The sequence below is a fragment of the Polypterus senegalus genome, unplaced genomic scaffold, assembly GCF_016835505.1.
Source record: "Polypterus senegalus isolate Bchr_013 unplaced genomic scaffold, ASM1683550v1 scaffold_119, whole genome shotgun sequence".
In the NCBI taxonomy this organism is placed as follows: Eukaryota; Metazoa; Chordata; class Cladistia; order Polypteriformes; family Polypteridae; genus Polypterus; species Polypterus senegalus.
In genome coordinates, this window is record NW_024383076.1 from 37,735 (window position 1) to 175,565 (window position 137,831).

The 137,831-nt window shown below is 39.3% G+C and overlaps 1 protein-coding gene across 1 annotated transcript; it reads right to left on the reverse strand.

The window, feature by feature from the left end:
• Positions 1–30,478: 30,478 nt before the first annotated feature.
• LOC120521307 (CD276 antigen homolog) lies at positions 30,479–101,970 on the reverse strand. The gene is made up of 6 exons (XM_039743020.1): positions 101,954–101,970; positions 101,444–101,552; positions 72,399–72,442; positions 54,632–54,943; positions 40,132–40,280; positions 30,479–33,715 (listed from the first exon to the last, which is right to left on the reverse strand). Exons 2-5 carry the CDS (start codon positions 101,452–101,454, stop codon positions 40,135–40,137), a joined length of 513 nt encoding a protein of 170 aa, XP_039598954.1. The 5' UTR covers positions 101,455–101,552; positions 101,954–101,970; the 3' UTR covers positions 30,479–33,715; positions 40,132–40,134.
• Positions 101,971–137,831: the final 35,861 nt, after the last annotated feature.

The window sequence follows — 137,831 nt, forward strand, 5'->3', positions numbered from 1 at the left end:
TTAATACTGTGGTGCTGACAGTCCAAAAGGTTGACTTTTGGAGGGATATTTGTTTTAACATTTTGTCCATTTTGACTGCTACTACTGCTGCTGTAAGTTCTTACCTTCGTATAGTGACAGGTTTCAGTGGTGCCACTCTTGACTTCTCCATTAAAAACGACTTTTATGTTCTTTGTTAGTTAAAAGGAGGTAAGAAGCAGTGCCATACCCATCTTCAGAAGTGTCTCCAAAATGATGCATTTGTGCAGATATTATGTGACCACACCCAGTTGGTTTAATGCACCTGTCTACATTGTAATCTAACAGTTACTGCAAATCATCCATCCATTTTTTCCAATGCTAGACATACTTAATTTCAACTTCTTCATCCCACCCATATTTCTTTTTACAAAGTTCCTGTAAAATACATTTAGCAGGCAATATAACTGCTGCTAAAAATCCACGTGGTTCATATACTGAGCTGACTACTGACAGAATACCACATCTTGTAGCAGGCTTATCTTGCAACTTTAACTGAAACTTGAAATTATCAGTTTGTGTGCACCATTGAACACCTAAGGCTCTCTCACCAAGTCTTTTTGATCTATTGCTCTGTCTTCTTCAGGAATGGACAACAAGACTGCTCTGCTGTTACTTATCCATTTTGTAAGATAAAATCATACCTTTAAGCACAAGGCTTGGAGATCTTTAGCTAATTTCATGACATGTTCCTCTGTAGCAACTAACTTTAAAGCCATCAACATAGAAATTATGCAGCACAGTGTTAACTGCTTCCTCTGGAGCCGTGCCTCTGGCATCCTCTGCTGTTCTTCGATAAAGCATAAGAAGCACAACTCAGTGATGAAGTAACACCAAAGAGATGTACTGTCATTTTGCATTCCTCCTGTCCATTGTTTAGATTACTTTCAGGCCACCACAGAAAACGAAGAAGATCTGTTTCTTCATCTGGAACTTTCACTTGATAAAACATTGATTTAATGTCTGCCATGAGAGCAATTGGCTGCTCTCTGAATCTTGTAAGAACTCCAATTAGTTAAATCAGGTCATTTCAGTAACTGTTCATTTAGAGAAAAGCCTTGGTAAGTGGTTGTACAGTCAAAAACCACTCTGATCTTATTTTCTTTGGATGATACACTCCATGGTGAGCTATGTACCATACTCTCTCTTTTTTGAGTGACAACTCTTCTGTGGGTACCATAATAGCGTGTCCCTTATCTAAATGTCTTTCATGAAAATTTTGTAATCCTCATGGAATCTTTGTCTCTTATTAAGTTTTCTCTTGAAGTCAACAGAACACTGCTCTGCAATGCAACGATTGCTTGGCATGTTAAGTGGTTCATCTTTGAAAGGTAGACTAATGGAATAGTGTCCATCCACTAGCTTGGCAGACTCTGAGGCTATGTGCATGAACTTAATGTCCTTCTGTGACATTTCCTCCTTCTCTTCACAGCTGCCCTCTGGAAAGTCTATATTGTATTGCCGGAGTAACATTTGTTCCATTTCCATTATTGATACACGATTGGCTGTGTAACTTTGCAGTCTTTCATTGTCTGTCTCCTTTATTAGGCCATTAACAATCCATCCAAGAGCTGACTTCACAGTGTAAGGACCCTTACCTCTACTGTGTATGACTTGCCAGGGTTCCATGGCTTTAGGGACATTTTTACCTATTAACAAATCAACTTTTGCCTTTATCTGTGGTAGGTGCACTTCATTGAGATAAGATCATCTGGTGATATCCTCTTGTGTTAGGGACGTTCTCCCTTTTCACTGGTATACAGTTCAGTGTGTACACCTCCAGCAGTCCGATAAAACTGAACATTTTACTAGTTTCTGTTTGTTTGCTTTGTTCCATTCTACAGTGCTGATGTGGACGAGCTTTTCTTCCAGGAAGTTTTAATTGCTTCTGCAAGCTTTCTGTGCAGAATGTAGCTGTACTGCCAGAGTCTAACAGAACATACTGTACGTTTCTACAGATCTTTCACTCATTTTAGACTTAACTTTAACTGGGACCATAGTTAAGACACACTCTTTACCAGCCCCAGTAGAAGTGAACGTTTCTAATGGTTCCACAGGAACGTACGAAGAAGAAATTTTCTTCTTTTCCGACACTGTGTGCTATTTTTTTACTGAGTGTGACTGTCCCCACCCATTTCTTTATTCCTGTGCAAAATGACCGGGTGTGACTGAGAACATATTTGACATACTTTTTTCCACACAATCTTTACTAAGATATCCTATCTTAAGGCACTTACAGCATAAGCCTTCAGATTTCAAAAAGGTAATCCCATTTTCATACTTCAGTCTCTGGAATATACTGCATTCAAAAAGAGCATAACTTTTATTACTAAATAGACAAGGCTTACCGATTGCACAAACAGCCATCTCTGCCTTTTCAACTGAGGTATCCGGAATCCTCTTTTCAGCAGCAGCAATAGCAAATTTTGTGGCAAAACTGCTTTTTCTCAGCCCACATTTCAGGGGAAACTTACCTTTATCAGTCTTTTCCTTTTCTATCTTAAAAGTATGACTTTGATAGATGCTGTTTTACACAGGATGCAAGGCTTATAGCCTTTTGTTCCAGAAAGTCAGCTAGGTCAGCAAGACATGCACCTCTGTTTTCTTTACTTTTGATCTCCCAAGCTGTACATTGCCAATGTCTTTACAGTTCTTGGGGAAGCTTTGAGGTTATAATACGAAGATTTGCGCCGTTGTCAAACTCATTTCTGTTGTTCATGCTGGACGTAATACTTATACAGCTACAAACAAAGACTACATAGTCCCTCAGACCTGCTCCATCATCCGGCCTGCTATCTGTAACTGGTTTCCATAAAATGTCTCAAGCTTCTTCCTGGCCTTTCTACAGCCTTCCACTGGCAGCAGGTATGTACAGCTTTTAACAATTTCTTGGGGTGAACTTTTGGTAAATTATGCTAAAAATTATAATTTGTCTTGGGGGTTCTCCACCATGGGTGGCGCAGTGGTATTGTTGCTGCCTCACAGTTAGGAGACCTGGGTTCATTTTTCGGGTCCTCCCTCCGTGGAGTTTGCATGTTCTCTCCATGTCTGCGTGGGTTTCCTCCCACAGTCCAAAGACATGCAGGTTAGGTGCATTGGCGATCCTAAATTGCTCCTAGTGGGTGTGCTTGGTGTGTGGGTGTTTGTGTGTGTGCACCCTGCGGTGGGTTGGCGCCCTGCCCGGGGTTTGTTTCCTGCCTTGCGCATAGTGTTTGCTGGGATTGGCTCCAGCAGACCCCCGTGACCCTGTAGTTAGGATATAGCAGGTTGGATAATGGATGGATGGATGGATGGTTCTCCACCAGCTCATCAACAGCACGATCAAATGCTCTGACAAAGTTCACATAGTCCAGTGGGTCACTGTCAAATATTGGAACCTTTCTATAAGGAACATAAGGTACTTGTGCCTTATTTTTGCTGTTCATAATGTTCCTAGTGAGGTTCATATTTACTTTCATTATTATACAAAGAACTATGAATACCTGTACCATATGGCTCTGCATTCTTCTCATCTGGTTTTTCCAGAACACTATAAGGTTTTTTCCCAGAACTCTATTTGGTTTACTTGTTATGTGACTGCATCCTTTAAGAGCTCTCTGTCTCACATTGGATTCTTCGATTGCTGAATCTAGGACTAGCTGATCTCTTTTAGCTCTTCGCTGAGGTTTTTACTGTGCCTCCTCCAAGTTCAGAGCCTGCTGCCTTTTTAAGGTTGACGTGCGGAAAAGCAGGACTACATGCTTTCGAGTCCTGAGGACACTAACTGAGGTAGCTGCTGTTTGTCTTTTGTTTTGTTTGACTTTTAGTTGTTACAGAAAATTGAGACACTGTCAGCTGGATTGACATTGTCGGTAAATCTGTACCCCTTGAACGGCTCCAACATTTGTTTTGCCGAATTGGAGGTGGTGTGGAAATACTTTTATTTTAACGTGTTTCCCTAATCCATCGCATCATCTCTCCAAGAAACGCATTCTTCAGTTTAGCTTTAACGCAGCTTCTTTCATTCATCTTCATTGCTTTGCAAAGATAATAATTCATCATTTAGCTTTATACATTGTCATCAAAGCATAAAAGTCTTTTTCAATAACTGTGCTTATCTTCTCACAGTTAGATTCCTCCCTTTTTAAGTCTTTTACGTACTTCATCAAGCTGGATAACTGTCCATCCTTTTCATCTATTTCCAACTGAGGATCAACACATTGTTCTACCAGGTCTACCATTAACATATGTCCAAAAATGAACCCAAGTTGCGCTGGTACTGTGAGCTCTGTGTTGTCATCATGGAGATTTTCTTTCTTTCTCTTTCTTTTATATAGTGCTTTTCAGGGTACTCAAAGGGCTTTACACAGTGAGTGGGGAGCCATTTCAACCACCACTAATGTGCAGCATCTTCCTGGATGATGTGACAGCAGCCATTTTTGCATCCAAAGCCACTCAATCTTGCTGTATGCTTTGAGTCATTGTCATGCTCAAAGGTGAGCTGTTGCCTTAGTCTGAGGTGGCATGATCTCTAGAACAGGTTTACTTCAAGGATCTCTATGTACTACATTTGGCTACATTCATTCTTCCCTCAATTCTGACCAGTCTCCCTGTTCTTGTTGCTGAGAAGCAACTCCATAGCATGATGCTGCCACCACCATGCTTCATCTTCGGGATGGTATTGGACAGGTGATGAGCAGTGCCTGATTTTTACTTGAGTTCTGCCCAAAGGTTTTAACATTTTTTTCTTATTAGACCAGAGTATTTTCCTAATACTTTCAGGGTCATTTAAACTGTCATATGCCTTTCATTCAAGTGTGTCTTTCCTCAAGCCACTCTAACAAAAATGCCTGATTGATGGAGTGATGCTGTGCTGCTGAGATGTTACTCAGTTTGGCTGTATAGTCAGCTCTAGAAAGAATCCTATTGGCTCCAGACTTCTTCCTTTTCACATTTCTTCAGGCCACTGTACTTCTATGAACACTCAAAACTTTAGAATTGGTCTTATAAGCTTAATATACTCTTTTCCTCACCACAATTTGATCACGGAGGTCTACAGATAGTTCATTGGACCTCTTGACTTCATGGCTTGATTTTTATCCTGACATGCAGTGTAAATTGTTGGAACTTCTGTACACAGGTCCATGTGTGCCTACACATGTCCAATCAATTCAGTTTGAACAGGTACATTTCAATCACATTCTGGACACATCTCAAGGAGAATTAAAGCAATCAGGAGGCCCCTGAGCACAATTTGAAGTGCTGCAGCAAAGCTCCCCTCAAAGAAGGTTGTACTGCCTTCTTAAGTTACCATAACATTATGAGCTGTTGAGTATATGTAACAAGAGACAACAGTATGTAGTGTGATGTAGCAGCTAAGATCAGAAACATAAATCACATGGCTGTTGGTTCAATTCCTGCTTGAAACTGCACATGCTCCACTCATAAATAAAACAAAGGTAAAACACTGCAGCCCATCCTTGTTTGGCAACAGTGATAGGAAAATAAACAGCAATATGACCATTATTAACACAGAAGGATACACACACACTGGACCACCCCTCCCACCCCTCAGCAGACTGAGACAGTTTTTAAAGTTAAGTGCTTTGTAAATCACATGGCTGTTGGTTCAATTCCTGCTTGCAGTTTTCTGTATCACTGTGAGTGAGTGACTTAAACTGCACATGCTCCACTCATACGAAAACAAAGGTGAAATATTGCAGTCAGTCCTGGTTTGGCAATATCCAGCAATAAAATAAAATTAACACTGAAGGATGCACACCTATTGGACAGCCAAAAGCAGTCTGAACCAGTTTTTAAAGTTAAGTACTTTGATGTTAAAGCCCTAGCAATTCTTGGAAATAATTTGAATGAATTTACCTTAGCTGGATGTGGAATTACACAAATTACTTCATTTGAATGTTTATTCCCCTTCCAGTAAAAAAAAGACCTATAGCAAACATCCGTTCATTAATTATTTTTATTGTAAAGTTAATTAAATAAATGGGGGTACACTTAAAAAAAATCTGTGATTCTATGATGAGTTGCAGAAGAAGTGGACCTTGCAGGAACTTGCCACACTAATAGCATTTGCTTGTGTAAAGTGGATTCCTAATTTTCTCCATCCATCCATTCATTTTAAGAGGCTAATCTAGGTCCAGGTCACAAAGGCAACCCAAGATGCCCAGATGTTCCTTTTTTCCCTGCCACTTCCTCCAACTCCACCAGTGGGATTCCGAGGTGTTCCCAGGCCAGCCAAGAGATATAATGTCTCCAGTATGTCCTAGGGCTGCCCTGAGGTTTTCTGCCAGTTGGACATGCCAAAAATAGATTCCAGCCCCTCTCCAGGAGTTTAGTTCAGAGCAAGTGCTATGCATTGAAGGGAGCCTGACTATATCTAGATGGTACCTTTCTACTTCCCCTTCACAAGACAGGTCACAATCCATAAGCCTAGTTCAGTTTTATTGGTCAGGGTTTCCACTACTGCCCAAGCCACAAAACACCAGACTCATGGCTTCTCCAGTGGGTGGTTGGCCCACTGGAGGACAGACACTATGCTGCTTCTTCTGGTTCTGCCCAGTTAGGTCCCATGAGTAAAGGTCTGACCACTAGGTGCTTATCCATGAGCTCTGCTCCCAGGGCTTGCTCCATGGCCAGACCCCAGATTTCCTGTTCTGGTCATGTGAACCACACTTTGTTTGGTCCCACATCTAGGACCAATTTGCCTTGAGTGACCCTAGCAGGGACAATTGACCTGGACAACAGAGATTTTAAGATAATTGGGACACAGAGACCCTTCCAGCATGATGAGGCGGCAATTAATGTAGAGGAAGCTGGAAAGAGCATCTCTTGGGAACTGAATCATTTTACTGAGTAACTTTAACCAAATCGAACATCTATGGAAAGACCAGAAAATAACTGTCCACTGATATTGTCCATCCAGCTTTACAGATCTGCAGAGAAGAATGGCAGAAAATCCTTTTGGGTGAAAACTGTTGTGTCTGACCCAAAAGAACTCCTGACAAAGTTCTGAGTATTGTCAGTGGACAACTATTTTCAGGTCTATCCAGAGATATTCTTCTGGGGTCAAGTCTGGGCTCTGGAGGGGCCACTCAAAGACATCCTCAGAGTTTTCCTTAAGTCACTCCTGTGTTGTCTTTGCTTTCTACTTAGGGTAATTTTCCTGATGGATGGTGAACCTGTCTGAGGTCCAGAGTGCTCTGGAACAGGTCTTCACTAAGGATATCTTGGTATTTTGTGCCATTCAGCTTTACTTCAACCCTGACTAGTCTTCCAGTCCCTGTTGCTGAAAAACAACCACACGGCATAATGCTGCTACTACCATGCTTCACCGTTTAAATGACATGATGCTAATTTTGACTTTTGCCAGATGAGAGCACTTTGTCTCTCATAGTCTGAGAGTTGTTGAGGTTCCTTTTTTGTAAACTCCAAAGGGCTTATGTGTGTTCTTTACTAAGAAGAGGCTTCTGTCTAGCCACTCTGCTAAAAAGCTCAGATTAATGAAGTGAAGCAGTGATGTTTGTGCTTCTGGAAATTTCTCATATCTCAATGCAAGCTCTTTGGAGCTCAGCCAGAGTGACCATTGGGTTCTTGATCACCTCTCTTACCAATGCCCTTCTGACACAACTGTTCTGTTTGGCCAAGTGGTTAGCTCTACAGAGAGTCATACTTGTTCCAAACTTCTTCCATTTAGGAACTAAGGAAGCCACTGTGTTCTTGGAAAACTTCAATACTACCTGAACTTTTTTGTAGCCTTCCCCAGATATGTGCCTTGGCACAATTCAGTTTCTATGCCGTGCAGAGACTTCTTTCAAAATCATAGCTTAGTTTTTGCTCTGAAACACATTGTTAACTGTGGGACTGTCTATAGATAGGTGTGCAGCTTTACAAATTAGTCCAGTTAATTGAATTGACCATAGGTGGATCCCAAACAAGGTGTAGAAACATCTTAATAATGATTACTAGAATGGAACACACCTGAACCAAATTGCATGTGTCAAAGTAAAATGTCTGCATGGTTTTGTCAATGTAATATTTCAGTTTATTGATAATAAATTTCAAAAAATTCCAAAAATGTTTTCATTTTGTCATTCTGGTGTATTAAGTGGTGCTTGATGTGGGGAAATTTTAATTTAAATGATTTTAGAGGAAGAAGAAGAAGAAGACTTTATCACAAGGCTGCAACATAACAAAATGTGAGAAGTGAAGGGATCTAAAGAATTTATAAATCTGTTGTATTTCTAAAAGCAAAAATTATAAATACAGTATGTTTAGAGTTTCTTCTTCTTTCAGCTGCTTCCATTAGGGGTTGCCACAGCGGATTATCCTGTTCCATATTTTCCTGTCCTCGTCATCTTGTTCTGTTACACCCATCACCTGCATCTCCTCTCTCACCACATCCATAAACCTTATCTTAGGCTTTCCTCTTGTCCTCTTTCCTGGCAGCTCTATCATTTACATCCTTCTCTCATTATACCCATCGCCTCTCTGACTTTGTCTCCCAACCGTCCAACTTAAGATGACCCTCTAATGTCCTCATTTCTAATCCTGTCCATCCTCGTCACACCCAATGCAAATCTTAGAATCTTTAACTCTGCCACCTCCAGCTCTGTCTCCTGCTTTCTGGTTAGTGCCACCGTCTCCAATCCATATAACAGAGTTGGTCTCACTACCATTCTGTAGACCTTCCCTTTCACTCTTAAATGATATCCGTCTGTCATGAATCACTCCTGACACTCTTCTCCACCCATTCCACCCTGCCTTCACTCTCTTTTTCACCTTAATTCAACAATCCCCCTTACTCTGTTCTGCTGATCCCAAGTATTTAAACTCATCCACCTTCATCAACTCTACTCCCTCATCCTCACCATTCCACTAACCTCCCTCTCATTCACGCACATGTATTCTGCTTTGTTCCTACTGACCTTCATTCCTCTCCTCTCCTCTCATATCTCCACCTCTCCAGGGTCTCCTCAACCTGCTCTCTACTCTCCCTACAGATCACAATATCATCAGCAAACATCATAGTCCACAGGGACTCCTGTCTAATCTCGACTGTCAACCTATCCATCACCATTGCAAATTAGAAATGTCTCAGAGCCGATCCCTCATGTAATCCCACCTCCAACTTGAATGCATCTGTCACTCCTACCGCAGTCCTCACAACTTACGGATTTGAGTCACATTGTTCTCTTTCCAGCTGTCAGATACATTTCCCACTGAAATAACTGTTGCAAAATGCTTAATATTTAAAAAAAATGTGTTTTATTTTTAAAATATTTGCTGATGAAATTCCATAATGTTTGTGAGTTTATTAGTCTTCATCATGTCAAGAGTCTGAAGCATATACTGTAAGTCTCTTCAAATTTAAAATCTGTAAACCATATAGATATGCTTAGAATTTACAGATATTAAATTTGAAGAGATTTTCTAAAAATCTTTATTAAGCATTTTGCAACAGTCATTTTCAATGGGAGATGTATCTGAGAGCCGGAAAAGAGGACTATGTGACTCCAACAGATTTTAGTAGTAAGGAAACAATTAGCCTTACTTCTATATGGTGCAAAATTATGGAAAGTATAATTAGAAATACATTATTACTTGCATGAAAATAATATATTACATTACATCCAGAATGAAATTAGGAGAGGAAGATCCTTTCAGTTTTTTTGAAAATGCAAAAGCAAAGCATATGTCATAATTGCCAAGGTCAACCAAAATAGTAAATCATGTATCACTAAACAGATTGAAACACTACTACTGGATATACAACATGCTCATTAGAAAAATAAGGTAGAAAAACGGTGAGTTTTACAGCATGTGTATCAGCAGTTTAATTACACAAAATAAAAAGATGTACAGGGAAGAAAATCAAGTACTTTAATGATGACCATCCAATGCAGGTTTGGAAAAACCTGAAAACAATCACAGGACTGGATTATAAAAATAGCGTGACCTTTCCAGTAGATGAGGCCCACAAGCTTTTAGTGAATGAACATAATGACTTTTTCACAAGATTCGAAAACAACCATTTCAGTACCTATAATACACAAATAAAGGAGATGTTTTGTAATAAAAAATGCTTAGGACCTCACCTTGATAACAATCTTAACTGGAATACAATAAGTAAAAAAAAAAAAAAACTCAAAATGCAGTTAGCGCTTATTTCTTCTCCATTAACACAAGACTATTTATACGTGGATGAGGATATCATGTAGTCCCTTTTCCCGCTACATGATCCAACTCTACCGTTGGGATAATGAGGTGTTCCCAGGTCAGCCAAGAGATATAATCCCTTCAGCATGTCCTACCTCTGCCCTAAGGTAATTATACATCCAGCTAAGGTAAATTAATTCAAATTCTTTCCAAGAATTTCTAGGGCTTTAACATCAAAGTACTTAACTTTAAAAACTGATTCAGGTTGCTTTTGGCTGTCCAATAGGTGTGCATCCTTCAGTGTTAATTTTATTTTATTGCTGGATATTGCCAAACCAGGACTGACTGCAATATTTCACCTTTGTTTTCGTATGAGTGGAGCATGTGCAGTTTAAGTCACTCACTCACAGTGATACAGAAAACTGCAAGCAGGAATTGAACCAACAGCCATGTGATATACGTTCTTTTATCACAGTCTGACCAGTCTGTCATTACTTTCTGATTCACTGCCTGGTTTTAGTGGTCAAAAAAACCAAATTTTTAAAAAGCTCTAGCAGATAACAAAGCATGCAGCTGGGCTGACATACGTAGATGATTTGGTAAGAGTGTGTCAGAAGGAAATGGGGAAGGAACATCTCAACTGATGACAGACACTCACGACATGCGGGACTTAAGTTCAGCAAATGAGGGAGGAAAGGCGCTTTGAAAAGCCACAAAAATTGTCCCTCAAGGGTCTGTCCTGGGTGCGTTACTTTTTCTGAGTTAAATTAATGACATTGATTCCAGTGGGGATAGTGAAATTGCGATATTTACAAATGATACTAAAATTGGAGGCGCAGCAGACAATGGGGAGGCAGCAACATAAATCAAATGACTTAGACAGAACTCAGTGGACACTTTAAAATAATGTTTAATCTATAGTAATAAAAGGCAAAGCCCTCACTGACTGACTGACTCACTCATCACTAATTCTCCAACTTCTCGTGTAGGTAGAAGGCTGAAATTTGACAGGCTCATTCCTTTCAGCTTATTTACAAAAGTTAAGCCTCCTCAGCTGTTCGTGCCCACTGCTCCCTTCTTCTTTACTCCACCGCTTCAAGAATGTTAATTGTTCGCCTTGCTTCACGTCTGCCTGCTGGTGACTCCTGCCTTTTCGTTTACTCCACCGCTTTACTACAAAAGTTACAACCACCAAAAATTTGTAATGGCATCAGGCTTTAGATCGAATCTCTGCACAAGAACCTCATGGTGGCAACTGTCTTCACTGAAACAGGCTCAGAGAAGACTGTATTTATTCCTCACATCCCTTAGTACCCTCTGACCTCCCATTCCAATTCAAAAGCCTCCAGTAAGGCTTTTCCAGTAAGGGTCTGCGTCGCTATGACAATAAATGAGTCACAGGGCCAGACTCTAAAAAATGTCGGCATTGACTTGACACGATTGCTTCTCACATGGCCAACTGTACGTTGCTTGCTCAAGAGTAAGCTCAGCAGACATTTTACAGCCTGAGGGCAGAACTGCAAGCGTTGTTTACAATGAGATCCTTACATCCTAAAAATGTGTGTATTGTATTGTAATGTTGTGTATTTCTCATACACAACATTTACAATCATACTCATCATTCTCAATACTAAAATAAGCCTACGACAATTACATTGACAATGACGTTACATTATTTTTAAAATGTTACCTTTTTTTCATTACTTCTTTAACACACTACTTCTCCATTGCGAAGCACGGGTATTTTGCTATATACTAATAAAAGGCAAAGCCCTCACTGACTGACTGACTGACTGACTCACTGACTGACTGACTGACTCATCACTAATTCTCCAAATTCCCGTGTGGGTAGAAGGCTGAAATTTGGCAGGCTCATTCCTTACAGCTTCCTTACAAAAGATGGGCAGGTTTCATTTTGAAATTCTACACGTAATGGTCATAACTGGAAGCTATTTTTCTCCATATAATGTAATGGAGTTGAGCAGGATGGCCGTGGGGGGGCGGAGTTTCGTGTGACATCATCACGCCTCCTACGTAAGTACGTAGAGAACAAGGAAAACCTCCAAACAGCGCTGAACAAAAAACGCCATTTCACAATTGAGACGGCAGATAAAGATTATGAAGCAAGTGATGCATACAAGCGTATTCATAAGTACAGCGACTACGGAAACAAAGCACGGCGTGAACCGTAAGTTTATATTAAGTTTATAGACACACTCCCGCTGCCATTTGTCATGCCTACGGCAAATGACGGTATTCGCCAGATACAAGTTTACTGAGAAGACACGAGGTATAAACGAGACTTTGGATCACTTTGTAACGGAGTTAAAATTGCTGTAGCAAGAAACGTTTAAGTGCCGGGTCTTAGCTACCATTAAATAAACACATCCTCCAAATACGAACCTGATTGCAAGAAATAATGATGATCAAATCCTTGATGACAGCAACACTCGCAAAACAATTACTGTATATTGACAATCATGTTACGTTATTTTTAAAATGTTCCTTTTTCTTTTTCATAACTTCTTTAACACACTACTTCTCTGCTGCGAAACGTGGGTATATATGTACGTATATATATACCCCGATCTACATACTCTCAAATAGACAAGCCATACGCAAGCAATAATGGTAGAGGCTTCGCCTCTAGAGCCTACATCCGAGGTTTGATTCCCGAGAGGGGATGCACTGAGTATGTACGCGCTTCCCGATTCATTTTAGCCTCGCATCCCCTTGGTTTGAGACGATGAAAAATATGCGGTTAACGCAGAAGACAGATCACCAATTGAATCTTTATAAATAATGGATACTTTATTCGCATTCAATGATTGTTTTGGTAAAGCCATACTCAGTGTATTCATTAGATGAACGGTAAAAAAGTAAGAGCGAGGGGAGGGTGACTTATTGAGGCACGCAGGGAAAACCACAATAGCACGCGGGCTCGATGTACTGTAGTGCGCATCAACTCGATCTGAATTGCGCGATCACATTCGAAAAAATATTTCTTTTCAAGTCCTATTTAGTCCATATGTGTCAAAATCAAGGCCCACGGGCCACATCCGGCTCGCCGTGTAATTATATCCGGCCCGCGAGATCATTTTATATATTATTGTTATTAATGGCCCGGGGATATGAAGCGCTGGTAACACAATAAATTACAGATCCCATAATGCAGCGCTTCAGCTGCCTTGCCGAACATTTACCGCGTTAATCAAGTCTAGCTTATGATGCTGCAAGTTATTGCGAAGCTAGCCCACACGATGTCGAGAAAAGGTGATTCTGAACATAGAGCCTTTAAAAACCGATGGGAGGCTGAGTATATGTTTACTGAACCCGTGTGTCTCATTTGTGGAGCTAATGGCTGTAATTACAGAATTTAATCTAAGACGGCACTATGACACAAAACATCAGGGTAACCTGAAAGACCTGAATGCAATGCACAAGATACAGAAAGCAGAAGAGTTAAAGAAGAATCTGACACTTCAGCAGACGTTTTTTTACGCGTGCAAAATCACAAAGTGATTTCAAGTGAAGCTACTTTTATGGGAGACACAAATGCACCAGTGCAACTTGCCCCACTTTCCCTGTTGCCAAGTAATGTTGAACTAAGTCGGCACTACGGTGTTCCCAAATACGCACTTTGCTGATAAACTGAGCGCACTGCGCACTGAGTTCGCACGGCGCTTTGGTGACTTTGAAGAACAAAAAAAGAATTTTGAGTTGTTTCAACCCATTTGCCGCCGATGTGGAAACTGCACCTGTGCAGATTCAGATGGAGGTGATTGAGCTGCAGTGTAATGGCACACTGAAGGCAAAGTACGATACTGCACGACCCTCACAGTTTATTCACTCCATTCCCGCAGAAATGCTCCAGCTCCGTCTACATGCGGCTCGAACCTTGTGCATGTTTGGTAGCACATATCTGTGTGAGAAGCTCTTCTCAGTAATAAAGACTAACAAAACAGCACACAGGAGTCGCCTCACTGATGAGCACCTGCAGTCCATCCTGAGAATCTCCACAACACAGAAGTTCACAGCAAACAGAAACGAACTTGTGGCCAAAAAAAGATGCCAGGCGTCCAGCTCTGATAAAATGACATAAGAGCAAAGACAACTGAATGATTTGATTTGTTATTGATGAAAAGAACACATTTTATTTATATTTCCAGGTTTTGTTATGCACCATGTTCATATTTGAATTTGTATCATTTTGACAGGATATATTTTTATGGAGGGCAAAATCTTTTGGGATATTTAAAATTTAAGTTTATTTTTATATAAAATTACATAAGAGTAAAGAAATTTGAATGTTTGTTCTTGTAACGTTTACTTTATTTCTAACTTGTATAATTTAGACAGGATATATTTTTATGGAGAGCAAAATATTATAACTTATTTAAGGTTTGAGTTGATTTATTCCAAAATAATATTCCTGTCTGTTTTTATTCATATTTATGTTCAAAAAAGTTGTTTTAAAGTTTTAAAAGTTTAGTTTTAGTGTGTTCAATAAATGTTTATCCTGTTCGGCCTGCGACCTAAAGTGTGTTTTGGATTTTGGCCCCCTGTGCAATTGAGTTTGACACCCCTGATTTAGTTGACACAAATATCTTTGGTTGGAATGTAAGGCGGATTTACTCTTTACATTTGTATGGTGAAGAAAAATTTATGCAATGATGCCTACATTTAACTTACATTCCTACCAAAGATATTTCTGTCGACTAAATAAAAATTCCTTCTATTTAAAATTTAAATAGAACTTGAACAGATACGATAGTTCATAATATCCACGCAGACTTGCACTTAAGAGCGGGAGTCATCTGTTTTTTTTATCTCAGAACCGGTTTGACCCTCTCCGCGTCCCCATTTCGCCTTCAGCACCTGGTGATGTATTAGTGGTAGATGATTCCATCGTTAGAAACCTTAATGTCGCATGCCCTAATGCAAAATCGTTTGTTTCTTGTTTTCCCGGTGCTCGTGTCCGAGATGTAATGAAACGTGCGCCAGCAGTCTACGAGAAACACAAGGAGAGGGCAGTTGGATCAATCGTCTTGCATGCCGGCGTAAACGATATAAGGCACCGACAATCAGAAATCCTGAAGGCTGACTTCGCAGCTTTGATTAAAGACACGAAGGAGAGGACCCCATCGGCAAAGATCTTCGTTTGGTCCACTACCTCTCGTCAGACGATCCAACGAGTACTACAGTCGTCTGCTAGGGTTGAACAACTGGCTACAGGGTTTCTGCAAGAAGAAGGATGTCGGCTTCATCAACAATTGGAATCTCTTTTGGAAAGGCGCGTCTCTTCAAGCGTGATGGCCTGCATCCGAACAGTTTCGCGCCGGGTCCTCTCCGAAAACATATCAAAGGTAATTCGTTTTCTTGACTATCTATCTCTGCTCTTAACCCCTTCCGAAATAATACTGCTGTGCCAGGACATGATGAATGTTTAATAGAGTCTTCCGTTAAAGTTCACACCATTAATACTGTAATAAGCAATCTCAATGCACGTAGAAAACCTAGGAAATACGGCATAAACTCCAATAATCTAATTAAAATCACTATTTTAGAGGAACAATGTATTAAAACTATAAAACAGATCACAGATTAAACAAAAATATACACAGAGCGCGAATAATAATAATTTAGTTCCTATTCCAAATAACAATAACGCACATAGTACTCATCTCTGCACCTCCGAAACATTAAATATGGCACTATTAAATGTTAGAGCTTTAACTAACAAAACGTTTTTATCAACGATCTTATTAGTGATAAAAAATAGATCTTATTGCACTAAATGAAACATGGCTGAATTCAGATGCGCGTCAGTTTTAATCGAATCTGCGCTCCGGATTACAGTTTTACTCATTCAAACCGCCAGGGAAAAGGGGCGGATTGGCTAACATTTACTCGAGCGATTAAAATGTAAAGATGTCAGTTTTGGTAAGTTCAAGTCCTTTGAGTATCTCGCCGTTGTTATTCATGGAGATTCTCAAGTTCTAATACTATCCGTGTATAGACCTCCTAAATATAACGCGCTTTTTGAGGAATTCTCTGACTTAATGTCAATTTTAATTACTAACTATGACACACTCCTAATAGTTGGCGACTTTAATTTTCATATAGATAATCAGTGTGATCTAAAAGTAAAAGAATTTATGAACCTCCTGGATTCTTTTGATTTAAGACAACTCATAAATCAGCCTACACATAAAGCAGGTCATACATTAGACTTAGTGATTACTAAAGGACTGAAAGTTGATATAAAACAGATCATTGATATTCGTCTATCAGACCATTTTCTTCTACTTTTAATATAGAAATAATGATAAAAACACTCATGAGAAGCATATTGTTAAAAACGCTTCTTTGATTCGCAGCAGCTTTAAAACTTACAAACATTTTAAGCAATCAGTCCGTTTATAGTGCCAGCTATAATAGCGAGGACAATGTAAATAGTAAGGTGGAAAGATTTAATTCTAAAGTGAGAGCTGCTGTTGACATAGTTGCACCTGAAAAGACAGTGAAAAAATCTTCTAGCATTGTTATACCATGGAAGACCCAAAGAGTGTCTGATTTAAAGAGAACATGCCGTAGAGCTGAGCGTCAATGGAGGAAGACTAAACTTACTATCCACCATGAAATATTAAAAGTCAAAATAACAGAATACAATAACACTGTCCATCTTGAGAGACGCTGCTATTTCTACTTCAAGATTATAAATAACAATGCTAGTAATCCTAGAGTCTTATTTTCAACAATTGATCGCCTACTAAACCCAGGTAGCTCAAAGGAATGCCTCCTAAGTGCTTCCAGTGAAACCTGTGAGGCTGTCGCTGTATTTTCAATCAAAAATTAATGATATTAGAAATAACATAGTATATCTCCCCAACACTAAGGATCCCCTAAACCCCAACATCCTGTTATAAACAAATTAAACTCTTTCACTAGGATAGATTTACCTGATTTAAAAAAATAATATCTCAATTAAAACCTCCACCTCGCCCTTGACCCGATACCAACAAGGTTTTTCAAAGAAGTATCAGGCGTGCTAATTGATAATGTTCTTGACATAGTAAATTCGTCACTAGATACTGGGGTCTTCCCAGACTGTCTTAAGACTGCTGTAGTTAAACCCCTACTTAAGAAACATAATCTTGACCCTCAGCTCTTGAAAATTTTAGACCCATCTCTAACCTGCCTTCTTAAGTAAAGTTCTAGAGAAGGCAGTCATTATGCAGTTAAATGACCACCTAAATAAACATGCTATTCTTGATAAATTTCAGTCAGGTTTTAGAACAAATCACAGCACAGAAACTGCACTCGTTAAAGTAGTAAATGACTTTGGTAAATGCAGACAGAGGCCATTTATCTGTTCTCATCCTCTTAGATCTGAGTGCTGCATTTGACACCATTGATCACAACATTCTTAGAAATCGCCTTAGTCAATGGGTGGGCCTCTCTGGCAGTGTCTTAAATTGGTTTGAATCCTACCTGACAGGGAGAAAATATTTTGTTAGTTGTGGGAATTACAACTCAAGACACATGATATCCAATATGGTGTTCCACAAGGCTCTATCCTGGGTCCGCTGTTATTCTCAATCTACATGCTTCCGTTAGGTCAGATTATCTCAGGGCACAACGTGAGCTACCACAGCTATGCTGATGACACACAGCTGTACTTATCAATAGCACCTGATGACCCTGATTCTATTGATTCACTAACACAATGTCTGACTAGTATCTCAGAATGGATGAATAGTAATTTTCTCAAGTTAAATAAAGAGAAAACTGAAATTTTAGTGATCAGCAATAATGGATACAATGAGGCTATTAGAAATAAACTGGATACATTAGGATTAAAAGTCAAGACGGAGGTAAAAAGCTTAGGGGTGATTGTTGACTGTAATCTGAATTTTAAATCACATATTAATCAGATCATTAGGACAGCATTTTTCACTTAAGAAACATAAGTAAAGTTAGACCTCTTATATCACTGAAAGATGCTGAGAAATTAGTTCACGCTTTGTTTTCAGTCGACTAGATTACTGTAACGCACTCCTCTCAGGACTACCCAAAAAGATATAAATCGTTTGCAACTAGTGCAGAATGCAGCTGCTAGAATCCTAACTAGGAAAAGAAAATCAGAACACATACTCCAGTTTTGATGTCACTACACTGGTTACCTGTGTCATTCAGAATTGACTTTAAAATTCTGCTTATGGTTTATAAAGCCTTAAATAATCTCGCCCATCTTATATATCGGAATGTCTGACACCTTATATTCCAAATCGTAACCTCAGATCCTCAAATGAGTGTCTCCTTAGAATTCCAAGAACAAAACTTAAAAGAAGTGGTGAGGCGGCCTTCTGCTGTTATGCACCTAAAATCTGGAATAGCCTGCCAATAGGAATTCGCCAGGCTGATACAGTAGAGCACTTTAAAACACTGCTGAAAACACATTACTTTAACATGGCCTTTTATAACTTCATTTTAATCGTAATTTAACTTAATCCTGATACTCTGTATGTTCAATTCATCATAATAACTATTCATGGTGGCTCTAAAATCGTACTGACCCCTACTCTCTTTTCTGTTTCTTTTTCCGTTTCTTTGTGGTGGTGGCCTGCGCCACCTCCACCTACTCAAAGCTTCATGATGCTCCAACAATGATGGACGGATTAAAAGGAAGAAGTCTACGTGACCATCATCATCATCAAGCCCTTCCGTGAGAACCCTAAATCCAAAGAGGACTGTTTCATTTATGTTAGGTAGAATGCCCAGAGGGACTGGGCGGTCTCATGGTCTGGAATCCCTACAGATTTTATTTTTCTCCAGCCGTCTGGAGTTTTTGTTTTTCTGTCCCCTGGCCATTGAACCTTACTCTTATTCGATGTTAATGTTGATTTATTTTTTTTATAATTGTGTCTTTCATTTTTCTATTCTTTAATATGTAAAGCACTTTGAGCTACTGTTTGTATGAAAATGTGCTATATAAATAAATGTTGTTGTTGTTGTTTTAACAAACAGCGTTTTGCACTGATACGAAATAGCCTGCCCATTTAATTATTTAGGAATGGATACATAAATTTAGATTTTGTACAAATAATGTTTTTCATTTTTCTTCCTTGATGGATTCTGCCAACCCCAGCAACAGTTGCTCACACCCCAAAGACTGTATATATATATATATATATATATATATATATATATATATATATATATATATATACTGTATATATGTATATATATATATATATATATATATATATATATATATATATATATGTGTGTGTGTATGTATATATGTATATACACACTCACCTAAAGGATTATTAGGAACACCTGTTCAATTTCTCATTAATGCAATTATCTAATCAACCAATCACATGGCAGTTGCTTCAATGCATTTAGGGTGTGGTCCTGGTCAAGACAATCTCCTGAACTCCAAACTGAATGTCAGAATGGGAAAGAAAGGTGATTTAAGCAATTTTGAGCGCGGCATGGTTGTTGGTGCCAGACGGGCCGGTCTGAGTATTTGACAATCTGCTCAGTTACTGGGATTTTCACACACAACCATTTCTAGGGTTTACAAATAATGGTGTGAAAAGGGAAAAACATCCAGTATGCGGCAGTCCTGTGGGCAAAAATGCCTTGTTGATGCTAGAGGTCAGAGGAGAATGGGCCGACTGATTCAAGCTGATAGAAGAGCAACTTTGACTGAAATTACCACTCATTACAACCGAGGTATGCAGCAAAGCATTTGTGAAGCCACAACACGCACAACCTTGAGGCGGATGGGCTACAACAGCAGAAGACCCCACCGGGTACCACTCATCTCCACTACAAATAGAAAAAAGAGGCTACAATTTGCAGGAGCTCACCAAAATTGGACAGTTGAAGACTGGGAAAAAGGTTGCCTGGTCTGATGAGTTTCGATTTCTGTTGAGACATTCAAATGGTAGAGTCAGAATTTGGCGAAACAGAATGAGAACATGGATCCATCATGCCTTGTTACCACTGTGCAGGCTGGTGGTGGTGGTGTAATGGTGTGGGGGATGTTTTCTTGGCACACTTTAGGCCCCTTAGTGCCAATTGGGCATCGTTTTAAATGCCACGGGCTACCTGAGCATTGTTTCTGACCATGTCCATCCCTTCATGACCACCATGTACCCATCCTCTGATGGCTAATTCCAGCAGGATAATGCACCATGTCACAAAGCTCGAATCATTTCAAATTGGTTTCTTGAACATGACAATGAGTTCACTGTACTAAAATGGCCCCCACAGTCACCAGATCTCAACCCAATAGAGCATCTTTGGGATGTGTTGGAACGGAGCTTCGTGCCCTGGATGTGCATCCCACAAATCTCCATCAACTGCAAGATGCTATCCTATCAATATGGGCCAACATTTCTAAAAAAATGCTTTCAGCACCTTGTTGAATCAATGCCATGAGAATTAAGGCAGTTCTGAAGGCAAAAGGGGGTCAAACACCGTATTAGTATGGTGTTCCTAATAATCCTTTAGGTGAGTGTATATATGTATTTGTGTGTATGTATGTGTATATATGTATATATATGTATGTATATATGTGTGTTGTGTCTGTATATATATATATATATATATATATATATATATATATATGACAGCAACACTCATCACTCACAACAGTGACACAACAATAACATTGACAATCATGTTATGTTATTTTCAAAATGTTTCCTTTTCTTTTTCATTACTTCTTTAACACACTAATTCTCCACTGCGAAGCGCGGGTATTTTGCTAGTCTATACTAATAAAAGGCAAAGCCCTCACCGACTGACTGACTGACTGACTGACTCACTCACTGACTCATCACTCACTCAGTCACCCATCACTAATTCTCCAACTTCCCGTGTAGGTAGAAGGCTGAAATTTGACAGGCTTATTCCTTACAGTTTACTTACAAAAGTTAAGCAGGTTTCATTTCGAAATTCTACACGTAACATTCATAACGGTCGATAACGGTCGACAATGTCCGCCATGTTGAACTTTCTTATTTATGGCCCCATCTTCACTAAATTTGGTAGGCGGCTTCCCTGCGCTAACTGAAACCGATGTACGTACTTATTTCGATGGTATGACGCCAATGTTGGCCGCCATATTGAACTTTACAACGTCACTAATTTTCCAACTTCCCGTGTAGGTAGAAGGCTGACCCCATCTTCACGAAATTTGGTAGGTGGTTTCCTGGGCGCGCTAACCAAAATCGATGTACATACTTATTTTGGTGGTATGACGCCAATGTCGGCCGCCATATTGAACTTTCCAACGCCACTAATTCTCCAACTTCCCGTAGGTAGAAGGCTGAAATTTGGCAGGCTCATTCCTTACAGCTTACTTACAAAAGATAAGCAGGTTTCATTTCGAAATTCTACGCATTACGGTCAACAACGTCCGCCATATTTAACTTTCTTATTCATGGCCCCATCTCCACGAAATTTGGTAGGCGACTTCCCTGCGCTAACCGAAACCAATGTACATACTTATTTCGGTGGTATGACATCACTGTCAGCCGCCATACTGAACTTTCCAACGCCACTAATTCTCCAACTTCCCGTAGGTAGAAGGCTGAAATTTGGTACTTATTTCGGTGGTATGATGCCACTGTTGGCCACCATATTAAACTTTTAACAGAAACTGATGTACGTACTTATTTCGTTGGTATGACACCACTGTCGGCCGCCATATTGAACTTTCCAATGTCACTAACTCTCCAACTTCCCGTGTAGGTAGAAGGCTGAAATTTGGCAGGCTCATTCCTTACAGCTTACTTACAAAAGTTAAGCAGGTTTCATTTCAAAATTCTACGTGTAATGGTCATAACGGTCAACAACGTCCGCCATGTTGAACTTTATTTATGGCCCGATCTTCTCGAAATTTTATTGGCGGCTTCCCTGCACTAACCGAAACCAATGTATGCATTCTATTTCGTGGTATGATGCCACTGTCGGCCGCCATATTGAACTTTTCAACAGTCTTTGTTACTTATGGGCCCATCTTCAAGAAATTTGGTACACAGGTTCTCAAAGCTAACTGAATCCTACTTACGTACATATATACGTCCATAGCCTGCAGCTCAGTCACCGTGTGAGGTGGCGTTAGGTCCCCCATCCCAACGCTTCCCACGTTGTTGGCTGCCTGCCTATATAAGACCGTCCGACGCTCCAATCTCTACATTCCCTTCCTTGCTTCGCCACGGGATTCACGTCTCCCTACTGATAACAACAGCCTTTTTGTTTAATCCACGGCTTCTCCGCTGTTTTATTGTTTGTTTATTACAACTATAGTTATTGTATAGGTATTTTACACTTACTTTACATTGCTCAGGTACCCATTTCCTTTATCATTCCAACCCCCATTACCATGTCTATCGAGGTGATCACTATCGATCAAAGAACTGTCACTTACTGAGTTGTTTCAATGCCTGGAGATGGCACCTACCTTTTCCATTCTCTGCCCTTCACCTATGGTTCTGCATGTGAGTTGATGGCTGCCGCTGAATTGTTCGGTTGTCGCTTTCAAGTGTACCAAAATGACCAAATATTTTACACCTTTCGACAACAGCCAATGCCTCTTAAACATCTTAGATTGACAGGTGACGATTTGAGTAGTGGACACTTTGATGTTTATGAATGTTTAAACTCTCAAGCTTACTTATTTCGGTGGTATTACGTCACTGTCAGCCACCATATTGAACTTTTCAACGGTCTTTGTTACTAATGGGTCCATCTTCAAGATATTTGGTACGTGGGTTCCCAACGCTAACTGAATCCTACTTAAGTAAATATATACGTCAATAGCCTGCAGCTCGGTCACCATGTGAGGCGGTGTTGGGTCCCCCATCCCAACGCCTCCCACGTTGTTGGCTGCCTGCCTATATAAGGCAGTCCATTACCCAGTCTCTACATTCCCTTCCTTGCTTCGCCACGGGATTCTCCTCTCCCTGCTGATAACTACATCCTTTTTATTTAATACACGGCTTCTCTGCTGTTTTATTGTTCATTTATTACGATTATAGTTATTGTGTAGATATTTTAGACTTACTTTACATTGTTCAGGTACCAATTTCCTTTATCATTCCAACCGAACCCCTAATAACATGTCTATCGAGGTGATCACTATCGATCAAAGAACTGTCACTTACCGAGTGGTTTCCTTGCCCGGAGATGGCACCTGCCTTTTCCATTCTCTGTGTTACATATTGCACGGCCATATCAGGCTCACTCTTGATATCCGGAGGAACATTGTGTCTTATGCATTGAATGACTGGAACAGGTTCAAGGTGTGGACTGATGACGGTACAGTAGATAATTATACTACACAGGAGCACTAGAAGTGTGAAATGCTTAAGCCCTTCACCTATGCATCTGCATGTGAGTTGATGGCTGCCGCTGAATTGTTCGGTTGTCACTTTCAAGTGTACCGAATTGGCCAAATATTTTACACCTTTCGACAACCGCCAATGCCTCTAAAACATCTTAGATTGACAGGTGACGATTTGAGTAGTGGACACTTTGATGTTTATGAATGTTTAAACTCTCAAAAGCTGGATGTGAAGTTATCGATGAAACCGGTTGTATGCTAACAACGCTTGACAGATGCCGAATGTCACTTCAAAACAAGTCCTACAAATACTGTCGTAATTAAAACAAACCATGAAACCCAAATTATGACAGCAGCAATCCAAGCTGTGAGATTTGAGACAAGATTACTGTTCACATGGCCAACTGTACGTTGCATGCTCAAGAGTAAGCTCAGTGCACATCTAGTCATATTACAATCGGAGGGCCGAACTCACAATGTGGTATACGAAGAGATCCTCAACAAATAATTATTGGTATAATTTCTTCAGTTTAAAAAGGTTTAATTTTTCTTCTTAATAAAAATTTTAAGGCAGTACTTCGCATCGCTAAGCTGGTATTTTGCTATTGTATATATATATATATATATATATATATATATATGCATATATTGTGGACGGGGGCCCAGACACAGACAGACGGATATCGTTGTTCACCCAACACACGTTTATTTACAATGATTATATTTACAAATAAGTTCAGTGCACGTCCCAGTGCCTCCAGCACCAATCCCCCAAAGTCCAGGCCTCACAGTCCAAATGCCTTTCTGGCCGCCTCCAGTCCTCTCTCCAGCTCCGTCCTTCTTTCACCCGACCTCCACCGCTGAATGAAGGCAGGCGGCACCTTATATAGGAACCCGGATGGGCTCCACCTGCTTCCCGGCATTCCTCCGCAGACACACCCCAGTGTGGCGGAAATGCCGGCTGCACACCCCGGAAGCCCTCCAGGTGTCCCCTGTCTTCTTCCCCCCAGCACTTCCTGGTGTGGCGGAAGTGCTGGGCTCCAGGTTGCTTCAGGCACCGGGGCACCGCCTGGCGGTGGCCACAGGTCCCTACAGGGTTGGGCTTCCAAGCCCTCTACCAATGGCCCCCAACACAACCAGGGCGGTCGCCTCACGGTCTGGAGGAGGTACAAGCTCTCCTCCGGTCCTCCTAGGCGTCCCGGCTGGGCTCCACCCTCAGCCGCATGCGACAATATATATGTAGATATTTATGTGTATATATGTACATATGTGTGTGTATATATATATATATACGTATATATGTTCATGTGTGTGTATCATGTGTTCATGTATATATATATACTGTATATGTATGTGTGTATATATGTATGTGTATGTATGTATGTGTATATGTATATGTGTGTGTGTGTATGTATGTGTATATATATGTAGATATGTGTATATATATTGTGAACGCTGGCCCCGGCACAGACAGACGGACAGCATATTTTTTCCCACACACCGTTATTTACATACACTATATACAAGGTCTTGCTCACGTGCACCCCCAGTGCCTTCTCGCACGAATTCCCCAAAAGTCCAGGCCCACAGTCCTCTGTGCCTTCCTGGCCGCCTCCTGTCCTCGCCTCCAGCTCAGTCTGCTTCCTCCCGACTTCCACCAATGACTGGAGGAGGCGCCCTTAAATAAGGCTCCCGGATGAGCCCCAGGTGTTCCTCCTTAGCCACGCCCCAGCGGCGGAAGTATCGGCTGTCTTCCTGGCAGCTCTCCGGTGCCACACAAAGTCTCCCCGCACTTCCTGTGGCGGAAGTGCCGGCTCCCGGATAATAGGCATCGACGCCGCCTGGCGGTGGCCACGGTCCCTACAGGGCTGGGCTTCAAAGCCCTGTACCCAGGCCCCTGCCTAACCAGGACGGACGCCCCACTCTGTCTGGAGGAGGCACTCGCCTCCTCCGGTCCTCCAGGCGCCCCGCCGGGCTCCAGCCCCACCGCAACCGCGATCGGATAAACCGGCATCGGGCGCCGCCTGGCGGTGACCACGGCCCCTACAGGGAAGGGCTTCCATGCCCTCAACCCGTGGCCCCCAACAGAACCAGGACGGACGCCCCCTCGCGGCGTGTATATATTGTCACACTTGGGTCACAGAGAGAGAGATAAAAGCAAACAATCAATTCCAAAACTGATAGGCGCTGCACAAGGCTTTTAAGTAAGCGGAGTATCGTGCGAGGCTTGTATTACACGTTATAGCGCAAGTGAGAAGGTAAGGAGCAATGTGAGGGTAGTCTGTGTTTCAGGGATTGGGGTTTTCCCAGGGGCGTCTGTATCTTCTTGGGGTGCAATCAGCCCTCCAACTCACAATATGTTTATATATGTAGATGTATATATATATGTATATATGTATGTATATATATATATGTGTGTGTATATGTATATATGTAGATATGTATGTATATGTATATATATGTTTATATGTGTGTGTGTGTATATATATATATATATATATATATATATATATATATATCACAGCGACACTCATAACAGTTACAAAACAATTACATTGACAATCATGTTACGTTATTTTCAAAATGTTACCTTTTTTTCATAACTTCTTTAACACATTACTTCTCCGCTGCAAAGCGTGGGTATTTTGCTAGTAAATAATAAAGTGCAAAGTGCTACATGTAAGCAAAATTTGCATTAATTATAAATACAAGTTTGGAGACAAGTCCTATAGGAAATTATATCAGGAAAGGGTTTGAAGGCTTACATTGATATAACATTCCTATTGCCTAGACAATTTGCAGAAGATCTTAAAAAGGCAAATAAAATGTGAGGTTATATCATAAAAGATGTTACGTATAAATCAAAGAATGTTATGCTCAGACTATATAATGCACCAGTGAGAATGCAGACGGAATCCTGCATGTAGTTCTGCTCACCACACTACAAGAAACACAGAGCAGCACTTGAAGACAGGCAGAAAACAACTAAGTGCATCACAGTTACTCAAGGGCATACCTCAGGAAATTAAACTTGAAAGCTCTGTGCAGACCTAATCAAGATCTTAAAACCCTTTCGGCCCTGGATTTTGTGTTTTTATGGGAAACATTATTTTGTGAGATATTCTACCTTTTCTAGAAAGCTCAAAAATGAAAAAAAGAAAAAGAAAAAAAATCATCATTATTATACAATAGCTGCCAAATACAATCTTCTTGAGGAAATAAAATTGAAAGTGGAGCTACTTACTATGTGGTGCGTACATGTGGTGCACAGAAACATCCATTTTCACTTCTGTGTTTTGCAGACTGTATGCTGCCAGGCGGCACCCAAAGCAACTGCCACCTCTCCCCAGTCTGTGTTTATAGTAGCATGCCTGGTTCCAACAGCTGCAAATGTACCTGTTCTTTACAGAAACGGCTGCATATATATGTACTAGTAATAGGATGTCAGGGCCGAAAGGGTTTTAAAAATATCTCAAAGGAATCAGTAATATGGATTCAGCAGATTTCCTTCATTAAAAACAAACCCCTTATCTGAAAGCAATTAAAGGGAAGTCCATTCAAGACTGAAACCAGAAAGCATCTTTTCATGCAAACAGTTACAGGAACCTGGAACAGTCAATGAATCAAAGCAGAAGACCTGACAATCTCTTCTTACAAATATCTGGATGAGATGATGGAAAAAAAACTTAGATATCAGATAACCAAATGACCCTGGCTGACTGAATGGTGAGTGAACATGTGTTGTCTTCACCAGAGTATGCTGATGCCGTTGATTTTCAAAATTGGGAACACTGTAAGAACAAATGCACCACGTTAGGAAACAATTCATGTTAATAAAGTTGTGTGACTTTTCCTATAGGATACAAACTTCACAATAGATGTTCTTTTTCATACAGTGTGTGCAACAAGTCTTCACACACAAAAAAAAAACAAAAACAATACAAGGCCATAGCCAAAAAAGGTGGAATTTGCTACTTGTAGTAATAGTAGCTGTAGACGTAACTTTATCTCATATATGAAATAAAATTAACAGTTAACTGGCCTAGTCATATATGTCCACCATTCCACTTGCAAAGACCCAAAACACTGTGATCAATAATGAAGAACTCAAACACCACCTCTGGAGGTCACAACCTTTTTAAAATTGCATTTAATTATGCAAAATTGAACATAGACACTATTGACAAGCACTGAACACTGAGCATAATTAAACCATCCCTGATGATATGCTACATGAATATTAGTGATGAGTAAAACCTTGTTTGCATGAAATGAATGCTAAAAAAAAAATTTTATGTGATTTTTTAGGGAAAACCAAGAACTATTGGTCACTAAAGGTGCTGTTCACCTTTTTGTGTTTTCCTGCATTTCTTTGCAGTCACATCACACAAGTGAAGTCAATTTTATTTTATGATTCACATTCACATTAATTCATTTCAATTCAGTTTATGTAGGGAAAGCTTGTGTTGCTGCTTTAAGAGGCATTGGTGAGACCAGCAGGGGGCGCTTACCTTGTGATCTATATGTGGACCCCAATACCTAGTGCAGTGACGGGGATACTGTGCTGTAAAAATGGCGCTGTCCTTTGGATGAAACGTAAAACAGAGGTGCTGTCTCTCTGTGGTCATAAAAGATCCCTCTGCATCCTTCATAAAGAGCAGGGTGTATTTTGATGCCCTGGCTAAATTGCCCACCTCCACATTGTCATTCCAGCCACTCCGATCAACCCCAGTCTCTAACAGGATATCTTTCTCATCACTTCATCACCTATCAGCTAATGCGTGGTAAACATAATAGTGCAAAAATGGCTGCCATCATATCAATCAGGTAGATGCTACGCATTGGTGGTGGTTGAAGTGGCTCCTCACTCACTAAAGCACTTTGAGTAGCATAAAATTATCATTATTATTATTATTATTATTATTATTATTGTATAGAACTCTTTACTGAGTGCAGGCTCAGCACACTGTGAAAAGTTTTAAGGTAAAATGCAAGTATAACTTTTACAAATTAATAGATATGGAATGAGTACATATAAAGACACATTACTGTGGAGAAGGACAATGTGTTTTTTAAATATGTGAAATATTTTCTATATAAACATGCTCCAAAATGCACCACCATGCATATTACTGCATTTTCTCTGAAATCAACTGCCCTTTCTTTAGGTTGTTATCACCAAGATTGTCGCCATAATTGGCAAAATAGGCATTGTACTACCAGAACCGCAACACGTGTCATGCCTCTGCAAAAAATCCACAATTGACAGAAAATGGCTCCAGTGACAGGCTGAGGCATGTGGATGGAGTACCACACAGGGATTAAACATCTTTCTACCCCTGTCAATGGCACAAATTTCACTAATCATAAAATATATTTTGATTTGCAAAAGAAAACTTTGAGTTTTGCAACAAATTCAATTTAACGAGAATCACTGGCTCATCACTGAGGAAAATCGATTTGATTATTATGTTTGAGAACTGTTCCTGTATGTGATTAGTGTCGTGAACTAAAAGTCCCAAATAACATAGTCCCAAAACACTTCCAAAAATGCCACAGGTATCACTGTCAAACCCCAGCTATTAAGAAATTCATTCTTCACAATAGATGTTCTTCCAAAAGAGTGAAGCTCCATTGGAGCACAAAGGCAAAAAGGAGTTTCCTATAATGCAAAAGGCAATCCAAAGCAAAAAACTCCCAGTACAATATTCAAAGAATGGACAAAAACTGAGCAATAAGATCAAAAATACAAAGAATCACAAAAGAACAGAACTATACAAAGAAACATTCACCAAACTTCCTAGTGCATTCAAAATTAATCGCCAGATACTGTGGGAGACCCTTCCGGATTTAGAGCCTAGAGGGCAGGTACTTGCAGTGATTGATGGGTGGCCTTGCCTCTTGAGGGACTGCCCACAACATACTGTACATGGAACATCACCAAGGTATTATAACATAAACACAACCAATAGTAAATAAATTTAAATAAAATTAGTACATACAAAAGAATCCAACATATGCCAGCACTGCCCACTTCTTCTTATTTCTCGCTATTTCATGGAAAGTTTCAATCTTTGCCAAATTTACTAGAGATGCACCTGCTAGTATAAATGTGAACTTCGTCTCGCCGAGGCCATATTTCAGTGTGGTTGTATGACTTAAGTACTCGATAGTGTTTGTAGCAACTCGAATATATGCTGTAAGAACCAAACATTTTTAAGCTCACCACCATGAATATATTTTTAATTGGGAGCAAATGAGCATCGGACAATTGTGAAGCATCAACAAGCGCGGAGAAGAGCGTCGTTCCAAAGGTTAAATCAAGAAAATATTCGGAAGAGTATTTAAATCTAACTCTATATTTATTTTTCTAGTATCAGAATGTACAGTAGTTTAAGTTAATTTGTTTTGGTTTCAATAGATGTATTTTTCATATTTTCAATTCTTGTTTTGTTTTATTCACATCTTCGCGCCCCCTTTTTTGTTACTTCATGCCCATCTGGCGGCCACACAAGTTGAGAACTGCCGATATAGGTGGTCCTTTCATAAACATTAGACCAGGAAATGACTTCTTTGTGAAATTAATAGACTGGGTTGTCTCGGAAGTGCCAAGTTAAAGTTAAGAGCTATTCCCCACACAATAAGTCAACCACTAACATGTCTCTGTTCCTTCTCATCATCATCATTAAGCTAACTAGTGCTGCATGATTTGCAAAATTAAATTAAACATTTCCCATGTACAGGAATAAAGCAACTGAAGGTTAATAAATCCTTATGCAGTACAAACAGTTTAAACAAATACCATTTCAAACCTGACAATAGGGTCAAAATGTGATGTTCATGTCAATATATTGATTTCTTTAACAAAATGAAAGTCTGCTTTCTCGGTCAATTCCAGCAAATGGAATAGATAAGATCCTGTCTTTTCGCTTATAATTAATGTATGTATAGACCATTTCTCATTAATAAATAGAGCACAAATAACACTACCTCATAAGAAATACTATATCATGGTTTTATAGTTATACTGTATTCGATTTTGCCTTTCTGAGACTTTCATGTTCAAAGTATGATTCTGACATTGGTCTCTAGCATATAGCATTGGGCTAGCTACTCCTGGTTTTGCTTCACCTGACAAACAGATGGGTTTAATAAAACAAAACTGAATCAGTTGAAGCATTGTCACATACGTGCACATGGGAGGCAGCTAGAGGGCTTAAATAACAGTAATACCACAACAGACCAGGGGATGGCGACCTGCACTAACTCTCTCTCCAGAGACTATCCTTCGGAAATCCCATTAGGTACCTACGCCATTGATGGTGTTACTTCCGGTACCAGTGCTCAACGACATCTCTTCTAGTTCTGGACTCAAATAAGTTCTGTTTTGGACATTGTACCATGCACAACTCGTGGAAAAAATACCCATTTTGCAGCCAGGGATATTATACGGGTGGCTGCCCCAAACATTTGAGGTTTCCTATGTGTTATTGTGACAGCATATTAATGCAGTCTATGACGACAAATATGAAAAATAAATCATAATATAATGATATAAAAAAAGAAGAGACAGAGATGGTCAAATTCGACAAAATGAATTGCTTGAAAAGTTAAAGGCAAGATTAGGGAGAGAAACTGTTGCAATGTGTACAAGGAGAAGAAATGTAACCAATAAAGAAGAGCACAACAGATGTGAAAGTGAAAATAAATTACAATGTGGAAAAAATTTGCAGAAGTGAGGCAGAAGCCACAAGAAAAGAAAGAGGAGCAGGTTCATTTAGGTACTGCAAAAATATATCACTCATTTACAGCTATGTAAATAGACCTGAGCAAAGGCAGCATCCTAATAACACCTATAAAGCATCAGCAGAGTAATTTTTTATTTCTATGCAGTGTGGCATATTAAGAGCCTTTGATATCTTCATAAAAATTTTTGTGAATATGAAGGATTCACAGGCTTCATGCTGAAGTATGCAACTTCAAGAAAAGTCACCAATAACCCACCTCTGACCATTAGAAAGTAAAGGTATTTTAGTAGGCCACAGTGCAGAGATGAATTGACCACTCGACTGATGCTTTGTAACCTTCAATAAGATAAAAACAAAGTATTATTATATAGTAGCGTGAGTAATAAAGACACTTTTTTGCAGTACCGAAAGTGAATCAGTTTATATGTGCACATACACAACTGAGTAACCCGGTTAAGGGAGAAACCTGGATTCTCAAAAAAGCCCATTTACATGTGCAAGTACGTTTCTGGAGTTACCTAGCTCCAATGTCATAAACATGCACTAAAATAAAGGTTATACATCATCAATGGCCATCATAAATCTGAAAGCAAGCATGGAGCCTATGTCACCTCAAACAGTCTGGGGAATGTTGCTCTCAAAAGTAACTTAGTTACATTCTTCATTACTTACAAAAAAAGTAGGAATGGATGTTATATAGGTACTGATTATAAAATTTAAAGTGTTACAAAATGTACAAAATTTGACTGGCCAGCATTTGTTATTAAATCCTAAACTTATATATGTGCCTTCATGAGACTGATGAAGCACACCCAACAAATACGATCATTTTCTGTGTTTTATAAATATGTTTATTCCGTTATGTGCCATGAAGTAAATAACATCCATCTCCTTATTACATCCTCAACCTGAGCTACCGATGATTCACAGCATAAACACTGACCACTGTGTCACTCAAGCACACTGTTTCAATGTATCTATAACAAATAACTAAATTAAAACTAAACTGACACATTGTTAATTTATTTCTTTTACCAGATTTCAAGCAGCACACTATCCTCTGTCTGGCTGTCTGACCGAGCCCTACAAAAGAGCAGCATACTGGTACGTGTGCTTCTTGCCTTACACCCAGTGCTTCTGGGATAAGAATAATGTAGATATGTTTATTTCAATAAAATAAGGATTGTGTTAGGTTGATCATTACTTTGAAAGGTAATCAGACATAACACACTTTACTTTTAACGTGTTACCCTACTACTTTCAAGATTGTGCTGCTGAGCTTAGCACTCGATGTTCACTTCATCAACATTAGTGATTTCTGAAATATTGAGACAGATTATTTCAACCAGGAGAAAGCATAATATGATTGCCTGAACAAATTTCCAAAGGAAATTTATTTTGTGAATGCTTCCACCACTTTCTAGCTGTGGTTGCTGAAAGCATATGCAAAGCTAACACATGAGCAGGCTACGAAATCCTTAACTGTAAACCGGTTAAGGGTTTACATGGCCACATAAATGGATTACATAATGCGGAAATCTATGTGTGTCAACCTGGGTTTCTCAGAGACCAATTACTTGGTTTCTCTAACTGGAAAAAGGGTTTACATGGCATATTAGAAACCCGTGTTTTTGTGAATAACCAGTTAATTAAAGCACATGTTAATAACAAAATGAGCTAGAGAAACTCAAAATGATAATTGTAAATGGCAATTGTCATCAATTGTGAATACAAAATCTAATTTAACAAATATCAGAGACTCTTGAAAAATCTCGCATTACTGTGATGCCATGGATCTCTGTTGTTAATAATGCAGTTCAATAAACTGTGTAGATGAGATGCCCACTGACACTTCTGCATACTAGACCAATAATCCATGACTAATCCAGGAAGGGGACAAATAGTGGCTTTATATTATTCTAGAATAGTATTCAGGCGACTAAGAAAAAAATGAAACATAGCTAGGAATGAACAGGGGTCAACGTGCACGATCTACGATCACCATCTTTTTCAAAAGTGCCTAACACAAAATATCCGCTTTAAAAAGGGCACACAAGAAAAGCCGAGAACTTTGCAGATGCTGAAATTTTTGTATGAAAGACAAAACAGTGACCAGTACTATATACACTTGATCTGTATATTTATCTTAATTAGTGACAATTTTCAGGATTTTGGTCTTGTGGCTGTTTTTTGTTTTGCTTTTTTTGTTGTTGTTAAGGAGCAACAATGTAATTAACAGTTAAACCAAATTTCCAATTTTTGTTTAATACTAGAAATTTTTTTTATGTCCATAAAATAACTAGACTTGACTTTTTTGTCAGGTAAAAATGGTATATGTTTCACACAGAATGTTTTAAGAATCAGGGTAAAAATCCAAAACAGAATTAAGTGTTACTGATGATTTTGCTATTTTTCATCTTCTGTTCTGTGGAGAAAGAAGAAAACAACTTTAATTAATAGTTTTGTAGATCATGCATAAAGAAACTATTGTAAATTCGATGTACCTGTGATACAGTGAATAAATTGTAAAAAAAAAAGGACCAGGAGAAAAGACATGATCAACAAAAATCCAAATATTTAGTCAAAAAAGTCACAGCAAAAGCGAAGTTCAAAGCCATGATGTTTCAAAACCAAACTGAAACAAAAATATATATATTTCCTTGCAATTGCTCACAGCATCCTAATCTCTGATAATTTAACAAATCACATACTGGACACATAGAAAGATATCACTTTGATGACGTCACCTACGGCACAATTACTTGAAATTTTGGGAGTGGGTGTTGCAGCAACAAGCAGTGCTATTAATGAAAGTGGTTGCACACTAAGAAAACAAAATTACATTGCGGTAAAATGCAAAAAAAAAAAAAAAAAAACAAAATAAATGCTTGCATAAGATTCCTCAAAAAAATGTAAACAATTAACAACACCCATTATAACACTCCAGTTGTGAATATTAACATAAATTTAAATGGAGGCGGGCAGCATTTTCTGGAAGTGGTTTATTTAACAATATCTTAGTAGACATAAGTGTTTTGGATGTTGTGAATATACGACCTTAAGACTTGGCAAGTGGGTTATGTTGCACGTTTAACTTGAGATTTTTTCATGGATGTTTCTGATATTGCTTGCTGTTCTCTAACATTGGTCACCACAGACCCCTATTCTATCAGACACTTTGTCTCCATTCTACATGTGATTTAAACATTTTTTGGCCACCATTACGTGACGAAAGATATATAAAAAATACAATTTTATGGTGATAAAGGCTAAATGGTATTCAGAACAAACACACTGCTTAGAATTTAGAATATAGCAGTACTGTAAGATTTACAGTCATGAGGAATTTACAAATATTACTGTAATATTTTTCAATAGTCTTAAGGACTTAACTCTCTTTTGATCACACTCAAAAGGCAATTGCTAACAGCACAGTCATGGCCATTAAAAACTCCAAGGGCCACCATCAGCTGAGGAAAACTGCCTTCCTGTAAGCCAGAGAGAAACTCTGCACACAAGATGGATTGAAAGCTGGTCTCCTTGATACTGCCAATGACTGGCATATGGGCAGAATGCTAAAGTTCCCAGCCTCGATAACATCATCACAGCTGCAGCCAGACATTCTTATTGTTTCAGAATCTACTAAGCAACAGATTGTATTAGAGTTGACAGTACCACGAGAAAGAGAATAAGGACAAGGCTAACAAGAGAAAGCGCACCAAATATCAGGAGCTGGTAGGTGTGTGCTGAAGGAGAGGCTGGTGAATGTGGCATGGACCTATGGAGGATGGCTGCCAGGTTTTTGGCAGGGCATTTACTCTGCAAAGTATTTACAATTCTGGGCAAAACTGGGAAGGCAAAGAGAAGAACCATTGGACTCGTAACTGAAGCCGCAGAGATATTTTGGATCAAGAGGGCAGATAGGTGTGTGAATGCTGCTGGGACCCAAGCTGGGGTCTGATCAACCTCGGTACGGTTGCCTAGGAGAGGGCTTTTTGATGTTGACTCAAAGACCCAATGACCCCAGGTTACATCACTGATGATGTGCCCCAGTGCATCCAAGAGATGTATTTTTCATCATTTTGATTTCTTATTAATTCACATTCAAAGGAGTTCGCTCCCTTAACAGTATCCTAATAATGACAATTAAAAACAAAAAGAATAGACATGGGGCTGTTTTTGAATAAATTCTTTTTAAGAGTCACTTTATTAATACAAAAGAGTTAATTTAACACTTAGAATTTTTACTGTATAGCATAAGCAAAAGATCAGCAAGTTTGGTCGACCAAGTCTCACATACTCAACAACTAGAAGCAGTGTAATATAACATCAGCTTTACTAGACCACAAAATGCCTTTGATGCTTATCCTGCATTAACCAAGAAGACACTGGTGGTCTCCTGGTACTGGGCGTGTCTTTGCCTCACCTCTACTGCATTCTTGAGAAATAATCATTCAGCCCAATAGAACTCTTCTGACCGACTCTCTGTTTGAGGGATGTAAGAGACTGTAGTAGAGTCAACAAATTCAGAGAGCTTAAGGATGACCTTTTCTATTTTGTATGACAGTTCACATTCCATTCCTAAAACTGACTATTATACAGTATATTCTACTAGTGGTATTTAGGTGTGTTCACATATAATGCAAAGAACACCTTAACCATCATTTCCATGTCTGTCTGTCTTAAAGAAACAACTTGGCTCTCAGTAGACCAATTTTGGCATATTTATTCTTATTTGAAATTTGCCAAGACTGTTCAGTTTTCATGGAGATCTATCATACACAATGTGCTGTACAACGTTTTGAAATTTCAAAACCTCCCATTGAAGAGAATAGGACATTTGTGAGCATATCTGTTCTTAAAGCACATCAATCATTCTGTGTGAGGTAAATTAAGGGTTAGATTATTGTTTTAAATTTCCCTTAAGACAAGTCACTTAAACTTGTGTGTTTTACCTATTTTCCTCTCTTACTTATTCAACAGCCACACCTGATGAGAAAACAGAACCCTAATACTATATAAATAAAATGTATTATTTTTTATTAATACAAGTTAGTGAAATGCCGGGAGGGGTGTACATTTTCAAGCTGCCTGTATTACAGCTCACATCTCCTACTACTTGATTGAAGTTAACAAAAGTAAATAAAATAAAATAAAAGCCTAAAATCAGTCATTTATCTAGAAAATAACGTAAGGGAAAAAATGTAATTGTTAGTCTGTGAGTATAGTGTGAACAAATATGTACTTAGGGTTTAAGGTATACTAAACAACACCTCAGGGTAGCATTGCTGTCTGCAGATTATAATGATTTAATATTTCTCCAACACTATAACCCAGACAGACACCTCATCATTTTAAGAAGCAGCCAGCAATTTTATCTTGAGTCTTCAAAGCAGACTTTCTTTCAAAAATATTTATAGATGTAGTTGAAAAATCCTTAGTCACAGAACATCCACAACTGACAATTATGACTATTATATTATGCTATTTTTAAGTTACTTTAATTGGACTGTCTATAAAGCTACTGAGTCATCACAAACCCATCTGGGCTACATTTATAACCACACAATACTGTAAATTGCTGTTAAAAATATGCATGTAATGTAGTCCTCTACCACACACAATTGCATTTTATTATTCTTGTTATTTGTTAATATCTGTAAGAGCCAATCTTAGAAATTTAAAGTTTTGAGTTAAACTCATATTGATGTTTGCTTAATTTGAATAGAATATTAATTTCTTTCATAGTCATAACTTATGGTATAGTCTTTTCCCCCTATAAGTTAGCAAGAGATAGAACCTTCTTACTATAACTGAGAAACAGTGTGATAATAAGTTAGTTACGGTAAGAACAGGTCCCAGTAAAGAGGAACTTGAAAGACCCATTTTTTAAGTTAGAAGTGGGATAAGCATACAGTTTTCTGACCGTTTTAAAATGGTTCAGAAATGTTAAGTAAATAGTAACGATTTGAGAGGTAACAAGATTAAGCTTAGAATTGAACTTTTCTTAACATTAATTTTGCCTTTTTTGCTATTTTAATTTTCTTTTTTTGTGTAAACTGTTTTACTTTAAAACTTAACTAAACTTTTAAAAAACGAAGATATTTTGTCTGTGGGATCATTTCAAAGGCCAGGCTTTTCTTGAATCCCATTTTTTGAGTCGAAGCTGCAGAACTTTGGTAATTTTGGGAAAAAACGCAGCTACAATATCACTCATTTTTACAAAAATATTTTAAAAAGATATATGACAACTAACTCTTTGATGAAATGACTAAGAACAGTTTAACTGTTCCAACTTTCAAATAAATTAACTAAGGATATGTCCACACTATTACAATTTCATTTAAAAACAGCATTTTTTAAATAAAAACTATCTTTGTTCACACTAGCATTTTCACATTGTTTAGTATCTCTACCTAAATTAAAATGGCCAAAAATCAAGCATTCATAGCAAGGAATAGGAAAAAAATGGCTCCTGGCACACTAGGAATTCATTTGTAGATTGTGTTTACATGGACAATAGAAATTGTGAATTGGAAAAATAAAAACTATATTGTTTTGTTTGGATCGACACCGAGGTGGAATTGTTATTAAGAGTAAAGTATATGTATATATTTAAGAAAATGTTGGATCCAAAAAGGGAAAGGTAACCAAGTACAAACCAATCACAGTATGATTAGTCTGCATTTTCAAAACTCTTTGTTTTCATCAATCCACACTGCAGTGCTGAGCTGGCATTTTTCAGACAGACAGACAGACAGACAGACAGGTTGGGTGGATGGATGGCTGGATAGATGGATGGATGGACAACAGATAGACAGACAAGGTGTCACCTGCTGCACTCGGGTCTCAGTTCAGGGGGTTTTTTATGTGGTGGATATGGCAACCCACCTCAACACACAAGGACTTCTGCCTCAGCTAACAGAGAGCTGCTGCTGTCAATAACAGGCTTGTAAGTGGCAGTGAGATGAGGGCAGACCTGCTCAGGTTGTGCCACAGGTTTAAATGTAAAGTCATATTTGGACAGAGCAGGTCCAGCTTGTAGTACCCAGTAATGGAACATGCTGAATGCTATGTGTTTCCTTGTTTGAAGTCACCAGCATTCAGAATGATTAGATATCAGTAACAGAGTGAATCATTTCTGTCATGAGCAAACCAGGATAATGTAACTTCTTGGCCTGGGAAGTCACCTGGATGAATTCAGTCTGTGTTTCAATTTCTGGATCACACATTAGTTTGAATTGTACTGTGTTCCCTATCCAGTTGCCCTGCTGCTTTATCCACTCAGTCTAATGAAACCGATTCAGCATTAAAATAGAATCTGAAATAAGAGGTTTAAGCCAGTTCACCACAAAACCCAAAATGTCACAGTACCTGTACTCAACATTACATAACTTACTATAAAATGTAACAGTCCATATAACAAATATAAGCAACCAAACATTATTATATGGTGTCATGCCAAGTCTGAATCCTTTTTGCCTTAGTTATAAGATCTTCACATCTTCCATCATTGGACAAGCTTATAACTTTTATCCTTGATCTGAATGTTTGCATTTTTGCCCTTTCTATTCACGGACTAGCAGCTATTACAATAAGGTGGAACAGGACTCCTTAGGCAGCAGTGATCACAGTGCTACCAGCTGAGTATGGGAATATTTAAAACCGTCAGACAGATGTGGTAGTGAAACAACGTTAAGTCCCAACCAAGGGTTGGTAGGGTGGTCTAATGCCTTTTCACTTCCTCCTTCTCCAGAAGTAGTGATTGATGGTTGTGTATCTATTGATGACACTTCCAGTTCATGACCAGCTGAACCCGCTTCTTCCTGTCCACCCAAGTGAAAACTGGCTCTGTTGCCATCTTGGAGCCATATGAAGATTGTCTCATGTCAATTAATTAGTTACTTTTCCTTGTACTTTATTTTTTGGACTGCCAATCATACAGGATTCACAATGGTGCCCCACCGCTTTATTTGAGTTTGTTCTCATTCTTTCAATATATTCAACTTCATACTCCTCAGAGTTTCTTACATTCTCAGAAGGCATAGCCGTCAGATCCTTTACACTCACCCTGTGACATCCCTCAAGTTCACAGCTTGTCTAAGTGGCAGCTGAGACAAATCAACAATCAGGTCTACGTTGACAGCAATATCTCTTCAATTTAATTAAATAATTCATTCACAAATATATAGTAACAAGCCAGAAACCAAATCTAAACATTAATCATTAGTAACACTGAAAACAATAATTGTTCAAAAAAGGACAGAGAGAAAATGAGCAAGTGGTTTTTCTAAAAGCTGCCACATAGTGTGGTGCGATGGAAGTTCAAATTAGATGTGAAGAGCATTTTCAAAAGTCTCCATTGTCAGGGGTTAAAAAAACTGGGTTAGTGTGAACAAAAGGCAAAAATGGAGACTAATATCCGTGTTTTTAAATGAAAATGTAGTAGTGTGGACTTAGCCGAAGTCTTCAATGCAACTGAATATTATGCCATACTTACATTTTCCAACTATTCTTTACAGCTACCACACTGTAGGTTTATTTCTTCTGTTGGTGGCATTTGTTTCAAAATTTGGAAAAATCAATAAACCTTTCAATATACCCTTTCACAGTAAACACTATCATTAAGTATTTTTACAAATAAATGAATAAGGATATAGCATAAAATTGATCAATGAATCTGATTAGTAGAATACCTAAGAAGACTTTGCAGAATTACACAAGTAAATGAAATCACTCATAAATCAAAGAAATTGATCACTAATTTTAACAAGCACTAAACTCCCCAGAATATTTTTCAATGTTTTTCTTATTTTTCTGGAAAGCAGAACTTCAACTTACTTTTTACAGTTGTCCCAGATACTGGATCAGAAATAATGCAAAAACTAAGAATGTAAGATATTTGCCGGGATTCATGGTAACACTATTGTTTCCAGGTTCTTCCCCTGAAGCTTTGTCTTTTTTGTTGGGCACAACAGGAGTTTCAGGGTCTGTAGAAGAAAGCAAAACAAAATTAATATACACTATAATATATATATATATATATATATATATGTGTTTGAGAACATTGAAACAGTATAACAATTATTTCATTTTAACAAGCAACGTTACGAAGTACACATGGAATTTTGCAGGTAGGCCCATAGGTACTTGAAACGTCCTTTTATCCTGTTGTATACATCTCATGATGCCCTCTCGCACCTTAAAAATCTTTTGCACAAGACAACATGCTACCCATTTAGCTGACCGGTGCATTAACCCCCTGACATTCAAGCCATGACTTGAAGCTTCTTCACTAAAAGTGTGCTTGTCTAGCTGACATTTTCCAGTACGTACAGCATACTTTTTAAATAATTGTTTTGAGTGGATGGTGGTACACAGATTTTGTTTCCTTTCTATCCCATAACTCAATCACTACTGTATGTCTATGGAGTTTGAGTTTGTACATATTCTCATGGCTTTGCACCAGATTTGCCTTTTTTGACCAAATTTTAATGCTCTGTAGTAAATAATGATTGAAAATTGCAGTGGGTCCAGGTGGTCTACTACATGAGTACTCATATAGTCCAGGACGAGCGACTCAAAGATCTTAATGATGTGAGATGTCAGCGCCACTGGTCTGTAGTCATAAGGTAAAGAGGTGTCTGTCTTCTTTGGAACAGGAACAAAGCAGGATGTTTCCGACAGCAGTGGCACTTTATGAAGCCTTAGGGACAAACTGAACAAGTGACAGGGGACACAAAGTAGGTCAGCACAGACCTTAAGGGCTCAAGGACTGACTCCATCTGCTCTCGCAGCTTTTCCTGTGTAACTAACTTCTAGTTAGTTTTGTTTTCTAAGTAAAGGTATGAAGCTCCTTTTTGTTTCAATCTATTCATTGCCTTCTATTCTTTTTTTTGCCCCAGTGCATTGATATATTTTTGATCCCCAGGTCTTGACCTTGCCCAGCACTGACTACAAATCTGGTTCACATTATTATCTCCTAGACCGTTTGCCACTGATGATAAGTCCAGAGACTCTGTCTCATGACACTGAGGAGTGACAGGCATTGTAGGCAGCAGTGTTTAAGTGGGCAATGTGTGTATGTGTATGAGCATTGTGTATTAAGCTAATGGTGTGAGAGTAGGCCTATCCAACTTGATGAGTTCCTCTCATTCTATGATAATATATAAAGTAATCCCCGTATGGATAAAGTTTGTAAACCTTTACTTGCATTATCAGATCAGTGCTGACACAGAAAATGTGTGATGTACGCAGTCATCCTCCTTTTTCTTCATAGCTGAGAAGAGACTATGCTTGGGCTTTGTCTGTCCGCAAATTTGATTTTACTTTTAGCATTTGCTCCTAAAACTGTTGGTTGCAATTAATTGGCCCTGCAATCACATTTACAATTTGTTTTCCCTTTAATGTTTTTTTATATGATTTTGCAACTGCAAATAAGCAACATTGGGAACATGATAGAATAGGAGAGGGTAATCAGTGGGGCTTTGATTTATTTTACCTTGCATGCAGGAGACGAAGACAGTGGAGCAGGCAGAGGCACTTGTAATGGGACAAAGGTAAGAAAATTATGTTGCCTTCAAAGCTTAATCTACAAAAAAGTAAGTGCAAAACAAATGACAGAATAAGAAAACAGTATAAAAAGATTACTAGGCAAATTAGCTACATCACACTAAAGCTGGCAATCACTTATGCTAGAAAGGAAATAAGGGCACATATTTTAATGGCAAAGACAATTAATTAAGTAATGCAGTCAGCAGCATTTGCGATACAAAGTAAAAATAAAAAGGACAGAGCAAGGCGGCAGCTTTCCATTGAAAGTTACAGTCACAGTCACAGTTACAGTTACAGCGCAAACAAACAGAAATTATTACTCGGTGAAATAACAGAACAGCAAAAAGTGATCGAATATATTGTTTGGATTTAAACTTTATCTGGGAGACTTGTAGATTGTCTAATTCGTGTTGCCAGCGAGAATTAAAAGATTCCAAAAATGTTGGCGCGGTATGAAGTTCCGTGAGACGGATACTTTTAACATGAGATTCTTTCAAGTCACGTCCTACTTACAACTATTTTCAAACAAAACCACGGTCATCTAACCGTCGTGTGAATACTTTTGTCAGACCCATGTCCTGTGCTCTCAGCTCTTATAAATTTTATCAGGACAATAATTTTATATGATCTATATGACACATCAATGACAAAGCGAAGAAAAAAGAGCATGGACAAACATTTGATAAAGTCATTTTATTTATTAGAGAGAAAGAAACGATATTCACTCACATGCAGTTGTACATTGTGACCACGCAATGTAAGTCCAAACACGGAATCAAAATTCAATGTGATCTTGAAGAAAAGTTAATTCCAAATATTGTTTTTACTAAAGTTTTAAAGTAAAAGTGAAAATAATACATATGTTACAATTCCCATGAAAATAATAATCTCTTAAAATTGTAGATCTGGTAAACCAAACCCAGGGGGGTGGGCGAGCGAAGAGAGCAGGGGTTTGAGCCTCCTAGTAATAAAATAAAAACATACATTTGATTTGAGGCTGTAACACCCGGTGTAAATTTTGGCTACTTGTAAAAGTTAACGCTTGTTTTTTTATTATTCAGTTTTATTCTGTCAGTGACATTCACATGGTACAAAGAACTTGCCTCTCCCTCTCTGAGTTGATGACCACAGTTGGTGCTGTGGTTGACGCCTGCTCATAACTAATTGTTGTAGCAGCAATCAAAGATATAATGTCCTGTGACCGCTATTAAGAGTACCATACGGCATTTGCTCTTTGACAACAAAGACACCCGTGCAGAATGTGTGAAAATGACAGATTTGCATGAGTATGTGCTAATCTACTCTTTATTTAGGAAAAGATCCCAGACCTCCTACGGGACAGAGATTTTCCGAGACTGTGGCCATAAAACTGTTTCTGGACAAAGGCAGAACCATAACAACAGACAAATTCTTCACGTTGCCGTCGCTGACTAATAATGTGGCCATAAAACCGTTTCTGGACAAAGGCAGAACCATAACAACAGACAAATTCTTCACGTTGCTGTCGCTGACTAATAAACTGCTGCACTGCAACACAACTCTGTTTAGCACCATGAAGTGGGATGGGAACAGCCACCTGCAGCTAAAGTCACTTCAGTATGCGTGCAATTCTCAACGCTGGTGTTTTTTATATCTGGTAGTGCCATGCTGATGGTGTATGTGCCCAAAAAGAATGTCTATCTGTATTCCCAGTACCATGCAACATAATGGTGGTTGGGCAACAATGGAAAAAAAAAACCATAACGTTCAAATGACAACTCAGGTTCAAACAGCATAGCATTTTCAAATAGTGACCTTTTCATGTATGAATGTGTGTGTGTGAGAGAGAGGCAGAGACAGATTCAATCTCATTCAAGTGGTTACTGGAATATAAAATAAACACTCTCAAAGGCAAAACGAAACAAGTGTGCTTTTATCCACGAATAAAACTGAATAACAAAATATATATTCCTTCAGCGATATCTTTTACAGGTCACAAAACTTTACACAGGCTGTTACAGACTCAAATCAAACGTATGTTTTTATAGATAATAGTAATAACAACAGAAGATCACTATTCAAAATGGAAAATGTGGGATAGACCTGGGATTGAACCCACAACCACTTGATTCAGAAGCAGTTGTTCTTACCTTAACATGAGCCATGCAATTGGTATTTGAACTTCGGTTTTTATATATTGGCAGCAACATGTAAATTGAATATTTTTTTTTCTTCGGTTATATTTTTAAATAAAGGCGCACTTGTTTTGTTATAGCTTTTGTGAAAGTGTTTAGTTGATATTTGGACTTCAGTCTTCACACATTATACATTTCACATCAACATTTTATTAATTTTTACTAAAACATGGAAAAAAAATTCTGTTCTAGTTAGGGCTGGGCGATTTTTTCGATTTTTTCGATTAATTCGAATTTACGTTTTAAGATGATTTATCTTTTTATTAAATCGAGGTATTGCGATTTTTTAATAAAAAATTAGATACATTGTAATTGCACCTATGGCAGAATAATTAAGAGGCTTGTCCGACTCCGAACACATGATGGCGCGCCTAATTAACCTCTCACCTGTGAGTAAAGTGCTCTATGAAGGAACGTAATAGGCTACAGAAATAATATCATAGAGATGGACGGCTCTTCACGTCAGGATGACCTTGTGCCAAAGAAAGGTAGTACGTTTCCTCTGTGGTTTGGAAATGGTTGGTTTGAGAGTTCAGACGTCAAACAAACTTTTGTCAAATGCAAAATATGCAGAAAGTCAGTTTCAACCGGCAGTGGCCGCACCATTAATTTATTCCAACATTTGCGACAAAGGCACCAAGCTGAATGGGAAGAATGCTCAAAGTTAAGAGATGAAAACAAGCCAAGTCCAAGTGCAAAAGGTCCACCTAAAATTGCAAAACGCCAGATGTCATTAGCGGTATCATTTTCCAATTCCGTTCCATACGAAAAAAAGCCCGATGGAACGAAATGACAGATGCTGTGGCGTTTCATATCGCTAAGGACATGGTTCCCATATACACCATTGAAAAGCCAGGGTTCATAAAAATGCTACACACTGCTGATCCAAGATACAAGTTGCGAAGCATAAATATTTCAAAGATGTAGCTATTCCCCGAATGTACACTGAAACACGTGAAAAAGTAGCGGAGCAGCTTGAAAGGGCATCTTTTTTTTCTACGACGACTGACCTGTGGAGTAGTCGTACTCTTCAGCCTTACATGAGCCTTACAGCCCATTATGTTGACTGCGAAGTTTTTGCCTTCAGACATGTTATTTTCCTGACGATCATACTGGGGAAATAATTGGTCATGGGCTTAAAGATGCGCTGGCGTCTTGGAAGCTTGTGGAGGATCGACAGGTGTGCGTGACCACTGACAGTGGAACGAACATGATCAAAGCAATGAAGATGAACGACTGGACCCATCTTTAGTGCTTTGGACATCGTCTTCACAATGCCATTGGTAAGTATGATTAATAATTCAAGCATTAAAATCGCAGTTATTCAGATGTTATTTCATTAATAGCTGAAATGATGATGATGATTATTATTGTTTTGCTTTTGTAATAACAGTGCCAATCACTTAACATGAGTTTGTTGGTTATAGATTCATATTCTGCAGTTATGAAGGAGAAAGCTCTTTACAATATTTCTGTCAAAGTACAATGAACTGCTATTTCAAATCTTTTTTTTTTGTTTGTTTTTTGTTTACTGTTGAAAATTTGCATAACTTTTTGAGTTGACTGATGTAATGTTTACATTGGTTAAAATGGTTATTTACTTACTATATTATTCAGAAGTATTTAATGTTTAATTCAAATTGCACAATATTTACTTTCATATTTCATTCAAATCTTCTGCAAAGATATTTAACTCGTGAATTTGTTTTACATTTATTTACACCTTGTTGACCAATTTATGTATGGCATGGCCATTAAAAATACAATGTTCCTTAACCAGATGGTTTTTCAAGTTACTTATAAAGAGAATGTTACTTAAGTCATGTTGTTGTAATGTTTTAAGTTGACTAGTTACACAATAAAAAAAATTGAAATCGTGAATCGGTCAAACTTTATGAAAAAACCTAGATTTTTTTTTTTGCCATATCGCCCAGCCCTAGTTCTAGTTATGTGTTCAACATTTCTTGCCTCTCATTTTATGTCACCCTACATTTACATAGATCATTGCAAACACAGAGCACACATGAAATGCATGTTTTCAAAATAGCGATATATTATTTACCCTGTACAACTCCAGGTACCTCACACTCAGATAAACAGACTTCAGCTGGGAGAACTTTTTCTCTGACTTGAGTTGCATCGGAGGTGAGGATGGGATAGCAGGCTGCTTGCTACTTTTTCTGATTGACACATTTACAAAACAAAAGATGCCAATGGAGAGGTGCGAAAGAAGTTTTTTCATAGGCCTCAGGGATTCTAGTGTTAATGGAGCAGTTCAGTTTCTCATGTCTGGCTGTTCTTGGTTTCAACTTAATGATGAGGACTGATCAATTAAGAGGCCACCAATTTTATTTACTCAAGATTAGGAATATGAGAATGTGAGAAATGTAAAAGATGATCAGGTGATGGTCATCTCCAGGCCAGGCTGCAATTATGACCTTCGAGTTCTAATGATTTTTTATGAAAAGATTGATGATTATTAGGGAAAGGAGATTACAAGGCAAGGTGATAGTCATGAAAACAGATCCACCACAATGTCACTGTTATGAGATAATGTAAAATGAATAATGAGAAAATATATGAAACAAGGATGTTTTTGTGATTAGAATTAAAGTAAAACCTAGTGGGCGCATTTCATGAATTGAGACAGGCTTTATTTGCTCTGCAAAACAAAAACTCTTTTAAACAAACAAACTCATTTAAAATATGAAAAATTACTGGACTCAAGCATATAACACTCTGAACCAAGATATTTCCTCCCACTGCCACCTTCTTCCAATGACCAGTCTCCCCACACTATCTCATCTACATCAACAACCCCTACCGCTGCAACTGGAATTGCCAGTGACAAGTCCACCTCTTACCATTATTATGGACTGTCCATAACTGTAAGAAGACAACTGAGAAAGCTACACACAGAAAAAGCTGCGGGCCCAGATGGAGTCACTCCTCAAGTTTTTATGGCCTGTGCTGATCAACTTTCTGGTGACCTCTGTCACCTGTTCAGCTTGTCCCAAAGGCTTCAGAAAGTGCCACTGCTGTGGAGAACATGCAAAGAAGGCAGGCACCTTTTCACCTAATGACTAAAGACCAGTGGAAATCATAAACTCAGAGATATGCAGATGGATGAGCCTCTGATGTCCTGATGATGGACTATCTATCAGGCAGACCACCATATTTGAGACTCAAGGACTGTATGAACAACACTGAAGCCGCACATGAACAGGCCTGTCTGCTTTACTCTTCACTCTGTACACCTCAGACTAGAAATAGAACAGCAGGTCAGGTCACTAGCAGGAATTCTCAGATGATTCTGCACCTATGGGGCATATTGATAAGGGGGCTGAGACAGAGGAGAGGAGTCAGAGGGAGAACTTTATTTATTGGTGGAGAAAGAATTGTCCACAGCTTAACATCAGCCAAACCAAGGAACTGGTTATAGACTTTTGCCACAGCAAAGAGCCTCTATGCCTGGTTAACATTCTGGGAGTGGATGTAGAGATGATCCAGTCCTACAGGTACTTGGGAATCTACATCAATTAGCACATTTGCATGCTCTTCAATAAATCAATTATCACTGAAGTCTGATTTCTGAAATGCCCTGTAAGCCCTCATTCTGAATAGAGAAGCCGGATGACTGGTCTCTGAGAAACGAAATTGACGTAGCTAGATTTCTCTGTGAGAAATTCGATTATTTGGCCATGCATATCCATAACTGGTTTATTGTTAAGGATTATGTAGCCTGTACATTGCACTCTATCAGCCTGCACATGTATTTGCTTTGCACACACTTTTAGCAGACATGAGTAGAAGTGTCCACAAAATACATTTCCAGAGGAGAATGTAAGGGTGCTCACATAATTGCTTCAACTGGCTGAAAGAATCTGTCTCAATATTTCAGAAATAGCTACATTGTTTTGATGAGCTGAACACATACAATGATAAATTCAGCAACACCATCTCAAGAGCAGTAAGGCAACACATTAAAATAATGCACATTTTGTACTCTGATTATATTTAAAAGTAATTAGTAAACTAACATAATATTGTACGTACTTTTGAAGTAAAAAATATCTGCAGTATTATTATTATTATTATTATTATTATTATTATTCCAGCAGTACTGGGTATAATTCAAGAAGCACACATACTGGTATGCTGGGGCTCCTTTGAAGGGCTCAATCACACAGTCAAGCAGAAAAGAAGGTGATATGTGCATTCCAGTAACAAAAACAAATAAAACATCGATTTGACTAAACATATAAGAAAATTTCACTTCTGATCAGTAATGTTAAGATAATCTCAAATGATTTAGCAAGACGAATTGAGAAAGTGCTTCCTTATATAATATCATATGACCAAACTGGATTTATTAAAGGCAGACACTTATCTGGAACCAGATAAATGGGAAAGAAGGACGTTGTTCTGGGAGGTTACCAAGAAAGCAATGTTCACTCTGACAGAGCTTCAGAAGTGCCATCTACTAAGTGCCATCATTCCATCTACTAAGATGGAAGAAATTGTTGGAAGGACCACCATCTCAGCAGCATTACATCACTAAAGGAGTTTATGGTAGAGGTTCTAGACGGAAGCTACTCTTGAGTAAAAGGTATTAAAGATCTCCTAGAGATGAGGAAATTATTCTCTGGTCTAATGAGAACAACACTAAACTGTTTGGGCAGAACTTTAAGTAATATGTCTTCTAAAGACCAGGCACTGCTTAACACCTATCTAATACCATCTCTGTGGTGAGGTATGGTGGTGCAGCATCATGCAATGGGGAAAGGGAGACTGGTCAGCATTGAAGGAACAATCAATACAGCCAAATAAGCAGAGGTCCTTGAAGAAAACCTGATTCACAGATTACACTACTTCAGACTGAAGATGCAACTTACTTTAAAGCACAACTATGACCGGAAGCATACAGCAAAGACAACACTGGAATGGCTTCAGGACAAGTCTCTTAGAATCCTTGAGTGGCCCATCCAAAGCCCAGACCTAAACCTCATACAACATGTATGAAGATGATTTCCATCCAAACTAATGGAGCTTGAGATGGTCTTCCAGAAAGAATGGGATAAACTGCCCAAATCAAGCTGTGTACTGCTTTTAGAGACTTACCCAAGAGGACACATAGGTATAATTGATGCCAAATGGCTTTTAAAAATACTGAATGAAGGGCCTGAATACTTGTTTATTTTACAATCCACCATTGTCCACTGGTCATAGTTCAGCAATTACTTAATGGACAGACATTGTTGGTTCTATTTTGTTTTCTGTACATTTTAATAAATCTGTGTCTTTAGGTGTACTAATTCTTTATTTAGCAATTTGTAAAATATATAACTGATTTGTACCTGAGAACTTGTCACAGCACTCTGCTTGCACTCAGTGAAGAGCGCTAGACAAAAACAAACTGAAGTGAATGTAACTTTTTTCAATGAGAAATTTCAGTTTTTGATTTTCAATAAACTTACAAACCTTTCTGAAAACACATTTTTTACTTTGTCATTATGGGTTATTGAGTATAGACTGATGATCAAAAATGGTAAATTTATCCATCCATCCATCCATTTTTAAAATAAAATGTACAACACAATAAAATGTGCAGAAACTGGAGGGGTCTGCATGCTTTCTGAATCCGCACTAGGTCCTAGATAGTGTAGGTCATACATTGATTTCTGTAGACCTATTGATTTAAATTCCTCTCATCTGCTATTAGCTGTGCATAGCTTAATAAATTCATATTTTACCATTTACTGACATTGTAACTATAAGGAGCTTTATGAAAAACTTTATTTTCATATCAGAATTCATTTCATTTGCGGTGCATGTTAGGTTCAGGAATTTCTCTTGGCATGCCTGAAAACTGCTCAACTCAGAATATTATACAGGTGTAAAAAGGAGCACTAACAATACAGACATGGTTACTCTGGACAATATATTGGACACATAGACCTTAGAGTACATACAATTCATAAAGACATTAATATTTTACAGTATAGTACAGCACAGAAACATATAGATGTTATAGGATATGCAACACATGTAAGTAAAGTAAAACCAAGTGAGAAAGTTTAGTCTGAGAAGTACATTTGAACATTATCTGGACGAGAACAGGCAATTCAGCTAAACAAAGCTCACCTTTCTTATCCAATTAATTTTTCCAAAATAACATCTAGTGGAATTTTGAAGGTCCTTAAAGTTCCACTGTCTACCACACTACTCAGTCACTTACTCTATGTGTCTGTGGTTCTCTATGTGAAGAAAAACTTCCTAATGTTTGTGTGGAGTTTCCCCTTCACAATTTTCCAACTGTGTCCCCATGTTCTTGATGAGCTCATTTTAAAGTCACCGTCTCTTTTCATCTTTCCTCCTAACTCATTCCCTGTAGCCCTGGAATCATCCTAGTCGCTCTTCTCGAACCTTTTCTTGTGCTGCTCTGTCCTTTTTGTAGTCTGCAGACCAAAACTGCACACAGGAGTCCAGATGAGGCCTCACCAGTGTGTTATAAAGCTTGAGCAGAACCTCCTGTAACTCCACACATCAAGGCGCTATATAACCTGACATTCTGTTCTTCTTTTAACTGCTCCCGTTAGGGTTTGCCACAGCGGATCATCTTCTTCCATATCTCCTGTCCTCTGCATCTTGTTCTGTTACACCCATCACCTGCATGTCCTCTCTCACTTCATCCATAAACCTCCTCTTAGGTCTTCCTCTTTTCCTCTTCTCTGGCAACTCTATCTTTAGCATCCTTCTTCCAATATACCCAGCATCTCTCCTCTGCACTCCAAACCAATGCAATCTCACCTCTCTGACTTTGTCTCCCAACCGTCCAACTTGAGCTGACCCTCTAATGTCCTCATTTCTTTTCATATAACCTGACATTCTGTTTGCCTTCTTCATGGCTTCTGAACACTGTCTGGCAATTGATAGCTTAGAGTCCACTATGACTCCTAAATCCTTCTCATAAGGTGGATTTCCGATTTTCAGACCGCCCATTGTGTATTCAAACCTCACATTTTTACTTCTTATGTGTAATTCTTTACATTTACTGACATTACATTTCATCTGTCACAAATCTGCCCAATCTGTCTGCTGTCCAAGTCCTTCTGTAATGATTTAATGCAGTGATTCCTAAACCTGATCCTGGAGACCCACTGTGGCTGCAGGTTTTTGTTCCACCCAACTTCTGTTTTTTTCATTGGACTCTTAGCCTAACTAAGTGAGTTATTATTTCCCAGTTTGTGTTTTGGAGTCAATGTTGAAATTACAAACTAAATTTGGTTGATTTTTATTAAAATGTAGTAAACAGTTATATGGGGAATATGAAGTTTTGACTTTAAGTCATTAACAGCATTTTCAAACTAATTTTCATTCTGCTTTTCAAGGTGTTCTGGTTATTTATTTGATTCTTTACTAATTAGCGAGTCTGACACTGAAGTCATTGGAGCTTTCATCACCCCAGGTGTCTGCTATGCTGGTTGTTAATTGTCACTTTTAGGGTTAAATGAAGGGAAAAAACTACACAGGAAAAGGGGAAAATAATAAGAAAACAAAAAAAGGGAGTTAATCATTTAGAGCTTTAGAAAACAATAGAAATATTTCTAAATGTTTTATAAATGTAAAAACTAATCTGTTATTTTATTCTGAATGCAGAATAAGAGAAGAGTAAAAAAAGAGCAGCTAATTAAATGAGATCAGTTGTTATCGATTATTATCACCGATTGTGAATCTGGTTAGGACAAAAACCTGCAGCCATAGTGGGTCCCCAGGGTCAAGTTTGGGAACCACTGATTTGATGGATACTCGATGATCTCTCTGTCCACCTATCTTGGTATCATCTGCAAACCTAACCAGCTTATTACTTATACTTCTCTTCAAATAATTTATATACATATAAATTTAAAAGCTCTAGCACTAAACCCTGCTGGACACAACTCTTAACATCTGCCAATTCTGATGAGGTTCCCTCTGCTTCCTGTGTCTGAACCAAACTACACCAAAACATCACCCTGAACTGCCACTTCTTTCAGTTTGATGCCAAACCTCTCATGTGGCACCTTATCAAATGCTTTCTGAAAATCCAGATAAATAATATCATCTGCTCCACTTGTATTGTATTATTTTGTTGCCTCCTCATAGAATTCCAGCATGTTAGTAAAACACAACCTCCCTCATCTAAACCCACACTGACTGTTCAGAATAACTCCTCCATGTCCTTGTCATGTGTTGATGAATCTTATCCTTAATAATTCCTTCCATTAATTGTCCTGTGATGCACATTAAGCTTACTGGCCTATAGCTACTTCAATCTGCCCAGTCATCCTTTGACAGGACAATATTTGTCATTTTCCAGTCCTTTGGAATCTTCCCAGTGTGCAGTGACTTCCTAAAAATATTCATCAAGTGTTTATATCTGTACTCGCTGTCCTCCTTAAGAACTTGAGAATAAATATTATCTGTCCCTGGCAATTTGTTTAATTTCAACCTATTTAATCTGAGAAGCTCTTCTTCTACAATTTCCAAATCAATCAGTATCTCCTCAGTTGTCCCTATTACTGCCGGGAGGCTATCTACTTCCTCACATGTGAAGACCTCAGAAAAAATCTGAGTTTAAGTGAGGTGCATCTTTGTAACATGGCAAGAAGATACATCAGAACTTAGGTACAAGATTATAATACAGCTTTGTGATAATAACAATTCAATATTTTCTAGCTGCATTAGGAGTTCTAGAGGACAATGCTCATGTTGCAAAGAAAACTGTCCAGGTGTCTGTTGGTTTAGGCCTTGATTACCCTAGACCAATTCACTGCTTTAGAATCATGCAGCACAGCAAGAGGTGAATGCACTGGTGCGGTGTGATTTTTGCACCCGGTGGGGCAGTGCAGTAAATCATACTCATACTTTAATGTCTAGCAAATAATTTTTTTATTATAACTAAAGCCGTAATTGTGAATCCCTTACTGCTCATTGTAGCTGAGCAATGAAATCACCCTGTTATTTTAACATACCTGCTGGATGATGACTGACTGACTGCTATAATGTTTCCAGACTTAGCTACTACTTTGAAGCCATCAACAACTTACTGAACAATATCACCATGCACGAGAAGAAACATCTCCTCCTTCTAAAGGCCTTACAGACTGAACAGTTCTTGTCAACATTAATGCTGAATACACCATCTTCTCGTACACACTGCCTGTGAACAGTGAATTCAAATAAGGTATTCCTATTCATGGGTATTTTGCATGTCATAACTAATGTCTAAGTCTGGCTTGCCAATGAGTGAAAATGGCAGGATCAAACCAAGAGGCAAATTCAGCATAAACAGAGTTTAGTCCACCAGATATAATGATAGCTTAAAATGCCTGCTCCAGAATTGTAAATGTAGGGGTATCCAGCAGCAATACCGCTAACTGTACAAAAAGTTTTCTTACATGGCAATCAATTACTTTCCTGTGTTGTGTTTTACAGCAAGATAAAAAAGAACCTTCATGACATAGCCCATCCTTGGATACTACTTTGATCTCCAGCTTTTCATAACATGTGTACAGTTAGACATTGCATGTTGACTATTTAAATGACTTAAATCATAAAGATAGTAGAAGAAAAAAAGTCACTTTTATAAAAACAATAGCTTGCTTACACATGAACCACACAACTTCTGGTAAGGTGTCAACACAGCTGAGGGTAGAAAGTTATGATTGATGACTGATTGCTCATGACACACACACACACACACACACACACACACACACACAAAGCACTTTTTCTTTTAAGAAACTGTACAGAATAAAAATTCAATTACATGCTACCATCACTGACACACATATTTAATACCATCCTTCTTTCCACCTCATTCTATTTGTGGTACTCATTCCGCTGGTCATTATTCTCTAGTAGCTATGTTGTTGATTCAGTAATATACTGGATTTGCTGTGTTGGAGTAACAGACAAGATCCCAGTTGGAGGAGGTCTGAACCAGAGGTCTTCTTAAAGTCCTTACCTCTTTGTCTTAGCTATGGATGTGTTGTGTCATGGGATAAAAAAAACAATCCTCCTGGTTCAGGCTTTGTGCTGATAACATTGTGTTGTGTAGCACCAGAAAAGAAGAAGTGTATAGGAGGTTTAAAGAATGGAGATAGGCTTTGGAAGACAGGGAGTTAAAGAGAAATAAGAAGACATAGTTTTACTGAGCCAGTTTAGAGTGTAAAATTAAGCTAAAATAAATGTCTTTAATAAGTAAGTGCATGGACAATATTCACACACATTCAGGAGAGACTGGTACCCTATCCAGGTGTTGTTCCTTTCTTGTGCCTGATAACTTCTGGTATAGGCTCCAGCTGTATTGCAACTCTGCCCTGGATAAGCTAGATGGGAAATGGATGGATGGATGAATGGATGGATGGACTCACTTGCAATAAAGTGTTTAAACCTCACCCGGACTGAATTAAAGGTGTTTGTTTGGTGAATTTGCACAAAGTAGGATATCATTAATTGAAGACTTTTTTTCATATGGAAACTCAGATGCTACCAAATGTACTTAGGCAATGTCATACAGGTTTAGTGCCTGGCAGGGTCCATAGCAAATGAAATACTTTATAACTTACCTTTAACAGTAAGTGTGATGTAATGCGAAAGAGATGTGCGAGCCACATAACACTTGTATTCTCCTTTATCAGCTTCCTGAGTTTTTAACAAAAGAATTGAAAAATTCCCAAATTTTACTCCATCCATATATAACTTCGTACGTCCATCGTATTGAGGAATTTTAGTTTCTATACCATTTTTTAAGGAATATACTTCAGTTTCTGGCATTTTTCTCCAAATAACATCTGCTGGTTTTGGTAAATCAGACAATGAGAAAGTACAAGGAAGAAGCACATCCTTTCCAGCCTCCACATCAATGTTTTCTGATAACACTTGAAAAAAAAAACATACATAAAAATACTGTCATTATTATTTTGCTAACTAAAATTAGACTGTATTAAGAATTAATACTTAAATTCATGAAATAATATCTAAGAAATAAACATTGATTTCCAGGCCTCAAATAGAACAGAAAGGCATACATTTCATTAATAGACAGACAGACTGATAGACAGATGGACGGAGAGACAGATAGGTGGATAGACAGATAGATGGATAGATTGATACCGTATATACTCATGTATAAGTCAGGTCTTGAAACCCAAAAAATCGATCATAAAATCAAACCCCGACTAATATGCTTGTTCAAAAATGCAACACTTAATTTTTTTTTATTTAAAACCAGCTTCATATTTTCTTCTGATCGAATGCTCCATCATAGATAAGGGATGCTCTTACGATAAGGGTGTATGAGGGTGTGAGATACACAAAACAGTGCAAATGTCGCTTTGGAATAGTTTGGGTATTACCGTGTGGTCACGTAGGCACAGCAGAGAGAGGTTAGGAGCACACGCTGATACAGCGCATTGCCACACCCACATAGAAAAAAAAGGCAGTGTGCTCTGTGGTTACTCTCTCAGGTGGGCATTAGCATATCATGATCTTTTGGACCAATAGCGTGAGTTTTCCTCATTCGACTTATACGACTGACATTATAAAATGCCATAAATTATACTTAAAATCAAGGCCTGACTTATCTGCAAGTATAGATAGATAGATAGATAGATAGATAGATAGATAGATAGATAGACAGATAGACAGATAGACAGATAGACAGATAGACAGATAGATAGATAGATAGATAGATAGATAGATAGAGTTGCATGAAAAAGCATTCAGTTCCCAACATAAATCTGGACTGTGCCAGTAACATATACTGGATGCAGTGTCTTATAACATGATAAAATGATATTCATGTCTGTGTATACCCTGATATTAACCGCAGAGCTTGATCAATTGTACAGTTGTGCTTCAAAAATAGAATCCTAGATTGTTCAGAGTTAATAACAAATTCTAAGAAACTACCTTTTAACAAGTAGCATGCTTGCAAAAGTATCAGGTTTCTTCACTGCACAAAGAACACATACATGGGAAGAAACTGGTGAATAGATCCACAAAAATGGCAAGACCAGATAGATTTTTACTTTATTGTTGCATGGCACATTAAAGTTTACAAGGGAGAATGACAATCCTTAGTATCTGTATTTAATCTTATAAAATGGATGATACCATTCTTCATAAAACTGGGATGAATGGTTAATGCTAAGCAGTGTAGCATACTGGTTAAGCAACTGGACATCACATCTCAAGATTAATGATTTAGTTTCAACTTTCCTTGTGACCTCAAGCAAATCATTTCGAACAAACACTATTACATATCTGGGTCTTTTGAGACCTGACATATCTCTCTATGAAAAATATCCAGGGAAGTGATGAGACTTTTTAGCCTGGGACGAGACAATATTTTTTCAGAGAGATAATTTCATGTCCCGTGAGACGAGACTTTGTGCCAAGAGATTTAACCACACCCAGGGCCAGAAATAACATACAAAGAGTAGAAGACAAAGTAGAATGTTGTAAAGAATTCAAAAACGTTGGTGCGATACACAAAGCAGAGAAAGATAGAGATAATGAACATACTAAAATTTGAAAGTCTAAAAAAAATGAAAAAAAAAGATCCCATTAGTGCAAACAAACGGAAATTACTACTCGGTGAAATAACATAACAGTGAAACGAGACCGAATATATGGACATAGGTGATATGACAGAAGTATGTAGATATTATTCAGATTTAAACTTTAAGTGAGAGACTTATACATCGTCTAATTCGTGTTGCCAAGAGGGAAATTTAGTGTTTCTCCTAATGAAGAGGTGTATCCGCGAGAAATAAAAGATTTGTTGTTTGGTGAAAATGAAATCCATATACACGAGCAGCAGAGATGCAAAGTGACTGGCACATAGCGCAGGCAGGGGGGTTAGAGTGTGAAGCGAGCAAGGGGCGAAGCCCCCTAGTAAATAAAAAAAATCAAGCCACAAATTTCCATGACACTCCAAAGATTTATGGATGCTTCTTCCATTAACACTGAACACTTTCTGAACATTAGTAATTCTTATAAAAATTAGTAATATTAATTAATATCTTACAAGAACCCAGCCACAGGGGATGCACAAACCAGTGCTGTTCCTTCATGCCGGGACCAAGCCCGGATAAACAGAGAGGGTTATGTCAGGAAGGGCATCCGGTGTAAAATTTTGCCAAATCAGTATGCGGACAACAATACAAATTTCTATACTGGACCGGTTGAGCCCCGGGTTAACTACAACCACCACAAGTACTGTTAGCAAACAGGGTGCTGACGGAAATTGGGCTACTGTTGGCCAAAGAAGGAGAAGAAGAAGGGGGAGAAGTGTCCAGAGGCAGGAGGAAGGTAAAGAGAGTGGAACTGAGGGTAGGAACTTTGAATGCTGGCAGTATGACTGGTAACGGGAACGAGTTAGCAGATATGATGGAGAGAAGGAAGGTTTATATATTGTGCGTGCAAGAGACTAATGGAAGGGGAGTAAGGCCAAGTGAATCAAATTGTTCTATCATGGTGTGGATGAGAGGAGAAATGGGGTAGGAGTTATTCTGAAGGAACAGTATGTCTGTCAAAAGTGTTCTGGAGGTGAAAAGAGTGTCAGACAGAGTGATGATTATGAAGCCGGAAATTGGAGGTGTGATGATGAATGTTGTTAGTGCATATGCACCGCAAGTTGGGTGTGTGATAGATGAGAAAGAAGATTTCTGAAGTGAGATGGATGAAGTGATGGGCAGTGTACCCAAGGGACAGAAAGTGGTGATTGGAGCGGATTTCAATGGACATGTTGGTGAAGGGAACAGGGGAGACGAGGAGGTGATGGGTAGGTATGGTGTCAAGGAGAGGAGTGAAGAAGGTCAGATGATAGTGGATTTTGTCAAAAGGATGGACATGGCTGTGGTGAATACATATTTTAAGAAGAGGGAGGAATATAGGGTGATGTACAAGAGTGGAGGAAGATGCACACAGGTAGATTTTATTCTATGCAGATGAGTCAATTTGAAGGAAATTGAAGACTGCAAAGCAGTGGCAGGGGAAAGTTTAGTTAAGCAACATAGGATGGTGGTCTGTAGGATGACGTTGGATATCAAGAAGAGGAAGAGAGTGAGGGCAGAGCCAAGGATCAACGAAGAATAGAAAAGCTGTTGGTCCAGATGACATACCTATGGAAGCATGGAGGTGTTTAGGAGAGATGGCAGTGGAGTTTTTAACCAGATTGTTTAATGGAATCTTGGAAAGTGAGAGGATATCTGAGGAGTGGAGAAGAAGTGTACTGGTGCTGATATTTAAGAATAAGGGGGATGTTTAGAACTGTAGTAACTACATAGGGATAAAATTGATGAGCCACGGCATGAAGTTATGGGAAAGAGTAATGGAAGCTATGTTAAGAAGTGAGGTGATGATTAGTGAGCAGCAGTGTGGTTTCATGCCAAGAAAGAGCAGCACAGATGCGATGCTTACTCTGAGGGTGTTTATGGAGAAGTATAGAGAAGGCTGATTCTAAATTGTGTGATTGGTGTGTGTGTGTGTGCGCCCTGCAGTGGGCTGGTGCCCTGTCCAGGGTTTGTTTCCTGCCTTGCGCCCTGTGTTGGCATGTTTCTTGGCACATGCTGCAGCTGTCCACAACCCGATGATGGGGATTTGTGGCATCTTCAGTGCTTTTCAGCTGATCTGGCAGTTAAGAAAATAAACCAACGGCCAGTGTTTTGTTCTTTTTTAAAAACTGTAGCACAATTGGTCTATAAGACCAATAGCATCTTCTGTCTGATTATAATCAAAGATTATCACAGGAGTTCTACATACATCAGTCTGCTTCTTGTCAAGCATAATTGACAGTAGAACAACTGCTTTGCTTTTCTTTGGTACATAAGACATCATGGATTTATTTTGGCAAAAAAACAAAATAGACTTGACCCTTGAGTTCCACTAGAACTTCAGGCTTGTTTTTGCTCACTGTTCCTAATAATGTGATTCATTTTAGCAGTAAGTCACCTGCAAGTATGGCACTTATCAGTAGTTTCATTAATGTCAGAGTAGTGTACTGGCTTTATTAATGTCTTCAGCAATGATTCTGCCAGACCATTGGAGCACTGACTGTTTTTATGGTAAACATATGGTAGTCCATTGTAAATACAGCCTGCTGAAGCATTACACATAACAGTGTCTTGTCATATTTGTCAGGCTTACTTGGCAAAGCCACAGCATCCTCTAAATGGAACAATTGTGAAATGTGCATTAACCATGTAGTTTGCCCTGCAGTTCTCAATAAAGACATTCCAGTGACCCGATGCCATTCTTACAAATAGTCATAAAAAAGTAATGGTAAAACTTGGCTGGGAAACTCTTACAAAGTGAAGTATGAAACATATTGTAACAACCCGGCAGCAAGCGCTGGCGGAGTGACGCCTCATGGGTAATTTATGTAAATAGTTTGGGGAAATTATGGGTAATTTATAAAAAGCTTATTGTATGTCGGAATTTACGTATTGTCATTTGTGTTGTAAATAATGGTGTGTTTGTATTTAATTGGTTGGGTGGGTTTGGGTTATCGCCGTCCGGGGGTTATTTATTTTGTAAAAAGTACCAATTTATTGAAATGTGTCTTCGTGCTTGACCTTGGCAATGGCCGAGCAATAATGTTGAGCTTTTGTTTCTGACTATCTTCTGTAATAAAAAGATACAACAGGACAGAGCTGTTTATTTGCTAAGATGTTATCTAAGCAAACTACCGAGACACTCGAGTCGTGCGGTGTATGGGGCACGAGTGTTCTCTTTCTTAAAGAGCTGGGTGCAGTTGCGTGCATGACGCTGGCAAGCCGCTAGCCGACAGCTTCGGAGAGGTGCACGGCAGAGTTCGGCTCGAAATCTTAAAAGACTCCTCCACGGGTCGCTACATTGGTGTCAGAAGTGGGAGACCAGGCTGTTAAGAAGACGCCGTCATGGAACAGAGTCTTGAAGAAATAGAGCGTGCCATCTCGAAAATAGCGTTATGTTGGAGCGCCTGATCAGCAGAACTGCACGGAGAAAAAGGACAAACTGGCCTGAGGGTGCCAGTATTCCCCGGACAGTGTTGCGATCTTCTAGGCACGGCCGGAATGAACCTGTAGCTGCCGCAACGACACCCCAAATCACCAGTCGGCCGGTCCTCCCCACACGGTCACCCGCTAAGCTGCCACGATACAGCGGGTTGACGCCCTTGAGCCATACCTTGCACAAGTGGATCTGGCTGCTCTTCACAATGGTTGGAGCTGCGAGGAAGCTGCAACACACTTGGCCCTTGCCTTGGAGGGTCCCGCACTTCAGGTACTCATCGACCTGCCGCCTGAGGAGTGTCGTGATCTTCAGGCCCTCACCGATGCTCTCACCCGTCGCTTTGGACAGAGAACCTCAGCGGAACACAACAGGGAGGAGCTGACAAACCGACATCGGCGTGAAGGTGAGAGTGTGGGAGCATTTGCAGCTGACATCAGGGTCTATGCGGAAAGGTTACCCTACTTTCGACAGCAGCAAGGGAAGAACTCAGTGTTCATGCTTTCCTGCGGGCCTTACACCAGAGCGTCTCCGCCAGCATGTCTGTCTGCTGTCGCCCAGACATTTGAGTGAGGCACTACGGGAGGCTGAACGGGCTGAAGAGGTACTACAGCTTGGGTCTCCGCACGCCAATCATCACGCCCAAGCCGCTAACGAGCAGTTGAGCGAGTGGTAGAAAGGGACCAACCTGAGGGTGTGGAGGTCAGTCGCCCCAGCCATCATCATCCCTCCGCAATGACTGCCCTAAAGTGGGGCTGTGGGTTTTCAGGTGGACTGTACCTAGACTGCATTATAGACGGACGGCCATGCAGTGCCTTAGTGGACACGGGTCCACTATTTGTCTATTACAGAGAGGAGTGTTGCCGAAACAGCTGGTCCTCTTCCAAAAGACTGGACTCCTTCTAACATCGAACTGCGCGGTTACGGGTGAACGGACAAAATGCCGGAAAGAAACTATTGACTGTAGTAGTAGGGACGAGCCAGACCAGCCACGAATTCTGGCTCATGGACATTAAAGACAAATGCATAATTGGGTTAGACTTGCTGGCCCACTGGGGAGCATGTGTTGATGTGTCCAGGGCCATCCTCCGCGTAGGTAATGAGACTGTGTCGCCCAATCGGGCTGGAATCATCCTGGAAGGGCTGTTAGCTTGGATTTGCCTGGACACCACGGCTCACCGCTCCCGACCGTTGTTCGGAAGATGCAGGGACTGAAGAGGACCCCCAGGAGAGTATTGCAGCTCAGACCAGTGCTCCCCAACGGTTTTCCTCACACGACCACCCATCCACTGAGGCGGTTGCTGCTGTGGAGGAATTGGGCCATCGAAGTGGTGAACAGCTGAGCACGCCACAGCAGGAGCAACTCCAGAAAGTATTGAACGACTTTGTGGACATTTTGCGGCTCGAGAAGAGGACTGCACCAGAACCTCGTTAGTCAAACACCACATTGACACTGGCCACGCCGCCCCATTCGGTTGCGCCCCACAGATTGCCTCTTGCAAAACGCCAAGCTGCGAAGAATTGATTCGCGAGATGGTAACCAACGACATCATTGAGCCTTCTGACAGTCCTGGGCCGCACCCATGGTCATGGTGCGGAAGAAAACGGGGTTGGCGCCTTGTGTGGACTTTCAAATTAAATGCAGTCACTCGAAAAGACTCTTACCCATTGCCTCGCATCGATGATGCATTGGACTATGTGGCTGGATCCCGTTGGTTCAGCACTTTGGACTTGCGCAGTGGATATTGGCAGGTAGAACTGGCAGCAGAGGACCGACCCAAAACTGCATTCACCATCGGACAAGGGCTGTGGCAGTTTAAGGTAATGCCGTTTGGACTTTGTAATGCGCCGGCCACGTTTGAAAGACTAATGGAGCGGGTCCTAAAGACATCCCCGAACCCGTTGTGTGGTCTATTTAGATGACCTGCTGATTCATGCCAGAGACTTTGACCAGGCGGTGCACAATTTAAGGCAGGTCCTGACCGCCATTCAGTAGCGCCGGGTTGCGGTTAAACCCTGAGAAATGCAATCTTCTCGCCCGACAGACTCAGTTTCTAGGGCACGTAATCAGCGAGAGTGGGGTGGCTACAGACCCGCAAGGTGACTGCCGTGAGCAACTGGCCCCACCAGCCAATATCACTGAACTGCGGAGCTTTTGGGTTTAGCCTCCTACTACGAAGATTCAGTAAAAACTTTGCGACCATTGCCAGCCCTTTGCACCGACTAACGAGTAAGGGCCAACAGTTTGGGTGGACGGAGGATTGCACAGCCGCCTTCCAACAGTTAAAGGCTGCCCTCGTCAGCGCCCGTCCTGGCGTACCCTGACCCCAACCAACCTTTTGTGGTGGACACTGACGCTAGCAATGTGGGGATTGGGGCCGTGCTCTCACAGAAGGGGGAGGCTGGAGAAAGAGTGATAGCTTATTACAGCTGCAGCCTCAGTCGACGGAGAGGAATTACTGTGTCACTCGGCGGGAACTGTTGGCAGTGATCCTAGCGGCACGGCACTTTCGGCCCTACCTATTGGGCACTAGGTTCACACTGCGGACTGACCATGCTAGCCTCACCTGGATGTTGAATTTCAGGCAACCAGAGGGCCAGGTGGCAAGGTGGATGGAGATTCTACAAGAATATGACTTTGAGATACAGCACCGACCGGACGGCAGCATGCCAACGCTGATGCCCTCTCCAGGCGTCCATGCCTCAGCAATGAATGTCGATATTGCGCCGACAGGAAGAAAGGGGGCTGGGGCCATCGTCCGCATCCGCAAGGATAGATGACACTGTTGGAGTAGGGGAGCCGTACACTATTGACCAATTGAGGCAGTTACAGGCGAACGATCAAGCACTAGAAAAGGTAAAGGGCTGGTTGGAGACACAAGAACGTCCCGACTGGCAAACCGTGTCGTCACAGGGGCCTGAACTCAAAATACTCCACTCTCAGTTGGGCAACTTGGAGTTGCACGATGGCGTAATCTACAGGCGGTGGCACGCACCCGGGGGAGGAATTGACCGGCTACAACTACTGGTTCCCCAGGCTTTGCGCCGAGGTCCTCCGATGGGTCCACGGAGCGGCTGGATCCGGACATTACGGAACGCTAAGACAGTCGTCGACTACGGCAGCGGTTTTATTGGCCCGGTGTCGGCAAGACGCAGAGCTACACGCCCACTGCTGTGACGTCTGCACTGCACAAAAGGACCTGGTCAGCGTTCTCACGCGCCATTGCAACGATACCTGGTCGGGCACCCATGGAGAGAATTGGCGTGGACATACTGGGTCCTTTTCCTGTAACGGAAGCCGGAAATCGCTACGCTTTGGTAGCAATGGACTACTTTACCAAATGGCCAGAGGCTATGCAGTTCGGATCAGAGTGCCCCACAGCTGCCCAAAACTCGTGGATGAAATGTTCACTCGATTTGGAGTTCGGACGAGCTCCACAGCGATCAGGGCGGAACTTTGAGAGCCGTTTGTTCAGGAGGTGTGTCAGCGACTGGGGTGAAAAGACCGGACCACCCCTTCACCCACAAAGTGATGGATTGGTCGGCGATTTAATCGCACCCTGGCCACTCAACTGGCAATTCTGACCAGTCAACACCAGCGGGACTGGGACCAACATTTGCCTTTGGTCCTATGGGCATATCGGACAGCAGTGCAGGAGTCGAGCCAATGCACGCCAGCGGGGCTGATGTTTGGAAGGGAACTCGCACGCCGGTGGATTTAGTGTTTGGCTCACCCCCTGAGCCTGAGATTATTGGTGGGCCCGAAATGGATTATTTTAGACGGCTAAAAGAGCGGCTGGACACCGTTCATCGACTGGCCAGGGAGGCCCTGGAGGGAGCTGGAGCACGCCAAAACGGGCTTATGACTCGCGGGCTCATGGCCCGACGCTGAAGCCAGGGGACAAAGTGTGGGTATTTTGCCCGCAACGGAAGCGGGATTGTCCCCAAAACTAGCCCACCATTGGCAAGGACCGGGAGAAATATTGGACAAAATATCGGAGGTAGTTTTCCGAGTCGAATGCCTGGACGAGGCAGACGGGTGGTGCTGCACAAGGACCGTTTAGCACCATACCACCCACTGGCCCCAGAGCAACAACAACTCGAAAATATAAGCGGTTCTCCAACCTCCACCCCCGGCACCGAGTCAGACAGTGACAGGACTGAGCCCGACACCAGTGATGGCACCTCCGGCAGGACAAAGCGTGTCCGTCGACGGCCAGGACATTTACGTGATTTTATCTGTGATGAGTAGGGTTGTGGGGACACTAACCCTCTTAGGAGGGGGCTGTGTAACAACCCGGCAGCAAGCGCTGGAGTGACGCCTCATGGGTAATTTATGTAAATAGTTTGCGGGAAATTATGGGTAATTTATAAAAAGCTTATTGTATGTCGGAATTTACGTATTGTCATTGTGTTGTAAATAATGGTGTGTTTGTATTTAATTGGTTGGGTGGGTTTGGGTTATCGCCGTCCGGGGGTTATATATTTTGTAAAAAGTACCAATTTATTGAAATGTGTCTTCGTGCTTGACCTTGGCAATGGCCGCGCAATAATGTTGAGCTTTTGTTTCTGACTATCTTCTGTAATAAAAGATACAACAGGACAGAGCTGTTTATTGCTAAGATGTTATCTAAGCAAACTACCGAGACACTCGAGTCGTGCGGTGTATGGGGCACGAGTGTTCTCTTTCTTAAAGAGCTGGGTGCAGTTGCGTGCATGACGCTGGCAAGCCGCTAGCCGACAGCTTCGGAGAGGTGCACGGCAGAGTTCGGCTCGAAATCTTAAAAGACTCCTCCACGGGTCGCTACAATATGTTTAAGAGGGAATCCTAGCTATCGAATAACTCGCGTGAATTGCAAACATGATGAACGGATGCTAGTGTAGGCAGATAGGCATGTGTTTTGTAACACTATTAAATTCTCAGATCAATAGTGACCCTATACCACTTTTGAAAACAAATAGTCATAAAATAGAAATTAGACACTATTTTGGATATTTTTTTCTGGTAAATTGTTATGGATGGAAACCATGAGGCGTATCTGATAGATCAAGTCAAAGGAGCATCAGATAATTTAAAGATTGTTACAAACATCACAGGTCACTAGCGACCCTGGGTATGCATCCAAGGGTTAAGCTGCATGTGCTTACATTACTGCACACATTACATTACCATGTTTAGTCTCCTGTGAAAGTGCCTTGGGTCAGACAGAAACATACAAAAGAAATGTAAGTAAGAAATGAATTCCACTTACAAAAATCAAGCAAAATTTTTTGATCATAAAAATCTTCCCAAAATCTCATCTTAACTAATTCAGCGTTTTAACTTGATGAATTTGAATTGGAGTCACGTGTGCTTTTGTGCTGACGTGTGCTTTGCAAACGCTAGAGTCTGTTGAGAGTGTTGGTTTGTTCTGTGGTGTGAGATTTACATTAAAAAAATACATTTTGCTCTTAAAAACTTGGGTTTTGGTTGCCTCTAAGGAACCGTGTGGGAATTTTTAAAGCTTTTTTTCCCTTTAGAAGGGTTTTTTTTGCTTTTTTTTCGCCCGCACAAGAGCAAAAGTAGCTGGGTGTTTGGAAGTGCGCTTGGAAAAGTTATTTGTACTTGTTCTTTTTCTTGTTATCTGTATTTGAATTAGCATCGAGGCGGCAGGGTAGAAAGCAGCAGTAACTGATATCGGCATTTGTAAATAAATAACCGCGTCGTCGTAACAGCGATTCCTTAGTTTAAAGGAAAAGAAAAAGGCCGCGGCTGACTTCAAAGCAGTAAAAGGTGGAAACTCAGTAGTGCGCAGGTAAGCGGCCTGCGTTAAGACACCGATCAGGCACAAGGAGCAGTAGGAGCAAATAAGGTAGTAAAGTTTTATGTCTTTGTTTATTTTAGGTTAAACAGTCCTTAGCCGTCCAGAGGTAGAACAGTAAGTGGGCGACAGCGTATTGGTTCATTAATACGGGGGAATACAAACAGTGCGAGTGAAGAGCTTATAAGTAAGAAGAGCGCAAAGCTAGAAGAGACAGAGAAAAGTAAAGTTAACCTAATAGAAAGGCAAACAGCAGGCAGATGAGAGGGAGAACAGTACAGGAGCTTAAGGGGAAAAGGTGTAAAATATCTGTAGCAGATCTTAGTGTTACCATTTAAGTTAAGGAGCAGCTGAAAGAAGAAGAAATTTAATTTTAAGAAAGAAAAAAAATATATAGTTAAGGCAGCTTAGTAATCCCAAATCAAATTTTAATAATGAGGCCAGTGCAATGCAAGTCCTGTTGGATGTTGGACTTTTAGATGATAGTTTGGAAGAGCCAGTTGTCTATGAGGGCTACATCTGCAAGAGATGCCAGCTGATCCAGCACCTCGAGCTCAGGGTCGCTGAACTGGAGGAGGAGTTGGCTGACCTGCGCTGTAATAGAGAATTGGCGGATTTGGCCCAGGTGTCCTTTAGAGAGATAGTGTGCACCCCCAAGGTGTTGCGGGAGGAGATTCCAGACCAGACAGGTAGGAATAGGTGGGTCACGGTCGCAAGGCGTAAGGTAAAGGGTGCACACTGTCCGGGGGCATCAACCCCAGAATTAGAAGTGTCTAACCGTTATCATGTCCTGGCGGAGCTGGACGGTGACTCTGATAATTCTGAGGTGGTAGGCAGGGTTGAGGAGCCCCAACGGGCCACCTCAAAACCAGTTCCCAAAAGAGAGAGGTAGTGATAGTTGGGGACTCAATCATTAGGGGGATTGAAGCGCAGGTGTGCTCCAGAGAGAGAGAGTCTCGTACGGTGTGTTGCCTTCCGGGAGCACAGGTGGGAGACCTCCCTGGAAGGGTGGATAGGCTCTTGGCCAGAGCGGGTGGATCCAGTTGTCATTGTCCACGTTGGAACAAATGACATACATAAGGGTAGTCTGTCAGTTCTGCGATCCAAATTCAAGAGTTAGGTACCAAGCTGAGGAGCAGAACTGACAAGGTAGTCTTCTCCGGTTCTGCCTGTGCCACGCCAGTCCAGGTAAGATTGAGGAGATTAGAAGGCTTAGCGTGTGGCTCAAATCTTGGTGCAGGGTAGAAGGGTATAGGTTTATGGGGCATTGGGACTCCTTTTGGAACAGATGGGACCTGTTCCGCCGTGGACGGGTTACATCTGAACCGGAGGGGCACCAATGTATTGGGGAGGCGTATGTGTAGGCTAGTCGAGGAATGGGGGGGCAGGGAGGGATACACATTTTTTAGGAAGGATAGACAGAACAGAAAAGGAGGTGGGGTTGCTGTTTATGCCAAACAGGAATTAAATGTAAGTCATCTTCAGTTGGATGATGAGCCCCATCTTAGTGAGGACATGTGGCTTCGCCTGGAAAATATTAGGGAAAAGGTCTCATTTTAGGAGTGTGTTATAGACCACCCAATTCAGACAGTAATTTCAACACACATCTTTTAGTAATATCAAAAGGCAAGTTTACAGGGGATATTATAGTCATGGGGACTTTAATTATCCAAATATTAACTGGGATAACCTTACAGATGGAGGAGCACAAGAGCAGGAGTTTTTAGAAGTAATCGGCGACTGTTTTTTAACACAGCATGTTAAAGCACCAACAAGGGGTGAAGCCTGTCTGGATTTAGTATTCTGTAATAATCAGGATAGAGTTGAGGGTGTAGAGGTGATTGAACCACTAGGGTCAAGTGACCATAATGTAATACAATTCTCAGTATTTTGTAAGAGTACAGATGCAAAGACTAAAATTGTTAAGTTGAACTTTAGTAGGGCTAATTTTGAGCAGATGCGACAAAGTCTAAGTAGGATAGACTGGGATAAGCTTTTAAATGTGGAGACAGTCGAGGAGCAGTGGAACAGGTTTAAAAATGTTTTACATGTAATGCAGGACAGATACATACCTAAATTTGGAAGTAATAGGAAACTAAAAAATCTCCACGATGGATTAATAAAGATTTAAAAAAGAAGTTGCAAAGGAAAAAACTACTGTATAAGGCATATAAGACTAATGACTGCAAAGAGAACCGTGAGCGTGTATGAGAACATGAGGGCAACCATTAAGAAGGATATCAGAGAGGCTAAAAGACAGTTGGAGAGGAATATAGCAGATAAGGCTAAAGAAGACCCCAAGAGATTCTTTCAGTATTTTAGTAGTAAAAGAACAGTTAAGGAGGAGGTCAAGTTCATCAGGAATAGTAAAGGGAATTAAAAGATACAGACAATGAAATAGCAGATGCCCTAAACTTACATTTTCTGAGGTGTTTACAAGTGAGCAAGTGGATAACCTGCCAGAGGTAAACACAACTACTAAGGAGGTACTGAGGGATTTGGAAATTGTAGAGGGAGAAGTGCTGCTCAGATTAAATAAGATAAAATCAAACAAATCACCAGGCCCAGATAATATTTATCCTCGTGTTCTTAAGGAGGCTAGTGAGTACATATATAAACCCTTGACACATATTTTTAGGAAGTCACTGTGCACTGAGAGATTCCAAAGGACTGGAAAATGGCAAATATCATCCCATTATATAAAAAGGGTGACAGGGCAGATCCAAGCAACTATAGGCCAGTAAGCAACAAGCATCACAGGAAAATTAATGGAAGGAATTATTAAGGATAAGATTGAGCAACACATGACAAGGACAGGAGTTATTCTGAACAGTCAGCATGGGTTCAGAAGGGGAGGTCGTGTTTTACTAACATGTTGGAATTCTATGAGGAGGCAACAAAAGGATACGATCAAAGTGGAGCTTATGATATTATTTATCTGGACTTTCAGAAAGCATTTGATAAGGTGCCACATGAGAGGTTGGGCATCAAGTTAAAAGAAGTGGGAATTCAGGGTGATGTTTTTAGATGGGTGCAGAATTGGCTCAGACACAGGAAGCAGAGGGTGATGGTGCGAGGAACCTCATCAGAACTGGCGATGTTAAGAGTGGTGTTCCACAGGGGTCAGTGCTAGGGCGCTGCTATTTTTAATATATATAAATGATTTAGATAGGAATATAAGTAACAAGCTGGTTAAGTTTGCAGATGATACCAAGATAGGTGGATTAGCAGATAATTTGGAATCCGTTATATCATTACAGAAGGACTTGGATAGCATACAGGCTTGGGCAGATTTGTGGCAGATGAAATTTAATGTCAGTAAATGTAAAGTATTACACATAGGAAAATAAAATATTAGGTTTGAATACACAATGGGCGGTCGAAAAATCGAGAGTACACCTTATGAGAAGGATTTAGGAGTCATAGTGGACTCCAAGCTATCAACTTCAAACAGTGTTCAGAAGCCATTAAGAAGGCTAACAGAATGTTAGGTTATATAGCACGATCTGTGGAGTACAAGTCCAAGGAGGTTATGCTCAACCTTTATAATGCACTGGTGAGGCCTCATCTTGAGTACTGTGTGCAGTTTTGGTCTCCAGGCTACAAAAAGGACATAGCAGCACTAGAAAAGGTCCAGAGAAGAGCGACTAGGCTGATTCCAGGTCTACAGGGGTTGAATTATGAGGAAAGATTAAAAGAGCTGAGCCTTTACAGTTTAAGCAAAAGAAGATTAAGAGGTGACATGATTGAAGTGTTTAAAATTATGAAGGGAATTAGTACAGTGGATCGAGACTTGTATTTTAAAATGAGCTCATCAAGAACACGGGGACACAGTTGGAAACTTGTTAAGGGAAATTTGCACAAACATTAGGAAGTTTTCTTTACACAAAGAACGATAGACACTTGGAATAAGCTAACAAGTAGTGTGGTAGACAGTAAGACGTTAGGGACTTTCAAAACTCGACTTGATGTTTTCTTGGAGGAAGCAAGTGGATAGGACTGGCGAGCTTTGTTGGGCTGAATGGCCTGTTCTCGTCTAGATTGTTCTAATTCTAATTCTAATTCTAATTTTGATGGATCAGTTTTATCAAAGCTTTTGAGATTTCTGAATATCTTAATTAAGTTGTTATGCTTACCGTTATACCTTGCAAAAGACTAGCCAGGTTTTATTCCCTCAGGAGCTGTTTGCCTCTTACAGCAACTGTTTTCCTTTAAAAGATGACACTCGATCTTGTAAATATTATATGTGTATAGTGGTTATGCTTCAGGACATCAGAGGTAATTATTGAAAATGTACTTCTACACACATAAATGTAACCAGGGGTGACAGTTCAGATTTGAACCCCCTCCTCTGGATTATATTTTATGAGCGTTCCAACATCTTTTGGGGTGTGATCAGGAATAATTTTAGGTGAATGAAAATGTTGTGAAACGTAGTCAAAAAAAGAAGTGCATAGAATGAACTGATGTCTGAGTATTTCTGCCAAGGAATATCTCTTACCATGTGAGAATGCTAGAATGCCATTCAGGAGTTATAGAGCTAGGCATGGGAGATGTTGGATCATTCATTACACAGTTTGAACATTCCATGGTATTGAGTTGGATCTTTAGTAATTAAAATTAATTAAGTTAATCAAATTCAGATCCCAAAACTAAACTGAAAAAGTAAAATTCAATTAACTAAAGTATAATAATTATATTTAAATATTTACCCCGATTTCTATTTGTAGTATCCTTGCCTAAATATGCAAAGAATGCAATGTTAACATCCAGTCAATGCATCACTTCAAAGAGTTTTAACACTGAGAGATAAACTTTAGAGAACTCTTCTAGCATGGAAGTCCACTTGAGAGATGCTTAAACTTTAAATTAACTCATTGTTTAGCAATGCAGTTAAAGTGTGGAGTGGCAGCCCTGTTGCTGTGTTGATCATGCAGTTGCCTCGTCTGCGTCTTTTATGCTATTCCAGTTTGAGAACTGTTATTATTATTGCTGTTGTTGTTTTTGCTTGGTTCTTATTTATGTTGTAGCCAAAAATGTTTTGCCTGTCCAATGTTGATGGCAAGTTGATGCCCATGCTTACTTTACACTGTTTGTCCATTATTGACTACTTGTACTACAGTGTTGTACCATGTTAGCCATTATGAATGTGGTGAGAAGTCAAGCAAAATGAGACCTTCTATTGGCTAACTAAAAAGATTATAATATGCAGGCTTTCAATGTAACTCAGGCACCTTCTTCAGACAAGATGTAATCACATTACATGCATTACATTGTAATCATTACATCTTGCCTGAAGAAAGGGTATGAGTTACATTGAAAGCCTGCATATTATAATCTTTTTAGTTAGCCAATAGAAGGTCTCATTTTGCTTGACTTCTCACCACATTATTGACTAGAAAATCACTGCAATTTTGGGTTTTGTATCTTTCTACAATTCCAGAGTTAAAATATCCTGAAAGTATGTAGGCTGTTTTCTAATTTATTATGATTACACAATAATCACTAGGGATGCCCTGGTCAGATTTATTTTAGGTCAATACAGATCACCGATTTCAATTTACTGGAATTTCTTTTCTTCATCATTTTATTTTATTTTTGAATAACCAGCCATGAAGAAATGTTTGTTCTATATCAAAGTGGCATTTTTATAATTAAACTGCACACCACAGATGCTATCTATTCATTTTTTATTAATAAAAGGAAATTCTGTACACTAAAACAAAATAAAATCTTAAAAACATACTTTGTAACTAATAAAACATGTACACAAAATATTTATCCATAATACACATGACATAAAATAATGAATACAAGCCACAGTTCTAATAAAATGTTCATAAAGATGTTTATCAAGAAGATACGAGGCTAACAAGCTTAACAATTTTACATTTAAAATATTTACCTCTTAAGCGAAAAAAGCCTATTGTTTACTAAGCAATGAGGGCAAAGTGTATTTTTTATTCTAATAAAAATGTGAGCTGCCCACTTACTATTCACAATCAGTCAAAGATTGTTTGTTTTAATTAAGAGATAAATTGAAACTCATTAGAGCAACTTCACTTTTTATTCCTGCCAAAGATGTGCCTTGCTTTTCATTTAGTTAATGTTCAGCTGGACAACAGCTGTTCCATTCCTCTAAATGAACAGGACAACACCTCAGATTCCCTTTTCATGGTTTAGTTTAGTTTATTATTCCACTTTTTTCAAGTATTGTAATATTTTGCATAAAGGAGCATCACAACTAAACTACTGTAAAGCTGAAAGCAGATTCCAAAAAAAAAAAGGTTTATTGATCACTGATTGAGTCGTTTGCAGTGGAAATTGAGAGATCTAGATCACTAATAATTATAGATAAGACCTTTTTGTACTGTTTTTCTAAATGTGTTCTTTGACAACTTAAATCTACAATAAAACGAATGCAAGACTGTCTTGTAATGACAATCCATTACTTATGTTTTGTCAGGTCAAATGGTCTCTCAGAAAATTGCATGAGAAGTGCAGCATAGCTGAATCAAAGATGGTTAGCAATACTTACCATAGACAAACTGCAGCACCAATAGCAACTGCACTGACAGGAAGCTGTTAAAAAGAAAGAGAGAAGAGTTGAAAAAGCAATAAACAAAGTTAAAAATTTGAAAGCAACTTTGACTTAATTATTGTTAAAAAAAAAATCTGCTTTTTGTTAACCTGTTTATAAACAGAGACTTACAAGACAGTTAAAGTAATGGACCAAATAACTATTGTAATAAATTGGCAAACAGCATGAACTAACTGGTATCCATGTCAAGTTTTAATTCAATTTTATTTAAATTTTGCAAAATATTCACATTTATTTTTATACAAAATGAAGTGTATAATAGAGTAAGTAGAATGGAAAGAAGACCAGCGACTGCAGGCAGGAAGAAGATAGAGAAAAAAAAAGACATTTTATTTTATTTTGCTTTTGCCCACCAAAAAACTTAAGCACACTACAAAGGACCAAGTCTAAGACTGTCTTCATACTGCTCAGTATCACATGCTTTTAAAAGTAACTGTACCCAAGGAAAACACAAGAACACGTAAGAAAGGCCTACCAGTATTGGAACAAAGAGAGTCTGGCAGTTTATCAAAATTAAGGTTTATTTTATCAAATTTACAGAAAGCACTATCAAAATGTATTAAGCATAAACACATGAACATGTCTATCTTGTTTTTTTGAAAGAGCTAGGACTAGAATTAGGAGTACAGTTACATTCAATCGTCAGATTAAACAGTGCATTTCATAAAGACACCAGTCATAAAGTACTGTACAAAACAATCAAGGAAAACACTACATTTAAGGTTCATATAGGCTTTTTTATAGAAGGTACGAACAAAAGACACCAGGAAATACAGTTGTGCTTGAAAGTTTGTAAACCCTTTAGAAATTTCTAGATGTCTGCCTAAATATGACATAAAACCATCAGATTTTCACTCAAGTCCTAAAAGTAGATAAAGAGAAACCAGTTAAACAAATGAGACAAAAATATTATACTTGGTCATTTATCTACTGAGGAAAATGATTGAATATTACATATTTGTGAGTGTCTAAAGTATGTGAACCTTTGCTTTCAGTATCTGGTGTGACCCCCCAATAACTGCAACTAAACATTTCCGGTAACTTTTGCTCATTCCTGCACACCAGCTTGGAGGAATTCGAGCCCATTCCTCCATACAGAACAGCTTCAATTCTGGGATGTTGATGGGTTTCCTCACATGAACTGCTCGCTTCTGGTCCTTCCACAACATTTCCATTGGATTAAGGTCAGGACTTGGCCATTCCAGAACATTAACTTTATTCTTCTTTAATCATTCTTTGGTAGAATGACTTGTGTGCTTAGGGTCGTTGTCTTGCTGCATGACCCACCTTCTCTTGAGATTCAGTTCATGGACAGATGTCCTGACATTTTCCTTTAGAATTCTCTGATCTAATTCAGAATTCATTGTTCCATGAATGAAGACAAGCCGTCCTGGCCCAGATGCAGCAAAACAGGCCCAAACCATGATACTACCACCACCATGTTTCACAGATGGGATAAGGTTCTTATGCTGGAATGCAGTGTTTTCCTTTCTCCAAACATAACGCTTTTCATTTAAACCAAAAAGTTCTCTTTTGGTCTCATCCGTCCATAAAACATTCTTCCAATAGCTTTCTGGTTTGTCCACGTGATCTTTAGCAAACTGCAGACGAGCAGCAATGTTTTTTTTGGAGAGCAGTGGCTTTCTCCTTACAACCCTGCCATGCACACCATTGTTGTTCAGTGTTCTCCTGAAGTTGGACTCATGAACTCATGCCACTCACAAATATGTAATATTCGATCATTTTCCTCAATAAATAAATGACCAAGTATGTCTCATTTGTTTAACTGGTTTCTCTTTATCTACGTTTAGGACTTGAGTGAAAATCTGATGATATTTTAGGTCATATTTATGCAGAAATATAGAAAATTCTAAAGGGTTCACAAACTTTCAAGCACAACTGTAAATCTCAGTAATGTTTTCATCTTCCTTTGTTTTGCATGCGGACTGCCACCAAGCACTATTCAAATAATACAGACAAATGTTATAGCCAATTATTATGTTTTGCCGTTCAAAAATTTTCTAGTGTTGGTGCCAGAAGGGGCAGTGTCTTATCTAAGTGTTGTGGGTGGAGCTAAGGCCTCCTTTTTGAGTGTCTTTTTGATGCTACAGGGGACAAGGAAGAAACTGTTAACATCAGCGTCCCAACTTGTCCTGTGGTGGAACTGCTTACCTCACCAGACCCAGGAAGGTGGTCCCCAGGTACACATGTTCCAGTCTATTACAGGATCCAATCACATATACACACAGGGGAGTCAATTTGGAAATGGAAGTCACCTAACCTCCACTTCTTTTGGAATTTGGGAGAAAATCTGTAGTATACAGAGTAAAACACACACAGACATAAGGAGTATGAGCAAACTCCAATGAAATAACAAATGGCCTCAAGAGTGGGTCTTTGATATAGAACACTGTTTACAGCACTCTCCTAAAAATTTTTAAGTTGAGCAGTTATTTGCAAATTTGGTGCTGTTACATTGTAGCTAATTCACAACTTCATTCTAGGAAATATATAGGTGAGCTGTTTGAGAACTTTGCCGGGATTTGTTCAATTACACATATGGACGACTCAGAATGTATTCATATTCTTTTATTTTTTTGCACACTTTGTAGTGCTGTAGATTTCATTTTAAATGGATACATTTTCCATTTCTACCCATCAATTTGCATACAATTAACCATAATGACAAAGCAAAAATGTGTTTACAGAAAGGTTTACAGATTTATTATAACTCAAAAACTGAAATCTGCCATTAATAGAATCCACAAATCTTTGAAGGATCACTTCTTTGACAGTCAGATAACAACTGTTATCCTAACATCCTAACACAAACTTACTAAAGAGTAGTAATGAACAAAATGATTAAGGCAAAACTGAGCAAAAATCACTTGTTTTGTTTCACAAACGAAAAAGGAAAGAAATAAAAAAAAAAACAGGAAAAAGGAAATGCAAAACTAATAGCACTGCTGTGCTTTTAGTAAGATTTGTGCCATTGACACAAAAAACAAATGTGTTTAGTTCCTGTCTGGAATCGAATACAAGCAATAAATCCATAAGTGTCCACCTGTCATTTACAATTTAAATTAAGGTCTGTAGTAAAAAAAAAAACATAATTGGGAGTGTTTTATGACTGTTCTGGTTGTACAACAATCCTAAAGATGCAGCTGAAACAGAAATGAAACTTAAAGTTATATAATACTTAGTGTATGCACATATTTTACCTCAATCTGCAGGAATAAGGAAAGTGTTGTTGTTGTTGGTTAATGGTTGGGATGTGTGCATATTTCTGCACAGTGCTGAGAAAACAGTAATGTGTATGTATTGAAATTTTCCATTATGTCAAATTTAAAAAACATGCATGGCACCTGTTTCTAAATTGATCAAGAGGCATAGATTTGATTTTATTGGTGTGTCTTGATATTACCTGAAATCCACAGCTTGGGAAAATAAAACAGTAACTCTGGAAGTGTGAGCAAAACTTTAAACTTCAATTACCTACAAAACAGATTTTAGTGTTGGTTTGCCAAAACAGTATGTGGATTGTAACATCCCCGTTTTGCTCATCACTACTAAAATGTGAATTTATAGCAATAAACCCAGACCTTACCATTCCACAACCCTAAAAAAAGGTTAAACCCCCAACTTTTGAGGACATAAGTTTCAAGCTACATAAAGCTCCACCATCTTATAACCCCATCAGAATAAACACTAATTTACATAGACGATCATTAGACTTTAGAGAGACACACCATTTTTGGAAAAAATATTTCCTTATATGTCAGATTCATATAGATTTACAATTACTCCAGATCTCCAAAGAGCATTACTTGGAATAACACCAGAAGGTATAACATATATACAACAAAACTTTTGTCAGATTTTTACAAGAATTCACTAATACTTTTGTAAAATGAGAGGTCAGGCCTCTTTCTCTGCTTGAATTGATATCATCTGATGTTTAATATACATGAGGAACCTAAACAGTGGTTTAGTTTACATTTACCAAATCAATTTCAATCCATGCAGAAATATGAAAATAGTACTGCATAATTATTTTTATATAACGATTACTCAGAGATCTACTGGCATCTCATGAGTATCTGCATTTTGCCAGTTAAAACAAAAAAAAAATTTCACTCTTGGATATTATCATTCATTTGTGCCTATTCTGTTCACACTTTATTTTATGGTTTGCCACCTAGCGATCATTTTAAATATTGACGTCACATTGTTCAATTCACCTTTTCTTAAGAAAGCAGTTTAGTGAAGTTCTAAACGCTGTTCATGACACCAGTTCTTTCACGTTAAGCCTTGGTGAATATATACCTGTAAGTCTGTCTTTTAAATAATTATTTTGTAAATGTTTGTTAAGATGTTTATCTGCTAGAGTTAATTTTTTATATAATGCATTTATTTATTGATTGATTGTTTGGTGTGGATGTTGTACTGAAAGCGCCCTTTTTATTGTGTTTTGTAGTTTTACAATTAAGAATTAGATATTTATCATTAAAAGCTTCACTCTGAACAAGAAACGAGTTTACTGGAGTTATTGTTCGCTATCTGTCTAGCTTTGCATGGATACGCAATCACGAGGGCAGAATAGTGCCCTTCAAAGGAACAGTGCATTGAATAAGAGTTGTTCTTTTGTTGTGCCCTGTCCTAAAAGGAACAGCTATTCCCTGTTGCTTAGTCCACCTTAATAAAAGTACAAGTGTCTGTGTGTCCATATGGTTGCTAAGTCTCTGCTATTCAACAGATGGTGCATCACAAACATTAGCACTGCTTTTACAAATTCTGTATGAAATGGTATGATGTAACAGAGACACGACAACTGGATAAACAAACTGCACTGCAAACATTAATGCCAAGGTCTATGTTGAATATGTTTAGATTTCAATGCGTCTTAGATGGTTAGTACAACTAGTGTCGAAATAAACCGGTTTTGAAAATAAATAACTGAACAATCGATGAATTATGCATATCTACAAATTATGCACATCAGCTGACTTCACCCACATTGTACTAGGTGAAATCTAAAGCATGAAGGCTGGGCTAGGGTCTTTATGATCAGCATTTTGATACTGCTTGCACATAACTGTCAGGCTGTCTGTTACATATTCAAACAGACAAAACAGAGTCACGACTTTCTAAGCGCAACCTTTTTCAAAAGCAATGCAGTGCCTTCAGATAGTCGTCGGACCCCTTCACTTTATACACATGTTGTTATTCTGCAGTCTTGTGCTAAAATCATTTAAATTATGTTTTTCTCTCAATAAACAAAACTCAATACACCATAATGGCAAAGCAAAAACAGGATTGTAAACATTTTTTGCAAAGTTATTAAAAATAAAAAAAAAAACTGAAATACCACATTGCCGTAAGTATTCATATTCTTTACTCAGTGCTTTGTTCAAGACCCTTTGACTGCGATTCCCAAAAGTACAATGCATATAATGCAGCAAAAAGGAATGTATAGTCATGACAAAAACCTTTGAGAAAGTGTTGGTTTTCACAACGTTTTGCTGTTTCGGTGTTTTTAGATCTTTTTCCCAGATGTTTCTCTGGTAGACTGAAGTAGAATGACAAGCAGTTCAGAAGTTTCAAAGGCTTTTATGGACAATGACATGAAGTTTATGTAAAGAGTCAATATTTGCAGTGTTGGTCCTTCTGTCTCTTTCCATACCTCTGCAATTCGCCCTGGCAGGCTGTCAATCAACTTCTGGGCCCAATCCTGACTGATTGCAGCTGCCCATTCTTGCAGAATCAGAATTGGTGGGTTTTTGTTTGTCTACCCGCCTCTTGAGGATTCTCAGTGGGATTAAAGGTCTGTGGAGTTTCCTGGCCACTGACCCCAAATTTTGCTGTTTTGTTCCCTGAGCCACTTCGTTCTCACATTTTGCCTTATGGCCTGGTGCTCCATCATGCTGGATTGTTCATTGCTGGTCATTAAACTGTTCTTTGGATGGGTGGTAGAAGTTGCTCTCGGAGGATGTTTTGGTCCCATTCTTTATTTAGGGCTGCATTTTTAGGCACAATTTTGAGTGAGAAGCAACCCCACGTGACATGAATGGTGTCAGGTTGCTTTTCTGCTGGCATAACACAGGACTGCTGATGGTAGCGCTGCTCACCTTTTCTTTTTTTCTGGATGCCCCAAACAATCAGAAAGAGGATTCATCAGAGAAAAATGACTTGACCCCAGCAGCAGTCCTCAGCAGCCCAATCCCAGAATACCAGTCTGTCCCTGATATTTTTCTTGGCTTCTCTGCTGCCCTTCTTGACACCCACCAGGCCATCCTCCAAAAGTCTTCACCTCACTCACACCTACCTGCTGCCATTCCTGAGCAAGCTCTGCTCTAGTGGTGCTGAATCACCTTTAGGAGACAGTCCTGGTGCTTGCTGGACTTTTTTGGGCACCCTGAAGCCTTCTTTACAACACTTGAACCTCTCTCCTTGAAGTTCTTGGTGATCCAAAAAATGGTTGATTTAGGTGCAGTCTTACTGACAGGAATATCAGCAGATCAGCAATAGCAGTCGACAAATCTGACATATCCTATGACTAGATGTCACATAATCTGACATTGGCTTAAGATATTTGACTAGATGCTGCAGGGTGATATAAACTTTTATCAAAAATTACCTTTTATACTGAAAAATTACAAAAAAAAAAAAAAAAACTGGTATCATAGAATTACCTTGTATTAACCATGACCTTGGCAAACTAAAACATTAGTAGGAAGGGGCACAATATTCTTTGGTGATTTTCATTAGGAAAACTTTTCCCATTTAAAAATATTAAAACATGTGAATAATAAAACTCATAATGTAAATAAAGCAATTGAGATGGTGCCAAAAGAAAAATATTTTTGCTTTCATTATGAAATGTATCAAAAAAAAAAATCCTGTTTCAAATATGAAGTGAAAGAATTCAGTCTGTTTCATTTTGTTTTATCAAACCTAGTGAATGAAAGTAAAAAAATAACATCTTGTCATTTGAAATACAGGTATTGCCTTTTATTTTAACATCTTCTTATTCTTGTTACCCAAAAATGGGACCAAATTCTACTTGTGATACTTCATTTACACATTTTAAATTAAATGACAAAATTGCAGTCCTAAGCTTCATTCATCAGAACCTGTCAGCTGATTTAGCACTCCTGCTGATTAATCACTTCACTACAACAATACACAGAGACAGATTTCCAGTTTTGCTGTACTTCTTTCTTTGCCGAATTACTTCCTCTTTAAATGCTGATAATTACTTTCTTATGTGTTATTTCTTTTCATGTTTTTAAGGCTTTGTTGCTGAGCCTATTGGTTCCAAATGTGATTTCCAATTACTGCTTTCGCTTCATTTGCTTCCAGTAAATACAGTGTAGACATTTGAGTCAGCATCGCAATATGTGACTTTTCTGGGAATTTTCAGTAATTGCCTTTGACTACAGAGTATAGTGAGTCATTGCCATCACATATAACTATCCATCAGATAGTCTACTGTACTATCTCTAGCAATTAGGTCATAGTGGTCTGTCTGTGATTCACCATGAAAACATCCAACAAGAAATATTGTAGAAAAGGCAATAGGTTAAGATATAACAGTATCATCCAGTTGTATAAAAATGGTGGTTCGGCTGATTCTAGCAACTATAGACCAGTGAGCTGAAGCTAAATTAATCAAAGTAAATTATTGAGGAGAAATCAGAACAGGTGCTTTTAGTGAGCAGTCTGCATGAGTTGATGAGAAAGATTGGTTTTACTAACAGGCTGGAATTCTATAAAAAAGAAACAAAAGGATATGATCAGAATGGTACATATGAGATTATACTGTGTGAGCCACTATGGGGCATACTGCCACCCAAATCCAGACACAGACAAGCAGGAGACAAGTTTTGCCACACTCCACATGTTTATTTACAATTTTACCAACACAATGCAACACACCAATACCATTCAGTCCCTCCTTGCCGCCAGTCCTTCTCCCTCCACTCCTCTTCAGGCTTTGTCCTCTTCCTGACTCTGACCACTTATGGAGTGCGCCGGTTTCTTTTTATAAGGAACCTGGATGGACTCCAGGTGCCTAACGAGCTTAATCTGGCCACACATCCAGGTGTGGCGTAGCATGACAAAATAAAGCCCTGGAAAGGTTCATGCACACAACTGGAAACCAAGGGGACTGTCCCGACAATCCTCTTTCCCCCAGTCCTTCCACACTTTGAGCGTCCTGTGCAGGCAAGGCCCTCAGCCATCTGGCACGACTGTATATCTTGATTTTTAGAATGCTTTTAATAAGGTAGCAATTGATTGGTTAGTGATCAAACTGAAAGAAGTGGGAATTCAGGACATGGTGTGTAGATGGATGCAAAAGTGGCTCAATTACAGGAAGAAAAGGGTTCAGTGCTGTGGCCGCTGATATTTTAAACATAGACAAATGATTGGAATAGGAATATAAGTAACAAACTGGTTAGGTTTGCAGATGATACCAAGATAGGTTAGGGTTAGGGTTAGGGTTCCATTGGATCATCACAGAAGGACTTGGACAGCAGACAGGCTTGGGCAGATTTGTGGTAGAAGATGAAATTTAATGTCAGTAAATGTAAAGAATTATACATAAGAAGTAAAAATGTGAGGTTTAAATACACAATGGGAGGTCTGAAAACTGAAAGGACACCTTAGGAGGAGGACCTGGGAGTTGTAGTGGTCTTATTACAATCTACTGTACATCTACACAGAGGACAGGAATGATCAATAAAGCTAATAGGATGTTACCTTATACACCATGATATGTAGAGTACAAGCCAAGAGAGTTTACTCTTGTTATTTAATGCACTATTTGAGAGAGTTGTGAGTAATACCACCCATGTACAGAGTTCAGTGAAACAAAAAAGTGCACCAATCTCTAAAATTGTGATCAGTGAGGAGAAATACCTGACTTTGAATGTTCTGTCTTCCTCATCTAAAAAAATAAACTACTCGTATCTTCCCTGACTTCTCTCCAGCAACAGCTATTAAACGCACAGCCTTCTATAATATTAAACAGCAGCTACGGCAAGCCAGTGTCAAATACGCCTCCTGTATCCGCAAAACTGAAAGTGGAATGGCAAGGTCATTTCTATGTCTTCGCTAGCAAGGAAGAAGCAGAAAATGAATTAAGAAAGCTGATCCCGGGACTATTCTGATACATAATAGTGAGTCATGGCGGTAAATGATAAAGCTAGGATTAATAATCTACTGTCTGATCTATTGTTTTAAAATACGGGTTTTTATCAGCATATATTCTCATGTATTCTTATTATTACTTAGTAATACTAGGGCACTATCTGTTTATGTTTTATTGTGCTTAATTACTGTTTCCTCCTCTTTTTTTTTTTTTCCTTTTCTTTTCTAATTATTTCATGTGTACCCTAAATGAGACTGTTCAATATCATACCCTTGGTTTACTGTTATTGCTATTACTGCATTAAGACTTGTTATGCTTATTTTGGACACATCTTTAACACCATCACCCGGGTTTATTATCTGGGGGTATCATCTTAATGCACTAAAATTGCTGAAGACTATATATATATTTTAAGTGCAAAATTCTTTTTTTTTTCTCTCTTTTAAAGACTATATTGGTAACAGATATCTCTATCTTTTAACCCTAAAGCACCACTGCATGGGGGCTTGTTGTGCTTTGGACGTGCTCTGTCTCTGGGTATGTCAGAGGACTGGGACTGCGTGAAGTGGGTTTTAGCCTCACTTGGGGAGGCAAAAAGGGAGGGTGGGGGTTAAGGGGGGGAGAGAAAGAGAGCAGGCTTGATCTATACCTAATCTATCATCTCAATCTTTATAATTATAACTATCAACGTAATAATAAGCTGCATGGCAACAACTCGGGGGAATAGGAAATTAAGACCTAAACTATTTCACTTCCAGTTAAGACTATAAAATGACATCAAAAACTCAGAATCAGTGTCTCCATGATGGGACAGTTAACTTCGTAAGCTGGAATGTTAAAGGCCTGAATCACGAATTAAAGAGAAAGAAAGTACTTTCTCACCTAACAGGTCTAAATGCTAAAATAGTATTTTTACAGGAAACCCACTTACTAAGCAAGGATCAGTTCCGGCTGCAAAAAGACTGGACTGGCCAAATGTTCCATTCTAGTTTTACAAAGAAAACTAGAGGGTGGGAATTCTCATACATAGAACAGTACCATTTGTAGCATCAGATGTAGTATTGGATCCTGAAGGGAGATATGTGATGGTCATGGGAGACTTATCTAACTGTAAAATGATTTTGATAAATGTTTATGCACCTAATGTTGATGATAAGGAATTTATACAAAATTTATTTGCATCCATTCCCAATCTGAACACTCATAAAGTTATAATGGCTGGGGACTTTAATTGTGTTTTAAATCCACTTTTAGATAAGACTTCCTCCACAGGGGAACGCAACTAACACCGCAAAGATAATTACAAAGTTTATAACTGATCACAACTTATCAGATCCCTGAGGTTTTAAACCCAAATTCAAGAACATATTCTTTCTACTCACCAGTACATCATTGCTACTCAAGGATTGATTACTTCTTTATAGATAATAACTTCTTGCCTAAGATTAAATCTTGTAAATACGATGCTATTGTTATTTCAGACCATGCACCTATGATCTTGGAGCTGAAATTACTAAGCCCCATACACTCACCCCCAGATGGCCTCAACCGCTTCTATTAGCTGACGAGAATTGTACTGAATTTATATCCAAACAAATCAAATTCTTTCTAAAGACAAATACATCCCCGAGATCTCTGCAGGAATACTCTGGGAAACTCTTAAGGCCTTCTTAAGAGGACAGATTATCTCATATCTTTCCCACAGAAATAAATCCGAAGCAAGAAAGTAGCAGAGATAAAAGCGAAATTACTAAAATAGATGAAGAACATGCCAGACTACCAAGCGAGACTCTACATAAGAGGAGGCAGGCTCTACATTCAGAATTAAACCTCTTGACAACTAAAGAAACTGAACAACTAATTTACAAATCCAGACATCATTATTATGAACATGGAGAAAGCTAATAAGCTTTTAGCGCAACAAATTCACAAGCAAGATATGCATACGCAATCTCGGTAATCACTAACACGAACGGAGATAAAATCATCGAACACAAAAATATAATGCACACTTTCAGAGACTACTATAAATCCCTATATACTACTGAGTTTAAAGAAGACAATATACAATCTAATGCATTTCTGGATACATTACAGATACCACAAATTGACGCTTTTAGTGTGGAGGAACTTGATAAACCTCTGCATTATCAGAATTACTAGATGCTATAAAGTCACTCCAAGGTGGAAAAGCAGCAGGCCCTGATGGCTACCCTGCAGAGTTTTACAAGAAATTCTCCCTCAGCTAGCTCCCTCCTATTAGCAACATTTACAGAAGCCAGAGATAACCAATCTCTTCCACAAACCTTTCGCCAAGCACTAATCACTGTCTTTCCAAAACAAAATAAGGACTTATTACAATGTGCATCATACAGACCAATTTCACTTCTGAATAACGACGTTAAAATACTCTCTAAAATCATAGCTAGAAGGATGGAGAAAGTGCTCCCTCGTAATATCACAAGACCAAACTGGATTTATTAGGGGCCGACACTTATCTTCAAATCTTGACGCCTGTTTAATGTAATATACTCACCAACTAAATCAAACACCCCAGAAATATTATTATCATTGGATGCAGAAAAAGCATTCGACATGATTGAATGGAAATACCTTTTACTATTGGAGAAGTTTGGGTTTGGCCCAACATTTGTGCATGGATTAAATTACTGTATACTAACCCAGAAGCTTCAGTTTGCATCAATAACATTTGCTCAGACTACTTTAAACTAGAGCGTGGCACAAGACAAGGATGCCCTTGTCACCGCTGCTGTTTGCAATTGCCATTGAACCACTGGCAATACATTGTCGAAATACTGATCAGATAAAGGGGATTAGCAGAGAAGGACTGGAACAGAAAATCTCATTATATGCAGATGACATGGTACTGTATATATCGGACCCAGAAAATTCTGTGCCTGCAGTCTTAGCAGCACTCACAGAATTTCAAAAGATCTCTGGTCTCAGAATTAATCTGAATAAAAGTGTACTCTTTCCAGTGAATTCTCAAGCATATAATATTAGATTAGACACCCTACCTTTTATCATTGCAGAACAGTTTAAATACCTCGGGGTAAACATCACAAGTAAACATAAAGCTCTTTATCAACAAAATTTCGTCTGCATGGAAAAAATTAAACAAGACTTGCATAGATGGTCAACCCTTCATCTCACACTAGCTGGAAGAATTAACACTGTTAAGATGAATATTCTTCCTAAGCTCCTTTTTATTTCAAAACATACCAATATACATTAATAAATCATTCTTTAAGCAATTAGATTCAACAATAACCTCATTTATTTGGAATTTGAAACATCCACGCATCAAAAGAGCGACCCTACAAAGACAAAAGGCAGAAGGCGGCATGGCTCTACCTAACTTCCAGTTTTATTACTGGGCAGCAAATATACAGGCGATAAGAACCTGGACACAAATAGAAGAACATACACAGGCATGGACCGCAATAGAAGTAAAATCCTGCAGTACTTCTTTGTATTCCTTGCTCTGTGCTCCAATAAACACACGCTATCGGCAATACACTAATAACCCAATTGTGCTCCACTCACTTAGAATCTGGAACCAATGTAGAAAGCATTTTAAGACGGAGAAGCTTCTTCTGTGGCACCCTGCAAGAGAACCACCTCTTTCAACCTTCACAAACATATGCAGTTTTAATATCTGGAAAAATTTGGAATTAACTTGCTTAGAGATCTTTATATAGACAACGTCTTTGCATCCTATGAACAATTACATTCCAAATTTAACATTCCAGCTACAATTTCTTTCACTATCTTCAAATCAGGAACTTTGTTAAACAGAACCTTCCAGATTTTCCTCATCTTGCACCCTCATCCACGCCGGAAAAATATTGCTCAATTTCAAGGAGTTAGACTCCATCTCTACAATATATAAAATCATTTTACAATCCCTTCCTTTCAAAGATCCAAGAGGACACTGGGAAAAGATCTCTCAATTAATATATCAGAAAAGGAGTGGAAAGTAGCAATGCAGAGAATTCACTCAAGCTCCATATGCGCAAAGCATACAATTATACAACTCAAAATTATATATCGAGCACATCTGTCTCGACTAAAACTCTCAAAATGTTTCCAGGGCATGATCCAACCTGCGAACGTTGCAACCAAGCCCCAGCCTCACTAGGTCACATGTTCTGGGCCTGCACCAAATTAACATTATTCTGGACAAAAATTTTTAATTACCTCTCAGACAGCCTTGGACTCACAATCCCTCCTAACCCATTAACAGCTGTGTTTGGGGTTCTTCCAGAGGGCTTAAAGTGGAGAAAGACAAACAAATTGTGATTGCATTCACTACACTGTTGGCACGCAGACTTATTCTGATAAACTGGAAGAACCCAAACTCTCCTCTTTTAAGTCAGTGGGAAACTGATGTGTTATATTATTTGAAATTGGAAAAAATCAAATACTCAGTTAGAGGATCTGTACAGACTTTTTTCAAAACATGGCAGGATCTAATCAGTAATATTTTAAAATAAGTTTATAAAGCACAGAGAATTTGTTAATTTAGGTATTTTACAAGCCTTAAATTTTACACGTTTGGCTTGCTCTCTCTCTCAGGGTGGGGATCGATCTGTTCTTAACATAATTCTTCTTTTTGTAAAAACTTGATTGCTATGTATGGATTGTAATAAAATTAATAAAAAAAAAATAAAAAAATAAACTACCTTGCCTCAATGTCAGAACTAAGTTGACAGGGGATAGCACCAGTTCTGAAAATGGTATCTAATGACAACAGTTTCTGGATATACAAGGAGTGTGAAAAATATATACCAAGTGCCTGCCATTGCCCAGATAAAACAGTCTTGTGGAAATTCAACATGGCTAAACACAATCCACAAGTGAGACAAAATGACATACATTTTTTTTTATTATAAATGGATAGTCTGTGATAAACAGTCAATCAGCAATGCTATTTGGAAGTGCTGAAAAGGTTACGCAATTCTCTTAGAAGAAATAGACGTAGAACTCTGGGGCCTAGCAAATGGATCATTATTTATGACAATGCTCACAGTATTCATCATTTCTTAGCTAAGAAATCAATTACCAAATTGGATCAACCACCCTGTTCACCTGACTTAGTCCTTTGTGATTTCTGGCTCTTCTCAAAAATAAAAACTAACATGAAAGCATAAATTCTTTCAGACATTTCTGACATCCAGTATTAGGTGACAATACTCTGTAAACTCAAGGGTATTCCAGAAACAGAGTTCCAGGTATGTATCCAGCTGTAGTAGTGGTTTCTAACTAAACGCATACCTCTGAAAGGCACTAGCACACAGATACACACACATTCTTTCAACAGATTCATTCTGAAAATTACATTGTCACACCTTGTATTCTGGGACATTTTTAAATCATTTGAACTTTAAAAGCCTGTTCACCATTTTTGAGATGGACAGGCTGAAGCCAGCCAATAGATTTTGGTTTTAGGCCTATTTCTGGATAGGTTAGAGAAGGCCAAAGGCTGGTGTATGTTTTTTTCAGGGCCTCACACCCTTATGCTATTTTCACTATTTTGAGAGCTACATTATTTATGGTTTCTGCCTTTGTTGCTGTCACAGGAAGTATGAGGCATGAGATGTGCTCACTATAATTGCATTAAAGCTGTGTTTTGTGCATTTCAAGATTGCCCAAGATTGTGAATAAATCACCTCCTTGCTTAATTAATCTGCGTACATTTTCATATTTTCGTCTTTACTTGAAAGTGCCCATTCACTGCCTTATTCTTTATTTGGCAGAACATTATTTGAATAGTTCAAAGGCAAATGTCATCTCTGGTTTCAAGTACTATAGTTACTACAGTTATGGTCGGTTCAGCTCAATGTATACAGAATGTCTAACATGCAAGCATAGGGAATGTTTTACAAGCTCTTAGCAGATCAGAAATGGGGAGAACAGTAAGGGTGTAACACAGTCTATAACCTTTCTTCTTTTCCTTTTTGCCTCTAGAATGTAGGAAGGCTCCAATAAAACCATGTTGAGGTCATTCCCACCTGCCCTCCAGAACCCTGGTCCAGCCAGCCCAGCCAGTATTTAAGGAGGATTCCCACAAGACATCTGAATAAATTACTGGACCAGCTTCAATAAAGGACAACACCTCTCTCTCAGGAGCTTTGTTGGTAAAATAGCTTCTTTTCTTTTACTGACCGACAGTCTACATTTTTATGTTTATTTTTTACATGCTTAATCAAACAGGGTTACCTGGTAAGTCCCCAGCTTTCACCTGTACCTTGCATGATCATTTAAAATGCTGAAAAAAGTTACTAGTTTTTAATTGATAAAATAGGTAGCTGTAAAGTTGAGAGATGCAGGGAGAGATTTAGAAAATTAAATCATCAGCAATTTGTGACACCTGAAATTTCAATTAATTTGAATTATTCATTAAATACTGCTGCTTAGTAAGTATTGTTAACCAATTAATTTCTCTGAGGCTAACAGAAATTTCACAGTAGCAAATGTTGCAAATGGTGTTGATTAGTGAAATTTACCAAAGCGTTTTATTTTTTTGTTCTTGCAATAAATTTTCTGAGTTCACTACTGAGCTTGTTCACCAATTTTTCCTAAAGAAACTGCTGCGTGGCCAGAGAAGACAAAACGTTTTTTCTCACCACACCATGATGCTTTATGAGGCCAGTGTGACATCATAAAGCTGCAGCAGCCAATGTTAGATTGAACAGTCTCCAAGACTGCCGGTGTCACTACTCAATCTGCTATACGAGATGAAATTGTTCCTTCACCTGTATAATCTGTTTCAGTGGTATGCTAAAAATTAGCAGAAATCTTTCAAATACATTTAATCACAAACCCTTCATGCAGAAGGAAATCTCTCAGTGTTTTAAAGGTAATGTTTTTTTGTATGTGACCTGTGTGTAAAACTATTACCCAGTGTGCTGGTGCAAACAGGAAGAAGTGAAGAATTCATGTGCTTTAGTATTGTACTTATTTGTTAGAAGTGGCAATGAATGAAGAAATATGTAAGGGATAAAACAAGCTCTACTTTTCAGTTTGAGAGAGGTGAATGTGTGATGGCCAAGCCCCTGTGAATTCATACTTCCTGCTCCTGATGCCACTGCCTGCAAGAAATTTACTGTTCTGATATTTAATTCTATTAATTTTATCTCAGGAAGGAACAGTGGTACACACTGCTGCCTCACCACACAGATCACATTTTGGCCAAATAACAGGCCCAGCATAGTTAGTTAGCATAGATAGCTTCCATAGTCCTTAGGGACACTTAAAAGACCATTGCAACATTAATGTTAGTGCCAAATTCACAAAAGTGCTTAATTTGCATAGAATGCGAGTTTTACATAGTTATATAGATAAAGGAAGATTCTGTTTAACCCTCTGCAAGGTAACACATTAATACAATCCTCTTAATATTTTACTGTATTTCTGGTGTACGAACAGAATGATCTCAGACTGTTAGATAGAAACATGTAAGATAGAAAGGTGAAAAATGAAATAGTTTTCTGACTGCATATATTTTAAAATGCAGGACATAGTGTATGTCATAACATATAGAAACGTTAACAAATGTAGCCAAGACACTCAAACGAAACATTGTAGTCTAGAAGTGTTTTTTTTTTTTTTGTGTGTCTTTGTGCAATTTCACTAAAACATTTGAAAAGAAGTCACGTGGACTGTGGCTTTTTTTTTTTTTTTGTTACAATGAGTCACACTAATTGCTTCAACCTTACTAGTAGCTGCATTTTCGGCTATTTTGGAATCCCTCAACAAATGCAGCTATAAGTAAAATACACTGAAAACTTGTTCAGTTTGTCCTTCCCCATTGACACCAATGTGTTTTGCTGAGCTTGACAGAATATTTCCACTATCTATCTATCTATCTATCTATCTATCTATCTATCTATCTATCTATCTATCTATCTGTTATAATAATATTTTTATTTTGGAAAACAGGCAATATATATTTCTTAGTTACAAAATAAAAAATGTCAAAGAATAAATTTTGTACAAGCACATAGTAAAGCTGGGCGATATGGTAAAAAAAGTAAAACCTCAATTACTTTTTAAAATGTATGGATGATTAATGATTTGGTCCCTTTCTACTATTCATTAGCAAAAAAAAAATTAGAAAGGTTGTCCATATTTTACAAACTGAAAACAGAACAGCATCCTTCCCAGAAATACAAAAACATATACAGCAAACATTGTCAATGAAAAAATATGCAAAGTAGACAACTTCTTTCTGTGCACACGTTTCTGCCCATTTTTTGGGTAATTTGTGATTTTACATTTTCAGCCATTACTGTTATTCCCTGTGGCCTGTACATTCCTTTCATATCCCTTAAAAAGACCCTTGCAGTTTTCTTTACAGTTCTTTCTTATTTTTTGCAGCTCTCTTCCCTATATCTTAGACATGTCTTCTGTTATACCAAGGTGACTTTTATTTTTCTTTAAAGAAACAGTTTCACTTGCATAGCACACTAGCCAGATTCTTCCCTCTGTAGAGGAGTCCTATCTTTCATGTGTGCTCTGATAGCCATCTGACTGCCCATTACAGACAGCCTGCTTGTTCCTCTGCCCCATCATAGCCTAGCCACTATTGCAGAGTAAAAAAAGCATGATGGACAACTCAGATGTATTCTTCCCTAAGGACTATGGAAGCTATCTATTCTAACCATGCTGGGCCTGTTATCTGGCCAAAAATGTGATCTGTGTGGTGAGGCCCAATGTTATCTAGACTTCACTGGTTACCTGTTGAATTTTATTTTTATTGTAAAATCCTGCTTCTAACCTATAAAGCCATAAAAAGGACTTTCTCCAGAATATAGTATGTATGCCACCTGCTACTTAAATACTGCCCACCCTGACAGTTTACTCTCCAGTTTATAGTCTTCTAATAGTAACAAGAATAAGTAAAAACTGCACAAAATGATAGCCTTCTGTTATGGAGCAGCTCTGGACTAGCCAAATTTCTGGGGCTTGGACACTGTATTTAATATTTAAAAAACAGATTTATGGAGTCTAGCTTATAGTTCACGAATCCATGCCACTTTTTCTAAGATAACATAATATTGTGGAATGAAGGGGGAGCTCAAATCTTACTAACACACTCTGTCTTCATTCTCTCAAGCTTTTCTGGAAGCTGCACATCCTCCTCCTCCTCCTTCTTCTTCCTCTTCTTCTTCTTCTTCTGGATGCTTCTGTTAGGGGTTGCCACAGCTTTTCATCTTTTTCCATCTCTTCCTGAAATCTGCACCCTTAGGTCTTATTAGAGCAGGCCAACCTGTCCTCCTAGGAGTGTGTGCCAAAGACCAGTGCAACTGCCAAAACCAGCAAAATTCTTCTACTGAAAGACCTGTAGACCATCATGGATGCCAAAGTGATAGACTCTGCTTCTTGATATACTCATAAAATATGAGACCATTAACTATAACAGCCATCTAAGCTCTGAAAAGAGGACTAATCTCATTCTGTTTTCTGTCTTTACACTGCCTTCACCAAGATGTCTTTCTTTTTATTCCTGCAAGACTTTTTGAGAGGTCTTTTTTTTTTTGTATTCATTAAACAAAGCCTGTTAAAGTTAATTGTGGCATTCTTTATGTGATTTTGGGCTCAATGAAAATAATGTTGTAATTTTTATCTGAAGACTGTATAAGGCAACAACCTAGAAACACATGAGCCCAGGGGACCTTGCAATAACTGGCTTAGCTGATTTGTTGTTTTGTCCTGCAGCTTGGTAGGTGTTAAAAATTGTCATATTTTCTTCAGTCAGGCAACCCACATTCATTTAAGGACCCACACAAAGGTAATTACTGATCTGAGCAGTAGCTGTATAAAACATCTCACTGGTGGAAGACAATTTTTTCATGTGCTTTAATAACCTAGTTAGTCACAGAAACACATTCTCCAAAATGCTATGTAAACTCTTCATCATCTGCAGTATTTAAAGGCTGCGTTTCTCTATTCACTATCCTGTTACACTGGAACTAATAAACAAATTAATAGTTTTATAAAAAAATAAAAAAATAAAAAGTTGGGCTTAAGGTGGGACTCAGGTATTTCATATTCTAAAGCTATGAAATTCCCCCAATCTGTATCTGCCCACACAGACAAAGAGGCAATGTGCACATTTCACATAGACAATGACCTGGTATGGGATTGCCATTCTGTATCCTGGATCTCTGAGGAAGCAATCGTACCCAATGCCAGACCCTGAGGTTTGAAAGTGTTCATAAATACCTCCATCTGTCCATTTTCTTATCCATTATCCAAGACAAAGTCACAGAGCAGCTGGACCCTTTCCCACAAGTCACTGGGCTTGAGACAGTAACAACACCTGAACAGGGCGCCAGTCCATTGTAGGTTTAATATGCACACACAGACACCCATATTAGGACCAATTTAGCAACACCAATTCACCTAACCAGCACATCTGTTAACTATGAGAGGAAACTGGTGCACTGGAAGGAAACCCACACGGACATTAAGAGAACATGCAAACTCCACAAAGGGAGGACCCAGGACTTCTTATAAGGCGAGTCAGCTGTGGTTCCACTGTTGCACCCATTCATAAATATATTTAACACTCAATTGTCAAAAGAAAAAAAAGATACGTGATAAGGGATCAACAATAGTTCTCTTAAGTTTCCTTTTTGTTTTTAGTGAAGAATTAGCTTTCCTTTACTTGTTTAATATAGGCTTCCAAAATGATTGCACAACAGCATGAGCCAATAATATATACTAATAAAAGGCAAAGCCCTGACTGACTCACTCACTGACTGACTGACTCACTCACTCACTCACTCACTCACTCACTGACTCATCACTAATTCTCCAACTTCCCGTGTGGGTAGAAGGCTGAAATTTGGCAGGTTCATTCCTTACAGCTTCCTTACAAAAGTTGGGCAGGTTTCATTTCGAAATTCTATGCGTAATGGTCATAGCCGGAAGCTATTTTTCTCCATTTACTGTAAAAGAATTGAGCTCGAAAAGCGTGCAGGGAGTTTTCGTGTGACATCATCACGCCTCCCACGTCATCATGATACGTAATGAAACCAGGAAGAGCTCCAAAAAGCACTGACGAAAACATGCATTATATAATTGAGAAGGCAGCGAAACAATAAGAAGTGAGCGAGTGACATATACAACCATATTCATGAGTGCTGCTACTTCGGAAACAAAGCAAGGTGTAAACCTAAAGTTTAAATTAAGTTCATAGACAGGCTGCCGCTGGCGTTTGTAATTTAGTGCCTGCCCATATAAGGCCGTCCGTCAGCGGCAATCCAATAGAAACACTGCCAGTAAATATTCACGGGTGAAGAACTGTGCTTATGCATAGGAAGATGAGATGGTCAGGGTGGTGTTTGGCACAAACTCAGCGAAACTGCGAGAGAAACTTTTAAGTGCCGGGTCTTAGCTAATATTACATACAGCCGTGGACATCGCATGCGAGTAGGCAACAACACAGCTGGGAACCTTCGATGCAAGAACACCAAGCGGCTCACGTGAACTGACGCAGTGCACAGACAAAAAGCAACAGTTCCAAAGAGTGCTGAACAAAAAACGAATTACACAATTGAGAAGGCAGCAAAAAAATATGAAGCGTCTGATACATACAAGCATATTCATAAGTGCAGCTACTGCGGAAACAAAGCACACGGTGGAAAAAGTCAATGTCCCGCTAAAGGAAGACAGAGTAAAAAAAAAACCTGTGCATGCAGTGTATCAGGTCTCAGATAAAGAAGAAGACGAGCTGTTTATTCATGCAGTAAGAAACAAATCGATGAATGAAACCTGTTATCTTTAGAATTTAGATTTCCGGCGCCGCATCCGAGTGGCAGCCTTTCCAGCAGCTCCGTATATGACTTTACCTTTTTACCTTTTTATCTCTATTTTTCTCTATTGCACTAATAACTTCTACCACTTTCTTTTATGTGGAATTGCTCCCTGGACACTTTTTACTATTTTACTATTTGACATGGATTTTTACACTCCGAGAATCGCCTATTCAAGTAGTCAGCTTAAAGCACTGAGAAGAAATGCTTATGGCGGTGTGGTTCCTTATTTACCTGACGAGGTAAGAAGGCGATATCGGGCAGCCGAGGCAGCGAAAGATAAAAGATAAGATTAAATCAAGACAACTAGAGAGAAAGTGGCGTTATAAACCGTCGGTGCCTTCTGTGATCCTGGGAAATGTAAACTCACTACCAAATAAGATCGACGAACTGGCTGTGCTGGTGAAAAATGTCAGAACCTACAGAGAATGCAGCTTGCTGTGTTTTAGTGAAACGTGGCTAACGTCTATCATCCCAGATGCTAACGTGGAGCTACCCGGGTTTAGCACAGTTAGAGCGACAGAGACGCAAGTACCTGTGGAAAGAAGAAAGGAGGAGGACTCGCTCTCTATGTCAATACAAAGTGGTGCAACTCAGGACATGTAAACGCTAAAATCTCCACTTGCTGCAGGGACATCGAACTGTTGGCCGTAAGTCTGCGCCCTATTACTTGCCCAGAGAGTTTGGACACGTGATTGCTGTTATTGTTTACATCCCCTCAAGCGAACGCGAGATGGCGAGTGACATCATCCATTCCGCAGTTGCTAAGTTACAAACGCAGCACCCTGAGGCACTTGTGCTAATCGCTGGAGACTTTAACCATGTAACGCTGGACAAAACATTACCTGCCTTCTCCCAGTATGTGGATTGTAACACCCGGGAAACAGGACTATTGACCTACTGTATGCAAACGTTAAAGACGCATACAGCGCCACCCCGCTGCCTGCGCTTGGGAAAGCAGATCATAACCTGGTTCTGCTTCAGCCTCAATACAAACCAAGAGTGAGGGCGCTACCTACAACCACACGCTCATTCAGGAAGTGGTCCCCTGAGGCAGAGCAGGCTCTGAGAGACTGCTTTGGAACTACAGACTGGGATATATTGCTTGGGTCACATAGTGAGAACATTGAAGAGGCTGTTGAATGCACAACTGATTACATCAACTTCTGTATGGACATTGTAGTTCCAGTAAGAACAGTATGCTGCTATGCTAACAACAAGCCATGGATTACAAGTGACATCAAGGGCCTTTTGAACCAGAAGAAAAGGGCTTTTAAAGGTGGTGATCAGCATGAGCTCAAGTGCTGCAGAAGGAACTCCGAGTCCAGCTCAGGGCGAAAGAGCAGTACAGGAGAAAGCTGGAGCAGAAGTTGCAGAACAACAGCATGAAGGAAGTGTGGGATGGGATGAAGATTATCACTGGCTGCAGCTCAAGCGGGTGCCGCCATCGAGACAGACGTGGAGAGAGCAAACCAAATGAACAACTTCTTTAATAGGTTTGATCACAGTAACCCACTCTCACCTCGAGTACTGCATCCTCCAACCATCCTTCTGCTGATACCAGCATAGGTGAGACATCCCCACCCACAATTACAGCAGCCCAGGTGAGCAGAGAGCTGAAAAGACTTTGTGCCAGCAAAGCAGCGGGTCCAGATGGTGTATCGCCACACTGCTGAAGGCCTGTGCGTTGGAACTGGGGAGTCCTCTACAGCATCTTCAACCTGAGCCTGGAACAGGGAGAGTCCCAAGGCTTTGGAAAACATCTTGTATCACCCCTGTCCCAAAGGTATCACGCCCTAGTGAGCTGAATGACTTCCGCCTGTTGCTCTGACGTCACATCTGATGAAGACCATGGAGCGGCTGCTGCTTCACCACCTGAGGCCACAGGTCCGCCACGCCTCGACCCTCTGCAGTTCGCATACCAGGAGAAGGTGGGAGCGGAGGATGCCATCATCTATATGCTTCATCGATCCCTCTCCCACCTGGACAGAGGCAGTGGTGCTGTAAGAATTATGTTTTTGGGACTCTCTAGCGCCTTCAACACCATCCAACCTCTGCTCCTTAGGGACAAGCTGACTGAGATGGGAGTAGACTCACACCTGGTGGCATGGATTGTGGACTATCTTACAGAACAGACCTCAATATGTGCTCTTGGGAACTGCAGGTCTGACATTGTGTCAGCAATACAGGGGCGCCGCAGGGGACTGTACTTTCTCCGGTCCTGTTCAATCTATATACATCAGACTTCCAATATGACTCGAGTCCTGCCACGTGCAAAAGTTCGCTGATGACACTGCTATTGTGGGCTGCATCAGGAGTGGGCAGGAGGAGGAGTACAGAAAGTTAATCAAAGACTTTGTTAAATGGTGCGACTCAAACCACTTACACCTTAACACCAGCAAGACCAAGGAGCTGGTGGTGGATTTTAGGAGGCCCAGGCCCCTCATGGACCCTGTGATCATCAGAGGTGACTGTGTGCAGAGGGTGCAGACCTATAAATATCTGGGAGTGCAGCTGGATGACAAATTGGACTGGACTGCCAATACTGATGCTCTATGTAAGAAAGGTCAGAGCAGACTATACTTTCTGAGAAGGTTGGCATCCTTCAACATCTGCAGTAAGATGCTGCAGATGTTCTACCAGACGGTTGTGGCGAGTGCCCTCTTCTACGCGGTGGTGTGCTGGGGTGGCAGCATAAAGATGAAAGACGCCTCACGCCTGGACAAACTTGTTAAGAAGGCAGGCTCCATTGTAGGATTAAAGTTGGACAGTTTAACATCTGTGGCAGAGCGACGGGCACTAAGCAAACTCCTGTCAATCATGAAGAATCCACTGCATCCACTTAACAGTGTCATCTCCAGGCAGAGGAGTAGCTTCAGTGACAGACTTTTGTCACTGTCCTGCTCCACTGACAGACTGAGGAGATCGTTCCTCCCCCACACTATGCGACTCTTCAATTCCACCCGGGGGAGTAAATGCGAACATTAATTTTATTTTATTTTTTTTTTCATTTTTATTACTATTTAATTTAATATTGTTTCTTTGTATCAGTATACTGCTGCTGGATTATGTGAATTTCCCCTTGGGATTAATAAAGTATCTATCTATCTATCTATCTATCTATCTATCTATGTAACTTGAACACAACACATCGTACAAAATACGAACCTGATTGAAACAAATAATGATAATCAAATCCTTGATGACAGCAAAACTCAATAACACTCACAAAACAATTACTGTATATTGACAATCATGTTACGTTATTTTTAAAATGTTCCCTTTTCTTTTTCATAACTTCTTTACACTTACACTACTTCTCCGCTACGAAACACGGAGATATACAGTATATATATGTATATATATACCCCGATCTACATACTCTCAAATAAACAAGCCACACCGCGGTGGCACAATTGTAGAGGCTTAAGCCTCTAAGCGCTGACATCAAGGTTCAATTCCCGAGAGGGGTGCACTGAGTATATGCAGCAGCTCCTGATTCATTTTACCCTGCATCTCCTTGGTTTGGGGACGTTATGAAAAAATATGCGTTAACGCAGAATCATATTACGTTATTTTTAAAATGTTTCCTTTCTTAGCACAAGCACAGCTGAGAAGCTTGATGCATGTACTCCATAGCAGCGTTAAACAAAAATAACGCATTTAATCACACTTTCAATTCCAAGCAAAGGGGAACTTTTCTCGATGCATGATTTCCTGGTACATCGATTAGATTGATGCACGCATCAGAGCTACAAAAATGTTAGAGTCAGAATAAAGCGCGTTCCTACGACTGATCAGAGGAAAATTTCATTTCAAAGACTACCGATGGAAGCCTTGATAAAAGCATGGTTTTGTGCACACTGAAAAGCAAGCAAAATTAGATGCATTACAGAAAGCGGACTTTGTGGCTCTTACTGGGGATCATTGGACTTCCGTGACCGTTAGTAATTCTAATTACATCTAATTACAAAATGTTCAATGATCATACTGTTTTAGCCTAATATACAAAATAATTTTGGCTAAGGTTACTCAGAGTTTAAAGATTAAGCTGGTCAAATTACCTTTTATGTTTCTGACTTATTTTTTTAAGAAGAAAAACTGCACTTTATGTTGAAATTTTGGTTATTATTATTTAAAGACAATACTATTCTGAAAATGTACTTAAAGTACTTAAACTACCACTTTATTTTTAAGTCTGCCCAATTTTAACCAGGGATGATATTTTGTTTCTGTTTTGAATTGAAATGCAGTTTAAAAAGCATTTTTATTTCAGAAATTAAAAGAGCTTGAGTTTACAATATTCATGTCTATGTCTATTATTTGATTCTGTCGCCCACAAAAACCCTTTTAAATTAAAAAAGAAAATTTGCTATTTGAGGCAAATTTACATGTGTGATTACATACGATTAATCAAGATTAATTATTACACAGCCTCTAATTAATTAGATTATTTTTTAATCGAGTCCACTAATATATATATGTAGCTATATATATGTAGATTTGTATATATATATGTGTATATACAGTACAGTATATGTACATATGTATATATGTATGTATATGTATGTATATATATATATATATATATATATATACCAGCAACACTCATGACAATGACAACACAATTACATTGACAATCATGTTACGTTATTTTCAAAATGTTTCCTTTTCTTTTTCATAACTTCTTTAACACACTAATTCTCCGCTGTGAAGCATGGGTATTCTGCTAGTATATACTAATAAAAGGCAAAGCCCTCACTCACTCACTCACTCATTCACTCACTCACTGACTCACTCACACACTCACTCACTCACTCACTCATCACTAATTCTCCAACTTCCCGTGTTGGTAGAAGGCTGAAATTTGGCAGGCTCATTCCTTACAGCTTCCTTACAAAAGTTGGGCAGGTTTCATTTTGAAATTCTACGCGTAATGGTTATAACTGGAAGTTATTTTTCTCCATTTACTGTAATGGAGTTGAGCTCGAAAGCCGTGGGGGACGGAGTTTCGTGTGACATCATCACGCCTCCCACATAATCCGCAGTCGCGTAGAAAACCAGGAAGAGCTCCAAAAAGCGCTGAAGAAAACATGCATTATATAATTGAGAAGGTAGCGAAACAATAAGAAGATAGTGAGCCATATTCATGAGTGCTGCTACTTCGGAAACAAAGCACGGTGTAAACTTGAAGTTTAAATTAAGTTCATAGACAGGCTGCCGCTGGCGTTTCACATGCCCACAGGTAATGCGGGATACAAGTTTAATGAGAGGGCCGCGGGATATAAGCGAGTTTTGATCACTTTGTAACTAAGTTAAAATTGTAGGTGAAGGGGTGTGCCATGCAAATTCAAGAGACTGTGTTTGTGGGGGATTGACAGTTAAAGGCGGGTGGGGAGTCCGCGTCATCATCTCCCATTCACCTCATTTGGCTCTGAGCTGAGCTCCGCAGCTAACGCGCGAGTGTTCACGGAAGCGACTTTGTGGCGCTGCCGCAAATACTCACAGAAAAATCCACAAGTTAATACACACGCTGTCTCTAGAGTTTCTCCACACTGAATCCTCTAGGCACTACTTACAAAAGGTTACATTGACAATGCGTGTTACACGTTATTTTAAAAGTTTCCTTTTCTTAGCACAAGCACAGCTGAGAAGCTTCGATGCATGTGCTCCATAACGCGTTAAAAAATAATGCATTTAATCACACTTTGCATTACAAGGAAAGGGGAACTTCTGTCAATGCATGATTTCCTGGAACACCGATTACATTGATCAGCGCTTCCCGATTCATTTTACCCTCGCACCCCCTTGGTTTGAGAAGAAGTATGAAAAAATATGAGGTTAACACAGAAAAACAGATCACCAATTGAAGCTTTATGAATAATCGATTCGCCATCAATAATTGTTTTGGTAAAGCCATACTCAGTGTAATCCTCCTTCCATTTTATAATTTTTAAGCCACTAGCCATGATTAAATGAACGGTAAAAAGTAAGAGCCGAAGCGAGTGACTTATTCAGGCAGGCAGGCGATGGCTCAATAGCTCGAATTTGGATATAAGTAGGTTCTATTTAGTCCCCAGAAATATCTTTGGTAGGAATGGAAGTTGAATTTAGTCTTTAAATTTCTATGGTAAAGAAAAAGTTATGCAATGATGACTAAATTTAACTATATAAAGTCAAAACTTTTATATATAAAGTCATTCCCGAATATATAAAGTCAAAACTTGAATATATAAAGTCAGCGTCGGAATATATAAAGTCAGCGCTGGAATATATAAAGTCAAATCTTGAATATATAAAGTCAAATATTGAATATATAAAGTAAGCGCTGCAATATAAGTCAAAACTTCAATATATAAAGTCAAATCTTGAATATACAAAGTGAGCGCTGGAATATCCATCCATTTCCCAACCCGTTGAATCTGACCACAGGGTCACGGGGGTCTGCTGGAGCCAATCCCAGCCAACACTGGGCGCAAGGCAGGAACCAATCCTGGGCAGGGCACAGGCATCATTTTCAAAACATTAACCGAACAGTGTTTTTTTAATTTATTTTTCTGAATACATTTTGTTAACTTAGTTCAGTTCAGAGTCGTTTCAATCAATAGATTTTGACTTTGACTTTATATATTCAGGAGTGAGTTTATATACTCCGATGTTGACTTTATAAATTCCGACGCTGACTTTATATATTCAGGTTTTGACTTTATTTATTCCGACAGTGACCTTATATATTCTGACACCGACTTTATATATTCATAAAATCAATGTATTTGCCTGTTTGGCACCCCATAGTATATGTGTGTGTATATATGTATATATATATATATATATATATATATATATATATATATATATATATATATATATGCCAGCAAAACTCATGACAATGACAAAACAATTACATTGTCAATCATGTTACGTTATTATTAAAATGTTTCCTTTTCTTTTTACTTCTCCGCTTAAGCAAGCTGGTATTTTGCTATATCTGTATCTATATCTATATATATATATATATATATATATATATATATATATATATATATATCGATATATATATATATATATATATATATATATATATATATATATATATCGATATATATATCTATATATATATAGATAGATAGATAGATAGATATGAGAACAACACTCATATCAATGACAAAACAATTACATTAACAATCATGTTACGTTATTTTTAATTTTTTTCCTTTTCTTTTTCATAACATAACTCCGCTGAGAAGTGCAGGTATTCTGCTAGTTATAATAATAATTTAACAAATTAAATATAGTTGATGTGATTTCTTAAAGGTAATAATTATCGTGTGGATTAATTTATCTGAAGTCACCTGCTGCATTTTAAGTGCTGAAATCATACTCAGTAAAAGCAAAGCATATATAAGAAAAATGACAATTCATAGTTACCACCGAATTTACTTGATCTGTAAATACACACGCGGCACAAAACACGCATTAAAGGCAGTGTAATCCAATCTGAAAAGAAGCTGCCAAAGAAGACCTCAATGTATTGCTTCTCGTCGTTTAATCAAGGTCTCTTTTCACGGTTGACTATTATGGTTATTTAATCCGGCCGTTTACTTGCTTGTTTATTCTAGCAAAGGGTCAGGCGTTGTCGCTTACGCGATTCTGTAAGGCCAACCATTTGAACATTTTATTCAGCTTTTTTTGAATGCGAAATTTCATGAACAAAGCTGCCTTAAACCAGATTCTACAGGTTTTGTAAAATGTTTCCTAAAAGACTTAATTCAATTAATTAATTTTCGTCGTGTTCCTCTTGTTCATACCACGTCTACAAGTTAAACGTTGTTAAATATAACCGAAAAGAGTGTAGGCTACTCTTTTAACTGAGGAGAAAAGCAGATAGACAATATAAAAACCTTGACCGCGATAACGTGGAGAGTATGTTTCTTTCAATGACAAGCTTATTAAAAACAAGTAACGTTGCTTCCTTTAAATACCTTGATTGCATTTTAAGATGTCTAGATGTTTCTCTCCGGTATTCACAATGTTGAAAATGTATGAAGCTTCTTCAAAGCAAATAACGGTTTGCGCAGCAGTAATTCTATCCTGCGGAAGAGTGACAAAGAGTTAGGTTATACGTCAGATACACGTGGTTACTATGGAGGACTATTTCGGACAAAATTACATAAATAAATAAATGCGCAAATAAAAGTACTGTGAAATGTGAGCCTAAATAAATAAATGTATCATGAAATGAAGCCTTAATAAATAAATGTATCATGAAATGAGAGCATAAATAAATAAATGTGTCACGAAATATGTTCTTCATTGCTTATTTATTTATTTATTTCATTTTGTCCGTAACATTCCTGCAAACCGTCATGAAATACGACGTGAAATAAAACTGTTACTTTCACTCGTCAAAGTTGAGAGGGTGGGCTTTAACACGCCCTCTAGTTACTGATTGGTGAATCAATAGCACAAGAGTTAATTAGAAAAATGCTTACTACTGCCGATGAAATGGATTCTGCCGAAGATATTACGTATTTCAGAGAGAGAATTGAAGATTTATCGGAAGAAATTACAATGTTGGCGGCTCTTTTAGACTCCGATATAGATGAAACTATTTTTGAAATTATCGAAGAACACACGGAACGGACTCGACTACACTCCAGTTCAGGTAATGCAGTTCGCTGCTCTGGACGTCCATCCTTTGACATTCCAGCTGAGTCAATAGAACGCCTTCTGTTATGCGGGTTAAAAGTACGACAGGTTGCAGATCTATATGGTGTATCCTAAAGCAGCTCCAACTAATATTTTGAACTGAGTATAGGCCTATGACCCTTGTTTTACGAGTATAAAGTCAGGTGCATATTCGCAGCTACTTTTTCAAACAACTGTACAGCTCTGATCAGTGGCAAAGTTGTTCAGTTCAAAATATTAGTTGGATCTGCTTTGGGCATTCCATGTAAAAGTACCTAAACTAATACAGCCGTTGCAGCTTACCGTATATCAAACTGGCTCATTCGCCTTGTGATCGTCTTCTCCGATACACCATATAGATCTGCAATCTGTCGTACTTTTAACCCGCATAACAGAAGGCGTTCTATTGACTCAACTGGAATGTCAAAGGATGGACGTCCAGAGCAGCGAACTACGTCACCTGAACTGGAGTGTAGCAGAGTCCGTTCCACCTCTTCTTCGATAATTTCAAAAATAGTTTCACCTATATCGGAGTCTAAAAGAGCCGTCAACATTGTAATTTCTTCCAATAAATCTTCAATTCTCTCTCTGAAATACGTAATATCTTCGGCAGAATCCATTTCATCGGCAGTAGTAAGCATTTTTCTAATTAATTCTTGTGCTATCGATTCACCAATCAGTAACTAAATGGCGTGTTAGAGCCCACCCTCTCAACTTTGATGAGTGAAAGTGACAGTTTTATTTCAAGTCGTATTTCATGACGGTTTGCAGGAATGTTACGGACAAAATAAAATAAATAAATAAGCAACGAAAAACATATTTCGTGACACATTTATTTATTTAGGCTCTCATTTCATGACACATTTATTTATTTATGCTAACATTTCACAGTACTTTTATTTATTTACGCATTTATGTATTTAATTTTGTCCGAAATATTCCTCCATAGGTTACACGAGAAGGCTGTCTTATTTATTATAGGCTGCTGTTAGAGATTGCCTTTTTAATTTGCACCTTGAAAGCACATTGTCAGTGGTCAGATAGCTGTGTTACCCACAATATAAACATTAAAAGTGACACACTGGTGCAGCTCAAGTGCTCAATGTCAATTTCAAGCTGGCACTGATCAATATTGAAACAAGGCAAGCAGAAATAAAAACACCAACATTTTCCATTTTGAAATGATTAAGGTAATTTATGAAGTTTCATGGAATTCCCTTGGGGTCAATTACATTACGTGCAGTTTTACTTTTGTTCTGATTCTGTATTGTTTGTCCAGCAAATTAATTGATCTAGGTCAAAGATATATTTTTTTTTAATTGAAAAGAATCATAGTATAATTGGATAAAGAAATATCATAAATAAGATAAAAATGTGACTGATTTTATTATACTACATTTCAATATTAAGTATTTGTTGTCACTTCACTGTTTATTACGGCTGAATGTTTCACTTGAGTAGCTGTACCTGCATCTCAAATTCTTTTGGTTAGCCTCACCCAAACATGCCCTGCGATTGACTGGCACCCCCCATCCACAGTTGTGTTACACTTTGTGCTGAAACTTCCTGTGAGTTACAAATTAATTTCAATTCCTTGAATGTTATTCTTCTGTTTACTGTAAAAATCTAATCTCAAAACTATAGCATTGTTTTTAAAGATGAATGGTCAACAAATTGTAAATCCAATTGTTAAATTACAATGTAGTTATATGGATGGCAATTTGTTTTCTAAATTAATGTAGTGATATAGTATGTGGTTTGTAGAATGTAAAGTAGTAAAGCAAAAACTCAAACTTGGACCCAAACTAAAAATCAGACCTGATTTTTGAAGTACAAGTGTAAAGAAAGTCGCTTGTTTTTGCTAAATAGTGACATCTAGCGGTTAAACAGTTTAGTAGTATTTTAATGGCATTTTCCTGTACTAGTTGCAGGTGGTAGTTTCTTGCTTTTTTCTTTTTACTTCTTCCTCTTTTATTAGTAGACATTTCAAGACAAATTTTGTTTCTTTCACGCAAGCGTTAAGGCTCTTGTTTGCTAATTTCTATTGGTACATCATAGATTCTGTTGTAAACCTCAAAAGCATGCATTGTGTATTTTAAAATGTAATAAAAATCCCTTTGGTTATGAACACAATTTCCCATGGTATATTATTATATAGCATGTGTGACAGATAGCCGGGGCCCATGCCTGGCCAGGACACCCCTGCACCATATGTACCATGGGGGCAAGGGTGGGAAACCTAGTATCTCCTCTTGGACACTAGATGGCAGCCTTCCTGGGTTGCAGTGGTGCCTCGGACGCCCCCAGGGCTTCATGGGGGTTGGAGTGTTGTGCAGCCCTGTTGGGTTCTGCAGGCGCCACCAGGGGGTGCTATGGCAGGAGCTGCTGGCCCCTTTTGGGCACTGGTCTCGCCACACCTGGAAGTGCAAAAGAAGGAGCCCAATAAAAGGAGCCAGCAACCACCACTCAGCAGCCAGAGTCGGGTGGAAGGAGGACAAAGCTTAGAGGAGGAGTGGTGGTAGGAGAAATTAGTGCTTTGCATTACTTTGTGTGCTGTGATTGGGACTGTGTATTGCCTGTGGGGTTCACGGGGAAGACATGCCCCACAGGTGAAGAAAAATAAATATTTGTTTGTTTTACATGTGCCTCTGTGTGAATCTGTGTCAGGTCAGGTGCAATATAGCGCCTTTCTTACACATGATTGTAAAAAAAATTCTTAGACTTGAAATATGCCAAACCCATCCTATAACTAAAAGTCAGTAATCTTATTTTGTCCACTGTAATGAGCCACCCCTGAATGTACGGTGACTGTAACCTACAACAAATGTTCTGCCGCTGCTTCCTGGAATCAACAATCAGCATCCCTCCAATGCACCTGGAAACTTAATTTTCTTCTCAACATTTTAGTTTGACTACCACCAACTTGAAGTAGAAAGAGCATTAGAATTATTTTAACTACTCCAATCATGTCTCATCCTCATCTTCTTTTGTTTAAATTGTAAAGGCTCAGCTCTTTTAATCTTTCCTCATAAATCAACCCCTGTAGACCTGGAATCATCCTAGTCGCTCTTCTCTGGACCTTTTCTTGTGCTGCTCTGTCCTTTTCGTAGTCTGCAGACCAAAACTGCACATAGTCCAGATGAGGCCTCACCGGTGTGTTATAAAGCTTGAGCAAAACCTCCTGTGACACCACACATCAAGGCGCTATATAACCTGACATTCTGTTCTTCTTTTAGCTGCTCCCATTAGTGGTTGCCACAGCAGATTATCTTCTTCCATATCTCCTGTCCTCTGCATCTTGTTCTGTTACACCCATCACCTGCATGTCCTCTCTCACTTCATCCATAAACCTTCTCTTAGATCTTCCTCTTTTCCTCTTCTCTGGCAGCTCTATCTTTAGCATCCTTCTTCCAATATACCCAGCATCTCTCCTCTGCACTTGTTCAAACCAATGCAATCTCACCTCTCTGACTTTGTCTCTCTGGACCTTTTCTTGTGCTGCTATGTCCTTTTTGTACACTGAAGACCCAAACTGCACACAGGACTCCAGATGAGGCCTCACCAGTGTGTTATAAAGGATGAGCAGAACCTCCTGTGACTTGTACTCCACACATGAAGGCACTATATAACCTGACATTCTGTTAGTCTTCTTAATGGCTTGTCTGGCAGGTGGTAGCGTCAAGTCCACTATGACTCCTAAATCCTTCTCATAAAGTGGACTCTTGATTTTCCGACTGCTCAAAACTTAACATTTTTACTTATTTACTGACATTAAATTTCATCGTCCAAGCCTGTCTACTTTCCAAGTCCTTCTGTGCTGATATAACGGATTCCAAATTATCTGCTAATCCACCTATCTTGGTATCATCTGCAAACTTAACCAGCTTGTTACTTATATTCCTATCTAAATCATTTCTAGATATTAAAAATAGCAGCAGCCCCGCACTGACCCCTGCTGGTCACCACTCTTAACATCGGCCAGTTCTGATGAGGTTCCTCGCACCATCACTCTCTGCTTCCTGTGTCTGAGCCAATTCTACACCCATCTAAAAACATCACCCTGAACTCCCACTTCTTTTAGTTTGATGCCCACCCTCTCAGGTGGCACCTTATTAAATGCTCTCTGAAAGTCCACATAAATAATCTCATCGCTCCAGTTTGATCAGATCCCTTTGTTACATTTTCATAGAATTGCAGCTGCAATGTACACAGGTGGACTAACCTCCCTGCTAAAATGGAAGGTCACACCTTGCCTGATGAGAAGGACACCATGCTGGAAGGAGTGGTGAGAGGGGTTGTTGTCCTGAATGCTGATAATTGAAGGATAATGGGACACTGCTCCATGTGGTCAAAGAGTGTCCCAGTTGAGTAAGTGATTTAGTTTAGTCTCCCACAGAGGTTCATCAGAGCTGTAGTCCTGGAGAATATCCCTGTTGGGTGCCCCAGGTTCTGGCAGGAGGGGTGCTGTCAGGAAAAATCTTTCCTAATTTATGCCTACTTTGCCTTATCTGGAAGTGCAATGCTGTGACATCTGAAGTACTCCCAAGCCTGGCATAAAAGCCACCAGTCTACCTCACTCAGAAAGTTGGGTGGAGGTGGAGAAAGCTTGACAAGGAGCAATGAAAAGAGAAAAAAGTAAAGGATTTAAGCATATTCTGTTATATTGTGCTTTGTTGGACTGACTGAGAGAAGCCTGGGACTGTCTTTGGAAGTGGTGTCTAGTATTTGGGTCTCTGCTATATCCCCTAATAGACACACAGAATATTAGTGAAACACAATCTCCTCATCTGAATCCATGCTGACTGTTCACTGATACAGTACTCCTGTTCTTGCCATGTCATGCTCAGTGCTTTCCTTAATAATTTCCTCCTTTAATTTACAGTGCATATTAAGTTACTTTGATCAGCCTGTTCATTCTTGTTATATATATATATATGGATAATAAGTGCTAGCCTCCTTTCTTTAGAAATTTCTCCAGTGCATCAAGGGTTCATACAGTATATATACTCACTAACCTCCTTAGGAAGATAGATAGCACTTTATTTCTCCCCAGGTGGAAATCTGTCTTTTTTACAGAAGCATAATGAATACATAAATAAAGATTATATTATGACAAACAACAACAGCCAATCAAACCCCAACCCTGCTTTCAAATACACAACAGAATAACTAAAAGGAAGAGAAACCTCTGGCTTGGTAGTCCCAGTCCCAGTGTGGCGCTATACAGATGTATTGCTGTTGTTATAAAGGACCCCTAGTCACGTTTCTTGACCCACTTCTGCTAAATAATTCATTGGCTGAAAATCCTCAATGTTGATGTGTCACAGAGATGTGCAGCATTGTTCATAATAGCACTCAGTTTTGGTTTCACTCTCTACATCACTATGTCCTCCAAGGAGTCCAGAGTGCGTCTAAAAACTGAGCCTGCCATTTTAATTAGCTTGTTTACTCGGTGTGTCTCTTCTGAGGTAATGATGCCAGCACAACACATCAGTGTAGAAAATCGCACTGTCCATCACAAAGTTACAGAAGATGTGAAGGAAGTCACATCCCACATTAAAGGAGGAATTTAAAAACTATAGACCTATTTCAAACCTTCCTTTTCTTAGTAAAATGCTGGAATGTGCTGTTGTGGGCCATTTAAACACCTTCTTGTCTGTAATGACCTGTTTGAGGAATTCCAGTCTGGTTTTAGGGCCAATCACAGTACAGAGACAGCACTCGTCAGGGTGACTAATGATCTCCTAATGGCAGTAGATTCTCTTTAACACTAATGATCTTTTTAGACCTCACTGCTGTTTTTGGTATGGTCCATCATGGCATTCTTTTGTTTTGACTTGAGACTTGAGAAGGAGTTAAATATTACTGGGAAAGCTCTTACATGGCTTAAATCATATCTTGAGGGCCGTCAGCAGTTCATTACTTTCAGTAGGTTTAGGTCTGAACCCTTTTTATTTGTTCCAGGGTGTCCCTCAGGGTTCAGTTCTTGGCCGTCTGCTTTTTATCATTTATATGCTGCTTCTTGGTGCCATTATTAGACGGCACGGTGTGCAGTTTCATTGTTATGCTGACAATACACAGATTTATTTACACCCTGAGCTTATACAAACACGACCTTCTCCTACACTGGTTGCCTGTTTGGCTGACATCAAATACTAGCTGGCTGAAAACTTTCTCAGACTAAATAATGATAAAATTGAGGTTTTAATTATTGCATCTCCAGGCACTTTACAGAAAATAGACAATTCCTCAGTAAAAAATCTGCGGCTTTATTACGCCCTTGTCTGCACAGGCTAAAAATCTTGGTGCTCTTCTTCATCTTACACTTGCCTTTGATCCTCCTATTAATAATATTACCAAGGCTGCTTTTTCCATCTTAAGCAGATTTCGGGGCTGCGTCCATTGCTGTCTGACACTTCCACTGAGACGCTTATTCATTCTTTTGTCAGCTTGTGACTTGACTATTACAATGCAGTAATATTTGGTTTCCCTGCTCAGAGTATAAAAAAATTACAATATTTACAAAATTCAGCAGCAAGTGTGGTTACCTCCTTAAAACTCTGAGAGCACATTACTACTACACTTTTAGAACTGCATTGGCTCCCTGCTCCTTTTCATATTCAATATAAACTTCTCCTTTTAGTTTTTAAGACTCTTCATGGTCAGGCCCCACCTTACTCATCTACTTTATTTCCTCTCTATGCTCCATTATGTTTTTACTCTCCGCTATTAACCATCCCATTATGCAGACTGTGCACTATGGATGACAGGGCTTTTAGTGGATCAGGGCAACAGCTATGAGATGCCCTGCCTTTGGAGCTCCGTGCATCTACCTCATTTTCTGTTTTTAAATCTGGACTTAAAACCCATGTTTCTATTGCTTTTTGTTGTTCACATTAACAGAATCCCTGAAGCCTACAAAAAACCCCGTAATCCCGGCCCACCTTAAATTCCTTCTCACTTCTCCATCAGTGTCTTTTGTTCTGTAAATGTGTCAATCAGCATAAGCAGCCAGAAGCCTGCTATCCCATCAACCCCCTTGACGGAGCTCAACACGGGCAAAAAGTTCTCCTAGCTCAAGCCAAGGCTCCTTATCTATGTATGAGGTTCCTGGAGTTGTATACAGTAAATGATGCACTATATCGTTATTTGGAATACATGCATTTCATGAGTGTTCCATGTCTACAAAGATCTGGGTAAGTGTAGGATGAAAGAAAATGCGAGAAATGCAAGAAATGTTGAAAACATACCTAAAGCAGAAACTTTTTCTATTTTATACTAATAATGACGTGAAGTGTATAATGTGTGAAGACTTTAGAGCAAATATCAAATAAACATGTGTACTTTTATTCAAGAATATAACCAAAGAAAAAAAAAGCATTTGACTTACTTGTGGTCAATGAGTTAAAAACCCAAGCTCAAATGTCAATTCGACAGGAAGTTTACACGTATTCCTGAATGGCGCAGAGGTAAGAATTTCTGCCTTATAACCCACAGTTACCGGGTTTGAGATTGGGCATTTTGAGTAATGAGCTGCTATTATTATTATTATTATTATTATTATTATTATTATTACTATAATAAAATAAAACATACATTTGATTTGAGCCTCTAACACCCAGTGTAAAGTTTGGCTACTTGTAAAAGTTTGCGCTTATTTTTGTATTATTCAGTTTTATTCTGTCAGTGATGTTCACGTGGTACAGCGAACTTGCCTCTCCCTCTCTGAGTTGATGGCATTTATCTCCATTCTTTTCACAAGAGCAGCACTGTGGCTGAAGCCTGCTCAGAACTATTTGTTGTAGTAACAATCAAATATACGATGTCCCGTGGCTGCTATCAGACAGGACAATGGCAGAACAGTAACATTAGACAGCTTCTTCACAGCACTTGTACCGGCTGCACCGCAACACAACTCTGCTTGGCACCTTAAAGTAAAATGGGACTTCAACCTGCAGCTAAAGTCACTTCAGTACGCGAGCAATTCGCCACACTAGTGTTTAGATCTGGCAGTGCCATGCTGATGGTGTATGCACCCAACCTTTACAACAGGTGTTACAGACTGAAATCAAAGATTTCTTCTTTTTGGACTCAACTTTGGGTCAGCTTGTGCTAATTGACGCATTTACAAAATAATAGATGCTGATGAAGAAGTGTGAAGGGATTTAAGCTGGGCCAGGATTTTAAGTATTTTTGTAGGCTTCAGGAATTCTAGTGTTAATTATGTTCTATATTGTACTGTTTGAGGTTATGCATATTATTGTACAGTGGCCTTTGGTACCTTGAAAGGTGCTTTTAAATAAAATGTATTATTATTATTATTATTATTATTATTATTCTGTGGTGGGCTGCCGCCTTGCCAGGGGTTTGTTTCCTGCCTTGTGCCCTGTGTTGGCCGGGATTGGCTCCAGCAGACCCCTGTGACCCTGTAGTTAGGATATAGCAGGTTGGATAATGGATGAATGTATTATTATTATTATTATTATTATTATTATTATTATTATTATTATTATCAAAGGAATGCAGTCTCCTATGCCCTCCTCTTTTCTTCTATAGTTCCTCTGTTATTAGGCCAGTCCAGTCTGTCATTAATGTGGACCCCCAAGTATTTGTACAAGTGTACCACCTCTACATACACACCCTGATTAGTGACCAGACATGGAGGTTCTTTGGTGCAGTGAAAGTCAATAAGCAGTCCTTAGTTTTTACTGATATTAAGTGATTCTTAGTGGTGCTCCAGTGTTGCTCACACAGTCCTTGAGCATCACAAACTGCAGTTTACCAAACAGATAGTCCATCTGGACATCAGGGGCTCATTCACTTGCATATCTCTAAGATGAACCCTTAACAGTAATGGTTGGATGCTATTGAAGGCACTGTAGAAATCAAAAAGGATCATCCCGATGAGAATACACTTTATAGAGCACATGGGAAATTGCATCTTTCACTCTAATCTGATGAACTGCAGTGGGTCAAGGTTGTCAATAACAAGAGGACTCATATAGTCCAGGACCAGCCTCTCAAAGGTCTTCATGATGTAAGATGTAAATAACACTTGCACCTTCGAACATCCTGCTATAGCACATTTAAGTAAGAAAAAAAAGTTGTTTTCTCCATCTAGTGGTTAAATTGAAAAACAAAAAAATAAGCATCCTGGAGGTACAATATCTACTCAAGACAATAATCCACCTTTGCCAATTAATAATGGCATAACCTAAGACCTGATTCAGGTTGGATATGGATTGCAATGACTTGGGGCACCAAGTTAAATGCACAATGAAATGCACCCTTAATATACTGAACTAGCCATGTGCGCCCAATTACGTTGAGTGTGTTAAAGTTGTCTGTGAAGGGCTACCTGTTTAAACGCGGCTGCCAGTCGTGAACTGGGCCCTTCGTCGCACAGCATTATGATTTTTTATAAGGGAAACAAATTTAAAAAAGAAAACCCTTGGACATTGATTCGATAGGAACAGCCCACTCGGAATCACTGTCCGAATAGTAATTATGTGGTGGTGTAGGAGCATTTCTGTTTCTGTCCGTTCACAGTCCGTCTTGTTTTCATGACACTATCGTTTCCTCTCACGATGTCTTCTCAACCTTTCTCCAATCTCGCAGGTTGCTTTGTGGCAATCCAAAGAGTAAGGCAATATACACGGAGCAATGGTTATTAATGGGGGACACATAGGAATCCAGGCTCTTTAAAGCATAAATAGGGATCACTTCACTGACATGTGAGCAAGCCACAGTACAACGTGAGTCGCACAGCACTCGCCGGCTACAACGTAACAATAATAATTTCCGGAACATGCTGTTACGTTGTCATTCATTTTACCCACTGTCTTTCTTTCATTCATATGTTACGTAGGCACGTACCTTTTATCTTCGGCAATCTCATTCTCTAACCAGGCCTCAGGAGCTAATCAGCGTAACACTGTCCACCACCCCTTTCGTTATTCCGGCACATTGTTGACATCCGTGAGTAACAACAACGTACCAAACTGGAAGGTGGTCTACGCATGCGTGGAATTCGTGGACAAACAAAGATCAAGATCTAAATGAAGATCTCTTTAGTTAATTTAAAGCACAACAATTTGTTTAGTTTGAATGTCTGTGTTTTGAGGTGTGACTGGCGTACTACAGTCTTCAGTAGTATAAGCCTGGAGGAGATTCTTAATGCAATGCCTATGTTTTAGCTGTCTCTCTACTGCCATCTAGTGCTTCTTCTTCTAATTCATTCGCGGACAAACAAAGATCAAGACCCAAATGAAGATTATATATAGAGATATTTTTCCATCCATCCATTTTTCTAAATTCACTTTATCCAGAGCAAAGTCGCAGGGAAGCTTGAGCCCAGTAAGCATAGGGCACAAGGTAGGAACAATGCCAGGACAGGGCACCAGTCCATCAAAGGGTAAGCACACATACATACATACATATTAGGGTCAATTCAGCAACATCAACTCACCTAACTTGCATTTCTTTGGACTATGGGAGGAAACTGGGGTACATGGGAAAAACCCACAGGAACACGAGGCGAACATACAATAAATATTCTTATATTGAGGATGAGAAAACTAAGTAATGAAGATGATTTATCAAATGAATGCAAGTGGTAATTATATTTTGAGGTTAAAAACAGAATAACAATAAATGACATTTGTTTAGGAATTAGACGTTTAGGTCAGAAGGCTACTGAATTAAAACTCATTCCTACTGTAAGGATTGAAGAGAAGGAGTTAATCTCTCTCTCGCGTTCCCAGTGTTCATTTGACATGTCCTCTGAGCAGGTCCTCAGAAATTAACACGACTCGTGCATGAGTTGCAGTCGGGGGGCACAGTGTGATAAAAGTCAGAATGTGATGTCAGAGTGTCTGGTTACTATCTACATGTGACAGAAAGCCGCTTTGCTGATCCTATGGGATCAATGTGCATGCTTCAATGTTTGATGAATAGTTCAATGTGGTGAAGCAAAATGCAGACATACAGATGCATTCATGGTGCTTTTATATTCAAGCGTCGCATATTCCCAATCATAATGACACATTTTAAAAGTCTCACAAACCATCTTCTGTACTGTCTTTTTTTCTGGGGCTTCCTCCTGACCTGACAGCAGTGGCAAGCAGCAATAGATCGCCACACTGAACACATTAAATGTATGATATTGCAACTCTCTGCACATTTAGAATCTTTAGATTTATACTTGATATCAATTTCATGATGAAATTGTGAAAAGGATACTATATAGCACCCTACCCGGCACAGACTGACACAGAGGCACATGTAAAATCTAGCAAGACTTTTATTTTTCTTCAGCTGGAGGGCACGTCTTCCCCGTGAACCCTCCAGCCACAACACAGTCCCAAAAGCACGTTATCAAACCACAAATACACTTCCGTTTGGCACCGTCACCCATCCTTGACAACCTCATCCTCTTCCTCCCAATTCTGGCCTCGAGTGGTGGTGGCTGGCCCCTCTTATAGCCCACTCGGAAGTGTTTCAGGTGTTTGACTACCTGGTCCCAACTGCACTTCCGGGTGGGGCTGTAGAGTTTTCCAAGCTGGCTCAGGGACCCATGCAGCACCCCCTTGCATCCACCCCAGATGCCAACAGGGCTGCCCTGCAGGAAACTGAGGCACCCTCGTCAGCCAGGGAGGCTGCCACCAAGCATTCTGGGCGAGGTACTGAGAAGCCCATGGTTGCTCCCCCGGAACATATGTATAAGGGGCGTCCCGGCCGGGCACAGGACCCGGCCACCCGTCACAAAATTCTTTAAAGTATGTATGTTACATTTTAGAAATAAGTCATTAATTTCGTTTAAATAATGAATACTGTTAATAATTACACACATGGGGATGACACGATGGTGGAGCGGTAGCACTGCTGTCTCGCTGGGAGTAACGTTGCTGGTATTCCCTATCTGGAGTTTACATCTTTTCCCAGGTGGGTTTCCACACTGTGCTCCGGTTTCCTTCCAAAGATATGCAGATTTGGTGATACTAAAATGACACCAGTGTGTGTGTGTGTGTGTTTGTATTCACCTTGCAATGAGCTGATGCCACGTCTAGGGATTGTTTCTGCCATCTGCCCAATGCTAGCTGGAATGGACTCATAATTGGATCGATGGATTTAATCATTAAACATCCTTTTCAGAGATATTACAGTAAGGTGTCATCAGAATTTAATGAGTGTTCCAGGCAATTTACAACACAGCGAAGCCGAACCTGTTCTCACCGTGAGGATATCTCGCACTGCCACCTGGTGGATTCCTCCAGATTTACGTAAAGTACACGCGCAAGTATAAACAGTAAAACGCTTGCATAGCAGAAGCGTCCGCTGGAGTATGCGTCACGTCGCGTGAAGTATAAACTTGGCCTAGGCTAGACTATAGCTATTTATACTGGAAAACATTAGTGTGTAAATAAATGTGTGTTGTTTTACAATTGGAATACTTTGATAGAGCTATGAGATAGCATTTTCTAACAATTACTAATCTGTTAAACACATGGAAGACCTTGCCACAGCCTGTGCAATTTTCATAATCATCAGTAACTCTGATTAACTATATATCATATTATTTTAAACATATAGACATACATATTTATTAATTGGCAGGGTAATGTGCAGTTCTGCAGCATCATGGACCAGGAGCCCTCAGTTTGAATTCAAAACCCTGCACTCATCTGTGTGGAGTGTGCCCCTTTCACCTTATATATTTGTTTCCTCCAGGCAATTTGATGTTCCACCAACAACCCCACTCAATGTGTACATTGAGTAATTGGAAATTTTAAATTGGCATTGTGTAGATTTGTGCAGGAGTGGGCCCTGCAATGGTCAGGCATCCTTTCTAGGACTGGTTCTTGCCTTGCACCTAATGATACTAGCATAGACCTATATTAATTTCATTTGAATGAAAAAAAGTTATAACTCTAATCGTAATGACTGAATTTGAAGTAAATCAATCAGGGGTGCATTTCCAGGAAGCTTCATAAAGCCAAGTATTTTGTTATCTGATACTTAAGATTACTTGTTAATTAGCGAGTGTTTCCTGAAACCCTTCATAACTAAATAAGTACTTTAACTCATTTGTAAATTAACTAGTGAACCCACCCACTCATTATTTTAACACTGCTCTTTATTGGGACTTTTACTGCCATTTCTGTAACCGAGAGACAAATGTCGCCTTAGGTAGATCACAAAACAAAATAATCTTCTTCTTCTTTCAGCTGCTCCCGTTAGGGGTTGCCACAATGGATCATCTTTTTCCACATCTTCTTGTCCTTTGAATCTTGTTCTGTCACATCCATCACCTGCATGTCCTCTCTCACCACATCCATAAACCTTCGCATAGACCTTCCTCTTTTTCTTTTCCCTGGCAGCTCTATACTTAGCATCCTTCTCCCAATATACCCAGCATCTCTCTTCTGAATATGTCCAAACTAGCACAATCTTGCCTCTCTGACTTTATCTCCCAACCGTCCAACTTGAGCTGACCTTCTAATGTCCTCATTTGTAATCCTGTCCATCCTCGTCACACCCAATGCAAATCTTAGCATCTTTAACTCTGCCACCTCCAGCTCTGTCTCCTGCTTTCTGGTCAGTGCCACCGTCTCCAGCCCATATAACATAGCTGGTCTCACTACCATCCTGAAGACCTTCCCACTCACTCTTGCTGATATTCATATGTCACAAATCACTCCTGACACTCTTCTCCACCCATCCCACCCTGCCTGCACTCTCTTTTTCACTTCTGTTCCACAATCCCCATTACTCTGTACTGTTGATCCCAAGTATTTAATCTCCTCCACCTTCGCCTCCCTTCATCCTCACCATTCCACTGACCTTCCTCTCATTTACACACATGTATTCTGTCTTGTTCCTACTGACATTCATTCCTCTTCTCTCTAGAGCATATCTCCACCTCTTCAGGGTCTCCTCATCCTGCTCCCTACTATCACTACAGATCACAATGTCATCAGCAAACATCATAGTCCACGGCGACTCCTGTCTAATCTTGTCTGTCAACCTGTCCATCACCACTGCAAATAAGAAAGGGCTCAGAGCCGATCCCTGATGTAATCCCACCTTCGTCACTCCTACCACAGACCTCACCACTGTCACACTTCATATCCTGTACCACTCTTACGTACTTCTCTGCCACTCCCGGCTTCCTCATACAATACCACAGCTCCTCTCTTGTCACCCTGTCATATGCTTTCTCCAGGTCCACAAAGACACAATGCAACTCCTTCTGGCCTCCTCTAAACTTCTCAATCAACATCCTCAGAGCAAACATTGCATCGGTGGTGCTTGTTCTTGGCATGAAACCATACTGCTGCTCACTAATCATCACCTCACTTCTTAACCTAGCTTCCACTACTCTTTCCCATAACTTCATGCTGTGGCTCATCAATTTTATCCCCCTGTAGTTACTACAGTCCTGCACATCCCCCTTTATTCTTAAATATCAGCACCAGTACACTTCTTCTCCACTCCTCAGGCATCCTCTCACTTTCCAAGATTCCATTAAACAATCTGGTTAAAAACTCCACTGCCATCTCTTCTAAACACCTCCATGCTTCCATAGGTATGTCATCTGGACCAACGGCCTTTCCATTTTTCATCCTCTTCATAGCTGTCCTTACTTCCTCCTTGCTAATCTGTTGCACTTCCTGATTCACTATCTCCACATCATCCAACCTCTTCTCTCTCTCATTCTCTTCATTCATCAGCCTCTCAAAGTACTCTTTCCATCTGCTCAACACACTCTCCTCACTTGTGAGTACGTTTCCATCTTTATCCTTTATCACCCTAACCTGCTGCACATCTTTCCCAGCTCGGTCCCTCTGTCTAGCCCACAGGTCCTTTTCTCCCTCCTTAGTGTCCAACCTCTCATACAACTCATCATACGCCTTTTCTTTAGCCTTCGCCACCTCTCTCTTCACCTTGCTCCTTATCTCCTTGTACTCTTGTCTACTTTCTGCATCTCTCTGACTATCCCACTTCTTCTTTGCCATCCTCTTCCTCTGTATACTCTCCTGTATTTCCTCATTCCACCACCAGGTTTATTTTTCCTCCTTCCTCTGTCCAGATGTCATGCCAAGCACCCTTCTTGCTGTCACCCTTACTACATCTGCTGTAGTTTCCCAGCTGTCTGGTAACTCTTCACTGCCACCCAGTGCCTGTCTCACTTCCTCCCTAAACTCAACCTTGCAGTCTTTCTTTTTCAACTTCCACCATTTGATCCTTGGCTTTGCCCTCACTCTCCTCCTCTTCTTGATCTACAGCGTCATCCTACAAACCACCATCCTATGCTGCTTAACTACACTTTCCCCTGCCACCACTTTGCAGTCTTCAATCTCCTTCAGATCAACTCTTCTGCATAGGATGTAATCTACCTGTGTGCATCTTCCTCCACTCTTGTACATCACCCTATGTTCCTCCCTCTTCTTAAAATACATATTCACTACAGCCATGTCCATCCTTTTGGCAAAATCCACTATCCTCTGACCTTCTTCATTCCTCTCCTTGACACCATACCTACCCATCACCTCCTCATCTCCACTGTTCCCTTCACCAACATGTCCATTGAAATCCGCTCCAATCACCACTTTCTGTCCCTTGGGTACACTGTTCATCACTTCATCCAACTCACTCCAAAAATCTTCTTTCTCACCCATTGCACACTCAACTTGCGGTGCATATGCACTAACAACATTCATCATCACACCTCCAATTTCCAGCTTCATAATCATTACTCTGTCTGACACTCTTTTCACCTCCAAAACACTCTTGACATGCTGTCCTTCAGAATAACTTCTACTCCATTTCTCCTTCCATCCACACCGTGATAGAACAATTTTAACCCACCTCTGATCCACCTGGCCTTACTCCCCTTCCATTCAGTCTCTTTACGCACTATATATCAACCTTCCTTCTCTCCATCATATCTGCTAACTCTCTCCCCTTACCAGTCATACTGCCAACATTCAAAGTTCCTACCCTCAGTTCCACTCTCTTTACTTTCCTCTTCTCCTCCTGCCTCCGGGCAAGTCTCCCCCCTCTTCTTCTGCTTCTTCTTCTTTGGCCAATAGTAGTCCAATTTCCACCAGCACTCTGTTGGCTAATAGTACTGGTGGCGATCATTCTTAACCCAGTGTTCGGCCGATCCGGTATGGAAATTTGTATTGTTGTCCACATATTGATTTGGCAAAATTTTACACCGGATACCCTTCCTGACATAACCCTCCCCATTTATCTGGGCTTGGGACCGGCACAAAGAAACACACTGGTTTGGGCATCCCCTGTGGCTGGGTTTCACAAAACACAATAATAATAATAATAATAAAAAATAATAATAATAATAATAACCTCACAGTTAGGAGACCTGGGTTTGCTTCTCGGGTTCCCCCTACGTGGAGTTTGCATGTTCTCCCCGTGTCTGTGTGGGTTTCCTCCCACAGGCCAAAGACATGCAGGTTAGGTGCACTGGTGATCCTAAATTGTCCCTAGTGTGTGCTTGGTGTGTGGATGGGTGGGTGTGTGTGCCCTGCGATGGGTGCCCTGCCTGAGATTTGTTTCCTGCCTTGCGTCCTGTTTTGGCTGGGATTGGCTCCAGCAGACCCCCGTGACTCTGTGATTGGATATAGCGGGTTGGATAATGGATGGATGGATGGATAATGGATGAATGGATAATAATAATAATAATAATAATAATAATAGGTAAGTGTGGCAATATAAATATAAAATTTCAATGTAGGCTATAGATTAGCACAAAAGGGGCTCTTTGTAGTTTTAACACCTGCTGAAAATCTGAATACATAATAATCAAAGCAAATTATGTAATCAGCCACATCCTTTAAATTTGGAGGTTGAATCATCCATTAGTTCCAGCCACTACAATAGCAGCTGTCCAGAGAAGTGTGCAACTCAGTTGGAGATGCCATTCGAGTCAGTGCTATTCAAGAAGCCAAGGGAGACCTGACCTCTATGGACCATCTTAGTAATCAACAATTAATACAGTAGTACAGTTTGCACAGGGGCAAAATAATCACCTTCCTTTGTCTGGTGCATGAAAAATCGGAAAGAATAACACACCAGAATTTTTTCTCTCCGTCCCATTGTGCAGTTTCTGACAGCTCTCTTGCTTCTTCTGACAGTGATGCACATGACCTGTACAAAGCTGTGCTGTTCAGATCTGTGGATGCAGGGACCAGATTCCTATTGTGCCATGCTTTTCACAAAAACTGAGGTTATGGGCTCAGATCCTACTGCTGACACTGTGTAACCCTGAGCAAGTCACTTCACCTGTCTGTGCTCCAACTGGATAAAGAAAAAAAAAACATAACCATCATGTGTCAAATGTTGTATGTCGTCTTGGATAAAGTTGTCAGCTAAATCAGTAAGTAAAACTAAATAAAATGCCTTGACCAATGCTAAAATTGTTTTTCATGTCATTGCAGGCATACTTGGCACTGAAGGTGCAGTGGATGGATCGCTCATCTATATTAACACTCCCAGCCTCTTCAGTCGTATCCCCTTCTTGGAAATGTTCAGGGGCCTCATGTATAAACGGTGCATATGCACAAAAATGTTGCTTACTCCCGTTTCCATGCTCACATCGCGATGTATAAAAAATAAACTTGCTGTGAAGCCATGCACGTTTTCACGGTAGCTCAAACCCTGATGTAAGCAAGTTCTGTGCTCGGTTTTGCAAACTGGCGGAACCCAGCGTCAAAGCAGTGATTTTGTTCCAGTGTAGTTTCCCTTTCTTTAAAGATCTACATCCCTGACGCGGCTTTATAAATACACTGAAATTAACTGCATATTGTTTATTAGTTTAAGACATCTGATTGTAATTAACCTGTAACAATATAATGGTCCATGTAATGGCCAAACTATTCTAAATACCATATCTCCATTAGTGTTGTTACTCTCAAATATTTATCCCACTGTATCTGAGTGTGGAATCATAGCTCTACAGCAGCTGATCAGAAAGAGAATTATCGGTATACAGCATCAAGCACACACTGCCTCAGCCATGATGTTTATTGAACTGCTCTCATATGGCAAACACTTCATAGCCTTTCCTGTATGGACCTCGCGGTTCAGAAACAGTTTCATCCCAAGAACTCTAAATACACTCAATCAGTTCATGAAGTGCTACTTGTAGAACTGTTTGTACTTATAAGTACAATCACCTCACTGTAAACTTGCGATACAGTTATAATATTGCAAAACCTGAGCCACTTTATAAAGCCCGTATTTACATATGATGACAATATCATTTTTAAGATGAAATGCAGCAAAATATGTTGACTACATTATACAGATTATATGTTAACATCATTTTCATTAATCTATTGTGATGGATGGCCGGCTTCATATTCCGGCCCTCACCCCTAGGCCGCCAGGAGGAGCTTTCCCGACAGCAGGGACGGACCCCAAATTCCAGCAGGGCATCATGGACTATGTAGTTTTTATGCACAGCCCTGCTGGATACCTTGGGGGCCACTGGGACTCGCTGTCGGGAGGCCAGTGGACTCTTCTGCGCACTATGACCTGGAAGTTCGTCACAGGAAGAGCGACGGGCTTCCGGGGTGAGGAAAAGCATTGTTTGGAGGAGAAGGTGCTTGGTGCACTTTATTATAATAATAAAAATAGTTATTATTGCACTTTTACCTGATGTTTAGCATGGTACCTGAGGGTTCAAGGGAGCGATACTGCCCCCTACTGCTACATTATATTGTTAATAATTAAACATGTGAGGACATGGTGTCTCAGCGCTAGCAACAATCTGGCGCCCTGTTCACGGATTGTTCCTGCCTCGCACTGTATTCTTGCTGAGGCTGGCGTAACACTGGAAGGATAGATAGATAGAATAATTAAACATGTACTACGAAGATATTTCATTGTTCCATAAAAGTTTTGAAGAACTGGCGTTCCAAGCTTACAGATGGCTTAACGTCTATTACAGAGCTGATTGTGTGGCGATTAGTTACTTGGAGAAAGAAAAGAAAGGACAGGAATTGGAGGTTAGTACGTTTGAACGAGACAGTACTGCTGCAATAAATTATTTCATCGAAGATCACGCAGCAAGCATCTTGCGGGAGGCAGAAACAATCTCTGGACAGGGCGCCAGCTTGTCACTATCACTACGCCACCATGTTCCAATGTTTAATAACATGCTTTAACTCCTATCATCATGAAAATTATATCAAGCATACATCTCAGTATTTTAATTATTCAGAGAGCTGTAATATCATAAATGTAATGGATTCTCTTTCCTGTCAGAGGAAGAGAAAGCCCATTTAAGAAGCAGGTAGTGATTCACACACATATAGCACATAGAAGATCAAATACAAAACAAAGCATTTAACGTGCTACTTTAGTTACAATGGGATTTGAGAAACTAGTAAATTAAACGATTTTAAGAGGAAGTTTATGTTGTTCTACTTTAACGACAAAATAAACAACATGATTAAAGAGGAGATTTTTGAGATTAAAGTTGACATTTCATGCTTTTTTCCCACTGTGTCCCTGTTTTTTTTTCTTTTCTCTGTACCCTATTAAGCTTTCATATGAAACTCAAGCGATGGGCTATAACTCGCCTTATCACGGCGACTTTAATATCTGACAACTTCTTTTTTATTTCGAGCACTGTGTGACTTTGTGAACTTGAGCTCTCAAGTTTCTCCAACATGCTATGTCACTCGATTAACTTCTTTTTTTGTTTATACCACTGTTTAAACCACTTGGTATTCATTGTACTAGGGTGTTGTACGAAATTCTTCTATTTTCCCCCGTGATTTTGCCATTGCCTTTTCACAGAATGCTGAGCTTAAGGGCTATTTATATTGATCTGCATATTCAAAGAGGCGTAATTCTGGGAGGAGTTTGGGTGGGGCAGCAGGTGCATGCATGTGCATTACTTTTCACGCTCACCGGCATTTATGGAGTGGAAGAACGTGGAAGTTGGCGTACTCACAGATTTATGCATCTGGATTTTTTTGTGTGTACGCACATTTCCGCTTTTGTCCGTACGCCATGTTTTAGTGTGAAATCTACGTACGGCATTATGCATGAGGCCCCAGGAGATAGGCAACCAATCATCCGGGACTTTTTACAAACCACATGGCCCAGCAGCCTGAGAGTACATCTATATGATGCTTATATCTGGTCCAACTCTGAAGTGTGTCAGATGACAAGGGATGGTATATTTTCTGGTATGTGATCACTAGTGAACAGTGGGTATCCTTTTTGCAAATATCTGATAACTCGAGTTTTGAACATCTAAACCGTGGTTGGGGAGACCAAGAACAGTGCAGGTCACCAAAGCACACGCCATGTTGTAAAGCGTGCTCTGAACCAACAGAAGATGCCAGCAAATCCTCGGAGTGGGTCTTCCACGAGCCTTTGAAAGCATCACTTTATTTTATTTTTTTTTTGCCATCTCCTATATACTATATGTTGTTTAAACATTTCTTTTGTGATTTTCTTTTTGCCATTTGCACAATAGCATGTCTGGTGTGACACTAACTAAAATACAAGATAATGATATTCTGTGCTTTTCTGACATGGACATTGGACAGGAACATAACAAAGAAGTTCCTTAAAATCATTCATTAAATGTCAAATAACAAATGGCTTTGGGAAACACTCATAAAACTCATTTGTTCAGTAATTATTGAGATCGATCATTTTCAGAAAACACTTCCAAGGTTTAGTTTTCATTGTGTCCAAAACCGGTGGGTATACAATAATAAAAGTCTGTATTTTGTAATAAAACTTCCTGTTTATTGTCCTTCTGTACATTTCAGGGTGGCACAGTCACGCAGTGGGGGTGCTGCTGCCTCACTGTAAGGAGACCAGGATTTGAGTTTGATAAGCAGGTTAAGAAAACAATTTTGGTTTAGCCTGTTGTAAGTGTACAGATGAAAATGCATACTGTATGGGTGATTAGTCTTTCCTTTTATTCAATAAGTATAGGTGCTCCATTAATGTGTCCTGCAGTGAGCTTTAACCGTATAATGGAGGGTTGGATGAAGGTAATACTGTTGAGCAGGATGTGGAGCAACAGTTTTCTGACCCAATAGTTACTTACATACTTATATAAATATAATAAATTAAGTTAGTAAAATGTTATCATTATAGCCAGTTAGGTCAGGTTTAATATGTTAAATATATTTATTATTTTGCATAAATTTTGTAATAATGCTTTTTAAATTTTATGAAACAAGTTACAAGTGGTCGAACTAATGATAATCTTCGGTCCTTAACGGGGAGTTTGCTCTGTTTTATCGCTTGGTGGCGCAATTAATCCATGTTAATGAAGACATCAAGATGCAGAATATTTCATGTGAGTTCTCTAACATAAATTATGACTAGAAATGGATGGATGGATGGATTAGTAGCAGTGATAACCTGATTTTCAACTGTCAAGAAAGAGCTACATGCATTAATTTGTTTAAGAAGAATCTTTATATAACAAAATTTCAGGTGGTAAAATACAAAGAATTAATGTGATGTATTTCAATGTTACATTTACCAGTACAATTCATTTTAAGGACATACTGTACATGAAGGGGATTTCTCACCATATGCGACAGAGGATGAAATTTGCTATGAAAACAGTTACGTTTCCTGGAACAGATGGTTGAATCTACTTATTTGTGATGTTATCCATGAAGTTATTGAAACCCCTTTATTGAAAATGTTTATCTTCTTATATAATACGCTACTGTGGCTGTCTGTTTGTCTGTCCAGGATTTTAAATCACCTGTAGCTCGCAAACCGTTTGACCAACTGACCTGAAATTTGGTACACTACATGACGTCTACTGTCTGCTTTCAGGGTGATGTATGACCTCCAACGTTATTCCCCTTTTTATTTTATTTTATTGTAGAATCAACTCTCGGTAGCGGCCAGCAGAGTGGTTGTGCAGCACATGCGTACAGGCGCCATTCTCATACTTACCCTCTTCACTGTCTCTTCCCCTACCTCTTCATATCCTTAATCATTCTTGAGGCAGCTTAAGTGAAAAATTAAAGAAAACGTAAGTAATTGCAACACAAACACCGACTTAATCAGTTTTAACGCAAGAAGATGCTGACAAAAGAAGAGAACAAGTGGGTCACTAGGGTGGAGAATAGAAGAGCTGCTCAGGAAGCAGCAAGGGCATCAACCTCTGAGCAAATGAATGATAAACGTACAGAGAAAGGGGATGAAAACTAGGAATGCTCAAGTCAAGTGGATTCAGTACGCCGTTATTGGTGTGAACTATAAATTAAAAAGAAATGTATAGAATTAATGTGGTCAGTAGGACAAAAAGGAAGTGCCAGGGAATAATTATTAGTAGTATATGGCAGAGGGTTATTCTGGTTGCTCTTTAACAATTAACAAAAAGGGTATTTGAAGAGTTTAAACAGGGTCAGTTTATTAAAAACAAACAAACAGTTGTCAATCTTTAGGACAAATGTCAGGTTCACAAGCACAAATTAGTCTAAAAATTATATTCGAGTGTGATGCCTCTCACAAACGTTATTCCATTATTTGTAAATTTTTTCACACTTTGGTCACAAAATGGCAATACGAAATTAACAACACAGAAAATGATAAAATAAAATCCATCTTAATAAAAGGACAAGTGTTTGTGTGTGTGTGTGTGTGTTCGTCCATTTGCTATGTCTGTTATCCAACAGATGGTACATTACAAATATTAGCACTGCTTTTAGAAATTCCATGACAAGTGGAATATAACAGAGACATGGTAACCAGACGGACACGCTGCTACAAATGTTAACGCTGAAACATCCAACAGAGAGTAGCTGACAGACAAACAAAAAAATCAGCTAACCCACCTCAATTAAAGGACAAGTGTCTTAGTATCTGTGTGTCCATATGCTTGCCATGTCTCTAAATGTCATTTTGTATGGGATTTCTAACAACAGTGCTAATGTTTTGTCATGTACCATCTGTTAGAATGATAAATGCAGTTCATTTTATTACTTCATGCATTATAATAGATGGTGCACTGCAAAATATTAACATTGACATCAACGCTGATTATTTCATTTCCAACCTATCCTAGCTAGGTAGCACAGTTAGTAAATAAACACATTAAAAGAAAAAGAAATAAAAATTAACAACATTTCCAAACAAAATGGAAACAACGATAATCAAATAATAATGGGTTCCTAACAATGAGATCACTAGTAATGTGTAGATAAACACTGAACATTGAAGCAAATGCATAAGCAAAACAATTAGTCAACAATGTATTACTGAAAGAATCTAAGACTGATATCATTGCTTCCCAAACCTGATAAAGACAAATTAAATAACAGGTTGCCCATCACATTGGTCAATGTGAATGTTTGATGGGGATTATATAACTTTACTAGCAAAATACCCACGCTTCGCAGCGGTGAAGTAGCGTGTTAAAGAAGTTAGGAAAAAGAAAAGGAAACATTTTAAAAATAATGTAACCTGATTGTCAATGTAATTGTTTTGTCACTGTTATGAGTGTTGCTTTCATCAAGGATTTGATTCTCATTATTTCTTTCAATCAGGTTCGTATTTGGAGGATGTGTTGTTTTGAAGTTACATTTCGTGTTTGTCAACCGTTGTAAAGATAACAGGTTTCATTCATCGAAGTGTTCACTACCCAAATCGCTACTCATGAATCTAAGATGTTTAACAGGCATTCACGGTATTAACTTGTGCTAAACGTACCATGGTGTGACGTAAGGGGAGCTGACTGTAAAAAGGCAAGGAGGCGCATATTTTGAACGAAAAGGGAGAAGACAGCGAAGGAGCTGAAAAGTGAGAAGGAAAACTGTTTAAATATAGAGCTAGGAAGGTGACTGGAAAGAAGCAGCCAGCGGTAAAGCAAAGAAGACTTTGTAATAAGGACAGTTCTGTGCACGTAGAAGGTGTAACAATAAGATTGTTAAGCCTTATGATAATGTTCCCGCATGGAGGGTTTAGAGAGACGCACTGGGAGAAGAAGTATAATCTGAACCTCTCTACAGTTTCGTTTATTTTCAGGTTGTAATGTTCATTAAATTTATGTATCATCTGGTCCAGTGGTGGACTGTGCATTTCACACCTAGGCCTTCAGTACTGCTCCGTCTAAATCAACCCGCCCCTCAAAAACTAATTTATGGTTATAAAAACCATCTTAATATGCAGAAATACAGTATTAAGAGCTGCTGCATCGCAGACAGATAACTCCTGTAGCCACAATAAATGCCTTTATTGAATAGACAAAGCAGGGGTCAACAAGTTCCTTTCTACTGCAGCTACAGCCGCCCGTGACACACATAAAAAACATCAACAATAACAATTAAACTTGCAATATTATTTAGGAAAATCGCAACATTTTACTCACCAAAAATTCGGATTATTTGTAAACAAAATCCATCCTCCTCTCTTTCCTCAAAAACAGTTCAATTACTCTGTCGTACGGATTATCCGTGTGCTTCAGTTCCATCAAAAAGTCCCTTTCTATCGCCATCGAAGCTAAGGCTGAAAGTCGAACCTGCCCTGTCGTATTTCTGGCATAAGTTTGAATTCGCTTTAGGGCTGAAAATGTCTGCTCGACAGAAGCAGTGTACACGGGAATGGTCACCGCCAAATATAACAATGTGTACAGCTGCCCCATGCTCTCATTCAGATTTTTCTGATGAAGGAAGTCAAGGACATCAGTGGGAGATTTTCCTGCAAAATCATCCATGGCATACATTACAGTCAGTTCTGTTTTTAGCCGAGACAGATCAAAAACTGCTCCGTGGCTCTGTGTTAAAGTGTAGAAGGCTGCTTGCGGGAAATTTTTCTTGTATTCCCAAACGTTTTGGGGGTCGAGAAGCGTGACAAATATCAGGTTTTCGTGGTCTTGAAATGTGGTCTGTGTCTGGCAAATAATATTGTCCAGAATCCTTCCATGGAGTTGGCCGTAGTGCGCAAGACAATCTTGCGCTCGGAGCGCTTGCGGTATATTCAATGGCCTCGTATCGTATGCCAACAGCTAGGTGTTCCAATGACGGACAAGTGGTTATGAGTATACACCAGTCACGGAAGGTGACAATGGAGACTGTATCTTCATGTGGAACAAAACCATTCCCAAAGACTGTACCATCACTGCCAATAGGCAGGACAATGTGTTCCATGACAAAAACAGCAAGTCATGCGTCTTCATCGATGTGATGATTCCAGATGACAACAACATCCTGAGCAAGGAGGCAGAGAAGGTCATCAAGTATAAAGGCCTAGACATCAAAGTCAGACCTGTATGGAACATGAGGACAAGACTGGCTCCAGAAGTTGCAGGTAAACTGGGAATAATCAAGGCCGATGCAGAGCCAGAAAAAAGAGAGATCCAGAAGATCAGACTCTTCATCACAGCCTGCATTCTTCAAAAGGTCCTCAGCTGAACAACAAGCTGAATTCAAAGCCTGAGAGGTCAGGTTGACCTTCAGCAAATGCACCAGGATACCGCAGAGTGTTGAGAAAAGGGTATAATAATAATAGCAATAACGTGAGCCCCGTGACCCTGTAGTTAGGATATAGCGGGTTGGATAATGGATGGATGGGTAATAATATGCTCAGACATTTTTTTATATCTCACATTGTTGTGGTGAAAAATTGTCACCAAGAGGCTTTTTACCTGAAAATGAAGGTTATTAGGACTCAGAATAGGCAAACAGAATTTTAAAGCTTTATTGCAATAAAACAACAATAATAATAACACGGACTCAACCCAATGCGGCCAAATTGAGCTGAGTCCAGAACAGTTCAAAACTCAAAACTTATATAGTAATTTCTAATCACTCCGACCTTCTTCAATTAGCTCATTCTGCACCTGTCCTCACTGTCCATTGTTCATCTCTAGTTTCTGTTTTGATTGGTCTTTGGTTGGGCAGATGCTTCCTTTTTCCATTTTTGGGCTTCCTTGTGTCATTTCCTTTCCTAAGCCTTTCATGCTAGTTATTTGGTACCCAAAGCTAAGCTTTGTTTTTCATGCATTACATCATTTATAGCAAAGCCTTTTGCTGTCTTTCTGCTGATTCACCATTCCAGCTGGTTTCTCACATGTCTACCAAGGCCACTTTTCCTTAGCTTCCTATCTTGTCGACCACAGGTGCACACACACACCCCTCCTTCCCCTGCCCTATGCAGTTTCTATGCATCATTCCTGTCCTGTCCTGTCCTGCTTTCCCACACCAGCAATTCTGCTTCAAGCTTTAAAAAATAATGCAATACAGTATGACTGATTTTTTAGTTAATCATTTGCTTGACTTATCTTATTTGCTTAACATTCTAATTTATGCTTAATCTAATGTTTCAAAAGCTTTTAATTACTTTTATGGCTATTTATGCTAATATGCTATGACACATACATGTAAATTTTTTCTTCCATATTCCTCCCTTTGAGTCTTATTCAAGCCTCACCACCTAACCTGAGATTCCAAAAGAAAGGTAGGGGATGTTGGTTCAATTCTTCTTCAGAGCCTAATACAGACCCCCTCAAACTTGTTGGAGATATATATTTCCAGTGAAATAACATTTTTTCTTCAACCCAGGTACTTTGCACACCGTAGAAGGTGACCTCCCTGGGGAGAGGTTACTAGCACTTCACCCAGGGAGCCTTTTGGTTTAGTATTTCATTATCCACACTGTCATCAAGAAGAGAATCAAAATCTGTAGTTAAAGATGTGCATGGTTCAAGAACTTAGATGTACACTTGTTTGACAGCAACTCTGGTAACAATTAATTAGAAAACTGGCAATAAGCAGCAAAATACCATTCAAGGACACAACGATAAAATCAAGAGAGTAATTCCTGCTTTGGCAAACATAGGTCCCCATGTCCCTAGGTTCAAATGAAGCAAGTACTAAGTGTACTGGTTTTACCTTTTTGTTTCTAAAATGACTTTACACATAATGTCAGAATTGTCCCAATTCCTAAATATGGTGAAATAACTATTTAATGTACCTAGTTTTGTGTGTTCATCTACAATCAGACCTGTTAATATTATTGTTGGTGGCGATACAGATAACATAAATATTTATCTTAAAGAACTCCGAATTTCCCAATTTTAGGTTACCACTGCTGTGCACAATAATAATCAGAGATAGAGTTCTTATACACCTCATTATACTCACATCCTAACACATTCATTCATAAAGTTTCCCAAATTATAAAGTGAATCTTTTATTAGCTTTGTTGTGATACTAGTATTCCATTCTATTTCACATTTAAAATATGCATGTTACTTATTACCCAAAAAGGGGATGAGGAAAGAAATCAATATATCAGAATGCCCTATAATGCAAAATGTGCCTTTATTTATTTTTTACAATGTGAGAAAGCAGAAAAAACATTATTAACTGTAATGATTATAAGTATCCATCTATCCATCCATTATCCAACCTGCTATATCCTAACTGCAGGGTCGCAGGGTCTGCTGCAGCCAATCCCAGCCAACACAGGGCACAAGGCAGGAAGCAGACCCCAAGCAGGGCTAGCCCACCTCAGATGATTATAAGTATTTAACTCACAAAATACCAATGCATGTATTTTGTATTAATCATGCTGCAGAGAACTATATGATTTTATACTTCTATATGATTTGATCTGCATTTAGGTAGGAAAGGAATTTTGTTTATGCACAGAATATGAGACTGATTTAATTCTTCTATGTTAAAGTGCAAAGTGTAATCTCTTGATACTAACAGAACACACTGTGATATTATAAATCAATGTGATTGTTTTCTTCACTCTTGCTTAAAAATATAAGACAAAATGTAATTTATAAATTAATAAATAAGGATTATTAATCTAATCAAACAAATATAATCTAGTGAAGATATTAAAGTTATAAGAATGTAATCTTTTTATAACTAATGCAATGAACTTTAAGAAAACTGCTTAAATTGGGTTTGTGTGGGTACTGAGAAGGTTACAGTCTTTAGATAATGTAGGCGCCTGGTACTGCTTTGTTTTTCTGTACTCCCCTATGTCATAAATTAAGATGTAACCCAAAATCTATGTATGACCTAAAAATGAACTGTAATGTTTTTTTTTTTCTGTTTTCCATTGGCTAATGAACAAGCTAGGTGATAAAAGAGAAAACATTGTTTTCTTTTGGGTCAGTCTGCCCAAAACTCAGTCGGCTGAGCTGGGGGTGGTTGGGGATGTCTCGCAGTTTTAAATTCAGCAAGAATAAATATTAAAGAAATTGCTTTAAAGCTTAAATTGGTGTTTATCTCGTTGTTTCTCAACGTCAGCGCTCACAAATGCCCTCTAGGAATTCAGCACATTCCCATCCATATTTAGAATGAAGAATCCACTTCTTTGTTAGTTAATCTTCCCAGAATCTTAAACTAAGAAAGTATCTATTTCAGTCACATACACTAGTTTCTTTTCCTCATAACCTTCTGCCAAAGTCAGTTGATCTTGCATGTTCTTTCATTGTTATCTTTCAGATGTTTATTGCATGTTTTCCAGAATGTCAATTCCAAAAAGCACAGTCTGTCTATCTGTTAGTTAACCCCCCTTATTCCCTCTTCTTTATAACATATTTTAGTATGGAGCAATACCTGGACTAGAAATTACTGTTTTTCTTCAGCTTCATCACTGTTTTAAAGAATGTCTCCTTCAATTGAAATTTTACTCTTTTTAATTAATATCCTCCCTGTATTTGAGTCTGGCCAGTACTCAAATGAAAGGGGTGCTCATATAATATCATGCCTAATCTGGAGACATTTTTACACCATCTGTTCATATCTTTTTCAGTTAAAATTAAGAGCTCTTTTAATTTCAGCAAACATCCACATTCTCACACACATTAATAACAATCATTTCATCCTTTCAAACAATACCACATGTCTTGCACAACTACTCTCAAACACACTTGAACTTGTTTTTCATGCACTCACAGGGATCCCTTTAATACACTATATAACATACATAAGTCACCCAAACCATTGTAACACACTCAACCTTACCCCAGTATTTATTACTTATTATTTATTAGTACACACTATATTTGGAAAACAATACAGCAAAGGAATCGAGAATGGTCTGGGTGCAGACGTGCACGCTCAGCCACTGACGTCAGATGCACGCTCAGCCACAACAGGAAGTGCAACCGGGGAGTCGTCTCCTGATTGCTAAATTGGTACGTTTGCTAGTTATAGTCTTACCATTTATGAACGATATGGAATATTCTTAATCACGTTAACATGTGCATATTCACGTTGTTTGGCTGGCCTGTGTTGGTTTATTAACATGTTCACCATTTTAACACATCAAGTTAGCCAAGGTAAATGCTTGCCTGTTATTGTAATTACTAGCATCATGGCCGTGGTAGCGTAGCGAGAGCGCTGATGTTTAGAGCGTGCTAGTTTAATGTTCCTGCTGTTATCCCAAGGAAAAAACAATTATGCAACCATCATAACTTGCTAACATTATTCAAATTTAATGTATACAGTATTTATGTGTGAATAAAGAGTAAAATGAAAATAAAACAAATAGAACAATTCTGTGTCGTTAATAATCTTATATATCAGAACTGTAATACGTGCTATACTTTACATGTCATGAGCTACCAAACTGTGATTAATAAATGGTGGAGGGAAAAGGACATTGGACACATCAGTAATCAAATGTTTATATATTTATTTATACATAAGAACCCCCACCCCCAAAAAAAAAAAAAAAAAAAACAAAACCCAACAACAACAAAACACAAACCAATAAAAAACATTAATTTAGTTAAGGAGGCAGCAGTACATAGTGAACTTCCTGCAATCCACCATTTCTTCTAAAAATCTGTGCATGTCTTGCACATGGCTAAACCCAAAACAAAATGGAGCCAGAACATCATCTCTATTAACTATTGAATCTTCCTCTGCATTCATTGCTTTGTACTCCTGCAGAGCCTTCCCAGCATCTTCCTCTTTCATAGTCAGTATCTGGGGCAACTGGACCAGACCAATGAATTGGTGTTGGCTGTCACTGCACCACTGACTGGCTGTTTTTGCGTGTGCAAGGACAGATACCTTAGACAGGAATAAAAATTTGTTGTATTTATGTAAATGTGTTTTATGCAATTATTATTGATATATAAAAAACTGATAAAATTTTACTTGTACTTCTGGCGGTATTGACGCATCCTCACATTCATCTTGTGCCTGCAAAACATAACACTTAGTTACAGTTATCTGGCTTTGTGGTGTTTCAGGACAGTACTACCTCTCTGGGAAAAAAATAACTGGACCACCTTGGATTACGTGCAAATATCCCACATTTTCTGTAGTTCCAGAAGTCTACTGCATTCTGATAAAAGCGTCATGACTCCCTCAGACAATACAGAATATTGCAAATAGGTGGTTTTTGTGGGCAAGAGTCTGTATGAGACTGAGGGAGGCATTCTGATTGGTCTCTCTTTGTGCTAAGTAAACCTACATGATTTTTCTGTACATAGGGCAAACACACCTTAGGGTCCAATTTAGATTCATATAATTTGTGGCTACATCTCATAACTTTTATTTTCTGACACGTTATATTCTAAATCGTAACCTTAGATCCTCAAATGAGTGTCTTCTTAGAATTCCAAAAGCTAAACTTAAAAGAAGTGGTGAGGCGGGCGGCCTTCTGCTGCTATGCACCTAAAATCTGGAATAGCCTGACAAGAGGAATTCGCCAGGCAAATACAGTGGAGCACTTTAAAACACTGCTGAAAACACATTACTTTAACATGGCCTTCTCTTAACTTCACTTTAACTTAATCCTGATACTCTGTATGTTCAATTCATCATAATAACTATTCATAGTGGCTCCAAAATCCGTACTGACCCCTACTCTCTCTCCTGTTTCTTTTTCTGGCCTGCGCCACCACCACCTACTCAAAGCATCATGATGCTCCAACAATGATGGACTAAAAGCCAGAAGTCTACGTGACCATCATCATCAAATCCTTCCATGAGAACCCTAAATACAAAGAGGACTGTTTCATTTATGTTAGGTAGATTGCCCAGAGGGGACTGGGTGGTCTCTTGGTCTGGAATCCCTGCAGATTTTTTTTTTTCTCTCCAGCCGTCTGGAATTTTTTTTCTGTTTTTTCTGTCCACTTTGGCCATCGGACCTTACTTATTCTATGTTAATTAATGTTAACTTATTTTATTTTTTACTGTGTCTTTTATTTTTCTATTCTTCATTTTGTAAAGCACTTTGAGCTACATTTTTTGTATTAAAATGTGCTATATAAATAAATGTTGTTGTATTTTTGTAATATATTCTTTCTCTGATCTTTAATTTATATTCATCTTAATTGAACTACTTTGGCTTGCATATATTTATTTGCTGTAACTCCTAACAGTGACACCATCTTAATAAAAATCTCTCACTGTATCTCTATGAAAGAAGTGCTTGATTACAAAAAACAAAAAAAATCTCACTCACACTTGTTATGTGCTTGATTACTTTACTGTGTCTCTCGTTACCCACTATCTGGGTTCGGAGCTCATTCACACTCACACTTGTCTCCGATCCTGTGGTTTATTCTACTACCACTAAGAGATAACAGAGCTCATGCAGTCACTCAGTCAATCACTCCTTATTCGGGGATGGGACAATTAAAATATATGTGTGTGTGTCTGCCTACACTTCACCTAGCTGCTTTTGCTGCTTAATGGTGCAAACCTAATTACTCTACTACTCTTTCATTTTTATTATTCAAATTCGGCCACAAAATCAGTTTCATCCACTTTACTCAAATGCTCTTAATTTTTTTTTTCTTTATATACATACATACTTTGCAATTTATACTTAGCTGCCTCATATAGCGCTGCGTTTCATGCTCAAGCTGCTCTAAAGGGGGACCTTTATGAGGTCCCCTCCAAACAGGTGTTGGCATTGGTTGACTAGTAAGCATTTCGAGTGGTGTTAGATGCGTCACTCTGTTAGTCTGCGAACGATACAACATTAAAGCAATTGGCAGAACATTTTCCCAATTAAGACCAGTGTCTGCGCAGACCTTAGCTATTTTATTTTTCAGCATCCCATTTGCTTGGTCCATCATTCCCTGTGACTGGGGATGGTATACACAGCCAAGTCTTTGTTTTATTCCACTGCTCTGTGCCTGGCACCGCCTTTGAGCTGATTTGATCTTTCGTTCTTTTAGTTCATCCTGTCCTGTTTCTTGATCTCTTAATTCCTCCTCCTCATTTTGCACCATTATTTGTCCTTTAAATTTTCCTCTTCCTTCTATCAGTGGTAACTCATATGACACACCTAAAGGCGGTGCCAAAGGGGTTCCACCCCTTATCTCTCCGTTACCAAAGCGCCGACTCGTTCTTTCTAATGCTGTGCTTCTTTTACTGCCTCACCCACAAACATTTGCATTATGTTCAGTTCCGCTTTCCTCTTATTTTCTCTTTTTTCGCTATCATCTGTTGTTTTATAATTTTTTTATGTGCTTTATCATTTCTTCACAAAGTCCCAAATTAAATTAGCCTATTTGGGGCTAGCGGGTCTTAAAACCTCTTGTTCTGTTATACCATTTTTGAGACATTTTTTCAATGAGTTCTTTGTGGAGGGGAACTTTATGCCCCAATATATCCATGGGCAACTCACTTGCATCCATTTCAATTCCCTGTAGCCGTGGGCTTCCTACCACCAATCTTAAATTTGGATCTCTATTTAAACTAGGTTTGATCTTACACAGGACCTTCCTTACTGTGACTGCTGGCAGCACATACTGTATCTTCCTACGGCATTTCTCGGACACCAGTTTACTCTTCTTGCTATTATACTGAGTTCAACACCAGGATCTATCAGTATTTTTCCTGTTTTTCCTTGTCCTCTCTCAAAGCCACGATTTATTCCCTTCTGTAAATACGGCTCTAAATGTCTTTTAAAAGGAATCAAAATAAAGTGAAGTCTGTCAGACTCCACTAGCTCCTCCAAAGCAGCTCCCAACTTTCTCACCGTCCAATTTCTTCCAATTACAGTTCCCCAATCTATATAGGGTCACTCTTCCTGTACCTAATCCAAATTCGATATCTCTGTGATTGCTCTCAGTAAAAAGTTTTTAGTACCCTCTGCTAATTTGTACAGTTGTCCTGCTGCATTTATGTAAAAATCTTCTCTCCAATAGTGAGTATGCACACCATGAGTTATTTGCAGGATCCTTTTCTTTGCTGCCTAACCCTCCCACAACCTGTAACTACAGTAATAAATCTGTACTATACTTTTCCCCTGAGTCTCAACCTTCCAGTGTTCACACAGGACTCTTCCTTTATTTTGATCTGCAGCTCCTGCTGTTTTTTCATGTTTCTCCTCAACAATCTAATATTTTTACTTCTACTCCACTCTTATGTAAATATTTATCTATTTTTAGCACTGTTCCTTTATTCTCCTTCGAACACACGTTGTAAAGATGTTCAATCCTATTCTGTCTTTTCTACCCCCTAACTTACATCCTCCGTAACAGTACTTTCTCTATACGCATGCTCCTCCCACAGGGTGAAATTTATTTACAGCTATTTTACACACAGGTTTTTTCTATGTTCTCTAAAGCAATATAGTCTATTTTTGCACACAAAAAGTTATACACACTGTCAGGGATGCCAGGGGCGACGACCCGGCTGGGATGCTGTGAAGGACCAGAAGAGGGCATGCGCCCATCTGGGATCACATGGGGGCTGCCACCCTGGTTGCTTTGGGGGCCACGGGTTGAGGGCTTGGAAGCCCAACCCTGTAGGGGCCTGTAGTCACCACCAGGGGGCGCCCCGATGCCTTTGGAGCCCTAGACCTCAGCACTTCCGCCACACCAGGAAGTGCTGGGGGGAAGAGAAGAAGGGACACCCGGAGAGCTTCCGGGAGTACAGCCGGCACTTCCACAACACTGGGGCGTGTCGGTGGGTGATTGCCGGAATTCACCTGGAGCACATCCAGGTGCTAATAAAAGGGGCCACCTCCCTTCATTCGAGACTGGAGTCGGGTGGAGGCAGGACAAGGCAAGAGAAGAGAGAGTAGAGGCGGACCGAAGAAGAAAGGTGTTGTGTGGCCAAGACTTTGGTGGGTTTGTGTGCACATAAGGCTTTGTTAATATTGTAAATAAATGTGTGGCGATGGAAAAAGAACATGTCTGCCTGTCTGTGTCCGGGCCACGTTCACAACACTTTTATATATATACACTTTGTTCATTCCCTAAAATCCACACTCGTACTCAATCACACTTTTTAGCACCTAGTGTGCTAGCCCTAGTGCCCTATTTTTGCCCTACACTAGTTTTGCACCTTCGTGCCACTCACGCTCTTCATTCTGCACCTGTGTGCTTCATTCGCTGCGTCGCTTTTTAATGCTTTCCCTACATTCTTTGCACCTGTACATGCTTCTACAATTGCCACGACGCTTTTAAAAAGCCCTCCATGCATACAGCACATACATGCCTCCCTAACCTATTAAAAGGTAAAATAAAGATAAAATAAAAATGCTAAAACAATATACAAAAAATTCTATTCCCTTATCTGTCCCTTAATAATAGCACATGCAACCCACCTGTTCCCTCGAGCAGACCTTACCCTTGCTCTCCCTATGGCAAAAGGGGAAGCGGTACCTAAACAGGAATTTTTACCTATGCATGTCAGACCCTCACCTGTAAATCCTTGGCGGTAATGATAGGCCTCCAATCGCACCTGAATTAACTCTTTTACTGGGGCACAGTCGCAGACAGATGGCAATTTTATGCCTTCTCGCTCATGTCTCACTGGAGAACATGTAAGCCACAGCAAGAGGTGCTAGTTCAGGAATTCCACACCTATCTATACACCCTTGGTATCTGATAGGATTTCAACACTACCCATTATTAGTGCAGTCCCCTGTCGTCCATCTACCGGTCCGGAGCGTCTTATTTACTGCACCGTGCAGCCCCCCGTCGTCCATCTATCGGTTCGGAGTGTATTATCCGTTAAAAACTAAAAAACTCAAATTTCCATTATCTACTGAACCCAACATTCATACAATCACACTCATCAGCTGTACAGCTTCACACATCCCTTTTCCTACCTTTGTTCATTTTAGAGAGGCCAAATGCTGCTTGTCTCTGTTGTAGGGGCGGATGCTCTTTGAAACTTTACACAAATAATTTTAGTGAAAATATCGCTTACCATTTAGGTGGCCACCATCTGTGTTCTTTTCGTATTGTTCCTTCCCGCCGCTGGATTCACGCAGCTGATTGTTCTCCTCACAGTCGGGGTCACCAATCTGTTGTGGCGAAAAATTGTCACCAGAAGGCTTTTTACCTGAAAATGTAGCCTATTAGGACTCAGGATAGGCAAACAGAGTTTTAAAGCTTTATTGCAATGAAACAACAATAATAATAACACGGACTCAACCCAATGTGGCCAAATTGAGCTGAGCTCCGAACAGTTCAAAACTCAAAACTTATATAGTAATTTCTAATCACTCCGACCTTCTTCAATTAGCTCATTCTGCACCTGTCCTCACTGTCCATTGTTCATCTCTAGTTTCTGTTTTGATTGGTCTTTGGTTGGGCAGATGCTTCCTTTTTCCATATTTGGGCTTTCTTGTGTCATTTCCTTTCCTAAGCCTTTCATGCTAGTTTTTTGGTACCCAAAGCTAAGCTTTCAACTAAAAGAAATATGGCATGTG

What these genes read in the sequence shown, in the direction of transcription:
- LOC120521307 (XM_039743020.1), bottom strand. An exon ending in GGTGCTGCAGTTTGTCTATG is followed by an intron (nt 54,944 to 72,398) that starts GTAAGTATTGCT and finishes TTTTTTTTCAAG; the next exon opens with TGTTATCAGAAAACATTGAT. An exon ending in CATCACACTTACTGTTAAAG is followed by an intron (nt 40,281 to 54,631) that starts GTAAGTTATAAA and finishes TTTCTTCTACAG; the next exon opens with ACCCTGAAACTCCTGTTGTG.